The sequence below is a fragment of the Thalassophryne amazonica genome, chromosome 5, assembly GCF_902500255.1.
Source record: "Thalassophryne amazonica chromosome 5, fThaAma1.1, whole genome shotgun sequence".
Classification (NCBI taxonomy): domain Eukaryota; kingdom Metazoa; phylum Chordata; class Actinopteri; order Batrachoidiformes; family Batrachoididae; genus Thalassophryne; species Thalassophryne amazonica.
In genome coordinates, this window is record NC_047107.1 from 59,369,024 (window position 1) to 59,511,712 (window position 142,689).

The 142,689-nt window shown below is 42.5% G+C and overlaps 2 protein-coding genes across 2 annotated transcripts; one reads left to right on the forward strand and one right to left on the reverse strand.

Annotated features, from left to right (window-relative positions):
• The first annotated feature begins 1,527 nt into the window (after positions 1–1,527).
• Positions 1,528–19,449, forward strand: LOC117509959 (beta-1,3-galactosyl-O-glycosyl-glycoprotein beta-1,6-N-acetylglucosaminyltransferase-like). Its single transcript, XM_034169567.1, has 4 exons — positions 1,528–1,901; positions 18,250–18,343; positions 18,441–18,845; positions 18,973–19,449. Exons 1-4 carry the CDS (start codon positions 1,591–1,593, stop codon positions 19,447–19,449), a joined length of 1,287 nt encoding a protein of 428 aa, XP_034025458.1. The 5' UTR covers positions 1,528–1,590.
• A 12,136-nt stretch (positions 19,450–31,585) lies between these two features.
• Positions 31,586–121,252, reverse strand: LOC117509960. The gene is made up of 16 exons (XM_034169568.1): positions 121,130–121,252; positions 120,827–120,949; positions 99,853–100,002; positions 97,927–98,240; positions 92,578–96,225; positions 89,892–89,942; positions 82,443–82,937; positions 80,094–80,185; positions 75,813–76,034; positions 63,043–63,222; positions 62,562–62,661; positions 60,697–60,828; positions 60,040–60,126; positions 59,668–59,766; positions 50,898–50,930; positions 31,586–31,859 (listed from the first exon to the last, which is right to left on the reverse strand). Exons 1-16 carry the CDS (start codon positions 121,250–121,252, stop codon positions 31,829–31,831), a joined length of 5,880 nt encoding a protein of 1,959 aa, XP_034025459.1. The 3' UTR covers positions 31,586–31,828.
• Between the last annotated feature and the right edge of the window lie 21,437 nt (positions 121,253–142,689).

Consider the following 142,689-nt stretch of genomic DNA (forward strand, 5'->3'; position numbering starts at 1 on the left):
TTTCACCACTATTGACTATTATCCAGTCATAAATCACCCAGTTACTGACTGCAGTACCATTCAGGAGTGGCTTAGGGCAGCAGAAGAAGCCACAAAGGAAGTAGGCCAAGAATATGTCATACCAAATTTGTATTTTTTGTTGTTGTTGCTGTTGTTGTTGGTATGTTCAGTTAAATGTGAAAATAGGAAAATAAAGTGTTTAAAAAAAGTGCAAAAATTCAGCCCACAAACGGCACTTGCGAGTTGTTTTCAACCGTCATATGATTAAATTAGACAAAATGTACTTTTCAGAAATCTATAGATTGATATGGTATCATGTGTGTAGGTATTTAAAGAAAGTCAAAAGTGCAAAAATTCAGCCCGCAAACAGCACTTGCGAGTTGTTTTCAACCTTTAGCTGAAGATTGCACCAAAAGGTACACCGGGAATGAGTTATCATGCTGTTACCACTCAAACATCCATTCAGGACATTATAGCGGCTGAAAAAAAGTCAGGTGGCATTGTGTTGTGGGGTGGCGGGGGGCATAGTAGTCTATCTCAGCTCCCGGCCTATAGCTGCAAAACTCCATTTCCTTTGTGTGTAAATATAGTGTAAATATATCCTCTTTGTCATATATTATGCAACAGCTAGTGAGAAATAAACACTGTTTTTGTAACCTAACACCACCTCTGGAGTCATTTACAAGTCATTTTGCAGATGTTAGTGTGCATGCTAACGTCCACTAACTCATAGCAAACTTCCTATGAAGTTAAATTTGTCTCATGAATACCTACAAATGCACAGAGGGTGATCTACATGTATTCCTTGATTTGCACAACTTCCTCTTGTACTAAAACATACAGGTTTTTGACTGATTGATTGATAGAGGGGCTTTATTGAACATGTACAAATTGTATGTAAGACAATCGGATCTTAATAATTAATTAAACAGCTGCAAATTATAAAGCAGACAATGCTCATACGGTCAAGGGTATTTTAGGATTGGGTTATATTTACTTATTTAACTGGTCCTGGGGTGGCATCATGGCTTGGTTAGCACACTTGTTCAGTTTTTTGAGAATTGCATACTCCAGACAGACTTACCATACGGTACCACAATGTTTGTATTTCTTAATGATTCATGCGAATGAAGTGTACCATCCAGGGGTAGCTGTAGACTCTCATCTGCTTCACGCTGCAGCCACAGGAACCAAGTGGCCTCAGGGCCTGTAGGACTTCTAAGAATCATCTAGTACTAAGAATCCATGCTCTGTGTATGTGAGTTCATGTTATTCTTTTATTTGATTTGTAGGGGCAACAACTCATGAAGTGACCAACACACCAGGATCCATGGCCAGAGACAACGGCTTACTAAATCTTAGTTAACCAGCTTCTGTGCTGAGAGCATGAGAAAAGATGATGTCAGAGCACATTGTGTACAAGGCCAAGATGGACAAAGACGATTATCTGAGCTTTAAGAACACACGCGACACTGCTTTCACTATGTAGAATTGTCATGTGACAATTCCATGAGTTACACCCATTCAACTTCACAAACCCAATACAAAATCAGTGTTTAGGTTTATTTTACCTTGGTTCCTCCAGCTAAAATGGTGATACTGTTGAGCCGAGGTTGTATCCTATGGTGGCTGAAGCTCTGTGGTGTTCTAGGATTATTGTGGATGATTTTCTTACTCCGAAGCTCAAACATGAACTGGGTTCATAGCCGCAGGCTCAGGTATGACTGGTTGGAATATACAGATGCCGACAACAGCCCGGAGAAAGTGTGCAACTGTTCTGCAATCCTGCACGGAGAGAGGGAGGCACTGGAGCAAGCCAAGCTACTGACCATCACCAAAGAATTCCTCAAGCGTATCCAGATCCCAGATGAGTACTATGTCAATGCTTCCCAGGACTGCAGGTAGGCTGGAACACCTCCCTATGATTACCACACCAAATACAGGTCCTTAATCCTCATGTTGTTCCCAGTGTTAAACTGAGCAATGTGGATGAAACTGTGTGCATATGTGCTATCTGATTAACATTATGTTTTTTTTTTCAATTCCAATCATGTTTATATATGCACATGTACTTATATATATATATATATATATATATATATATATATATATATATATATATATATATATTCTATTTCTACCTCATTTTCTTATTTTATTGTATTGCTTCGAGTATTATTATTATTGCTTATCCTTGCACACGCTGTTTGATGAACATTTTCCTCCACTCGCACCCATCTTGTGTGTTTTTTAAGAGCTGATGTAACGTGAATTTCTCCACTGTGAGATCAATAAAGACTTACCTTATGTTTCATTGTAATGTGCTTTGAGGCAGCACGGCAGTTTAGTGGTTAGTACTGTTACCTCACAGTTAGAAGGTTGTGGGTTTGATTCCCACCTGAGGCATTTCTGTGTGGAGTTGGCATGTTCTCTCTGGGTGCTCCAGGTCCTCCCACATCTAAACTCTAAATCGACCCTAGGTGCGGGTGTGAATATGTTTGTCTGTCTATACGTGGCCCTGCAACAGACTAGCGTCCTGTCCAGGGTGTACCCCGCCTCACGCCCCATGACTGCTGCGATAGGCTTCAGCTCCCCTGTGACCCTTGATAGGAGCGAGTATAGAAAGTGGCTGGATGGATGTAATGAGCTTTGAAAGAAAAAATTGCCACAGCAACGCAAGCCCACGTTTTCCCATGTGTGCTTGTTTGTCAGCAGGAATACGCATAAACTAATGAACCAAATTTAATGACACATTTCGTGAAAGTGTCGTGGCTCGTCTTTAGTCTTCTCAGGATGTCGTCTTTTAGATAACACAAACTAATTGCAAGTGATATGCTAGAAAAGGACACAACACTTTAGAATAATTCAGCCTTAAGCAAGATAAAATGCACAGAGTTTTTAAGTTTATTTAAGCCTTCAACACAGAGCTTAGACAAACTGAGTCCTCTAGAGAGACTGAATATGACAACCGCGCTCATCTATTTATTGGAGACCCGCGGGCATCGCTCCTCCTTCGACTTTTTTATTTATTTCATTCCCAAGACATGGTTTTCTATTGGAAGCGTCCTCTAGTGAACCCTAAGCAGGTGTTAGGCCATTATTTCAATGTGACAAACGCTCCCATTAAAACGTGAAGGATTTACAACTGATTTTTTTAAAAGACCTTCAGCCACAGGTGCAGCTGGCCTGAGGCCCCCCCCCCGCACGTGGCCTCAGCCACAGGTGCAGCTGGCCTGAGGCCCCTGCACGTGGCCTGCGGGAAAGCACCTAAAAGGCCTTGGAAAGCCCCTGACAGACTGAATGACTAATAGAGCCCTTTTTTTTTGGGTTGAACACCTGCTAGTTCAACCAGAGGACATACAGTTAGGATCAGGACACTTGATAGTTCATCATAGTTCAAATAAGGACCTAAACATTCTTCTACAGTCCCTCCTCTGGGACTCGAAAGAGTCCCATTACATCAACTATACTCTTGGGTTGTTTACTGACAAGACATCCTCATTTGTGCATTGCAATAATAAAAAAGAAAAACACATCACTCGACTTACTGATAACTCTGGTGCGGATATGAATATAAGTGATACTTCACACGGTAAATATATTTAAGTGTAAGTGCAGGTGAACCTACATACTAAGGCACAAGGTGATCAATTAGCTGGATTATATCAACGCAAGGTGACATTCAAACATTGAGTTTTGGTGTAATTCAAGGCACTTAAAATGGCCACATAAAACAAGTTACATCAACCTCTTAATCATGGCAAAGTAAAGGCCTTACATTGACATTAGTGCAACCAATCATCTTCTGGCATCTATTGTCTCACTCAACCAGAGGCTCCAACCCATTATACTTGGTTCTACATATTATTTTGTTAAAGCGTCACACATTTATTTATTTATTTTTTAAAATGCATCAAATAACCCCTACGTTACCACTATTTAGTCAACCAATCAAGAAACTATTCTAAGGTTGCGCAGCTATATCTAGTTAAATGATAAACACAATAAATGGTTTCCCTTCATGTCCGTCCTTAAGTCATTTGCCTTAGTCAATCATATAATGGTTTTCATTATAGGCCATTTCTCAACGTTTTCCACTTTGTTTTTCTTCTTTTTCAGCTTGTTTTCTAATGCCCTTTTTGGCCAGACGCCAAATTTAGGCGATGCATGTCTCTTAAGGCATGCTATAATTTAAGAAAAAGGGGTCCCTATGGTGCATCTTTACTACTAAATCTCCAAACACGCCGTGTAAGGGTCCCCTTTTTATAACTTTGCAATGTGATATCTATGTGTACGCATTTAGCTTTATCTGTGTTACGCAGATGATGGTAAGGACAGACATTTACCCGACCTTCGTTACTAACATATATCCTTCTTTGTTTTTTTTTTTTTATTTACACTCAGATTTCTGAAACCAGTCCATAATTCAAACTCAAGAACCAAGGTCATCGTCCGTTTTCAGTGCCATTACGTCAGTCCGCGCTCCTCAGCATTTACTCAGCATCTGAAGTTTTGGGAGAAGTTGGGGAATATGGGGAGGTTGGCCTTTCAGGGGTAGTGGGGGAAGGATCAGGAATTCTGGCTTTCAGACAGTCGTGCAGTTCTCTGATGGATCTTTCCAGCTCCTTGTGCTGCTTGGCCAGGTTGTACAGGGCCCCCAGAGAATTCTTGCCCACATTCAGGGTGGTGGTGGCCAGCCCTAGCTGTTCCCTTTCCATATGCTCCATCATGCTGGCTAGCATGTCCATACTAGACTGAAGACCACACAGTTGAGTATGGAGGCCCTCCTGAGCACAAGAGATGTTGGCATTGTCACGGTGTATCCTTAACAGGTATGCAGCTGTCTGACTCAGTTGTGGCATGATTTCCTCAAATAGCTCATGGGGAATGTGATTTGTGAGGGGCAGGAGCTGCTCCAAGGTTTTTGGAACAGACTCTTGTGGAAGACGAAGCTCTCGAACCAAGATTGCCATGTCCTGTGGGGTGACCATGACCAGATTAAGGTTGTGCAGTCCAGGGGACAGGAAGTACAAGGGGGAAGGCATTTCGTGTGTGGGGGGAGTATTGCTGATGTCGCTCAGGCAAGTGGCTGGGACACTCTGGGCATTTAGCAGCCTGTACAAAGCTCCCCTCTGTCCTGGTGGATGAGTTCGACTAAGGTCCACCCCTGCTGATCCTCCTCCAGAGGTACTGGGCTGATCAGAATATCTCTCCTGCCTTGGGGGTGGAAAGCTGGGGACAGGTCCTAGCAGTGAATTGGGTCTAGGATGCACTCGGGCGGTTGCTGCATATGGCCGACCTTGGCTGCCTCCCCTGGAGGGTATCGTTGCCACTGGCACATGTGACTGTCTCCATGGCATCTGCGGAAGGGGTGTGTTCCTGAGTCCAAAGGGTCCTTCAGGTGATGGTGGAGTCCTTGGGCCAACTCTTGCTGCAGGCAGATTCTGTGAAGCCGTCATCGCTAGGTGCTGGAACGATGAAGATCCTTCTGTTGCCAACTGGTTTAGCTGCTGGATGGATGGCGGCTGTGGCGACCAATCATGTCTCGACCATCCCTCCTGTATATCCTCTTCTCCAAACAGTTCTGAGAGTCCAATCAGACTTGATAGAGGCAGATCAGGCATAGGTCCCTGATCAGGGGAGTCTGGTCTCTCAGCCATACTCCTGTGTCCTAGTAATATACATATACGTTCATTATTACAGCTCCATGTCATTCTTTCAGATATTATCTATCCTATCCCTCATTTTTGTGGGTGCATGTGTGTGAATGTAAATGTGCGTGCATGTCTTCTTCCTCGTCTACAATATCACCAAGCACGGTCCATCCCAGTCCTCCCTATCTGGGGTATACGCCACAATATTAGGGAGCTGGGGGCTGTCGGGGAGGATAATTGGTATTTCATCCATTTCCATGTATTCTGGTTCTCTGTCTATTTCGTTTGTGCTTTCTTCTAGGGCTCGGAGGGCTAACAGTGGGAGCTGTCCTACTGTGGATGAAATCAATTTATTGACCAGAAATTTTATCAAGGGAATACCACAACATATTACCAGCAAGACCGCCACCCCTGTTAGTGCCAAGACTACACCTATCTGGTATAACCAGTCTTTCCATGATATCCACCCTCTCCTTAGAGTCCCAAACAGTGAAAATAGGGGGCCAATATTCATTCCATTCCCTACAATGTATCCAGAATCGTCAGTTTCATTTCTCCCTCCTATGGAGTTACTTAACAGTTCCTGTTGCATCTCTTCAAGTGTGATTAAGAGCTCTGTCAAATTTCCGTCTTCCCCTGTACGCATGGGAATAGCTGTGCAACATTCGGTGGCTTTGATCATAATACAAACTCCTTGTTCATCAGCCATCATCATCTCGATAGCTAATCTATTTTGCATTGTCATTAGCGAGGTGGCGTGCAGTTGTTCGGTTAAGGCTCCTACTGCTGCCAATGTCCAGTTCAGGTATCTTTGCTGATTATACCACAAGTAATTAATCCACTGCACCTCCTGGAACCTAGAACAGATTTTTGGAGTAACCCCGAACAGAGCCAATGCCCATCCCCATTTATCCGCGTCTTCATCTGCTTTAACTCTGCTACTGTCTATGGCTTCTAATTGTCGGGGTATCCCTTCTGGTATCCCGTTTCTTACTGTGATGTTGTAGTCTGTTTTAAACGTCATTATTCCTCTTTTCTTACGAAGTTTCTGTGGCATGGGTTGTATTGAATTTGGCATTTCAATTACTGTTATAGCTCCTGTGAGCATCACAGGAGCACAAAGGCCTTTCCAATTAGGGGACAGCGATGACAGGAGTTTCCTTCTTTGTCCGCATATCCAAAAGATGTCAGCTAAGGGTACCGTTCCCTTAGCTAAATTTGGAGTAGATACCCATGAAGCATGGGTGAGATTCAGTCCAATTACAGACCCCCCTGTGGCCGGTACTATTTGTTCACACTGTATGCCTGCTGCTGGCAGGGTGTGACAGACGGTAATGTTCCATGCTGTTTTGGCCGGTTTGTATTCTTGCTGCTTTTGCATACACTGTATGTGGTGTTTTGGCTGGGTCGTCCCTACCTGCCAATCGCTTATGTATTGTGCTACTAAGCCTTTAGCTATACAGAATGGGTGTATCATCCCTTTCTCTATTTTAATCATAGGTGGAACGGTTCCTTCTGTACTTAGAGGCACTGGACAAAGTTTACTGTCGGCAGCATATTTTTCATCACCTACTGCCATTTTCATAACACATTGTGTATAGCATTCTGCTTGGTCTGAGTTATGTTGGGGGCTCCTATAACAGTTGTTGATATCAGGTAGGGGTTTAGCCTGAGGTATCACACCTTTCCGGTGACAGGCTATGCAAGGCTTTTCACTGATCTGCCTAGCCAAAAATTTCAACCATTGGTAAATAAATTGGTCTTCAACCCTTGTGTGCGGGCTAGGTCTGTACTGGGATCCCATCTCCCTAAGTGACTGCTTGTTTCTAGGCTTCTAATTGTCCTCTTTTTCCTTGGTTTGATTTTTACCCATTTTGTGGCTTCATGTACTGTAACAGTTACGTCTTGCTTGGTTTCCCTGCATCCTCTTTTATCACAAATTACCTCTATGTTGAGTGTTCCCTCCTCTTCACATTTGATGCTAATGGCTTCGCCTAATATGTAATCCCCCAGCTTTTCCTGTATTCCTATGTTCTTGTAGGCTTTTGATTTAATGTATACCAAATTATATGTTTTTCCTGTGTTTAGAATGCCTTGTTTAGCTGCTATTGCGGCCATGGCCACGGCACAGTCCGTTGTATGTTTTGGATGTCTATTTTCTCCCATACTGACCACCAGTAGTATTGTCAATCCCTTGAATAATTCCTTAATCATTGCTCTGATGACTGTTGAGATGTGCTACTAGATGTGCTACTGAGTGAGCCGTCACTAGATGAGCTGTCACTAGGGATGTGTGGTGTATCTGTGCTTTGTCTGGGTTGTACTTCCTGTGGTTCTTCTGTCGGTAAATCTACTAAGTTGCTGTCCGAGTCTGATGTCTCCTGTGGCCTGTCTATCTGTCGGTCTGTATTTCTGTCTGTCTGTTGGCCTGCGTCTCCAGTTGTTTCTGAGTCTGCATCTGAGTCTGTCACTGCTCTATCTGGCAGGGATCCACTACTCTCTGAAGCTGTGCGTCGTCTTTGTTCAATCAGTCTCTGTGAGCGCCTTGGCCGGTGTTCGCCTGGCTGCAGGGAGGCGTGGCCTTCCCTCGGTGCTTCTTCTGGCTGCAGGGAGGCGTGGCCGTCCCTCGGTGCTGATGTAGGGTCTCTGGCTTCTCTTGCTTCCCCCCTTGGCCCGGCGGCTCTGCCAAGACGAGCTTGCCGAGGCCGCAGGGGCGCTGGGCCACCAACCCTACAGCAGTGGTTTAAATGAAACCAAGTGTCCTTACCGTCTACTTTGACTGCTGTACGTGAGGCAAGAATAACTTTAAAAGGACCTTCTCGGCGGGGCCTGTCCCACTTCTTTTTGAACACCTTGACGTAAACCAGATCACCAGGCTGGATGCTCTGATTTTCGAGTGGAATCTCTGCTTCTCTGTCTTCTGTAGCACCTTTGACCTGCAAAAAGATAGTTTTGTGTATTTGGGTTAACTGTCTCAGATAATTATGCCATTCGTCTTGTAGCTGCTCCAGCGATGGTCCTTCGTAGGGTCCTCTCAGGTATGGAATAGGCATCAGCCGACCTGTAAGAGCTTCAAATGGTGTCAAATGGGTTAGTCGGTTAGTTTGTGAGCGCATTGACAATAAAGCAAGCGGCAACGCATCCAGCCAGGTTAGTTTGCCATTGCTGTCTGCTATGATTTTTGCTAGTTTGTTCTTTAAAATGCCATTAGCCCGTTCCACCGCCCCATTTGATTGAGGGTGATAAACACACCCAAACTTCTGTTTGATACCCAATTGTTTGAATGTTTCTTGTGTAACCTTGGCTACAAAAGCCCTACCGTTGTCAGATGAGATAGTATCTGGAATGCCAAATCTTGGAAAGACATCTCGGCACAAGAATTTGGCTACCGTTTTATGGTCTTGATTTGCAGAGGCTACTGCCTCAATCCATCGGCTGAATCTGCATATCACTACCAAAACATATCTCATTCGTTTAACTCGATTTTCAGCTCCCATGTCTATGAAATCCATCATAAGATGTCTGAATGGCCCATCAGGGACCGGAATGTGGGCTAAAGGGGCTGTGAATGATTTCCGGACATTGTACTGTGCACATACCTCACATTCATTCAACAAACGGTCCACTGTAGCTGCCATATATGGTGACCACCAGACAGCTTTTAGTTTGTTCATAATTTGGACTCGCAAACAATGATCGGGTCCGTGGGCCCAAATGATTGCATGTCGTAATAAATTGTTGGGTAACACAAAATGTCCATGACTACTGCGCCACAGCTTGTCCGCTGGCCCCTGACTGCGTGTCTCAATAGCGCCTCGTTTAACCCACATTCGTTTTTCTTCTCCACTGGCCCTACTTTGAGCCACTATCAGTGCGTCAAGTGAAACCAGTGGGGCACAATCTTGGATGGTTAGCAGGGGAAACATATTTTCCCCTTGTGCTCCTTTGCGAGCTGCGTCATCTGCTAGGTTGTTACCTTGAGCTATGATGTTATTATTCTTTTGATGACCTGCACATTTAATGATGGCTATCTCAGACGGTAATTGGAGAGCTTGTAACAGTTGGGAAATCGCTTCTCCATGAGTGACAGGGGTGCCATCTGCTCTCAGGAATCCCCTTTGTTTCCAAATGTTTGCATGTACATGACATACGCCATAAGCGTAGGCTGAGTCTGTGTAGATATTAACACGTTGATCTTTAGCTATCTGGCAAGCCATAGTTAAGGCTTTGATTTCTGCCAGTTGGGCTGAACAAGGCTGATCAATTCCTTGGGACTCCAGTAATTCAAAGGTCTCGCCATCTGTGTTTAGTTTAACAATCCCCATACCCGCATGCAATCCCGCGGCATCCCGAAAGCATGAGCCGTCCACGAACAGGGTTAGATCTGCATCTATGGCGTGATTATACAAATGTTCTCTGGCTCTCAAAAATTTCTCTGTCTCTGCCACACAGTTATGTGGAGTACCATCTAACGGTGTGGTCAATTTGGTGGCGGGATTCACCGTGTGACAACGTTGTATTGTTATTTCTGGAGCGGACAACACAACTTCATATCCAGTGCGTCTAGCTTGTGTTAAGACAAAACGTTGACTGGTTAGCAGGGCATGTAACTGATGCGACGTGTACAACGTTACTGCATGTCCCATGATTATGGATGATGCTTTTTGAAATGCAAAGGTAGCTGCTGCTAGACTCTGATAGCATGGTGGCAATCCTGTTTCAATGTTGTCAAGCTTTGTACTATAATAGGCCAATGGTTGTTTTCCTTCATTTGTTTCCTGCATTAGTACAGCACAAGCATATCCAGCTTTTTCAGTAACATACAAATGGAAAGGTTTCCCATAATCTGGGTTACCTAACGCGGGAGCAGATTGCATGTCTGTTTTTAGGGCCTCAAAAGCTCCCGTTGCCTCATCTGTCCAGACGAGGAGAGCTGCATTGCTTGTTTGCCCCACTGCTCTAATCATGGCACGCAAAGGTGCAGTTTTTATAGCATAATCACAAATCCACGGCTGACTGTACCCTGCCATCCCAAGGAATGAAAGCATCTGTCCCACTGTTTGGGGTTTGGGAGCCTTGATTATAGCCTCCACTTGGCTTGGGGCTATACATCGCGTGGTTCCACACAACTGTCTTCCCAAGTATTCTACTTGTTGTTTGCAGAACTGCAATTTGTCCTTACTTACTTTATGACCTCCATCTGCCAATGCATGCAATACAATTAATGAATCTTTTTCACACTGTTCTTGAGTCTCTGATGCAATAAGGAGATCATCCATATATTGCACCAATGTACTGGGTATGTCAAGGTGTTGTAAATCTTCAGCCAGGACTTTGTTAAAGATGGCTGGGGACAGGTTCAGTCCCTGAAGTAGCCGTGTATACGTTAGCTGTTGTCCCAGAAATGTGAATGCAAACAAATGTTGTGAGTCTGGGTGCACAGGCACACTAAAATAGGCTGAACACAGATCGATTACTGTGTACCATTTTGCTCCAGCAGGGATGCTTGATAGTATAGTATGTGGATCAGGTACTATAGGTGCATCCATTTCTATTATTGCATTGATAGGACGCAGATCATGTACCAGCCGATACTCTTTGGTATTGTTTTTAGGGATAGGGTAGATAGGAGTATTGCATGGGCTTGCAGTTTTTATTAAAACTCCAGCTGCCATTAGTCCCTTAATTACTGGTTTTATGCCTTCAATAGCCTGAGGTTTTAATGGATACTGCCTTTGGTGAGGCAGTTTTGCTCCCGGTTTTACTTTTATTTTTACTGGTAAGGCTGTTTTTACTAGTCCTACATCTGTTTTGCTTTTGGACCACACCACTGGTGGTATTTGCTCTAACAATTTCTCTTGTTGGGCCGATAACACCATCTGTCCCTCTGGTCTAGGATTGAGCTCCACTTTTTGAGCTATAGCCTCATCATTTACTTTTAAATTAATTCGTATAAACTGCTGGTCTTTTGACAGATGTACTTGTGGACTTTCCATGTTTTGCCATTCTTCAACTTCTGAGGCTGTCTTTACCATTGGACCTAGGTCATGGGATTCGTACTTTTCTGAGACTAAAAGGGTCACATGAGGCGTGGCATTCGGCACTTGATACCATTGTTGTTCAGCTGAAGTTAGCTTGACAGAAGCTGCGGCCCCTTGGGGGCCTAAATAAATTTCTGTGGTGGTTATGTGAAACAGCCGTTGATTCATCAATGCATCCCAGCAGCATGCATAGTCAGTCTGTTCTTGTTTGGCATCGAACATCAGGGTGACATGTAAAGGTAAACTAGGTGTATATACTGCTTCATAGTGTTGTTCTGCCCAGGGCTTCCATTTTTCCCATTCCAGTTGGAGATTTGAATTTTCTGGTTGTAACTTCAGCCAGTATACCATGGGTTGCACAGGTCGGACCTTGTTTTCCATGTCCATAAGCACCATAATGTTGGTGAGTGCTTCGTCAGGAAAGTGTATTTGCAGTCCTTGATGGGTACACACTATCTGGGTTTGTAGCTTACATAAAATGTCTCTTCCCAGCAAATTCACAGGTGTATTTTGTGAGTATAACAGGGGTGCTTCAATTGTTTTTCCTGCAATCGTTACAGGAAGTGGGCGTGTAAAAGGTATTATTTGAGTCTTCCCAGAGAAGCCGATGGTCTTAATTACAGACCCAGAGAGGGGGAGATGAGCGCCCATTTTCCCTATGCAAGAGTATGTTGCCCCTGTATCCACCATGAAAGGGAAATCTCTGTTTTGTATATTAACAGTGACGGTTGGCTCTTCCTTAGGTATCATCGAAATAGCCAATGCCACCGTTTCCCCCTCTGTCTTCTCTAGGCCCCCTTATTGCCAATAGGCAGAGGGTCCAACCCAAGGTCGGGCCGGACAATTTCTCATTCGATGTCCAGGTTGTCCACAGCTCCAACACTCATTAGAGGGTTGATCCCCTATTGGGGGTGTTGGTCCCATAGGCGGTCCCGCTTGACTGTTCCTGGGAGCTGAGTTCTGGAATCTGCTTCCAAATGAAGGTTGGCGAGTTCCTCTTCGCCACCCTCCTCTTTGACCTTGAAAGTTCCGTGACTCTCCTCTCCACCCATGACTGTAGGTGGGTCCATTTCCGGGTGTGCCAGTGCTATGGTAGTGATAGTGATGCTCCACTGGTGCTGAGACTTCTCCTGTAGGAGTGCTTCCTGCTGCTCCTTGGGGGCTCTGTGTGGCTGTTACCACAGGTGCCTGTATGGTGGCAGCAGTGTTTGCCGTAGGGCCCGTGCTTGCCGACCCAGAAGGAACAGGGGTCATCATTGGTGCCTGGGTCTTTGTTTTTTGTTTCTTGACTTTGGTTAGCTCTCCCAACTGCATCTGCACCAATTTTTTCGTCAGGGATTTTGCTGCATCTTCTTCTTTTTGTTTTTCTTTCTTGTAGATTTCAAGATGGTGACAAATATGCTCAGAGTATAAAGCCCAATTCATTTTCGATAGTCCCACGACTCCATCTAGGGCTTTCTGAACCTCATCTGGTAAAGCCTTTTTTACAGTTATTTTAAACAGGATTTCAGTTGCTGGAGAATGATTCCATGCATTTCCTGTTTCCTCCGCCCATCTCTTCTGGAATCGGTGCAGGAACTTCTTTGGGCACTCTTCAGGTGTCCACTCCTCATCATCCAATTTAGAGGGATCCAAGACCTCAGGGTACTTTCTTCTCAGTCCTTCCCACATGGAGTTTCTATAGCGATTAAAGGGGACTTCATCATGTTGATTAGTGCCCATCTTTTGTGTTAGTCCAACCTTTCCTGCTAATTCTTCAGTGTCATGTTTTCCCATTACATGCATTAGCAAGGCTTTTATGTCACCTAAAGACAAGGTTACCCCTGCAGTGCCTTCTTCTAAGGCAGTTATCCATCTCCCAGCTCCTTGGGTGATGTCAGGCAGCCTGTTGGCCAGCCCCACCATGTCTGTCCAGCTCCATGGGGTATACACATGGTGACCATTTCTAACCACCAATGGGCATATGAGGTCTTCGTCCTCCTCTTCTTCTGTGGGGGCTCCATACTGTCTTCCAGATCGAGTGCGACTGACTGGTTCCAGGCAGTCTATCCAGTTGGTTATATTCTGTTCTAAAGCCGCTATGTCTTTGGCTACACATTGTTGTCTTTGCCTGAGTCGGGCCTCTTTTGCACTCTCAATGATGATCTCACCAGAAATTTTTCGGGTGGGTGGCTCTATAATGTGATTCCCTTGATTGGGCGTTGATTGTTGTAATATTCTTCTTTCCTCGACGTCCCTATGTCTTTGTATTCTTTCCTTCGCTAGCCGAAGCTGCTCAGCTAGTTCTTCATTATCTCTTCTGGCCAGATCCAGTGTGTCACAGAAGCTCTTGTGCCACTCTTCGGAGCCTCTATAGCCTGTGAAGGTCCAGTCGGCTGACTTATGGTGGGAGGGGACGGTTTTCAGTGGACCTCGATGTGCAGGCGGAGCCTTCAGGTCTCTCTCTTTATCCTCGTCTGCCTCCGTGTCACTGTTATTTGTGGCCCCCCCTGCTGGTCGTGGTGAGCGACCACTTACTTTCAGACTTGGAGACCTTGTATGATCCATTTGACAGACTGAGGACCTGTCTCCTTGTGGCTCTCGAGCTTTTAGTGTCAGTGTGAATTTGCCCTCCACATCCATGCCTTGGTCCTCTTTACGAGTTCCTAATACAAATTGTCCAGCTGTCTTTCCCATATCATGACGTTTATATGGGGGTGGCTCTGCTTCCCAGCTCGGTGCACTGGCTTTAGTGTCTTTGGATCTTTCCTCTGTCATTTTTTCTCTTTTCTGCTGTAGCCTCTGTGCTTCCCGCTTGAACAAGGCCAAAACTTCTTTTTCTTCAGTGCGTTTTTTTGTTGTTATTTACGTTCTTCTGCTGATCTTTAATTTCTTTTTTCTGTATTTCTACCGCAACTGCTTCACACATCACCGGATCAAATGATCCCTCCAAAGGCCATTGCCTGCCCCCATGTGACCTTTTGTGCCACTTTCTCATACATTGGTTGGCCTTAGTGCGTTTTCCTGGATATTTTCTTAGTACTAAGTCTAGCGGGGTACTTTCCCGACCTTGACCTTGAGAGTTACCCATGTAACCCTGACAAACGCTATGTGAGATGTTTCTATGGTGCTCTGGTAGTCCCTCAGGGGCTGTCCTGATCCAGACCAATAACTTGCCGGCTGTAACACCTGTTTTGTATTTTAAACCCTTAAAAGGATTAAATTTCCAACTGTTATGCCCGTCTTCTTTTTCTTTAACTAAATATGAAAATTTACCTGTTTCCCACCGAACCTTCCTTGGGACCACAGTCAGAGCCAACCTAGGAAACAGTTCTTCACCTGGATCGGTTGGCAGTGTTATTAAATGATTTAATGGTATGCTAATTTCTTTATTAGGATCAGCACAAAGCAGCTCCAGCCACGGGGTTAAACCCTGATGCCACAGACGTCTTATCAGCAGCTCCCAATTAATTAGAGGGAATTGTTCTTTCTTTTGTTTCAGATTGATTACCTTAGTAATCTGCCATAATTTTTGATTGATCTCTTGTTCGTCCTGCCAATGTTCTGCTCCTACCCTGTCAAAATAGGTCCTTTCCAGCCAAAAATGTGTCCTGATTCCCAGGTTTCGATGTCTCCGTCAGTCAAGTAATGTTCTGGGAGTATTATTTCATCATCACTTAAGTCTCCCATCAAAGACTGTCCCAAGCATTGATCAGTCTGTCAGCTTTTTCACTATAATCTAAGCTTTAACTCTTTTGATTTATAACCAACTTTATTTATTTAATCCTCTTACAACCCGAACACTTCCTAATGTCTTTGCTCCCGACTTTCTATTTTCCTTCTAATTTTTTAACTTTCTGCTTCTCGTCTTTTTCTGCTATGTTTGTTTATTAGTTTTCTTTCTTTGAAATAATATCTACCTTCTCTGTATTTACATAGCAGTCTCTTATCCTGTCTTTTTCTTCACTGTCTCTGTTTCACACTTTCCTCTCTGCCTGTCATGCACCTCCCAAGTCCTTCTGTTGGGTCTAAACACCTCCTCCTCGTACTCTTTCACATTAATCTTGTATGTCAGCCAGCCTGCAAGCCCTTACAGCTTTGCCTGCAACTCCCCGCTCTCCCACACACCAATCTTCAAAAGCTTTATACACAAAAATTATTAAAAACAACTTTCTATATATCTCTATCTAGACTTCTGCCACTTTTCACTCCGTGGCTTTAAACAACCTTTTTATTCACTTAACACCAATGTGTTCTGTTTAAGCATGTATCTCTTCTTCACGTTAGACAGCTTCTCCGGCGCTGCCAGCAACTTCATATATTATTTTTTTACAAGCCCTCTTTGAGCGTACAATATTTCATTTACTTCTACGCCTTACCGCGCCTCGCGTGCGTATCCTGTGCTTAATATATTATTTTTCACCAGCTCCTCTCTGAGCATACAATATTTCATTTATTTCTACGCCTTACCGCGCCTCGCGTGCGTATCCTGTGCCTTTCTGCACTTTCTTCTACTTTTTTTTTTCACTTACTGAGCTCCTCATGAGCTTAATGTGCCTTTGCACTGAAAATATTCTCTTTTTCTTTTCTTATAAAAAACTCATATTACTGTGTACTTAATTACTTATTCTTCTCCCACGCCCCACAAGCGTGTATTTGGTGCCTTACTGCACTATTTTCTGCTTCATTAATTCTCATGTATTCTGCACTAACTCTTCATTCATTTTTTTTATTTTTTATAGTTTTTCTCTTTTCTTAAAAAATGACGTCCTTTATTGAGCTCTTTTACTTACTGTCAGCTGTGCTACTTTGCACTTTTCTCTTTAAATCTCTTTATCACGTACGGTATTTCTACTGCGCCCCCTCAGGCGCTTATCTTGTGCTTCCTCTGCACGTATTCTCTGTTAAAGTCTTTTTCTCACTTATTTCACTTCAGTCTCTGTTAAACTCTTTAAATAACCTTGTATTACCTTGTATCTATTTGTCAGTATACTCCCCTAAATTAACCCCTACAGCGCATGCTATCAGCCGGCACGTTAGTAACGAATTTCAACACCAATTATTCCCCAAGCATCCAGGTTAGTTCTCCACGCACTCTTTTCCGCACCAGAGTTCATGAACATTCCTGACCTTTCACTCACACAGACATTCTTTTTCCCGGGAACACACACACCTTCTGAGCATTTTATCTACAAGGCCTGATAATTTTCAATCTTATCTTTTTTGTCTTTTATCAATTTTCTTAGTCCAGGTTCTTTTGGGTAAGAGGCAGTTAAAAAATATCACCTGTCAACTTGGGCGGAAATCCCGACTCACTCCTCCAGATCGTGTAGAAGTTATAAAAGGTTTCTGCTTACCTTTTAGTCGTGATCACTGTTATTTACGGTCTGGAGGGATGAGCTGGACTGCCCCAGGCTGCCGGAATGCCCCTGGACCCTCCTGAAGCTGGCTCGCCAAGTTCTGTCGTGGCTCGTCTTTAGTCTTCTCAGGATGTCGTCTTTTAGATAACACAAACTAATTGCAAGTGATATGCTAGAAAAGGACACAACACTTTAGAATAATTCAGCCTTAAGCAAGATAAAATGCACAGAGTTTTTAAGTTTATTTAAGCCTTCGACACAGAGCTTAGACAAACTGAGTCCTCTAGAGAGACTGAATATGACAACCGCGCTCATCTATTTATTGGAGACCCGCGGGCATCGCTCCTCCTTCGACTTTTTTATTTATTTCATTCCCAAGACATGGTTTTCTATTGGAAGCGTCCTCTAGTGAACCCTAAGCAGGTGTTAGGCCATTATTTCAATGTGACAAACGCTCCCATTAAAACGTGAAGGATTTACAACTGATTTTTTTAAAAGACCTTCAGCCACAGGTGCAGCTGGCCTGAGGCCCCCCCCCCCGCACGTGGCCTCAGCCACAGGTGCAGCTGGCCTGAGGCCCCTGCACGTGGCCTGCGGGAAAGCACCTAAAAGGCCTTGGAAAGCCCCTGACAGACTGAATGACTAATAGAGCCCTTTTTTTTTTGGGTTGAACACCTGCTAGTTCAACCAGAGGACATACAGTTAGGATCAGGACACTTGATAGTTCATCATAGTTCAAATAAGGACCTAAAAATTCTTCTACAAAAGCTCCTGGTTCAAGTAAGATTGTGATGTTGATTGGAATTTGTCAACACTGCAAGATAAGGCTGTTAAGATCAAAGTTTAGGATGGATGAGTACTTATCAGGATCAAAGTTCAGTAAACAGGTCCAAAGTCAGTATCAGGGTCAAAGATCAGAATCAAAAGTCAGGATATGATCAAATATCTGTGATCAGGATCAAAATTAATCAAGATCAAAGCTCAGTTATCAAAATTTAAATTCAGCCTCAGGCTCAAAGCCTATCAATCAAAGTTACATTTTAGCTGAGGATTTAAAGTCAATAATTAGAATAAAAAACTGAGGGCACTGATTTCCCTTCCAATTTTTAAGAATGGAAGTATCAATATGTCAACTTTTTTGTCAACTTTTTCCCAAATATTGTGTAAATTTGCTGTATGTATAATTATATTTCATAATACATTTTTGTGTTATAGGAATTTCAAATTAAGCAGGAAGTATGTAACATTCCCTCTGAGCCAGGAAGAAAAGGAATTCCCTCTGGCTTATTCTATGGTTGTGCATCATAAGGTACAGAATGTTGTCAAGACTTTATTTATGTGCACATCAACTTCACAAACAGTATATTATGTGTTACAGTTCCAAATCTGTTTTTGTGTATGATTAGGTGCAAAACTTTGAACGTCTCCTGCGTGCGATCTATGCACCTCAGAACATATACTGTGTTCACGTGGACAAAAAATCCAAACCCTCAGTCGTAGCCGCCATCATGGCAATTACTTCCTGTTTCCCAAATGTCCTTATGGTCAGCCGTCGTGTGAGCGTGGTCTATGCCGGCTGGCCACGTGTGCAGGCTGACCTCAACTGTATGGCCAACCTCTATAATTCCACAACAAAATGGAAATATTTCATCAACCTTTGTGGCCAGGATTTCCCGCTGAAAACCAACTTGGAGATTGTGAGGACGTTAAAGGCGCTGAGGGGTGGGAACAGCTTGGAGTCGGAGAAAATGCCAAATGAGAAAAGGTGGAGGATGACATATACACACCAGATAGTTGATGGGATATTACAGGTACTTCATTCAGTGTAATTTATTATAAATTGTACAATAATATCATTCTGCAAAAGCAAATTTTTCTACTTAGAATGAGTCACTGATTTGGAATCAGCATATTAATTAACCATTTTAATTGTCTCAGCGTACAGGAAACACCAAAGGTCCACCTCCCTTCAACCTGCCCATTTTTTCAGGAAATGCTTATATTGTGGTTAGCCGAGGCTACATTCGCAACGTGTTGGAGGACAGCCGAATTCTTGCACTGATGGAATGGTTCAAAGATACGTATAGTCCTGATGAGTTTTTGTGGGCAACCATCCAGAGAATACCTGGTGTTTCTGGTTCAACACGACCCCACTACAAATACGACATGTCAGACATCAATGCTGTCGCACGGTTAGTGAAGTGGCTGTCACTTGAACATCAAAATGATGCCGCATATCCAGCATGCCAGGGAAACCATGTTAGGACCATATGTGTGTACAGCGCAGGAGACCTGGAGTGGATGATCAAGCAGCACCACCTGTTTGCTAATAAGTTTGATGCAGACAAAGATCCTATTCCAATCTACTGCTTGGAGAAATATCTGAGACACAAGGCTTTGTCTGATGGACTGTAGAGCCACAGCATGCATGCAGGGTATTGTAATCATTCATGTGTGTGCCTGTGTGTGAGAACAAAAGAAAAAAGAACAGTCAGATGGATTTTCACCAAACTTGGTGGAAATATTGCTTGTCTTTGTGTCTCCAGATTAACTTTTGAACCACAATGGTCAAAGGTCAATGCCAAGCAAATCATAGCTAAAAAAAAAAATGTTTACCATAACATCTATAAAGAGCTAATACTGACCAATAAAATATTTGTGAGTGGTTTGGTATAAATGAATGCATGATAAAGTCACAAACAAGTCCTAAAAAAATCACCATCCTTGACTATGTGTGTGGTCCCTGCATGTATGAGTGGCAATAAATATTCATAATCCATCATAAACACAGATCTCAGGTTATAGAGTCATTCTACAACCCTAAATCATGGAACACTGGGACAGTAAATGCAAACCTAAAAAACAGAACAAAAACTCAGTCATGAGGCTTACATTTTCTTTGCCTTTTATTTCACTGCAGACAAAATGAATTATGACGTTATTTCTGTTGGGGTTCTGCCCAGCAGCCTGTTTGGTTGTGTTTTTTTTTTTTTTTTTCTTGTCTTTGAGTTTTCATTTGTTTATACTTTGTTCTGATTTTGTCTCCTGTGGGTGTGTGTTTGCGTCCTTCCCTGCACCCTGTGTGTGGAGGTTTGTATGTGGGTGTGTCCCCCTCTGTCTACTGTGTGCACTTCTCCCTGTCGCTGGTGTGTATGTGTGTGGGTGTGTCCTCTCCTGGGTTGCTGCCGGTGTGTATGTGTGGATGTGTGTCCCTCTGTCTACTTTGTGCACTTCCCCCTGCACATGATCGTGTTGCGCTTGTCCTCTACCGGCTTTGTGTGTGCACAGTTTATTTCCATCATTATATACACTCAACAAAAATATAAACGCAACACTTTTGGTTTTGCTCCCATTTTGTATGAGATGAACTCAAAGATCTAAAACTTTTTCCACATACACAATATCACCATTTCCCTCAAATATTATTCACAAACCAGTCTAAATCTGTGATAGTGAGCACTTCTCCTTTGCTGAGATAATCCATCCCACCTCACAGGTGTGCCATATCAAGATGCTTATTAGACACCATGATTAGTGCACAGGTGTGTCTTAGACTGCCCACAATAAAAGGCCACTCTGAAAGGTGCAGTTTTATCACAAAGCACAATGCCACAGATGTCGCAAGATTTGAGGGAGCGTGCAATTGGCATGCTGATAGTAGGAATGTCAACCAGAGCTGTTGCTCGTGTATTGAATGTTCATTTCTCTACCATAAGCCGTCTCCAAAGGCATTTCAGAGAATTTGGCAGTACATCCAACCAGCCTCACAACCGCAGATCACATGTAACCACACCAGCCCAGGACCTCCACATCCAGCATGTTCACCTCCAAGATCGTCTGAGACCAGCCACTCAGACAGCTGCTGAAACAATCGGTTTGCATAACCAAAGAATTTCTGCACAAACTGTCAGAAACCGTCTCAGGGAAGCTCATCTGCATGCTCGTCGTCCTCATCGGGGTCTCGACCTGACTCCAGTTCGTCGTTGTAACCGACTTGAGTGGGCAAATGCTCACATTCGCTGGTGTTTGGCACGTTGGAGAGGTGTTCTCTTCAAGGATGAATCCCGGTTCACACTGTCCATGGCAGATGGCAGACAGCGTGTGTGGCGTCGTGTGGGTGAGCGGTTTTCTGATGTCAATGTTGTGGATCGAGTGGCCCATGGTGGCGGTGGGGTTATGGTATGGGCAGGCATCTGTTATGGACGAAGAACACAGGTGCATTTTATTGATGGCATTTTGAATGCACAGAGATACCGTGACGAAATCCTGAGGCCCATTGTTGTGCCATACATCCAAGAACATCACCTCATGTTGCAGCAGGATAATGCACGGCCCCATGTTGCAAGGATCTGTACACAATTCTTGGAAGCTGAAAATGTCCCAGTTCTTGCACGGCCGGCATACTCACCGGACATGTCACCCATTAAGCATGTTTGGGATGCTCTGGACCGGCGTATACGACAGCGTGTACCAGTTCCTGCCAATATCCAGCAACTTCGCACAGCCATTGAAGAGGAGTGGACCAACATTCCACAGGCCACAATTGACAACCTGATCAACTCTATGCGAAGGAGATGTGTTGCACTGCATGAGGCAAATGGTGGTCACACCAGATACTGACTGGTATCCCCCCCCCCAATAAAACAAAACTGCACCTTTCAGAGTGGCCTTTTATTGTGGGCAGTCTAAGGCACACCTGTGCACTAATAATGGTGTCTAATCAGCATCTTGATATGGCACACCTGTGAGGTGGGATGGATTATCTCAGGAAAGGAGAAGTGCTCACTATCACAGATTTAGACTGGTTTGTGAACAATAGTTGAGATCTTTGAGTTCATCTCATACAAAATGGGAGCAAAACCAAAAGTGTTGCGTTTATATTTTTGTTGAGTGTATATATTGGTTTTGATGGTCATTACGTTCATTTACCTTCATATTGTATGTCTTTGTTTTTCTTATAAGTTTGCGTGTCATGGTGGTCATTTAGTTTCATCTATTTATTTCTTATCTCCTATGAGTTTGGTTGGTTATTGTCTTTTATATGCTTCTCACATGTTGTTCTTTTGATTGTCTTTATCATTTTTTGTATTATTCTTACACCTTGTTTTATGTGTTCAGTTATGTTATGTCCCTACACGCTAGACGTTGATATTTACATTTTGAGTCACATGCCAATCCAGCAGGGGGCAGTACATCATCTATATATATTAAAAGTGTGAGCGGGTGATTTTATTTAGTAAGTTCAATATAAGTACATAATATAATTGTAAATACATAAAAAATACATGGATGACACAAGAAAGTGAAAACACTTATTTCAATTGTGGTCCATTTAAAAATCAAATGACAAAATATAAGTAAAAATAAAAAAATCATAATACTGATAATAATAATGTTGATAATAAAAATAAGTGTGTATATGATAACAAGAACCTAAACAATTTATAAATACATTAAAACAGTAAATGAACATTAATAAATTACGTAATTAACAGGAAATAAAAGGGTTGAGTTCTTCTAAAAACAGTTGAGTTCTAGTTCTAAGATTCTGAAAACATTCTGAACGCACACACTGTTCCAACGCATTATAGAAACTTTGGACAATTTATTACTCCACTTGAAAAACATCAGCTATCTATTTTATAAACACTACCCAATCTAGAGCCTGTGGATCCCCACAGGCAACATGCTAGTTTGTATTACATTATGAGGGCATCAACAACTGACCGGGACTGTAGAGATCTGCATATGCATATAGTATGGAAACACTTTCTAAAAAAGTACACCTTTTTAAGATGTAACACATGGCTTTAATAATATTAATAAATCAGTGATTAATACTTTATAAAGCAGCAAAACCTGTAATATGCTGGTTACGCACAGTCATTATTGAAATGTTAAGCTTTTGAAGAGACATTTAAGGAATACTGGACACAAATTAGTGTCCAAATTCATTTAGCGTGCAAATTTAGTTCCGTTTACTGTTCTAATTTGATTTCATCCGTTTTGTACCATTGCATGCTGCAACCACTGCACATGCACACCGCACGTGCACACACTAGTAAGGATCGTGTTTAGCTAAACATGTTTGTTTTGCTGATGGACAACGATTTGAACAAGCTAACTGACAGTCCTAATTCTTCTAATAGACACACACACAAAAACAAATCCACTACACCATAAACCGTCTGGATTCTGGAAGCATGAAGAGCTGTTAGGATGAAAATCTGGACAAATTTCGGATGCAATTTTTCGCTGGACTGAGGAAAGCAGATGGCAGTCTGTACACAAAGTCAGTGCACGGCCTCACAAACTAAGTCAGAATTGTTTTTGAACCATCTGACTGTTTTTGCAAGTTGACTGAGAATAATCAATCAATTTTATTTATATAGCGCCAAATCACAACAAACACTTGCCCCAAGGCGCTTTATATTGTAAGGCAAGGCCATACAATAATTACGTAAAAACCCCAATGGTCAAAATGACCCCCTGTGAGCAAGCACTTGGCGACAGTGGGAAGGAAAAACTCCCTTTTAACAGGAAGAAACCTCCAGCAGAACCAGGCTCAGGGAGGGGCAGTCTTCTGCTGGGACTGGTTGGGGCTGAGGGAGAGAACCAGGAAAAAGACATGCTGTGGAGGGGAGCAGAGATCGATCACTAATGATTAAATGCAGAGTGGTGCATACAGAGCAAAAAGAGAAAGAAACACTCAGTGCATCATGGGAACCCCCCAGCAGTCTTAAGTCTATAGCAGCATAACTAATGGATGGTTCAGGGTCACCTGATCCAGCCCTAACTATAAGCTTTAGCAAAAAGGAAAGTTTTAAGCCTAATCTTAAAAGTAGAGAGGGTGTCTGTCTCCCTGATCCAAATTGGGAGCTGGTTCCACAGGAGAGGAGCCTGAAAGCTGAAGGCTCTGCCTCCCATTCTACTCTTACAAACTCTAGGAACTACAAGTAAGCCTGCAGTCTGAGAGCGAAGCGCTCTATTGGGGTGATATGGTACTATGAGGTCCCTAAGATAAGATGGGACCTGATTATTCAAAACCTTATAAGTAAGAAGAAGAATTTAAAATTCTGTTCTAGAATTAATAGGAAGCCAATGAAGAGAGGCCAATATGGGTGAGATATGCTCTCTCCTAGTCCCTGTTAGCACTCTAGCTGCAGCATTTTGAATTAACTGAAGGCTTTTCAGGGAACTTTTAGGACAACCTGATAATAATGAATTACAGTAGTCCAGCCTAGAGGAAATAAATGCATGAATTAGTTTTTCAGCATCACTCTGAGACAAGACCTTTCTAATTTTAGAGATATTGCATAAATGCAAAAAAGCAGTCCTACATATTTGTTTAATATGCGCTTTGAATGACATATCCTGATCAAAAATGACTCCAAGATTTCTCACAGTATTACTAGAGGTCAGGGTAATGCCATCCAGAGTAAGGATCTGGTTAGACACCATGTTTCTAAGATTTGTGGGGCCAAGTACAATAACTTCAGTTTTATCTGAGTTTAAAAGCAGGAAATTAGAGGTCATCCATGTCTTTATGTCTGTAAGACAATCCTGCAGTTTAGCTAATTGGTGTGTGTGTTCTCTGGCTTCATGGATAGATAAAGCTGGGTATCATCTGAGTAACAATGAAAATTTAAGCAATGCCGTCTAATAATACTGCCTAAGGGAAGCATGTATAAAGTGAATAAAATTGGTCCTAGCACAGAACCTTGTGGAACTCCATAATTAACCTTAGTCTGTGAAGAAGATTCCCCATTTACATGAACAAATTGTAATCTATTAGATAAATATAATTCAAACCACCGCAGCGCAGTGCCTTTAATACCTATGGCATGCTCTAATCTCTGTAATAAAATTTTATGGTCAACAGTATCAAAAGCAGCACTGAGGTCTAACAGAACAAGCACAGAGATGAGTCCACTGTCTGAGGCCATAAGAAGATCATTTGTAACCTTCACTAATGCTGTTTCTGTACTATGATGAATTCTAAAACCTGACTGAAACTCTTCAAATAGACCATTCCTCTGCAGATGATCAGTTAGCTGTTTTACAACTACCCTTTCAAGAATTTTTGAGAGAAAAGGAAGGTTGGAGATTGGCCTATAATTATCTAAGATAGCTGGGTCAAGTGATGGCTTTTTAAGTAATGGTTTAATTACTACCACCTTAAAAGCCTGTGGTACATAGCCAACTAACAAAGATAGATTGATCATATTTAAGATCGAAGCATTAAATAATGGTAGGTCTTCCTTGAGCAGCCTGGTAGGAATGGGGTCTAATAGACATGTTGATGGTTTGAATGAAGTAACTAATGAAAATAACTCAGACAGAACAATCTGAGAGAAAGAGTCTAACCAAATACCGGCATCACTGAAAGCAGCCAAAGATAACGATATGTCTTTGGGATGGTTATGAGTAATTTTTTCTCTAATAGTTAAAATTTTATTAGCAAAGAAAGTCATGAAGTCATTACTAGTTAAAGGAATACTCGGCTCAGTAGAGCTCTGACTCTTTGTCAGCCTGGCTACAGTGCTGAAAAGAAACCTGGGGTTGTTCTTATTTTGTTCAATTAGTGATGAGTAGTAAGATGTCCTAGCTTTACGGAGGGCTTTTTTTTATAGAGCAACAGACTCTTTTTCCAGGCTAAGTGAAGATCTTCTAAATTAGTGAGACGCCATTTCCTCTCCAACTTACGGGTTATCTGCTTTAAGCTGCGAGTTTGTGAGTTATACCACGGAGTCAGGCACTTCTGATTTAAAGCTCTCTTTTTCAGAGGAGCTATAGCATCCATAGTTGTCTTCAATGAGGATGTAAAACTATTGATGAGATACTCTATCTCACTTACAGAGTTTAGGTAGCTACTCTGCACTGTGTTGGTATATGGCATTAGAGAACATAAAGAAGGAATCATATCCTTAAACCTAGTTACAGCGCTTTCTGAAAGACTTCTAGTGTAATGAAACTTATTCCCCACTGCTGGGTAGTCCATCAGAGTAAATGTAAATGTTATTAAGAAATGATCAGACAGAAGGGAGTTTTCAGGGAATACTGTTAAGTCTTCAATTTCCATACCATAAGTCAGAACAAGATCTAAGATATGATTAAAGTGGTGGGTGGACTCATTTACATTTTGAGCAAAGCCAATTGATTCTAATAATAGATTAAATGCAGTGTTGAGGCTGTCATTCTCAGCATCTGTGTGGATGTTAAAATCGCTCACTATAATTATCTGAGCTAAGCACTAAGTCAGACAAAAGGTCTGAAAATTCACAGAGAAACTCACAGTAACGACCAGGAGGACGATAGATAACAAATAAAACTGTTTTTTGGGACTTCCAATTTGGATGGACAAGACTAAGAGTCAAGCTTTCAAATGAATTAAAGCTCTGTCTGGGTTTTTGATTAATTAATAAGCTGGAATGGAAGATTGCTGCTAATCCTCCGCCTCTGCCCGTGCTACGAGCGTTCTGGCAGTTAGTGTGACTCTGGGGTGTTGACTCATTTAAACTAACATATTCATCCTGCTGTAACCAGGTTTCTGTAAGGCAGAATAAATCAATATGTTGATCAATTATTATATCATTTACTAACAGGGACTTAGAAGAGAGAGACCTAATGTTTAATAGACCACATTTAACTGTTTTAGTCTGTGGTGCAGTTGAAGGTGCTATATTATTTTTTCTTTTTGAATTTTTATGCTTAAATAGATTTTTGCTGGTTATTGGTGGTCTGGGAGCAGACACCGTCTCTACGGGGATGGGGTAATGAGGGGATGGCAGGGGGAGAGAAGCTGCAGAGAAGTGTGTAAGACTACAACTCTGCTTCCTGGTCCCAACCCTGGATAGTCACGGTTTGGAGGATTTAAGAAAATTGGCCAGATTTCTAGAAATGAGAGCTGCTCCATCCAAAGTGGGATGGATGCCGTCTCTCCTAACAAGACCAGGTTTTCCCCAGAAGCTTTGCCAATTATCTATGAAGCCCACCTCATTTTTTGGACACCACTCAGACAGCCAGCAATTCAAGGAGAACATACAGCTAAACATGTCACTCCCGGTCCGATTGGGGAGGGGCCCAGAGAAAACTACAGAGTCCGACATTGTTTTTGCAAAGTTACACACCGATTCAATGTTAATTTTAGTGACCTCCGATTGGCGTAACCGGGTGTCATTACTGCCGACGTGAATTACAATCTTACCAAATTTACGCTTAGCCTTAGCCAGCAGTTTCAAATTTCCTTCAATGTCGCCTGCTCTGGCCCCCGGAAGACAACTGACTATGGTTGCTGGTGTCGCTAACTTCACATTTCTCAAAACAGTTGCCAATAACCAGAGTTTGATCCTCAGTGGGTGTGTCACCGAGTGGGGAAAAATGGTTAGAAATGTGAACGGGTTGGCGGTGTACACGGGGCTTCTGTTTAGGGCTACGCTTCCTCCTCACAGTCACCCAGTCGGCCTGCTTTCCCGGCTGCTCGGGATCTGCCAGAGGGAAACTAACGGCGGCTAAGCTACCTTGGTCCGCACCGACTACAGGGGCCTGGCTAGCTGTAGAATTTTCCACGGTGCGGAGCCGAGTCTCCAATTCGCCCAGCCTGGCCTCCAAAGCCATGAATAAGCTACACTTATTACAAGTACCATTACTGCTAAAGGAGGCCGAGGAATAACTAAACATTTCACACCCAGAGCAGAAAAGTGCGGGAGAGACAGGAGAAGCCGCCATGCTAAACCGGCTAAGAGCTAGTAGCTGCGCTAAGCTAGCAGATTCCTAAAAACACACAAAGTGAATAATGTGTAAATAATTTAGAGGTGATTCAGCAGAGGGAGTGCTTTAGTTAAGTCACGTGAAGATTACAGTGTGAAACAAATCGTTATCTAGGTAACTAGATCAATCTAACTGCGCAGATTAAACAGCTAACAGATACAACAAAACACCGCTGTGCTCCGGAACAGGAAGTGATACAATACCGCAGTGAGAGCCAACCACCAGTAGAGGCAAGCAAATTTTGTACTCTTATTTCAAATTCATGTTGGACTGTTGACATCAAAGCACCAGTGATGAACACCAAAATGTAAGTCCCTTTTCTGTTGTTTATAAATGAATAAAATATCAAATTAGAAGGATCTGTTCTAGCCATTATATAAAATAAATAATGAATGTTTTTTCATTCATTCAATGGAACAAATATTTCATGCATGAAATATGTGTACCATTGAATGAATGAAAAAACATTATTTATATACTGTTACTCAAAATACCTTTCCCCCTGTTGTCCAGCAGCAAACAAACATCATGAATCCACTTTGTGACATTCCGACAGGCACTACACACACATTTTCAGTTATGACAAACACACACTTTTGAGGAGAAACACGTTTAATGATGTAAAATAGTTAACACATTCTACAACAAAGGAATTCTTGCAAGTCTCACTCACAAGATTGGTCTAAAACTGAAATGAGAGCATGCAACAGATTACTGGAGCTAAAAATTTGCTGCTATTTTGCTACTATGGTATAAGACATCAGGTATTTCACAGTGGTGGAGGCTACAACATTAATCTTGCAGGACTGCAAAGTTAACAGAGATGGCATAATATAAAAACTGTTGCACCATTATGAAATTATGAAATGTTCAGCCTGGCACCTCTGCTGAAAGCTGTATATTTAAGTTTTATTCATGTATTTTTTTGTCATATTACTGTAAACTCTGACTGCACACGTATACTTCAGACTGTAAACAGATTTCTGGATAACTAGGTGTTAGTGTATTTATTGATATTACCGTCTTCAGGGGTGACTGAACTGCAGGCATTAAAGGGGGTTGTCCATGTACCAAACGGTCAGTGGGTTCGAGCCCTGATTGCTCCTGAGTGCCAAAATGTCCTTGAGCAACACACTGAAAAATAAACTGCTCAACTTTGGAACACATTGCTCCACACAGACCTCACAGAGATGGAAAAATATATAGAGAAATATGAAGATTAACACGACTGTCTGCTGACAGACCCATATCAAGATACACATTTAGCAGGAAGACCACTTCCTGAGGAGTGAGGGCATCACTCATTCTTTATATCAATGCAGTCACCTATGCGACATGCAGGCTACTCATAGAAATAGAGGAGCCCAGTTTTTCCCAATCCTGGTGCTCGGAACCCAAAGCACTGCACACTTTCCATTTGTCCCTGAACAAATCAGGGAAGATCAGTTTAGTCAGGTGTGTTCAGCGAATCAACAGCTGACTGAACTGATCGGCTCTGATTAGTTCAAGGAAAAAATGGAAAATGTGCAGTGCTTTGGGTCCTGAGCGCCAGGATTGGGAAACACTGATTTAGCCTATTCCCGCACGCCGGTCCGCTAAACCACAGTTTGGCTCCTGTTTCAAATTACGGCAGATGAGAGGAGAGGTTAGCACACTATGTTGTTCACTGTTTGTCAACCTGCCTGCAATTTGTGTTCACTGGAAAACATTTTTTTGCCTCTAAGGCAGGGTGACACGCTATGTTATCTCTCTCTTCTCATCTAAAAAACACTACACTTTATTGGGAGTGCTGCAATATCTCAGATAAACAGCACAACCTCTGCCTTAAAGGTGGACAAGTGTTTAGTAAGTACAGAAGCTGACTGATGTGTTTGCGCCTACTCCAAATTTGCTGTGCAAAGGTTTTCAGTGCTGCACTTCATTTGTATACTGTATTCAAGGACTCTGGGTTATGATATCTTGAACTTCCATCAAGCCGTGCACTGCGGCCCCTCTAGATGACATTCAGAATGTCCTCAGATAGGAAACAGCTCTTCCTGTACAGGCTCCAATACAATCCCTTACAACTTTCAGTGTCTGGTCTTTGAAGAACTCCCACATTGCTGTTGTGTCCAGAACAGTCTGAGAAGACAGTCTTGTGTGAGAGTGTGAGATTGATGTTGAAAGAGTGAGTGTCACGCCAGAGTCGGCAACCCTGCAGACTTCATCTTGGGCCCCGAGCAGATGGTAGTGTGTAAGACTTCAACTTATAAATACAATTTTTTTTCTTAATAACTTACCTGTTAAATAAAATTTAAATCAAAAAACTGAATCCTCAAGGAAGCCACAATAAGTCTTCAACATTAGGTGCATGCACTCTTAATATCAATCAAGTCTTTCTCCATCTAGCCAAGTATACACAGAATAGTAACTGGCATAGTACAGTTTCATGAGCTTAAACCTGTACTGTTAAGATGAGGATCCACCACTAGTTCAAACACTAAACAAGTATCCAAACAAGGGTAACTGAATACCAGTAGCACATGCAGCTGTTAGACAGAAATTGTAGTTGATGAGGGGCGAACACAAAGGCAAATAATAAAAAGAAAATCTTTTGGTCAAGAAGAGAGGGAGAGTGTAACAATCACAGCCTTAGAAGTCATTTCAATTGCACTCTGACCAGAAGGCATGATGACAACCCCCCAACAAAAGAATGCATACTAACCTCTGTCCAGTTTGTGATCAAAGTACGAGCAAAACTACAGATCCACACAGCTATTGTCTATGTTGTATACCAGGCAACCGACAAGATATAAAGAGACAGACTGCAGGTTACTCTGAATATTTATAACCAATATGCAGTGTACATGAGACTCCACATATACATGCTTGACATATGCAGAACATCAGGAGCGGTACATATCCACTACACTAACTGCCAGTGGTTGACAGAACAGAATGAAAAAATCTGTGTTAAAACAGATTAACTGTGTTTGGCTCAGTTATCTATTTATTTATTTATTTTCCTGTTTGCTTATTTTTTGCTTTATCATAAACAAGACACGTCTCATAATGTCCTTACAGAAAACTAGCACACATTCAAGAGGGTACATCAATAAATGAAGATAGATGGTCCACTTATTCAAGTGAGGTAATACAATATTGATAAATTCTGTATAATTCTGCCATTATAACACATATGTAAATGGGGAAAAAAGGAAGGTTGGTGAAATTAGCTGTCAGGTCACAGTTCATAATTCAAAAACTGACCTTGTCGGTTTGTTTAAGCCACATTCATCCAATAGCCTACTATGCAAATATCAGTTGAACCACCTTGAGCCAGGGATGCAGGATGGAAAAATAAATAAATAAAAATCACACCACCTTGAGCGAAGGGTCTGGAATGCAAATAGGCTTTGATCCACCTTTAGCGAAGGGTCTAGGATGCAAATATTGCTTGAAGGTGACTCTAGTGATTCCCCCCATCCTAGACCCCTGGCTCAAATTGGCTCAAGTAATTTTTCCATCTCAGATCCTTGGCTCAAATGATTATTCCATTCTAGACCTCTGGTTCAAGGTGGCAGTGATACTTGCATAGTAGGACACTGCGTCAAGGTGGCTCAAGTGAACCGGCAGCTAAGTTCACTTTTTTTATTGTGAACTGTGAAATGCCAGCTAGCTCTCTGGCAAAAAAAAGATAAAGTAAAGAGGATGTCACATACAGGTATCGAATGAATACAATCAAGGACTATGTAAACTATTAACTGATGTCTTCCTTTCAGCACAGTGCTAATTTCTGCAATTTATGGCCAACACCTTCTTTAGGGGTTTCCACGGTGATCTATGTAGCACTACCAGCAGCACGTGAGCACTTGCCTGATGTTTTGTACTTCAGTATCTTCTGTTCTTCATAGCCTGTGGTGTTACAACTATGTGGGCATTTAATACACATCATGCTGCAGGCTCAGCTTTGTTCACAGATGCTGTTGTAGATTACAGCATTCTACAGAGAGAAAACAGGCAGCAGCCACACATCTTAGAGCGTTCAAACAGCCCAATTCTTCTTCTGGTCGGCTCTGAGTGAAAAAGTTGGAGAGAGAGAGAGAAATAGAAACATCAACTGATGGAGGTCTTCACTCATATTCTACAGCAATACAACTTCTTGTTGGTCCTCTGTACCTTTTCCTCTGTCACTCTAGAAAATTTTGGTTTTAAAAAACAGTTAAAATGGAAAAAGTCACAGTGTGGTGAAGACTACCAAAGATTCCATTTGCTGTAAACTCAGAAATCAAAAACGGGAATGAGAAGGGGAACTTTTTGAGAGCTTTCCACTCCAGATTTACCTTGGATGACCATACTGTATGAATTTATTAATGATTGATATGATGTTCAAGACATATTTAGTGACTTGGAAGTCTTTATGCATCAATCCTCTGATCTATCTAAAGAAAACTGGCAGTAAAAGTACTTTACTGTAAATCCAGAAGGTGCCAATAACTGTACCACACTTACTTACTGAATTCTGAACTTACAACTCCAAATCAGAAAAAGGTGGGACCATATTGAAAAAAAAGTGGGGAAAAGTGATTCTTAGTACATTGACTTTGATTTCTATTTTACTGCAGACAGTATGAGTGCAAGGAATTACATGTTTTGTGTGGCGACTTTCATTTCATTTGTTAATATATTTCCATTCCTGTATTTAAGGCCTGCAACCAAGTGGTAAGCTTTGATTGTCTCAGATGAAGTCCATCCGGAAGTAAAGTTGCAGTTCCTCGATTGGCCTCTTGAGGCTAGCTGCAAAAAGAAGCAGATTCTCATTCTAGTCCACATTAAAATGTCCAGTTTTAGAGCAGAAATAAACATCATTTCAGCCTGGCATAAAAAAAACTGTTTTGGTCTCCATGGAGTTGCATCAGGAATAGAGATGGCTATTGATAAGATTTTATCGATATCGATGCCATTATCGAGTCTACTTATCGATCCGATTCCTTAGCGATTCCCTTATTGATACCTCTTGTGAATTTTGTACTAAAAGTAGGCTTTACAGGTTTCCTATGTATTTCATTGAGTCTTGAAGTAAATAAATATGAAATTGGTCACTGTATCCTTGATCTCTGGACATAAATAAAAATAAATAAAACGGTATTTCGCTTTGAAGTTATTAATTCCGACTGGACTCTATCATTCTAACTTGACTCGGCAGAGAGCCACGCAGAATTTGGAGCTGTGTGAACAGAACGGAGGACGATTCTCGTTTCTTTCTCGTAACAAGACAGGAGTCCCAGTTAGTAACTTTAATCCGCACAAAAGTGACTCACGATTGATATATTCAGGGATGAAAGTCGTGAAAAACAAAAAAAGCTGAAACCTAAAATTACCCCCCCCACACCACCTGCACAAAAATGTTTGAATTCTAGAAGCTCTGAAATACACTCAACAAAAATATAAACGCAACACTTTTGGTTTTGCTCCCATTTTGTATGAGATGAACTCAAAGATCTAAAACTTTTTCCACATACACAATATCACCATTTCCCTCAAATACTGTTCACAAACCAGTCTAAATCTGTGATAGTGAGCACTTCTTTGCTGAGATAATCCATCCCACCTCACAGGTGTGCCATATCAAGATGCTGATTAGACACCATGATTAGTGCACAGGTGTGCCTTAGACTGCCCACAATAAAAGGCCACTGTGAAAGGTGCAGTTTTATCACACAGCACAATGCCACAGATGTCGCAAGATTTGAGGGAGCGTGCACTTGGCATGCTGACAGCAGGAATGTCAACCAGAGCTGTTGCTCGTGTATTGAATGTTCATTTCTCTACCATAAGCCGTCTCCAAAGGCGTTTCAGAGAATTTGGCAGTACATCCAACCAGCCTCACAACCGCAGACCACGTGTAACCACACCAGCCCAGGACCTCCACATCCAGCATGTTCACCTCCAAGATCGTCTGAGACCAGCCACTCGGACAGCTGCTGAAACAATCGGTTTGCATAACCAAAGAATTTCTGCACAAACTGTCAGAAACCGTCTCAGGGAAGCTCATCTGCATGCTCGTCATCCTCATCAGGTTCTCGACCTGACTCCAGTTCGTCGTCGTAACCGACTTGAGTGGGCAAATGCTCACATTCGCTGGCGTTTGGCACGTTGGAGAGGTGTTCTCTTCACGGATGAATCCCGGTTCACACTGTCCAGGGCAGATGGCAGACAGCGTATGTGGCTGAGCGGTTTTCTGATGTCAATGTTGTGGATCGAGTGGCCCATGGTGGCGGTGGGGTTATGGTATGGGCAGGCATCTGTTATGGACGAAGAACACAGGTGCATTTTATTGATGGCACTTTGAATGCACAGAGATACCGTGACGAGATCCTGAGGCCCATTGTTGTGCCATACATCCAAGAACATCACCTCATGTTGCAGCAGGATAATGCATGGCCCCATGTTGCAAGGATCTGTACACAATTCTTGGCAGCGTGTACCAGTTCCTGCCAATATCCAGCAACTTCACACAGCCATTGAAGAGGAGTGGACCAACATTCCACAGGCCACAATTGACAACCTGATCAAGTCTATGCGAAGGAGATGTGTTGCACTGCATGAGGCAAATGGTGGTCACACCAGATACTGACTGGTATCTCCCCCAATAAAACAAAACTGCACCTTTCAGAGTGGCCTTTTATTGTGGACAGTCTAAGGCACACCTGTTCACTAATCATGGTGTCTAATCAGCATCTTGATATGGCACACCTGTGAGGTGGGATGGATTATCTCAGCAAAGGAGAAGTGCTCACTATCACAGATTTAGACTGGTTTGTGAACAATATTTGAGGGAAATGGTGATATTGTGTATGTGGAAAAAGTTTTAGATCTTTGAGTTCACCTCATACAAAATGGGAGCAAAACCAAAAGTGTTGCGTTTATATTTTTGTTGAGTGTACAATCTGGGACTATTCCAGATGATCAACTGCAGTGACTGCAGCATCCATTTAGTGAAAAAAAAAAACAAACAACTTTCCTTATTCAAATGCATTCCAGTAGTATTCTGCTCTTACTAGGATGCAGTAGTTTTCTAGCTTGGCAGATAGTTCTGGAGGAAATCACTGAAGAAATTAACACATTGCAAATATGGTTTGACTGAAACAAACTGTCATTAAACTTAAATAAAACAGGGATGAAGTGGAGGTGTTATGCCGCTTTCACACCGGGCGTGATCAGACGCTACAAATTCGCGGGGGGTCTCATGGTGACGGACGCGCCACCATCGCCTGGTGTGTTGCTCTGCTTTTGCTGCGAAAATTCGCCCCGGTGCATCATGAAATTAGGAGCTTCCATTCCGCTCGCTGGCTCCGGTTGTCAGTCAAGTTAACATGACGGACCTTGATCACACAGAGCGAGTTGTTGTGGAAAGATGACAAACGTCATGAGACGTTCCCAATTCAGGGAGTATCATTATTTGCTGCAGGAGCTGCGTCTGGATGACTTTCAGCGGTCCTTCCGCCTGACCCAGTTTGAGGACCTCCTGTCCCATTCACGCGCGCACATGTAAACAATAAAAAAAAAAAAAGAAACTCTGCTGCCTGCTGCGGGCTGCAGCTCGCTCTTCCCCCAAAAACTGTCATAATTGTATTTAGAAACCAGTCACCATTTGCTTTATTATACATCTGTGTAGTTAATAAGTAAAATAATCTCCATGGACGATTCGCTCGCGCGCGCACGTACGAGGTCTGTTAGAAAAGTATCCGACCTTTTATTTTTTTCAAAAACCATATGGATTTGAATCACGTGTGATTGCATCAGCCAAGCTTGAACCTTCGTGTGCATGCGTGAGTTTTTTCACGCCTGTCGGTTGCGTCATTCGCCTGTGAGCAGGCTTTGTGTGAGCAGTGGTCCACCCCTCTCGTCGGATTTTTATTGCGAATAAAATGTCTGAACGATTTGGAGATTTGCTGCATCAAATTTTTCCAGAAACTGTGAGAGACCTCCAGGTGGACACCATTCGGAAAATTCAGATGGATTTCAGGGATGATTTTATGGGGATTACACAGATTAAGGAGTGTTCCAGCCGGTTTAAAGACCGCCCACAGCGTCTGAGAGCGCGGCGCACTCCGAGCGCCGATCGACAGGCTGAAACAACCAGATCATTTCCAATGTGAAGGCTTTGTTGATCCGGGATGTCGTCTGACTTACACAAAAATTGCAGAAGACATGGACATCAGTACTTTTTCAGCACATTCCACTGTTACAGGAGTTTTTTTCATGGAAAGAGGAGCAGAGGGATGCGCCACTGTGCCGCTCATGGCAGCACAAAACCACCTCCATGTTGGTCTCACAGGATGGCTTTCAGATGGCTTTTCAGTCATGTGACTATCCGAGAAATTGTGCATGAGCTGGACATGCCCCAACATGTCCTGTGAGGCTTCATCATGGCGTTGCTTTGCACCATGCGGCTCCACCGTGATGCACAGAATTCCTCCGCACGTCTGTCTCAATGTGCCGAAAAAGTGCTGATGTCCACGTCTTCTGCAATTCCTGTGCTAGTCAGACGACGTCCCGGATCAACAGAGCATCCAGTTTGGAAATGAACGGCACATTCCACTGTTACAGGACTTTTTGTCATGGAAAGAGGAGCGCCACTGTGCCGCTCATGGCGCGGCAAAACCACCTCTGTGTTGGTCTACATGGCGCAATGTGCCGTTCATTTCCAAACTGGACGCTCTGTTGATCCGGGATGTCGTCTGACTAGCACAGGAATTGCAGAAGACGTGGACATCAGCACTTTTTCGGCACATTGAGACAGACGTGCGGAGGAATTCTGCGCATCACGGTGGAGCCGCATGGTGCAAAGCAACGCCATGATGAAGCCTCACAGGACATGTTGGGGCATGTCCAGCTCATGCACAATTTCTCGGATAGTCACACAACTGAAAAGCCGTCTGAAAGCCGTCCTGTGAGACCAACACAGAGGTGGTTTTGTGCAGCGCCATGAGCGGCACAGTGACGCATCCCTCCGCTCCTCTTTCCATGAAAAAAACTCCTGTAACAGTGGAATGTGCCAAAAAAGTACTGATGTCCACGTCTTCTGCCATTGTTGTGTAAGTCAGACGACGTCCCGGATCAACAAAGCCTTCACAGTGGAAATGATCTGGTTGTTTCAGCAAGGTGTCAGCCTGTCGATCGGCGCTCGGAGTGCGCCGCGCTCTCAGACGCTGTGGGCGGTCTTTAAACCGGCTGGAGCACTCCTTAATCTGTGTAATCCCCATAAAATCGTCCCTGAAATCCATATGAATTTTCCGAATGGTGTCCACCTGGAGGTCTCCTACAGTTTCTGGAAAAATTTGATGCAGCAAAGCTCCAAATCGTTCAGACATTTTATTTGAAATAAAAATCTGACGAGAGGGGTGGACCACTGCTCACACAAAGCCTGCTCACAGGCGAATGACGCAACCGACAGGCGTGAAAAAACTCATGCATGCTCATGAAGGTTCAAGCTTGGCTGATGCAATCACACGTGATTCAAATCCATATGGTTTTTGAAAAAAATAAAAAGGTCGGATACTTTTCTAACAGACCTCGTAAAATAAAAATAAAAAGAAACTCCGCTCCCGCTGCTGCTCGCTCCAAAAACTCTGTCATAATTGTGAAATAAAGGACAAAAGAGACATAAGTCCTGCTCACAGGCTGCTACCAAATACAGGACATGTTCACATCTTCAGTCAAACTCCAGACATCTCCACGTCACTACATATTCAGTCCCTGATTGGTCATCGCGGTGCGACGAGATGAAAAAGTTCAGATTTTTCAACTTGGGGAGGAGGGCAACACGACGTGATGCGCCGCAATATCGCGCCACAAATGCACCAATTTGGCTTCACTCGCTTCGCTTCACTCACGTCCATCGCATCACGCTGTGTGACTTGGTGCCAAAACGCGTCGTTCCATAGGGATTACATGGCAACCTGTCGCTGCTGTCGCTCACGTTGCGCCTGGTGTGAACGCAGCATAAGAGTCACTAGGTGTTCACAGGAAACACTTATTTATTTATGTATGTATGTATGTATGTATTTATTTATGTATGTTCATTGTTAGTTGATTTTATATTTTCTGTTGTATTTCTATTCAGGCTCTTTTTGTCTCTTTCTCTAAAATTGTATATAATAACTAATCAGATTATTAATATATAAAGAAAAATAAATGTAAAAAATATTACAATTTGTAATACATTTGACTCTTTTACGCCAACAAACGCTTATTATACAGAAAAATGCACCCGAACGTGATGACAGCTGCAACTGCTTAATGCTAATTTTAACATTGAAAATGCCATAGACATGCTAACATGTTAGCATCGCTGCCGTTTTTAAGTTATAAAATACATCTATCAACTGTTTCAGAAGACCATAACAGGTCGGTTTAACACAAAAAAGGTAAATAATACTCACAAACATATGCTCTTTAGGGTTTTAGCGGGGGAAAATTAAGATACAGCGAAAGAAAAAAATACATAAGCGAAGCAATAGATCAAAGCACTGCTTCAATCTGCGAACCACTGCTTCGATTGGTTCAAGGTTCAACGCAAAGCCGCGCTGCAGAAAAGTTGATTACGGACCCGCTGCAGGGTCTGTAATCAATGTAGAGAAATTATCATTTTCCTGACAAACACCCCCAACTGGTTTGTGAACAATATTTGAGGGAAATGGTGATATTGTGTATGTGGAAAAAGTTTTAGATCTTTGAGTTCATCTCATACAAAATGGGAGCAAAACCAAAAGTGTTGCGTTTATATTTTTGTTGAGTATATGATGAAGTGATTTTACTGTATATGTTTGTGTTTGTTTTTGTCTGAAAAAGTCCTTTTCCGATCTGCAAAATGTGCTCCTTGTCAGCTGATGTAAGCCAAGTTTGTCAGAAAGTTTTGTGCATGTTCAAAACCTTGAGCAGAGCTCAGACAAACATCTTTCCCACTGCTTACATGTTTGTTTACTGTTTTGTTCTCTGCATGCTATTTATTTTTCTTGCGGTTGCCCGATGATTCATTCTAGTGTTCTGAGTAGCCCTAGGTTTAGAACAAGTGGAGAAAGGACCCACACAATAAACACATGTCCATGTCTTGAAGAAATAGACAACTCTCTATCTCTGTCTCTGTCAACAAGGAGATGCTGCGGAGTTGTTCAAGTAAGGCTACATCATGCCATATTTTCAGAGTGCCAAACTCTGCTTAAATGCAGCATATTTGTCTGCAAAATGGGATAATACATCATCTGCAAATTATTGGCTAAAAGGGTTTTAAAAAGAAATAATTTGCACCATGTGTCATGCTTACTTATCACATTATGAGGTACTTAGCTGAACTCATCAAGCTCTATATACCAGCCCAGGCTCTGCGTTCTCAGGGCACAGTGCTACAGAGCTTTCTCTTATTGTGAACCTGTTTTGTGGAATGAACTCCCTACAGCAATAAAACAGATTCTGTAGAGACATTCAAGTCCAGACTTGAGACACATTTATTCTCCCTCTCGTATGGCTAGCATACTGGCATAGCATGGTACTATGCTTCCTATCTTCAATTTAATTTATTTCATTTATATAGCACTAAATTACAACAAAGTTACCTCAAGGCGCTTCACACAAGTTAAGGTCTAACCTTACCAACCCCAAGTGCAAGCACACAGGCGACAATGGTAAGGATAAACTCCCTCTGATGATTTGAGGAAGAAACCTCAACCAGACCAGACTCAAAGGGATGACCCTCTGCTTGGGCCAATCCTTTCCTATCCTTTTAAATTCATTCTATTAGTAAATGGAGCAGGTCATGGCCTCAAATTTATCTAAATTCTGGGTCTGTTAGTGAAGCTTAGGGCTAGCAGCCAGTGATCACCTTAGTATTTTCTCTGCTTTCCTGTTGCTTAATGCTGATGAATTATACCTTAGGTGTAGTTTTTCTGGTCGACTGATTGATTTTTTTTCTCTCTCTCTCTGTCTGTGGTGCGGATGATGTCACAATGTCACATGCTGGATTTGATGATAGCATAATTTCTGAAACGGACGTGGAATGGACTCTGCCGCAGGAACAGGTCCACTGAATGGCATGAGCACTGCTGAATGACCCCTGGTTGTGGACTGAACACCTAAATGGACTTCTCATCAAATGCCTCTTCTTTTGTTGTGTTATGGTCTGTTTTGTAAAACTATGCAAAATCTTGTAACTATCAGAATGGCCTAAGCAGTGGGTCACCCCTTTGAGTCTGGTCTGCTTGAGGTTTCTTTCTCAGTATCAGAGGGAGATTTTCCTTACCACTGTCACCTGTGTGCTTGCTTTAGGGGTTGGTAAGGTTAGACTTTACTTGCGTGAAGCGCCTGGAGGCAGCTTTGTTGCAATTTGGCGCTATATAAAATTAAATTAAATTAACCTTTGTTATAGAATCCAATGTATGTTGAGCTTGCTTGACCTTTATTTTGGAGACCAAGCATTCAGCACTTTAAAAGTCAAAATTATTAGTTCAACCAATAATTTTCATCACATTTTATATATATAAAAATGGAGCAACTTTAACTTTTGACCACTGCACAAACTAAAATTAACCTTTGTCACCATTTCTGCTGTTTTACCACATAACATTCAGTCATACATAGTCCAAATCATACCTTTTTGGAATCTCTATGACAACACATAATATGGTATACTTTTCAATATGATTGGAGTGTTTTAAAATTTTGACCTCTGTGTCCTTCATTGACCACTACCTGGCTATAGCTACCACCCTGGGATGGCTATCATGTAATTTTGTGTAGGCCATGGAGTGGAGTGTTACGGTCGCTGGAGCTGAGACTAAATAGAACCCCAAATACGCAAAGCAGCTGAGACACGAGGGATGAGTGTACAAAAAAATCTGAAGTGCTTTAATAATCCATAGAGTGAAGTAACTTAAATAGGTGTCATTTTACAACTAAAATACAAAGTCCATACTAAACATGGGACTGTGGGAAACCAACAGGTGTGACACTGAGGTGATATCAAAGAAGTGACAATAAGAAGCGTGAATAATCCAACTGGGTAATTACAGTTGTCAATGACATGGGGGGAGAAGGAGGAAAAACACTATCTACTGAATGACGAACCAAAACATAGCCATTGTCAATCGACCCGCAAGAGACAAACAAAACAAGAGTGACTTCAAAGATTAACTAATGACTAGGAGGTGTGCAGGGGAAAACGGAAGGAGGAACTAACAGTTGCACATGGAATAACAGAAACACTGGGAGCGGAATAACTAAACAGACCATAATTGAAGATCATAAACATAGAACAGCAAACAGTGAGTAGAACATTAACTAACAATAAACACCGAACCACAAACTAGAACAAAATCCACAGCAAATAAAAGACAACCACAGATGAAAATACAGTGAAAATGAACCTCAAAGAAGACATACACGAATAATCAAAATCAAATACCTAATCCAAAATTAGAATACAACAAGACCAATGAGGACTATGAATAACAGATGAACACACGAAGCAGACATCAGACACACCGGACATGGAGGATGGGCAGAGGCAACTAACATACACACAGGAGACGGGGTGACAGGTGCACAGGACTGGAACACACCCACGCAGACCAGATGACAGGTGTACACAAACATAGGACTCTGAGGACAGACCCGACACAAAACCAAATAAAGCCCCATAAACAGACAAGCCCACAACACTGAGGCTGGATTGTAATTATTTAGTCCCCTTAAGTGATACTGATTAGGTCAAAATTGACTACTGGCTCATCAACTAAGTAGAGGCAGTGGAGTTTCTAACCAGCGTGTTTAATAAAATTTTGGAAAGTGAGAGGGTGCTTGAGGAGTGGAGAAGAAACATGCTGAATCTCATTTTTAAGAACAGGGGTGATGTGCAGAGCTGCAGCAAATACAGAGTCATAAGGTTGATCAGCCACAGCATGAAGTTATGGAAAAGGGTAGTGGAAGCTAGACCTAGAAAAGAATTGAAGATGTGTGATGTATGAACTACAGATAAAATGTTTGCTCTGAGAGTGCTGATAAAGTATAGAAGTTCAGAAGGAGCTGCACTGTGTGTGGATTTAGAGAAAGCTTAGGGCACCAGAGTTGTATATTGCATGAGGAAGTCTGGAGTAGCAGAGAAGTATGTGAGGGTGCTGCAGGATATGTACAAGGACAATGTGACAGCAGTGGGGTGCACAGTAGGAATGACAGATGCAATCAATGTGGAGGTGGGATTATATCAGAGATTGGCTGTGAGCCCTTTTGTGTTCACAATGGTGATGGACGAGATGAGACAGAAGTCTTCATGGACTATAATGTTTGCAGATGAAATTGTGAGCGGTAGTGAGATTAGAGAGCAGGTTGAGACACAGAGATGTTGAGATACCCTCTGGAGAGAAGGGGAATAAAAGTCAGCAGAAGTAAGACTGAGTACATGTGTGTGAATGAGAGGGAGCCCAGTGAAATAGTGTGGTTGCCATCAATCGAGGTGCTGAAGGTAGATGAGTTTAAATTGCCTTTTCTGTGGCAGCACCACGACTCTGGAACGATCTTCCGCTGACTGTCAGGTCCTCAGAGTCTGTGGGACAGTTTAAGTCCAGACTGAAAACTCATCTCTTCTCCCTGGCTTTCAACACTGGCTAAGTGGTGTATACTTTGCTCTGCTATTTTGCTCTGTATTTTTAGATTATTTATTTATTTATTATTTTATTCTTTTCCTTTAATATTTTACACTTTTATATTGCTATTATTGTGAAGCACTTTGGTCAGCTGCAGCTGTGTTTTTAAATGTGCTATATAAATAAATTTGAATTTAAATACTTGAGGTCATCTATCCAAAGTTATGGAATTGTGGGAGCAAGGTGAAGAAAAGAGAGCTGGCAGGGTGGAGTGGGTGGAGAGAGGTCACAGGATTGATTTGTGACAGAAGGATATCTGCAAGAGTGGAACATTTACAAGACAGTAGTGAGACCAGAGGTGCTAACAAAAAGACAGGAGGCAGAGCTGAAGATGCTATATGATTTTGTTTGGGAGTGGCAAGGATGGACAGGATTACACTGCAAAAAAGGGCCGCCTAAAAACAAGATTAAAACACTAAAACCTGAAGACACAAAAACAGCTTCTTTCCATCTGCAGTTAGACTAATAAATAACGGAGACAATCCAGAGAGAGACGAGATTGACATGGATTGAACATGTGCACAGGAGGTACCCAGGGTATATAGGGTAAAGGATGCAAAGGATGGAGCCACCACACAGGAGGAGAAAAGGGAGGCCAAATCGAGGTTTATGGATGTGCTGAGGGCATGCAGGTGGTTGGTGTGACAGAGGAAGATACAGAGGACAGGTGTGAGATGGAAACTGTTTATTTGCTGTGGCGACCCCTAATGGGTAGCAGCCGAAAGAAAAAGTTTTCATTTTCTGAAATTAATGAATCAAAGCATATCCTATATATACACTCATGTTAAGGTTAACCTGTTGACATCACATTATGTGATGCAAACCAAACTCCATTCAAAAATCTGGCATTTTAAGAGTTTGACAAACATGACATCTTCTACTTGTGATGACATTTTGTGAATTAATCAGGCCACACTCTTAAATTCAGCGTGCTTTCAGTCCAACATACTGTGAGGAAATGTACTTTTTTGAGAAGATTTTGATATCTGAGTTAACTGGGAAACGATGCCTCCTTGTTCTTATCTCCACTAGATGTACCAGCTGTGCTAAGATCAGCCAGAAAAACAAACAAACAAAAAAATCACTGAGATACAAAGAGGATCTTTAAATTTTACCAAATACTGGAGAATGAAAAACTTAACACTAACACTGATTTCAACCTGTTCTGGAAGCAACAAAACTGCTACAGAATAGAATAGGGTTCACTTATAGCTAGAGTGCCATCCACAGTTCACTAAACTGACAAAATATATTTTCTCCTGAAATCCAACCATTATAATGTCAGTTTATTTTTGAAACATCTTGTAAAATTGCCTTGAAAAGAGCATATTTATCTGGGTGGCAGGGGGGATTCCATAACAAATATTTTAATTTCTTTTTAATGCCATTTGCAGAAAGACGCGCGTGTGTGCATGCATGAGCTTTGAAAAGACCATAAGTTACCTTGATGCGATGCGTGACGCTAACGTTCCTGAAATGTGGTGTAAATCACTCCATATTTGTTATAAGGTTACGAAAACAGCGTTTTTCATTTTTAGAAGTGCTCTCTAGCTTTTATAATATATAAGAAACATGGAAGATTTGCACAGAAACGCCAGGGTTTGAGAGTGTTTTCCGTCATATTGGATTAGGAGCCAGAGAGAGACCAGCCAGTGACATCACTGTATGTTTCTATTCAGAGTGGCTGCAACCGTGCCCTTCCCATAATGCCAAAGTCTGGGGAAGCCCCCCATGACCTATTACGTCACCGTTAGTCTCAACCGTCGCTGCTGTAAGTACTTCAAGGCCATCTGTTCTTTTGAATTTTTTCCCTTTAGGGGAACTTTTTATAATACTTTTTTTTTAAAGCCAAAGCGAATTTTGATCGTATTGGTAATGTCATATTAAAAATTCCACACTTAAAGGACATTTCACACATTATTTAACATCCCGGTTAGCAACACATCATCAAAGTATTCATGACTGCTAGTCTATCCATTCACACGCGGTAATAATTATTGGTCCCTGATGTATTTTACTGCCAATTATTCCTCTCGCCCGGCGAGTCATAAGGTGCATTTCTCAAAAATGTCTTACTCAGCATTTCTCACCATGTGACGTACATTTCACTAAAATCAGAAACATCTGGATGGCCGAAAGGCAGAGTGAAACAAATGCTGCTACAGCTGATAACAAAGCTTCTGAGCTTTCATTCAAAAGTGATGGCTCAGATTTACAGAGGATGTACAGACAGGAGACAACACACTTCACTCCGAAACGCTTAATTTTTTCAGTCTATCGGATTTTGGATCCTACCGTGTGGCGACACTGCTGTCTGTGTTGCAGGACGCTATTTTACTGCCGAACATGGACATGCACATGGAATGTCTTCATGACACGGTTTTTACAAGCTGCCTGAAGATGCAGATGTATTTCTTACATTGGAAAAAGTCAGAATACATTATTTCAGGAGATAATGAACTTTCTATCTAATGTGCCAGAATTGTAAGAGAACTTTGTGAGGACCTGAGGCAGAGCTGCCGTGTGACATTGTTCTCTATCTGGTGATTGCATGTGAGGACTTCTTTCATGGAGTGGATGTGGACATTATTCTCTGGCTGATGATCATGCGTGATCTGTGTTTAAGGACTTCTTTGATGGTACATATTTAATCTTGGAAATCATTCTACAAGTGGCTGAGTGCCTTGTTCAGCTTTTTACCTTTTGTCTCAGCATTCTTAATGTTAGCAGCTACATTCCATTCAAGCGTGTGCTGGGACGTTTTCCTCAAAGCTACGTAAACACTGTTGGAAACACTCATAAAATCAAGTACTCATGAGTACTTTGTTTTTGGCAGACTCCGTAGCTGCTGCGAATGCCGTATAGTTTAAGACCGGTCACAGAAGTGCACAAAGTAATCCCGGTGTATCACTGGATGTCACTAACAGCCTAAATCTAAGTTGTTGTGATTTCAGTACATGTCCTTTAAAGGCTCATAAATAAAATGATAGTGGTGCCAATGAAAATTCTTTAAAAGCCTTAAATTTTTAAAAAGCATAGTGGCCCTATAACTGTAAACAGAGTGGGGCCACAGATTTATTGTCAAGTTAATGTTTGGCCAAAGTCAGCAAAATCTGGGAAAAATGGATGGTTCTCTCATACCCAAAACAACAAAGGCAACACCATGATCATTCCCAACTCTCTTCTCCCTCCTCAACGCTCAGAGATATCTCACACAAGTGAAGGTTGCAGATAAAAAGAAATGATGAGTTGTTTTTGACTACCCAAACAAAGCAAGGACAACTTCTCTCCTGCAGTCAGTATTCCAGGGAAAGCTGACATTAAGGACTGATTGGTTCCTTACCCCCTTTTAGTTTACAACTATATCTGCATATGGGGTATGGACCAACGAATGTTAATACAGCCCACCCCGCGAGAGGCAGCTTCATTGCCTGCCATTTCTGTTTTAATTAGTATAAGGATGAACTAAGTGCACTCAAAGCACACAGCTACTTTATCTAATCTGACTCTAGTTGTGTGTCAACCATAGAATGCCACAGCCAACATGTTTAAAAAAAAAAATGCTTTGAATTGCATGGCCTCAGATATTCTCTGATATGACAACTGTAATCATCAAGCCACTCTAAAAAAAAAAGGACAACCTAGATAATGAAAGACCATACTCAATCTCCAATTTTTCTGTAAAAAAAAGAAAGAGGTGATTTTCAATAGACTAATCTATTCTTGGCACTAGACAAATGTTTTGATGTATTTGAGTAAGTATTTTGGAAACAACACAGCACTAAATTGCTCAAGTTAAGATCTTCAGCAATGTCCATGAAAGCATAGATAGTGAAATAACGGATTTCAATTCTGCATTCAACACAGTTGACCACAGCATATTAGTAGACAGATTGCTAATCTGGGTGGGGTTGTCTGGCATAGTACTAAACTGGTTTGAATCCTATTTAAAGGATAGGAATTGCTTTAGGTCCATAGGTAAATACACATCTGAATGGACAATAATTATGTGGTATTCCACAAGGTTCCACTTTGGGGCCCGTTTTGTGCCCCTTGTGTTTTGGTTTAGTTTCTTTGAGCCATTATGAGTTGGTTCGTGCATGGTTGTTTCACGTTTGAGTTATTTATCGGTGATCTTGTTAGACCTTGCAGTCCTTGCACCTTTTGTTATGATTTGACATGTCATCAATCAATCAATCAATCAATTTTTTTATATAGCGCTAAATCACAACAAACAGTTGCCCCAAGGCGCTTTATATTGTAAGGCAAGGCCATACAATAATTATGTAAAACCCCAACGGTCAAAACGACCCCCTGTGAGCAAGCACTTGGCTACAGTGGGAAGGAAAAACTCCCTTTTAACAGGAAGAAACCTCCAGCAGAACCAGGCTCAGGGAGGGGCAGTCTTCTGCTGGGACTGGTTGGGGCTGAGGGAGAGAACCAGGAAAAAGACATGCTGTGGAGGGGAGCAGAGATCGATCACTAATGATTAAATGCAGAGTGGTGCATACAGAGCAAAAAGAGAAAGAAACAGTGCATCATGGGAACCCCCCAGCAGTCTACGTCTATAGCAGCATAACTAAGGGATGGTTCAGGGTCACCTGATCCAGCCCTAACTATAAGCTTTAGCAAAAAGGAAAGTTTTAAGCCTAATCTTAAAAGTAGAGAGGGTGTCTGTCTCCCTGACCTGAATTGGGAGCTGGTTCCACAGGAGAGGAGCCTGAAAGCTGAAGGCTCTGCCTCCCATTCTACTCTTACAAACCCTAGGAACTACAAGTAAGCCTGCAGTCTGAGAGCGAAGCGCTCTATTGGGGTGATATGGGACCTGATTATTCAAAACCTTATAAGTAAGAAGAAGAATTTTAAATTCTATTCTAGAATTAACAGGAAGCCAATGAAGAGAGGCCAATATGGGTGAGATATGCTCTCTCCTTCTAGTCCCCGTCAGTACTCTAGCTGCAGCATTTTGAATTAACTGAAGGCTTTTTAGGGAACTTTTAGGACAACCTGATAATGTCTTGTCTCAGCATCACTCTGAGACAAGACCTTTCTGATTTTAGAGATATTGCGTAAATGCAAAAAAGCAGTCCTACATATTTGTTTAATATGCACTTTGAATGACATATCCTGATCAAAAATGACTCCAAGATTTCTCACAGTATTACTAGAGGTCAGGGTAATGCCATCCAGAGTAAGGATCTGGTTAGACACCATGTTTCTAAGATTTGTGGGGCCAAGTACAATAACTTCAGTTTTATCTGAGTTTAAAAGCAGGAAATTAGAGGTCATCCATGTCTTTATGTCTGTAAGACAATCCTGCAGTTTAGCTAATTGGTGTGTGTCCTCTGGCTTCATGGATAGATAAAGCTGGGTATCATCTGCGTAACAATGAAAATTTAAGCAATACCGTCTAATAATACTGCCTAAGGGAAGCTTGTATAAAGTGAATAAAATTGGTCCTAGCACAGAACCTTGTGGAACTCCATAATTAACTTTAGTCTGTGAAGAAGATTCCCCATTTACATGAACAAATTGTAATCTATTAGACAAATATGATTCAAACCACCGTAGCGCAGTGCCTTTAATACCTATGGCATGCTCTAATCTCTGTAATAAAATTTTATGGTCAACAGTATCAAAAGCAGCACTGAGGTCTAACAGAACAAGCACAGAGATGAGTCCACTGTCCGAGGCCATAAGAAGATCATTTGTAACCTTCACTAATGCTGTTTCTGTACTATGATGAATTCTAAAACCTGACTGAAACTCTTCAAATAGACCATTCCTCTGCAGATGATCAGTTAGCTGTTTTACAACTACCCTTTCAAGAATTTTTGAGAGAAAAGGAAGGTTGGAGATTGGCCTATAATTATCTAAGATAGCTGGGTCAAGTGATGGCTTTTTAAGTAATGGTTTAATTACTGCCACCTTAAAAGCCTGTGGTACATAGCCAACTAACAAAGATAGATTGATCATATTTAAGATCGAAGCATTAAATAATGGTAGGGCTTCCTTGAGCAGCCTGGTAGGAATGGGGTCTAATAAACATGTTGATGGTTTGGATGAAGTAACTAATGAAAATAACTCAGACAGAACAATCGGAGAGAAAGAGTCTAACCAAATACCGGCATCACTGAAAGCAGCCAAAGATAACGATACGTCTTTGGGATGGTTATGAGTAATTTTTTCTCTAATAGTTAAAATTTTGTTAGCAAAGAAAGTCATGAAGTCATTACTAGTTAAAGTTAATGGAATACTCAGCTCAATAGAGCTCTGACTCTTTGTCAGCCTGGCTACAGTGCTGAAAAGAAACCTGGGGTTGTTCTTATTTTCTTCAATTAGTGATGAGTAGAAAGATGTCCTAGCTTTATGGAGGGCTTTTTTATAGAGCAACAGACTCTTTTTCCAGGCTAAGTGAAGATCTTCTAAATTAGTGAGACGCCATTTCCTCTCCAACTTACGGGTTATCTGCTTTAAGCTACGAGTTTGTGAGTTATACCACGGAGTCAGGCACTTCTGATTTAAAGCTCTCTTTTTTAGAGGAGCTACAGCATCCAAAGTTGTCTTCAATGAAGATGTAAAACTATTGACGAGATACTCTATCTCACTTACAGAGTTTAGGTAGCTACTCTGCACTGTGTTGGTATATGGCATTAGAGAACATAAAGAAGGAATCATATCCTTAAACCTAGTTACAGCGCTTTCTGAAAGACTTCTAGTGTAATGAAACTTATTCCCCACTGCTGGGTAGTCCATCAGAGTAAATGTAAATGTTATTAAGAATTGGATTTATTTTCCACTAACCTTGGTTAACTCCAGTCATATTAACCACAACCTTGGGTTGTCCATTTCACTCTCCCAGGTTTAGTTAATTTCCCCTCGTCTTTCCATTTGCTTTCTTGTCACACCTGATGTCAGTTACTTCCATTTGCTTTAAAGCCACACCTGTGTCATGGTTCAGTGCCGGTTGATTATTTCCCTGTGATGTCAGTCATTGTTTGTCTCCAGGTCGTCCATCCAGCCTCTCACTTGGCCCGTTTGTCCATCACCTGTTTGTCTTCTGTTAGTAAGTGTTCTTTTCACTGTTGGTTTTTTTTACAGTTGCCTTTTGTTTTCTCACCATTTGTTGGTCACTAAGAATCTTGTATTTCTGATTTTGTCACTTTGGATTTTCAAGTCACTTTTATTATAGACTCATGTAGTGTTTTGGATTTTGTCACTGTGGATTTTCAATTCACTTTTATTATAGACTCATGTAGTGTTTTGGATTTTGTCACTGTGGATTTTCTAGTCATTTTTATTATTGACTGTGGGAATGTTCTTGATTTTGTCTCTTTGGATTTTTTTTTTTTTAAATCACTGCCAGGTTTGGGAATGAAACACTTTGGTTCTTGCACCTAACCTCCTATGTCCGGCTGTCTACTTCCTGGGGTACAACCCTTGTGCAAAGTGGTTCCAACCATGACTGAAGCATATAGAAGCCAGAGAAAATGCCCAGTGTTGTACAACCAAAATGCTCCCAGGTCTAAGGAATTATCATACCCCGAAAGACTCCAACAACTAAAACTCCCTATGTTAGCATTCTGTAGACACTGTGGAGACATTATTGAAATGGGTTCTGTCTGGCAAATATGACTGAAGTGTGTGATTTCATCAAACTCTCGGATCAAACGCCAAACACAAGAGGGCATTATTTGAAAGTTGTGAAAACCAGGCCAATTCTATTCTGCACAAACAGACCTTTTCAGTTATGATCATAGACATACGCCTGTTAGCACAGACACCTTGAGATCAATGTATCTACACTACTTTCAAAGCATCCTGAGAGGGCTGAAGGTAGTGGATGAACTGACAGAAGAGGCACTTAATTGAGCATAACGTTATGAATCCTCATAGGTTACAATAGGTAGGTTGTCCTGTATGCTGCTGGACCCGGGTATGGAATTCTGTTCCCTCATGTCTTTTACTTTGGAATGACTGGCCTTAGAACTTTTTTTTTTCCAGCTCAACCCTGAAAATCCAAATTGCATTTATTATTTTTTTTTAATGAGTAACCTTGTCAAACACGTGTCCTGGGGCCTCATTTATAAATTATGTGTATGCACATAAACCATGCATATGGCTTTTCCATGCATAAATTTTAATTTATGAAGGATGACTGTGCTGTTGCTGTGGGAGTGTGCACACCTCACACAATCTTAAGACCATGGGTATATACACACACACACACACACACACACACACACACACACACACACACACACACACACACACACACACACACACACACACACACACACACACACACACACACACACACACACACACACACACACACACACACACACACACACACACACACACACACCTTCCAGTTTGGGAATGCCCAATGTGAAACAAAAGTTCTGTACTCACTTAGCTGTTGATCCTTTCAATTCTGTATCCAGCCTGAGTGAGCATTGATATGGAAGGTGAAGAACAAATGTTAGTGAGTTAAGCTCAGGGTGGGAACACACAATCACTATAAATGCAAAGGCTGGTGTTAAGTAGGCGTAAGAGGGTAAATAAAGACTGAATACAAACTGTGAGTCTTTAAGGTCAGAGAATGAATCACAGATATAACAACTCAGAGTACAAAAAGTTTCCTGTTCATGTTAGGGGATAAATCTGTTGATGCATGCTGACCATCACAAAAAAAAAATGAAGAAGAAGAAAATAAAACCTTAACAGCTGCAGCACAATCAGGAAAATTGAAGCAAACGAGGACAACAAGGAAATATATATTCTAAGGGGGGGTATGGCGTTAGCTAAGCAATCACATTTAATGTATTAAACATTGTCACAGGGCTGTCTACAGACAACTCAAGTGTGTGTGTGTTGGGGGAGGCTGTATAGCATTTTGTAGCTAACCATATTTAACATAATATACAAATAATGAATGCTTGAGTGCAAAGGTGAGAATATTTGCATGAGCTGAAAAGATGGAATGTTCTATTCAAGGAGGTGGAGCTTTCCATTGGGAGAATGAAAGCATACATTATTTCTTTTAAATGACACTTAAAGCCCCTTTCACACCGGGGCTGCTCCCAGTTGCTTCCTGTTGTGTCATGACTAAAAACCTGGATTAATGTTTTTAGTCACATAGCACTACTATTATATATATATATATTTAATCAGGGTGCATTTTGAGCTTTCTTTCATTTTTAAAAGGCATTATCTCAGCTAAAAATGAAGATATAAAGCTCAAATTTGGAATATACCGTATTTGGGCACCCCAGATACAGTAGTAAATTTCAAAGATGGGATACAGACCTAATTTTTCATTCTGTAGCATCACAAAAATGGCAGTTTGTCCATTCTCGCAAAAAATTCCAAAATTTTAAAGAGCTGTACTAAAGGGATTCAATGGATAATCTTCATATTGTAGAATACACATATCTGGGGTACTAGTTATATGTGCGTAAAACATTGTGGTCATAACGTGAAGGGTTTTTGAATTATTGACTCTTGAAAATCGAACATGATGGTAGAATGTCAAAAATAGGCCTCTAGTCTCTTTATGATTTGACCATGTGGGCAAGTGCTCAGCCACTTCATACATTTTTTGTGGAGAGCATATTGATATACCAACTTTATGTCAAAATGTTTTTTTATCTAGCCTTCATAGTGAAAACAAATTGCAAAGTAGGGTACCGTAAAATGGCATAAACCAATTTTGAACCTGCATTTGCATATTCAGAAAGCAATATATCAGCTCTGAATGGAAGCATAAAGCTCAAATTTGGTATTTACAATATTTTGCACCTCAAAATAATGGCTCAACTTTGAAAGACAGATTATTGAGCTTATTTTTTCCTTTCATGGCATCATAAAATTAGCAATTCAGTCATCAACGCAATTTTGTTACAACGTTTTGACGAGCTGTACTCCGAGAGTAAATTGAGAGATAATGTTGATATTTCAGAATAAAAGAATAAAAAACTACTTGGAATTAAGCAGAATATTTTGCATGTGTTCATCAGACATAGGTAGGTACTTGCAAAAAAATAAATAAATAAATAAATAAAAATAAATAAATAAAAATCACGAGAATCCGAGTCGGTGACCTGGGAGGCATCTGATGATTTCACATGGAATGACCCAGCTGCCACTTTCTTGCCAGTTATTTATTATGTTGACACAGTTTAAATGAATACCTCTCCCAGTTCTCTACAGATGTTGAACGCCATTTACCATGGCACATTAAGATTTATAATTACAGTAGCTGTAAACACCTCACTCACCACTGTATTCTTTGGTCAGTTGGTCATCACTATCCATACACAGACTTTTGCATTTGTACAACTTCATTAATATAAATCACTCATTGCACTGTTGCCCTCATATATCTCCTCCTACATGTCACGCAGACAGTGTAGTCATAGCCTGCACTCACAGGCCTTTATTACTTTCAGTGTTCCTTCAGTACGTACAGAGCTTGGCAAAAAGGCTTTTTCTTATTTCACCTCTTTAACCTAGAACAGTCTACAACAGGATCTGAAGCTGTCCAGCTCGATTACAGTGGGGTTTTTTCAAACTTATCTTAAGAACACTTGAAAATCCCTGAAAACCTGTTCCTGTTTTTAGTATTTTAATCTAATTCCGTTTGGCACTTTGATTTTACTGTATTGTACTGATACTATGTCTCTGTCAGCCTGTAACTAATTGTTGTTTGTTATATTGTATGCCTGACTGAAACACGTCTCTCTTGAGAATGACACTGTCTCTATGAGACTAGCTGTACAAATAAAAATGCAGATATTGCTGAATATTTATTGAAAAATGATGAGAGAGCACTCTTAAAGCCACTCTGCAATGACTACAAGGAAAGTAGGTCATCACTATTTACCATAGCATGTTATTAAACTGACTGTATAACTATAATTGACAAATTTGTAATTTTAACCCATTTCTTACACCATTTAGGGTTATTCTTCTCCGTGGGAAAGTTATGTAAAATGCACAGTGGGTTGCATGTGCATTCTAGATCTTTGTGCTCACAATTGTGAATATATTACACTGTTTTTTTGTCACCGTTCAGCTCTATAATAACTGTTTGCATAGTCAACAATACCACAATGTGCACCTGTCATGTTTACACTGCACCTGAACTTCGTCCTTAAGGTGGAAACACATTTAAAGCTACACGTCTCCTGTAACACTCATAATCACGCTACCTGGGTATGGCCGGTGTTTCATCATGCGCAGTCATGATGTACACTTGGCTTATTGGTAAATGCTGTCATTGTGTTACAGCACTGTTTCCTTCTATTAGTGAAATAATAGTCTTTACACAATATGAGCAGAAATACCAGTTGCTTAGACCCCATGTAGACTGGGATTGTCAAGGTTTTTTCTGAATCTAAATGCTTCAAATCTGATTTAAGCCGGATTGTTTCCAAGAGGTGGGTTGAGCCGGATCTGAGCTGGATTCTCTGAAGGCAAATGTGGCTAGAATCCATCTGGCTCAGGACATCAAACTTCCTCACTATGTCAGTACACCCACAGCATCCTCTCCACTGTGGCGACGCTCAGTGTGGCTGCAACGGTGAGGAAAGCAAACTTTTTTGTCTTCGCACCTAGAAAAATCACTGGATGCATTCCCTTACATGTGTCAGACACTTCCAGATCACATCCTTGTGCCAGGGTTGCCAACTATAATGCATCTGGTGTGACACTCACACTTTCAGCATCAATCTCACATTTTCACGCACAAGCAAGTAATGTCGTGCCAAAATAAAAAATTCTCCCATTTATTTTCTGTTGATGACTAGATTAGACCAGACCACAGCGCATTGTTTCTTAATGAAAGGAGAGGAGTTTAAGGCGCACACCTAAAACAACTGTTAACATCTGCTTACAATGTTCTGACTGCAGTATTCTCTGATTGTTGATTCACCAAAAACCTTGCAGCTGATACATCACCTGCGTGTGAAGAGTTCAGAGAGAATTTGAGCATAGCTTCGAAGCTTGTTTCTGAGTCGGTCACTTTTTTGGCTACAGACTTCAACTAGTTGCAAACTAGGTAAATTAAAGGACATGTCGTACGTTAATGTCCTGGTTAGCAAGCATTCATGATTTTATGTCTATCTGTGCACATGCGCCAAAATCATCAAATCAATCAAAATCATGTATTTTATAGCTAAATTATTACCGAAGCGTTTTGAACCAATTAATCAAAATGAAGCAATTGTGTTGAAATGGTTCAGTGTTTAGAAGCATTTGATAAAATTACGTATGGCGACATCTGCTGGCCAATCTTTAACATAGCACTTGCATGGAACAATGAAACAGGTGCTGTTGCATGATAAATAATAAAGGTGCTATGTGCATCTTGAAATTTTTGACTATATTTTCATTTAAAGACATTAGCAATATACTTGTGTTATAATTTGATTGTGCCATCATAAAATACTGTATGTAATACAGATTTGGGGGCTTCAAAAGGTTTTAATTTAAAAATAAGATCCTTTCAGTGGTGTTAGACTTGAGTCTGTTCCTATTCTCTCCAATTTTGGAGAAGACTCACATATGAAGATAGATTTTGTCCAGCTTGTAAAGAGTTGGATAAACAGCTGCCTCCCTATCTCTCCTTGCAAATTCACTGCAGAAAATGGTTCTGGGAAGCATAAGCATGGCTAAAATCCCTCAGCTTCTGGGGCACTCCCCCCCAGACCCCCCAACCAAGGCCCTCTTGACCCCTAGCCAATCTTATCATTTTTATTTATTTGCCACTTACACTCAACTAGATTGAGTTTGGACATGTGTGTAGCATAAACACTGTCCAACTAGAAAGCTATCTACATAGATTGACTCCAGCTCGACCAGGATTACCAACCCCAGTCTGAAAAGGGTCTTACAATGTATAAAACAAAAGATAAAGGGTCGATGAATACGTAAATAAATAAATAAGTGACCATATTATATTTAGTGCAGCAGATAACTGAAACAATCATGCAAATGGTGATAAAAGCATCAAATTTGGCAGAAATACTCCTTAGACACTCCTCTTTTGAAAAAAAAAAATGATTGGCCACTTGACTTTTCAATCGGTGGTCAGGTAGGGGTCAATTGAAGAATTACACAGAGGTCAAAATTAAAAGATGCTCCAATCATATTGAAAAAATATTCTAGATTATTTGCCTGATCATAAAGATTCCAAAAAGGTATAGTTTGGACCATCTGTGACTGAATTCGATGGAGTTACGGGATAAAAACAGCAAGAATGGTGACAAAGGTCAGTGTCATTTTGTACAGGGGTCAAAAGTTAAAGTTGCTCCAATTTTGGTAAAAAGTGAAGCAATTTATTGGTTGAGCTAATAGGATTAATAAATGGAATAGTGCTAACAGTGTTGAATGCTTGGTCTCCAAAGTAAAGGTCAAACAAGGTCTACGTCTATTGGATTCTATGACATGTGACATATGTTACCCCATAACGTGATAAGTAAGGATGATACATGGTCCAAACTATTCCTTTTTAAAACCGTGTGCACATCACTCTGATGACTTTTTTTTTCCACACTATCAATGACTGGTTCCCTGTGCCACCCGTACATGTTGGCGGTGGCACAATAGCTGAAGAGACATGCGTACGTCAGCCAGGATTTTTGTGTGATGCACCGCACATTTCCACGCTCACGTCACTTGTGATACATCTGCACATGGACATGCAGACGAGTGTACGCCAGGTTTTTGTGCGTACGCACACTTTGTACATGAGGCCCCAGATCATAGCCTATGGTCTCACCCACACACAAAAATGTTAGGTATTTGGTGCTAGCTTGGCACTAATGTCACTGTCTTGGCATTGCACCTAATCGAAGAGAATAACAATGTTTGTGTCTCTTTCCATTCCAAACAAATCCTCAGCCAGCAAACGGGAAGAATTGTTGTTAAAGCCTGTATTTTAAGTTTTAATTTAACAAAAATGAGGACTGCTCATGTGAAACAGGTGTACTAACAACACACAGAGTAAACAACCAAAAGGATCTGTATTATTAAGATAATCTAAACAAACAAACAAACAAAAAAACAAAAACAACAACAACATAAAAAGCCCTAAAACTGCTGATTTACATGGTTCCTCAGTATTTATATATTTTACCACATCCACCTCATCATGAACATTGAGGGACGTACTGCCAACTGAGTGCCAGTAAGATCAGATGCATACATGGTTAAAAAAACCAACAACAAAAACAAAAGACCTATCTGATTAATTCCCTGCAAAATCACTTCCAAAAATACTTACTCCACATAAGACAGTGTCGAGAACAGCCAATATCAAAGACAAATGATGCGGAAAGACTGAGCTAACACTGGCAAAAATACTGCTGGATTAAATACACTGAGCAAAAATATAAATGCAACACTTTTGTATTTTTGCTCCCATTTTTCCTGAGCTGAACTCAAAGATGTAAAACATTTTGTATATACACAAATCTTGTTCACAAATAAATCTGTCTAAATCTGTATTAGTGAGCACTTCTCCTTTGCTGAGACAATCCATCCCACCTCACAGGTGTGGCATATCAAGATGCTGATTAGAAAGCATAATTATCGCACAGGTGTGCCTTAGGCTGGCTACAATAAAAGGCCACTCTGAAATGTGGCTCAGTTCCTGCCACTGAAACATTCCCACAGCATGATGCTGCTACCACCATTCTTCACTGTACGGATGGTGCCTGGTTTCTGCCAAACATGACACCTGGCATTCACGCCAAAGATGTCAGTCGTCTCATCAGACCGCAGGATTTTGTTTCTCATGGTCTGAGAGTCAGGTGCCTTTTGGCAAATTCCAGGCGGGCTGCCAGGTGCCTTTTACTAAGGAGTGGCTTCTGTCTGGCCACTCTACCATACAGGTCTGATTGGTGGGTTGCTGCAGAGATGGTTGTCCTTCTGGAAGGTTCTTCTCTCTCCCCATAGGAATGCTGGAGCTCTGACAAAGTGACCATTGGGTTCTTTGTCACCTCCCTGACTAAGGCCCTTCTTCCCTGATCGCTCAGTTTAGATGGGCTCAGTTTAGATGGGCGGTCAGTCCTGGTGGATCTGAACGTCTTCCCTTTACAGATGATGGAGGCCACTGAGCTCATCAGGACCTTCAAAGCAGCAGAAATGTTTCTGTATCCTTCCCCAGATTTGTGCCTTGAGACAATCCTGTCTCGGAGGTTTACAGACAATTTCTTTGACTTCATGCTTGGTTTGTGCTCTGACAAGCACTGTCAGCTGTGGGACCTTATATGTAGACAGGTGTGTGCCTTTCCAAATCATGTCCAATCAAATGAATTTACTCCAGGTGGACTCCAATTAAGCTGTAGAAACATCTCAAGGATGATCAGTGGAAACACGATGCATCTGAGCTCAATTTTGAGCTTCATGCAAAGGCTGTGAATCCTTGCATAAATCAGTCAATCAATCAATTTTTTTATATAGCGCCAAATCACAACAAACAGTTGCCCCAAGGCGCTTTATATTGTAAGGCAAGGCCATACAATAATTATGTAAAACCCCAACGGTCAAAACGACCCCCTGTGAGCAAGCACTTGGCTCAGTGGGAAGGAAAAACTCCCTTTTAACAGGAAGAAACCTCCAGCAGAACCAGGCTCAGGGAGGGGCAGTCTTCTGCTGGGACTGGTTGGGGCTGAGGGAGAGAACCAGGAAAAGACATGCTGTGGAGGGGAGCAGATATCGATCACTAATGATTAAATGCAGAGTGGTGCATACAGAGCAAAAAGAGAAAGAAACAGTGCATCATGGGAACCCCCCAGCAGTCTACGTCTATAGCAGCATAACTAAGGGATGGTTCAGGGTCACCTGATCCAGCCCTAACTATAAACTTTAGCAAAAAGGAAAGTTTTAAGCCTAATCTTAAAAGTAGAGAGGGTGTCTGTCTCCCTGATCTGAATTTGGAGCTGGTTCCACAGGAGAGGAGCCTGAAAGCTGAAGGCTCTGCCTCCCATTCTACTCTTACAAACCCTAGGAACTACAAGTAAGCCTGCAGTCTGAGAGCAAAGCGCATTATTGGGGTGATATGGTACTACGAGGTCCCTAAGATAAGATGGGACCTGATTATTCAAAACCTTATAAGTAAGAAGAAGAATTTTAAATTCTATTCTAGAATTAACAGGAAGCCAATGAAGAGAGGCCAATATGGGTGAGATATGCTCTCTCCTTCTAGTCCCCGTCAGTACTCTAGCTGCAGCATTTTGAATTAACTGAAGGCTTTTTAGGGAACTTTTAGGACAACCTGATAATAATGAATTACAATAGTCCAGCCTAGAGGAAATAAATGCATGAATTAGTTTTTCAGCATCACTCTGAGACAAGACCTTTCTGATTTTAGAGATATTGCGTAAATGCAAAAAAAGCAGTCCTACATATTTGTTTAATATGCGCTTTGAATGACATATCCTGATCAAAAATGACTCCAAGATTTCTCACAGTATTACTAGAGGTCAGGGTAATGCCATCCAGAGTAAGGATCTGGTTAGACACCATGTTTCTAAGATTTGTGGGGCCAAGTACAATAACTTCAGTTTTATCTGAGTTTAAAAGCAGGAAATTAGAGGTCATCCATGTCTTTATGTCTGTAAGACAATCCTGCAGTTTAGCTAATTGGTGTGTGTCCTCTGGCTTCATGGATAGATAAAGCTGGGTATCATCTGCATAACAATGAAAATTTAAGCAATACCGTCTAATAATACTGCCTAAGGGAAGCATGTATAAAGTGAATAAAATTGGTCCTAGCACAGAACCTTGTGGAACTCCATAATTAACTTTAGTCTGTGAAGAAGATTCCCCATTTACATGAACAAATTGTAATCTATTAGACAAATATGATTAAATGTGAATTCTTTTTTTTTCTTTTTTATCTTTAACAAATTTACAAAAATAAAAAGTAAAAACTTTTTCACATTGTCACTATAGGGTGTTGTGTGTAGAAATTTGAGGAAAAAAATGAATTTCATCCATTTTGGATTAAGGCTGTAACATTAAAAAAATGTGGAAAATTGAAGTGCTGTGAATACCTTCCAGATGTGTTGAGAGGTAGAGAGAGAAAGACTAGCAAAAAGCACGTAAATGTAAATCAATTTCACCTTCCTCTCAAAAGAAAAGCCCTTGTCTGCATGAAAGAAGTTTGACTTACTTGAGAATACAGGGTGGAATGTGAACAAACTCCATGGGGATAATTTGCTGCAGCTCGTGCAGACTACCCACATATCTGATCTTACTGCTGAATTTGGAGCTATAGAAATCAAGAAGAAAATAAATTATGAAATGATTTGTTTTGCAAAGTTAGATCCACCAATAATGTAATAAGCTATGAGGTTCTCAAATTCCAATACATAAGTATGCACATTTAGGACATTGGAATGGTTTAGCAAAATCATTATGCTTCTGGGGTAAAGCTGTTGTAAATTACATTGTGTAGAATTTTCTTGATAAAGCACTTGACGTATATTGTGATATCAGTTCTATAGTTGAACATTTTGTGTAAACTCTTACATTTCTACAATACCTTATAAATGGTCTCGTGATTCCCAACAATGTCCGTATGAACCAGGAAGGATGCACAATAATGAACATCTTCAGGTTTTTCTTCAGCCTGCGAGCCCCCCCCCCCCCCCCCCCAAAAAAAATGAGTGCATTAGTATGTACAGTACATAAGAGTGTTAATCAAAATCATGCTCACTATCCCCATCAGAAAAAGTAACATATTGCCTAATTAATGTTAATGTTAAGCCTAACTGGAAAATATCAGATCCATCCTTCTTTACCATAAAAATATTGATTGAGCAACATTTGGACTTGCTTGCATTAATTTAAACACACTGTATTCTACAGTTGTCCATAATGAGAGAGTTAGTTAACACCTTTTGTCAAAATTAAATTATATATGTCAAAATTAAATGGTATATACTGTAGGAATGGAGAGATGTTTATTTTCTCCATCTAAGATTGTCTTATTCACTCAACTTTCTCAGAAGCAGGCAATTCAGCTACCCTCATATAATTACACATATTTTTTTACAACATGTAATTTCAAGTGTCAAAGATTAAAAGTGAGTTTTCAAATAAGTTGTGGAAAAAGTAAAATTAATTGGTAAAGAGACCAAGAGTTGGATGTTTGGTTTGTTATAGGATTACAGTTGGTGTACATGTGTGACTTTTTTACCTTCTGTCTATCATTTGATAGCATTTTTTCATCCAAGAAAAACCAGGCATCCTTCTGCGTGGTGTTGCACCATTCAGGTAAACAATCATGTAATCTTCTGCCACCATTAGCTCCAAGGTACTGATTACATACCTAAACACAAAGACAATTTAAACTCAGTTTCCTCCAAATTTACCATTCACTGCCATTGTCTTTGTTTGTCTTAATAATACAGTAAATGAAATCAAAGAATTAACCAGTAGAACAGGTGAACAAACCAGTGTGTGAGTGTGTGGCCAAAATGTTTGCTCAGCTGCATGTACGTGTGTTCATAATGGCTGAACGAACTACTCCGCATGCACACGTGGGGCACACGTGCATGCACGAGCCCAGGAGCTGTCCATCTAGAGTGCGCACATAAAAAGGCTGAGAACTGTCAGTGATCGCCTGCTGTTGGACAGGTGTTTGATTACTATAATGCTCCATTCACTGGAACATTGCTAGATTTTATTCATTCGGCTGGACTCTATAACTGCTGCTGAACTGTGCTCACAGTGCGCCAACTTTTCACATATGTGCAACATTCTTCAATTCTTCAGACGCAGCCAGTGAACTTTTTTTTCATTTTTTGTAACCTTTTTTTTTTTTTTGTGCCAATCTACCATTTCCTTTATCCTTTACTTTTGGCCATCTCAGTGTACTTGATGCACATCTTAACACAACACTAGTTGGATTATCGGTGCTTCACATGGGATTTATTTATGCCAAGGTGGATGATGCATTTGTGAGCCGATCGATGTTGCCACCACACTGCACAGCTGGGTGAAAGGGACTTCACCACATGCTGCGGTCCCTGGCTGCTATCTGCGCTGCATGGAACGATTCTGGAGTACCAGACGTGAGTTGCATGTTTATTTATGCTGTCATGGGCTGGGGAAACAGTTCCACGTCATACCTGCTACAGAGTTAGGAGGTGATCATGTAATAATATGTGTATTACAGTGGTGACATCCCGTTCAGCTGCACTGTGGGGCGCTGCACCAAGCCTAGCGCAATGACACACTGACGCGGCGCAGCACATCTGCCATTGTGTAACAGCTATGACATGCACAATATTTCACATAAATTATCTCGGCCATGGGAGGGAATGGAAATGTATCTGTATTGTAAGGACATAATGGATATAACAACCCGTTCAGATCTGCTGCAGCATGCACTGGGCGACACTGACCTTTCGGTTTGATTGTGTGGTTTTCACATCCACTGCACATGATGAAAGCATGCCACATACATGTTATTACATATCAACATTTCCTTTGCCTTCCCTGGTGTGGCATCCAGTGGAGGTGGACATAGGTGGCACAAGTAGGACATGCTGGCAGGCTCTGCCATGACTGATCAATCTCAGAGCTCAATCAACCACGTTCAGATCATTGCAAATCCTGTTATGACACTATCAGAATATGTAGATTCCAATCAGATGCCGCAGAAACTGCACATAGACTGCTGTCAGAGGTGCATTCCATCTCAATGGTGCCAAGAGTGTTTTGAACAGGTGCAACACACTCAGGACAGTCCAGCGAATGGGACCAACTATGTAGACTGCTCAGAGACTGTCGCCCGTCTGTCTTCAGACCGCGCCTCAATACCTCCCAACTGTGGGCAGATGTATCATTCTGACGCAATTCGGCATGTGACGGGGTTTTAGTCCTTGTAATAAGAAAATAAGCAGCAAATTAATGCTGCAACATAAAAAAGTATATATTCTCTATGGTGTGAGCTAGCCATGATTTATTCTAGAGTATTATATACAGACATGGGGTTTAAAAACAAACCAAAAAAAAAACAAACCAAAAAAAAGAAAAAAGAAAAGAGCCTTTACTTACATAAAAAGGTTTTCCATCACATAATGATAATTGTCACAGTTGCTGTCTGGGAGAAAACATGCAGCAAACACAATGATGGCATTCTTTTCAGCATAGTAACCTGAAAACAACACAAAACAAATACTCAGACCACACATTACTTTTGTAAAGTTCATAAGCTCAAATCTGTGATGGCACCAAAAAGTCAGTTTCTTGAAATTTTATTTAATTTGTGTTTATAGTGTAAAAAAATAATAGAAATGTTTCATACTTTTGTTTTCAGTTATCCTGATTATTTGTCCAAGAAATATTCATGACTATCCACCAGGGGACATGGAATTATACTCCATCCATCAGTCACACTTTCTTATGAACATTGTGAAAATATTTTCCTTCATGTACATCTTCATATAGTGTGCTACTACTGTGTGATGTTTTATCAAAATTCAGCAAGCACTTTCGGAGGAGTTGTGCTTACAAAGTCAAAAGCATGTATACGTACCTCCGTGAGAGATAACTCTCTTATATGGCTCAATGCACTTCATATCAATGCGATGTTCCTGTTCTCCAATCACAACAGTCCTCCACAGCCTACTGTCTCTGCCCCCCTCAGCACCACCTCGTCCTGCAACGGCACCAGTTGATGGTGGTTCTGCATGCACATTCACATCTCCTGAGTCCCCTGTTGGTGACATCAAAAACAGATGATATATTCAATAATTAATATTCAGTTCACTTCAAGGTTCGGTCAGCCTATCAGGAGTTTTCTTCATGTTTGATGGATAGGAGCTTACGAGATCTGTAAGCTCCTTAGCTGCTTAGCCGCCGTTAGTTTCCTTCCAGCAGATCCCGAGCAGCCGGGAAAGCAGGCCGACTGGGTGACTGTGAAGAGGAAGCGTAGCCCTAAATAGAAGCCCCGTGTACACCGCCAACTCGTTCACATTTCTAACCATTTTTCCCCACTCGGCGACACACCCGCCGAGGATCAAACTCTGGTTATTGGCGACTCTGTTTTGAGAAATGTGAAGTTAGCGACACCAGCAACCATAGTCAATTGTCTTCCGGGGGCCAGAGCAGGCGACATTGAAGGAAATTTGAAACTGCTGGCTAAGCCGCCTGTTCTCCTTGAATTGCTGGCTGTCTGAGTGGTGTCCAAAAAATGAGGTGGGCTTCATAGATAATTGGCAAAGCTTCTGGGGAAAACCTGGTCTTGTTAGGAGAGACGGCATCCATCCCACTTTGGATGGAGCAGCTCTCATTTCTAGAAATCTGGCCAATTTTCTTAAATCCTCCAAACCGTGACTATCCAGGGTTGGGACCAGGAAGCAGAGTTGTAGTCTTACACACCTCTCTGCAGCTTCTCTCCCCCTGCCATCCCCTCATTACCCCATCCCCGTAGAGACGGTGCCTGCTCCCAGACCACCAACAACCAGCAAAAATCTATTTAAGCATAAAAATTCAAAAAGAAAAAATAATATATCACCTTCAACTGCACCACAGACTAAAACAGTTAAATGTGGTCTATTAAACATTAGGTCTCTCTCTTCTAAGTCCCTGTTGGTAAATGATATAATAATTGATCAACATATTGATTTATTCTGCCTAACAGAAACCTGGTTACAGCAGGATGAATATGTTAGTTTAAATGAGTCAACACCCCCGAGTCACACTAACTGTCAGAATGCTCGTAGCACGGGCCGAGGAGGAGGATTAGCAGCAATCTTCCATTCCAGCTTATTAATTAATCAAAAACCCAGACAGAGCTTTAATTCATTTAAAAGCTTGACTCTTAGTCTTGTCCATCCAAATTGGAAGTCCCAAAAACCAGTTTTATTTGTTATTATCTATTGTCCACCTGGTCGTTACTGTGAGTTTCTCTGTGAATTTTCAGACCTTTTGTCTGACTTAGTGCTTAGCTCAGATAAGATAATTATAGTGGGCGATTTTAACATCCACACAGATGCTGAGAATGACAGCCTCAACACTGCATTTAATCTATTATTAGACTCTATTGGCTTTGCTCAAAAAGTAAATGAGTCCACCCACCACTTTAATCATATCTTAGATCTTGTTCTGACTTATGGTATGGAAATAGAAGACTTAACAGTATTCCCTGAAAACTCCCTTCTGTCTGATCATTTCTTAATAACATTTACATTTACTCTGTTGGACTACCCAGCAGTGGGAAATAAGTTTCATTACACTAGAAGTCTTTCAGAAAGCGCTGTAACTAGGTTTAAGGATATGATTCCTTCTTTATGTTCTCTAATGCCATATACCAACACAGTGCAGAGTAGCTACCTAAACTCTGTAAGGGAGATAGAGTATCTCGTCAATAGTTTTACATCCTCATTGAAGACAACTTTGTATGCTGTAGCTCCTCTGAAAAAGAGAGCTTTAAATCAGACGTGCCTGACTCTGTGGTATAACTCACAAACTCGCAGCTTAAAGCAGATAACCCGTAAGTTGGAGAGGAAATGGCGTCTCACTAATTTAGAAGATCTTCACTTAGCCTGGAAAAAGAGTCTGTTGCTCTATAAAAAAGCCCTCCGTAAAGCTAGGACATCTTTCTACTCATCACTAATTGAAGAAAATAAGAACAACCCCAGGTTTCTTTTCAGCACTGTAGCCAGGCTGACAAAGAGTCAGAGCTCTATTAAGCTGAGTATTCCATTAATTTAACTAGTAATGACTTCATGACTTTCTTTGCTAACAAAATTTTAACTATTAGAGAAAAAATTACTCATAACCATCCCAAAGACGTATCGTTATCTTTGGCTGCTTTCAGTGATGCCGGTATTTGGTTAGACTCTTTCTCTCCGATTGTTCTGTCTGAGTTATTTTCATTAGTTACTTCATCCAAACCATCAACATGTTTATTAGACCCCATTCCTACCAGGCTGCTCAAGGAAGCCCTACCATTATTTAATGCTTCGATCTTAAATATGATCAATCTATCTTTGTTAGTTGGCTATGTACCACAGGCTTTTAAGGTGGCAGTAATTAAACCATTACTTAAAAAGCCATCACTTGACCCAGCTATCTTAGCTAATTATAGGCCAATCTCCAACCTTCCTTTTCTCTCAAAAATTCTTCAAAGGGTAGTTGTAAAACAGCTAACTGATCATCTGCAGAGGAATGGTCTATTTGAAGAGTTTCAGTCAGGTTTTAGAATTCATCATAGTACAGAAACAGCATTAGTGAAGGTTACAAATGATCTTCTTATGGCCTCGGACAGTGGACTCGTCTCTGTGCTTGTTCTGTTGGACCTCAGTGCTGCTTTTGATACTGTTGACCATAAAATTTTATTACAGAGATTAGAGCATGCCATAGGTATTAAAGGCACTGCGCTGCAGTGGTTTGAATCATATTTGTCTAATAGATTACAATTTGTTCATGTAAATGGGGAATCTTCTTCACAGACTAAAGTTAATTATGGAGTTCCACAAGGTTCTGTGCTAGGACCAATTTTATTCACTTTATACATGCTTCCCTTAGGCAGTATTATTAGACGGTATTGCTTAAATTTTCATTGTTACGCAGATGATACCCAGCTTTATCTATCCATGAAGCCAGAGGACACACACCAATTAGCTAAACTGCAGGATTGTCTTACAGACATAAAGACATGGATGACCTCTAATTTCCTGCTTTTAAACTCAGATAAAACTGAAGTTATTGTACTTGGCCCCACAAATCTTAGAAACATGGTGTCTAACCAGATCCTTACTCTGGATGGCATTACCCTGACCTCTAGTAATACTGTGAGAAATCTTGGAGTCATTTTTGATCAGGATATGTCATTCAAAGCGCATATTAAACAAATATGTAGGACTGCTTTTTTGCATTTACGCAATATCTCTAAAATCAGAAAGGTCTTGTCTCAGAGTGATGCTGAAAAACTAATTCATGCATTTATTTCCTCTAGGCTGGACTATTGTAATTCATTATTATCAGGTTGTCCTAAAAGTTCCCTAAAAAGCCTTCAGTTAATTCAAAATGTTGCAGCTAGAGTACTGATGGGGACTAGAAGGAGAGAGCATATCTCACCCATATTGGCCTCTCTTCATTGGCTTCCTGTTAATTCTAGAATAGAATTTAAAATTCTTCTTCTTACTTATAAGGTTTTGAATAATCAGGTCCCATCTTATCTTAGGGACCTCGTAGTACCATATCACCCCAATAGAGCGCTTCGCTCTCAGACTGCAGGCTTACTTGTGTAAGAATGGGAGGCAGAGCCTTCAGCTTTCAGGCTCCTCTCCTGTGGAACCAGCTCCCAATTCAGATCAGGGAGACAGATACCCTCTCTACTTTTAAGATTAGGCTTAAAACTTTCCTTTTCGCTAAGGCTTATAGTTAGGGCTGGATTAGGTGACCCTGGACCATCCCTTGGTTATGCTGCTTTAGACGTAGACTGTGGGGGGGTTCCCATGATGCACTGTTTCTTTCTCTTTTTGCTCCGTATGCATCACTCTGCATTTAATCATTAGTGATCGATCTCTGCCCCCCTTCACAGCATGTCTTTTTCCTGGTTCTTTCCCTCAGCCCCAACCAATCTCAGCAGAAGACTGCCCCTCCCTGAGCCTGGTTCTGCTGGAGGTTTCTTCCTGTTAAAAGGGAGTTTTTCCTTCCCACTGTAGCCAAGTGCTTGCTCATAGGGGGTCGTTTTGACCGTTGGGGTTTTTCATAATTATTGTATGGCCTTGCCTTACAATATAGAGCGCCTTGGGGCAACTGTTTGTTGTGATTTGGCGCTATATAAGAAAAAAGTTGATTGATTGATTGACTTGTAGTTCCTAGGGTTTGTAAGAGTAGAATGGGAGGCAGAGCCTTCAGCTTTCAGGCTCCTCTCCTGTGGAACCAGCTCCCAATTCAGATCAGGGAGACAGACACCCTCTCTACTTTTAAGATTAGGCTTAAAACTTTCCTTTTTGCTAAAGCTTATAGTTAGGGACTGGATCAGGTGACCCTGAACCATCCCTTAGTTATGCTGCTATAGACGTAGACTGCTGGGGGGTTCCCATGATGCACTGTTTCTTTCTCTTTTTGCTCTGTATGCACCACTCTGCATTTAATCATTAGTGATCGATCTCTGCTCCCCTCCACAGCATGTCTTTTTCCTGGTTCTCTCCCTCAGCCCCAACCAGTCCCAGCAGAAGACTGCCCCTCCCTGAGCCTGGTTCTGCTGGAGGTTTCTTCCTGTTAAAAGGGAGTTTTTCCTTCCCACTGTAGCCAAGTGCTTGCTCACAGGGGGTCGTTTTGACCGTTGGGGTTTTACATAATTATTGTATGGCCTTGCCTTACAATATAAAGCGCCTTGGGGCAACTGTTTGTTGTGATTTGGCGCTATATAAAAAAATTGATTGATTGATTGATTGATTAAGGCTAAGCGTAAATTTGGTAAGATTGTAATTCACGTCGGCAGTAATGACACCCGGTTACGCCAATCGGGGGTCACTAAAATTAACATTGAATCGGTGTGTAACTTTGCAAAAACAATGTCAGACTCTGTAGTTTTCTCTGGGCCCCTCCCAATCGGACCGGGAGTGACATGTTTAGCCGCATGTTCTCCTTGAATTGCTGGCTGTCTGAGTGGTGTCCAAAAAATGAGGTGGGCTTCACAGATAATTGGCAAAGCTTCTGGGGAAAACCTGGTCTTGTTAGGAGAGACGGCATCCATCCCACTTTGGATGGAGCAGCTCTCATTTCTAGAAATCTGGCCAATTTTCTTAAATCCTCCAAACCGTGACTATCCAGGGTTGGGACCAGGAAGCAGAGTTGTAGTCTTACACACCTCTCTGCAGCTTCTCTCCCCCTGCCATCCCCTCATTACCCCATCCCCGTAGAGACGGTGCCTGCTCCCAGACCACCAATAACCAGTAAAAATCTATTTAAGCATAAAAATTCAAAAAGAAAAAATAATATAGCACCTTCAACTGCACCACAGACTAAAACAGTTAAATGTGGTCTATTAAACATTAGGTCTCTCTCTTCTAAGTCCCTGTTAGTAAAAGATATAATAATTGATCAACATATTGATTTATTCTGCCTTACAGAAACCTGGTTACAGCAGGATGAATATGTTAGTTTAAATGAGTCAACACCCCCGAGTCACACTAACTGCCAGAACGCTCGTAGCACGGGCCGAGGCAGAGGATTAGCAGCAATCTTCCATTCCAGCTTATTAATTAATCAAAAACCCAGACAGAGCTTTAATTCATTTGAAAGCTTGAATCTTAGTCTTGTCCATCCAAATTGGAAGTCCCAAAAACCAGTTTTATTTGTTATTATCTATCGTCCACCTGGTCGTTACTGTGAGTTTCTCTGTGAATTTTCAGACCTTTTGTCTGACTTAGTGCTTAGCTCAGATAAGATAATTATAGTGGGCGATTTTAACATCCACACAGATGCTGAGAATGACAGCCTCAACACTGCATTTAATCTATTACTAGACTCAATTGGCTTTGCTCAAAATGTAAATGAGTCCACCCACCACTTTAATCATATCTTAGATCTTGTTCTGATTTATGGTATGGAAATTGAAGACTTAACAGTATTCCCTGAAAACTCCCTTCTGTCTGATCATTTCTTAATAACATTTACATTTACTCTGATGGACTACCCAGCAGTGGGGAATAAGTTTCATTACACTAGAAGTCTTTCAGAAAGCGCTGTAACTAGGTTTAAGGATATGATTCCTTCTTTATGTTCTCTAATGCCATATACCAACACAGTGCAGAGTAGCTACCTAAACTCTGTAAGTGAGATAGAATATCTCGTCAATAGTTTTACATCCTCACTGAAAACAACTTTGGATGCTGTAGCTCCTCTGAAAAAGAGAGCTTTAAATTAGAAGTGCCTGACTCCGTGGTATAACTCACAAACTCGCAGCTTAAAGCAGATAACCCGTAAGTTGGAGAGGAAATGGCGTCTCACTAATTTAGAAGATCTTCACTTAGCCTGGAAAAAGAGTCTGTTGCTCTATAAAAAAAGCCCTCCGTAAAGCTAGGACATCTTACTACTCATCACTTATTGAAGAAAATAAGAACCCCAGGTTTCTTTTCAGCACTTTAGCCAGGCTGACAAAGAGTCAGAGCTCTATTAAGCCGAGTATTCCTTTAACTTTAACTAGTAATGACTTCATGACTTTCTTTGCTAATAAAATTTTAACTATTAGAGAAAAAATTACTCATAACCATCCCAAAGACGTATCGTTATCTTTGGCTGCTTTCAGTGATGCCGGTATTTGGTTAGACTCTTTCTCTCCGATTGTTCTGTCTGAGTTATTTTCATTAGTCACTTCCTCCAAACCATCAACATGTCTATTAGACTCCATTCCTACCAGGCTGCTCAAGGAAGCCCTACCATTAATTAATGCTTCGATCTTAAATATGATCAATCTATCTTTATTAGTTGGCTATGTACCACAGGCTTTTAAGGTGGCAGTAATTAAACCATTACTTAAAAAGCCATCACTTGACCCAGCTATCTTAGCTAATTATAGGCCAATCTCCAACCTTCCTTTTCTCTCAAAAATTCTTGAAAGGGTAGTTGTAAAACAGCTAACTGATCATCTGCAGAGGAATGGTCTATTTGAAGAGTTTCAGTCAGGTTTTAGAATTCATCATAGTACAGAAACAGCATTAGTGAAGGTTACAAATGATCTTATGGCCTCAGACAGTGGACTCATCTCTGTGCTTGTTCTGTTAGACCTCAGTGCTGGTTTTGATACTGTTGACCATAAAATTTTATTACAGAGATTAGAGCATGCCATAGGTATTAAAGGCACTGCTCTGCGGTGGTTTGAATCATATTTATCTAATAGATTACAATTTGTTCATGTAAATGGGGAATCTTCTTCACAGACTAAGGTTAATTATGGAGTTCCACAAGGTTCTGTGCTAGGACCAATTTTATTCACTTTATACATGTTTCCCTTAGGCAGTATTATTAGACGGCATTGCTTAAATTTTCATTGTTACGCAGATGATACCCAGCTTTATCTATCCATGAAGCCAGAGGACACACACCAATTAGCTAAACTGCAGGATTGTCTTACAGACATACGAGGTCTGTCCAAAAAGTATCAGACCTTTTTATTTTTTTCAAAATCCATATGGATTTGAATCATGTGTGCTTGCATGAGCCAACCTTGAACCTTCATGCGCATGCGTGATTTTTTCACGCCTGTCGGTTGCATCATTCGCCTGTGAGCAGGCTTTGTGTGAGCACTGGTCCACCTCCCCTCGTTGGATTTTCATTGCGAGGTGGAACCATTTGGAGCTTTGTTGCATCAAATTTTCAGGAAACTGTGAGAGACAGCCAGGTGGAAACCATTCGGAAGATTCAGACGGCTTTCGGTGACGATAGTATGGGCATCACACAGATTAAGGAGTGTTACAACTGGTTTAAAGATGGCGCACAATGTCGGAGGGTGCGCCGCGCTCCGAGCGGCCATCGACAGGCTGAAACGACCAGAGCATTTCCAAAGTGAACGCTGTGTTGATCCAGGACGTCGTCTGACTACCAGAGAAATTGCAGAAGAGGTGGACATCAGCACTTTTTCGGCACATTCCACTGTTACAGGAGATTTTGTAATGAAAGACGTGCAGAAGTTGGAAGTCTCACAGGACATGTTGTGACATGTCCAGCTCTTACACAATTCCTCGGATACTCACTCGACTGAAAAGCCACCGAAAGCCGTCTGAATCTTCCGAATGGTTTCCACCTGGCTGTCTCTCACAGTTTCTGGAAAAATTTGATTCAGCGCTTCTCCAATTGTTCAGACATTTTCCTCGCAATGAAAATCCAACGAGGGGGGAGGACCAGTGCTCACTCAAAGCCTATTCACAGGTGAATGACACAACCGACAGGCGTGAAAAAACTCACGCCTGCGCACGAAGGTTCAAGGTTGGCTCATGCAAGCACACGTGATTCAAATCCATATAGTTTTTGAAAAAAATAAAAAGGTCTGATACTTTTTGGACAGACCTCGTAAAGACATGGATGACCTCTAATTTCCTGCTTTTAAACTCAGATAAAACTGAAGTTATTGTACTTGGCCCCACAAATCTTAGAAACATGGTGTCTAACCAGATCCTTACTCTGGATGGCATTACCCTGACCTCTAGTAATACTGTGAGAAATCTTGGAGTCATTTTTGATCAGGATATGTCATTCAATGCGCATATTAAACAAATATGTAGGACTGCTTTTTTGCATTTGCGCAATATCTCTAAAATTAGAACGGTCTTGTCTCAGAGTGATGCTGAAAAACTAATTCATGCATTTATTTCCTCTAGGCTGGACTATTGTAATTCATTATTATCAGGTTGTCCTAAAAGTTCCCTGAAAAGCCTTCAGTTAATTCAAAATGCTGCAGCTAGAGTGCTAACAGGGACTAGAAGGAGAGAGCATATCTCACCCATATTGGCCTCTCTTCATTGGCTTCCTATTAATTCTAGAACAGAATTTTAAATTCTTCTTCTTACTTATAAGGTTTTGAATAATCAGGTCCCATCTTATCTTAGGGACCTCATAGTACCATATCACCCCAATAGAGCGCTTCACTCTCAGACTGCAGGCTTACTTGTAGTTCCTAGAGTTTGTATGAGTAGAATGGGAGGCAGAGCCTTCAGCTTTCAGGCTCCTCTCCTGTGGAACCAGCTCCCAATTCAGATCAGGGAGACAGACACCCTCTCTACTTTTAAGATTAGGCTTAAAACTTTCCTTTTTGCTAAAGCTTATAGTTAGGGCTGGATCAGGTGACCCTGAACCATCCCTTAGTTATGCTGCTATAGACTTAGACTGCTGGGGGGTTCCCATGATGCACTGAGTGTTTCTTTCTCTTTTTGCTCTGTATGCACCACTCTGCATTTAATCATTAGTGATTGATCTCTGCTCCCCTCCACAGCATGTCTTTTTCCTGGTTCTCTCCCTCAGCCCCAACCAGTCCCAGCAGAAGACTGCCCCTCCCTGAGCTTGGTTCTGCTGGAGGTTTCTTCCTGTTAAAAGGGAGTTTTTCCTTCCCACTGTTGTCAAGTGCTTGCTCACAGGGGGTCGTTTTGACCGTTGGGGTTTTTCCATAATTATTGTATGGCCTTGCCTTACAATATAAAGCGCCTTGGGGCAGCTGTTTGTTGTGATTTGGCACTATATAAATAAAATTGATTTGATTTAAATATTTTAAAAGTAAAACTGCGAGGTTCTGTAAGGGTCAATTCTTGTGAAACAGTTGGGAGGAAAGACCAAAGATAGTTCCAATAATGCACGCTAGTGACGTCACCCATGCAATGGGGCAAATAATGAATGTTACATAGAATCCATCAATCAAATGACAAGTGTCACATCATATAGTATATCTCGAGTCATATGCTGAAGATATATTGTATATCTCACACTCTCCTCATAATATAGGTCAGAATAGCAAAGTGTTGATATCAGTTGCTGGATGTTTCATTAATTTTCATTTTAATCAGGACATTGATTTCAACTTATGTAGGTTACGTTAGTGAAGAGGGGGTGGACTATCAGCCCAGCAGAGCATAGGCCACAAAAGGGCCTATTGCTCACCCCAGAATTACCCTACTTAGTTAAACCTTTTGGTGCCCTTGATAATGGATATCAGGTTTCTAAACTTTAGTTTCCTGATCTGGTTGGATTCCAAATTAATGGAACCCAAAAACCTCTGCCTCAGTTTACCCCATGTTGGACACTGGCCTAAAAAGTGGAGTAACATCTCAGATTCCTCCCCACAGTCTATACGAGGGCTGTCAATAAAGTTACGGTCCTTTTTATTTTTTTCAAAAACTATATGGATTTCATTCATATGTTTTTACGTCAGACATGCTTGAACCCTCGTGCGCATGCGTGAGTTTTTCCACGCCTGTCGGTGACGTCATTCGCCTGTGAGCACTCCTTGTGGGAGGAGTCGTCCAGCCCCTCGTCGGAATTCCTTTGTCTGAGAAGTTGCTGAGAGACTGGCGCTTTGTTTGATCAAAATTTTTTCTAAACCTGTGAGACACATCGAAGTGGACACGGTTCGAAAAATTAAGCTGGTTTTCAGTGAAAATTTTAACGGCTGATGAGAGATTTTGAGGTGATACTGTCGCTTTAAGGACTTCCCACGGTACGAGACGTCGCGCAGCGCTCTCAGGCGCCGTCGTCAGCCTGTTTCAAGCTGAAAACCTCCACATTTCAGGCTCTATTGATCCAGGACATCGTGAGAGAACAGAAGTTTCAGAAGAAGTCGGTTTCAGCATTTTATCCGGATATTCCACTGTTAAAGGAGATTTTTTTAATGAAAGACGTGCGGACGGGTCCGTGTCTCGGGACGCAGCCGGCGCGGTGCGGCGGCACAGGAAAAACACCTCCGTGTTGATAACCATTTGTAAAATCCAGGTGGCTTTTGATGGCTTTCAGTGGAGTGAGTATATGAGAAATTGTTTAACAGCTGGACATGTTCCAACTTGTCCTTAAGGCTTCCAACAGAGGTGTTTTTCCTGTGGTGGAGCGTCGCAGCGGCTGCGAGCCGACGCTGCAATCCGCCCACACATCTTTCATTAAAAAAAATCTCCTTTAACAGTGGAATATCCGGATAAAATGCTGAAACCGACTTCTTCTGAAACTTCTCTGTTCTCTCACGACGTCCTGGATCAATAGAGCCTGAAATGTGGAGGTTTTCAGCTTGAAACAGGCTGACGACGGCGCCTGGGAGTGCTGCACGATGTCTCGCACCGTGGGAAGTCCTTAAAGCGACAGTATCACCTCAAAATCTCTCATCAGCCGTTAAAATTTTCACTGAAAACCAGCTTAATTTTTCGAACCGTTTCCACTTCGATGTGTCTCACAGGTTTAGAAAAAATTTTGATCAAACAAAGCGCCAGTCTCTCAGCAACTTCTCAGACAAAGGAATTCCCACAAGGGGCTGGACGACTCCTCCCACAAGGAGTGCTCACAGGTGAATGACGTCACCGGCAGGCGTGGAAAAACTCACGCATGCGCACGACGGTTCAAGCATGTCTGACGTAAAAACATATGAATGAAATCCATATAGTTTTTGAAAAAAATAAAAAGGCCCTATACTTTATTGACAGACCTCGTATATGTACTGACTTCTTGGAGTCTCATTACAATTCTATGTCTGTTCAAGAGGTTGTGACCTGTGAGAGTTCCAACTACTGTACTTATTATACTTATAGGCAGGCCAGCTAGCTCCCTGGAAAAACCTTGGTTTGTTCCTTCCATGAGCTGTCTTGCCTGCCTGCAGTCACTCAAGTGCTGCCATCGTTTGTGGTGCTGCTTCCTGATCTAGTTCTGGAGGGTGGTCTTCTGCACAGCAGTTGACACCCCTACATCGGGCTCTGGACTCACACGTTGTTAAGCTCCCCAACTTTGCAAGCCAGTCCGCTCTCTCATTACCTGGAATGTCTGTATGACCAGGTACCCACACTACAACTACATCATTAATGTCTCGCAGTGTGTTAAGTGCCTGAGCACACTCCCACATCAAAGCTGATGAGTTAAACATGGATATTCCAGGCCTCACCTTTTCACTTAAAACAAAATTTCTGTTTCAAAAACAAACTAAAACACAAGGCTGTCAATTATTACAAACGAACGGGTGTGATTACACAGGACAGAGGTGCTGAGCTAAAAACAAAGAAAAAAAATCCTACGGTCATGGCACACATTGTCTGTGGTTGATTTTAAAGCCCCAGGTCTTCCAACTATGCCAGTGTTCTAGATCAGCTGAATGAGTTTTAGACCCCATTCAGACTGAGCTTGGCAATCCAACGACTGTGCCTCATGTCATCACCTGCAGTTTGCTGCTGCAGACGAGAGAAAATGTGTTGTAACGACCTCTGTGACAGGTTTCCTAAGTCCACCTGGCTGAGCTAGAAAACAAGCTGGATTGCCAATGCCAGTCTGAACATTGTCTTAGCTATTTTGGTTCTGGTTTGGACTACCTGACACGTGTCCTGACAAGGGAAATAAAACAAAAACAGGTGCATTTTTAAATGTCAGGATTACGATTATCATTGTGTGTGCATGTTACGTAAGAGATATTTTTGTCTACCTAATTTTCTGGGTTATGTATTGTGTCCAGTTGCTTGCTTGCCTTTTCTGTCTCGGTGGGTCTACTGTTTTTACATTTTCTGTGAGTTGATGTGTTTTCTTTTTTTTTTACCTTAGTGAGATAAATGTGAGCATGTCTGTGAGTCCTGCCTGTGAATTTTGATAAACATGTCTATGATCAGGCGTGTGTCCAACCTTTTCTAGGTAACTCCAGTGACTCAGCTTCATCAGGTGTATCCATTTCATCTAAGTTGACATCCAGGTCATCTCCAGTATCTGAATCTTCATCCTCTGTGTCCAAGGTGTCGTCTGAGAGCAGAGAACCTTCGCTATGGTCCAATGACATATTAAGTGCTGGAGCAGGCAATTTCCTCCTTTGACTGGACCCTCCTGATAGATCCGTTGAGGATGGTGGGTCTGGTCATGGAAATATGGATTGAGTGTTCTTAGTTTGTTAATCAGTTGTTGCCAAAAGAGGGTGTATATTGATCAGTGAAGCCCTTGTACTATGAAAATGGTGTAATTGTAGAGATATTGTTACACTATATACATTAATTTAGAGCAAGTAGATCAGTGGATAAAGAGTTGGGATATCTATCTGTGGTGAAAATTTCATCAAACTCCATACAGTAGTGTTGACATAATCCTGCTAACAGACAGACAAATAAATAAACGCTGATTATTTTATTACGTCCTTGGCAGATGTAATAAAGCTAACAAAAATGCAATAGCTCATCATAAAACTAGATGCATGGAAAGCAAACAGAAAATAAATGTACTTTAATATAAAGCTTAAAAAATATGTACACAGCTGAAAAAAATAAATGAATGTAAATCTGAACATAAAACTAACAAAGCATCAACCAATAAGACAAAAACTATCTGAATATGAAGCTAAAGTGAATATAAAAGACAACTGAACATAAAATAAATGTAAAATCAGTGGAGTATAAAACTAGCTGCATGTAAAGCACCAGGAAAAAAAATGGAACATAAAACTAAAAATATACATAGCTAATTTAAAAAATGGCTGTAAAACAGCAATGGAATAGCCAAAGCAGTGGGTCACCCCTCTGAGTCTGGTCTGCTTGAGGTTTCTTCCTCAATATCATCAGAAGGAGTTTTTCATTATCACTGTTGCCTGTGTGCTTGCTCTTGGGGATGGTAAGGTTAGAACTTACTTGTGTGAAGCACCGTGAGGCAGCTTTGTTGTGATTTGGCCAGTGTTGTATAAAGTACCGGAAAATCACACTTAAGTAAAAGTACAGATACCCATTAAAAAAATGACTTTGGTAGAAGTTCAAGTAACAGATTGAAATGCTACTCAAGTAAAAGTCTTAAAGTGTCTAGTATTTATTGTACTTAAGTATGACAAGTAATGTACAACTAAATGTACTCAAGTATTGAAAGTAAAAGTACAAGTAAATGTTAGTCAAAAACGGACTGATTTTTTTTTTTCTAAACGTTTATCTAGGCTTGTAAATGACTGGTAGTATTAGTCAAAATACTGAAAATTGTGCACATCACACAAAAACACTTCAGAAACAAGGTTTCAAAACCTAAATGAGAGTAGGCTACTCACTAGGTGTCCACAGGAAACAATTATTTATTTCTATATGTATTTATTTATTTTCATTGTTACATGGTTTTATCTTTTCTGTTGTGTTTTGTTTCATTAGGTTCTTTGTCTCTTTCTCTAAAACTGTATTGTAACATTATTAGTCTATTATTATTATTGACTATTATTGTTGTTGCTATAATATATGAATAAAAATAAATTAAAAAAATTACAGTTTGACTCGTTTACGACAATGAGCACAAATCAACACAAACGTGCTGATGCAAACAGCTTAATGCTACCTTTAACATTGAAAACGCCATAGCAGGGTTCTAGCTAGGATAAAATTTTAGCGTAGTGGTAATGTCGAGGGAACGAAGCGACCTGGGGTTGGGGGGCTGGTGCAGAAGTGGGGAAGCTTTTGAAAATTCAAGGTAAAAATTGGCCATTTTAGGGGTACCCAAAGGGGAAAAGCCAGGTACGACAGCCCATGTCCCTTCATCATGTCCAGAAGGCTGGGGAAGTTTGTTGAGTGGGCAATCTCATTCTGGGTTAGCCAGTACACGGACCTCAGTGAGACAGTCGGAGTCCATGCACATTTTTAAGTCAAGACTTAAAACCTATTTTTATTCTCTTTCTTGTGAGTAGTTTTTATTTTATGTTTTATTCTTTTACTTCTGTTTTTAATTAGGTATTTTAATTTTTTTATTTATTTATTTTAATTTTTTTATGTTGAACTGTTCTGTGTGAGGCACCTTGAGACAGCTTTTGTTGTAATTTGGCACTTTATAAGCTGATTAAGTTGAAACTGAACAACATTTTATTGAGTCTTAACGTAAATAAATATGAAATTGGTTACTGGATCCTTAAACTCTGGACATAATAAACTCTACATGGTGGATCCTTGATCTCCGGACATAAACAGAAATAAAATCTGTTAGTTTTTGTCAAAAGCATTTCCTTTCAGACATTATTATTGGCATGAATGTATTTCCATATCTATGAGTTGAGCTCTAGCTGCAGCTGTGCTGCAGGTCAGGTTTATAAAGAATGCAAGACGTCTCATTTTGGGAGGAAAAACGTTTTAGTCGACTGTATTGTCTGTTTTGCAATGTTTGTAAGAGGTGTCATTTTATTTAAAGCAGCGATTCATTTTGAAGTTTTTAATTCCAAGTGGACTCTGTCTCAGCAGAGAGCCGCACAGTGTTTGAATCTGCGACAACGGAACGGAGGATGATTCTCGTTTCTCGACTGCAAGACAAGAGTCCCAGTTAGTGACTTTAATCCACACAAAAGTGACTCATGATATTTTAATGGCTTTTAGAGGGGTTAAGAAGCGGACTTAACGCTTCTGAAGAGCAGCGAATCAAAGAGCCACGAGCATTCACGCTTCAAACTGGAGTCGCGCTGCAGAAATGGTTGATTACAGATGCTGTACTGAAAATCGTAACGGTCCAAAATAAGTGTAATGGTCCAAAATTATAGCGTAACGGGCCGTAACGCAAGTTTGCACTAGCTAGAACCGTACATAGACATGCTAACGCGTTAGCATCGGTCCCATTTTTAAGTTATAAAATACATCTATCAACTGTTTCAGAAGACCATAACAGGTCAGTTTAACATAAAAATATTAAATATTACTCACAGACATATGCTCTTCAGGGTTTTAGCGGGAAAAATATTAGGATAAAACAAAATAAAATCCACGAATCGTAGATCGAAGCACTGCTTCGACCTGCGAATCACTGCTTCGATTGGTTCAAGATTCAAAGCAAAGCCGCGCTGCAGAAAAGTTGATTACAGACCCGCTGCAGGTATGTAATCAATGTAGAGAAATGATCATTTTCCTGACAAACACCCCCCATGTGCGCAACTGCAAAAAAGCCTACCGGACATGCCTCATGACAAATCGGCCTGACTTCGTTGCAGTCACTAGTAATCAGTGGTGTCTCTGGGTGAAAACATGACCTTGTGTGTGTGTGTGTGTGTGTGTGTGTGTGTGTGTGTGTGTGTGTGTGTGTGTGTGTGTGTGTGTGTGTGTGTGTGTGTGTGTGTGTGTGTGTGTGTGTGTGTGTGTGTGTGTGTGTGTGTGTGTGTGTGTGTGTGTGTGTGTGTGTTTTGTAATGAGTAACAGCATGGCGCATAGAAAATGTATCGGAGTAGAAGTATGCAATTAAGGTCGGAAATGTAGTGAAGTAAAAGTGAAAGTAAGCTGAATTAAAAAAACTCAAGTACGTACTTAAGTACAGTAGTGAAGTATTTTTACTTCGTTACTATACAACACTGGATTTGGCGCTATATAATATGAAATAAATTGAAAAACTAAAACTAACTCAATATAAAGCTCACCAACCATTAAAAACTATTATATGAAGTGACAACAATAATAATAACAATACTTTTTATAGCACTTTTAAGGTAATAGATTTTAAAGTGCTTTAAATGAATAATAGTTATATATAAAAATAGAAACAGAAGTAAGTCCCACACAGAGCTTGAGGCCCATTGTTGCTGGTGATTACACCAGAAAACCATAGCATGAAACTGATGAGAGACTATGACTCCACCTGGATGGACACCAGTGGGTTACCTCCCCAGCCAAAGGTAGATACAGCTGGGTGGAATAGGACCATGTAGATGAAGTGTCAGTAGATTGGTTAAACTCCTGTCCCACTGAGGCATCTGCTCTCCATATAATGCAAATTGAATTTAAAATGAACATAAAGCCAACATATAAAAGTAACAACATAAAGCCGTCTGTTATCCATACAGGTCATAGAAGCACATGTATGAAACAAAGGCAGTGAATTCACAATTAAGGAAATTTTTGTTAAATAATTTAGATTATAGATTTAGTTTGTTACAAGTACAGCTTTAAAATAGCCCTTGGCCTAAGATGATATCTTGCATTTATTTACCTTCTTGGTTGTCCGTTTCCTCGGCAGCTTCTTCACTGGAGGCCATCTTCTTCATCATTGGTCCTGTGCTTTCTTTCTGTTGAGAAGGCCTGCTTGGGGGTACAGAAATGCAATAATGATCCATGATATAAATTACCATTGCTATCAACATCACCACCATAATCACAAGCACACACAGTAGTGGACCAAACAAGCCAAAGATGATCATCTACAAATAAACATGTGGCAGCTCTTCTCTATGACACTGAATGACTAGCATTTTCAAATCTGGACATTTGACATAAAAGAGAGAGGCGGAATGAGACACGCCACTTTATTCCCAGGCGTGCACGTGTGGGCTGTGACACAATACTGTGCAGTGTTACTACGGCCCACCCCATAACCCTAGCAGACTGATTAGCATAATGCCTGCTAACAACAGAGATGCACTACAGAGAAACATCAATGTACAACTGTGGATGCACCGAAACACATTCGCCAAGAAAACACACAAAGTTGCACTGCTGTTTCAGATCATCTACGTTTTGAGAAACTCATCTTGTTTCCCCTCACAGTTGAGTGATGTGATTATTTGTATAGTAGAGGACGGCTGCGTATGCAGACACACATACACAACAAAAGAGAAGGGAGGGGCTATTCCTTATGGCACCACAAAGATGGGGCAGGTCAGAAGAAGGGCACAAGAATTCTGATATAAGAGACTGAATGTGCTTAAAGTGACATATTACGATTTTCAAAATAGCCATAAAAATGGACATGTATGTCACCATAATGTCCTGCAAAATTTAGGATGAAAGGATGAAAGTTATAAATCTTGAAGATTGTAAGGCAAATATGTTACAGAAGGGAAAGAAATGCTGTAAACAATGATCAAAGGGAAAAGTCCTGAACCAGATCCAAAAGATCACAAAAATTTGAGCAGTTTTCTAGACTCCAAGACCAGTAATTAAAAAATAAAATAAAATAAAATAAAAAATCTCTGAGAAATGCCTGTTGCTTAGCTAGCTTGTACAGTGGCTGAAAGAGGCCATAACACTAACCCAGTGGTCAGTCGGCGAGAGGCGCGGTACACCGTGGGCACTCCGCCAGCCCATCTAGGGGTCGACTCGACACACAGGGGCACCACTAGGAATTTTGGGCACCATGAAAAGAAATCTTACTGCCCCCCCCCCCATATTATTTTGTAAGTATTATAATTGTATTAGGGGCCCCTGTCAATCATGCGCCCCCTGGAATCCTTCTCCTTATTCTCCCCTTTTCAGCACCCCAATTGACACATACAGCCAAACACAAATTTAATAAATTTGCAAAAAAAAACAAAAAAAAAAAAACCTTTTTTCATGTTCTCATTCGCATCCCCAAACACGTCCTTTTTGGACTTGCTATCAGGCAATAGTGCTCACCGCTATCCACTCTTCTGCTCAAATCTTGCTTGAGTAATGGCCAGTTGTACACTATGTGCTCTAGAAATGTTCACCGGATAGCCTGTTCATATTTGTGAAAGCATAACTTAGTTCTGTTTTTGATTTTAAACTTCATTACATGTATGATCAAAAGTTTAACATCACAAAGCAATGGGTAACAAAAGCACTAGTATGTAAAAACATTCTTCCTTCAAGAATACCCCTGGACCATTTCTCCTGTTGCCTCTGGACAGGTCTTCCACCTCTCTTCTGTTCTTTTACCCATTACCGGTAGTAGCACCGTTTTGATCAACACCCTGGTGGATAAACGTGTCGATGGTGGTCACTGTTAACCAATCGAGTACGGAAATCCCATTTTTGTTCTTCATATTTGATTCAACACAGTTTATGGTAGATGTCCCACCAGGCTGACAATCTCTCCTCCTGTATCTGTGGTTGGGACTCTCACGCAGAATGCACATGTTTGAGAACCCTGAGTGGCTGAGTTTTTTCTTATTCTTAGAAATAACAAACCTTGAAAGAGATCAGACCAGCTGTGTAGGAAGGGTTATCTTGGAGAGTGAGATGACTGTTGTTCCCTTTCAGTCATTACATCATAGGTGTCAAACTGATTCCAGGAAGGGCCAAGAGGGTACAGGATTTCTTTGTAACCACCAACTTCAGCAGGTGATTTCACTGATGAACATCACTTTGAGCAGATGGGAAGAGTTCATCAGTGAAATCACCTGCTGGAGTTGGTGGTTACAAAGAAAACCTGCACCCTCTTGGCCCTTTCTGGAATCAGTTTGACACCTATGCATTACATCATATACTGATCTACAGTCGCATATAATCTTAGGTCCCAAAGAACATCAAGTCCGACGTGGCCCTGATTCTGTTTATCTAACTGAGAAGCAAATGTGAATGTTCATAAGTGACAACTCACCTTGACAGTAGAAACTGGATGTATCCATCTGGCACGTACTGTGCGTGATCTCTTTCAGCGCGGACATCTGATTGAAACATCTGTCCATCAAACTGGTAAAGAGTACAGTCTGTCTCATTAGGTCTTTGGCTGTCAGTTTGATATTCAGAACACTGGAATTCAGAAGTGCACATAGAATTGGAATCGCTTTCGTAGTGGCTTTTTGAAACTGGAACATCTAAGTTGTATTGGTCATGATTCCCAGCCCAGTCGGATCTGTACTGTTCAGGAGCAGCATCGGATGTAAACTCAGCATAGACGTCTGTGTTCTGATGGATGGTGGATTTTCTGGTGGCTGGATGGGTGTTCTGGTATTCAGTTCTTTGGTCAATGTGATGGTAGTTGTAGCCACTTTGGGTGTGACTGGGAGTTGCAGGGGGACTTTGCACCCAGTGAAATGTCACATTATCATTGGTTGACTGCATTGACAGTTGTGATGTCACATCTTGGAGTCTTCTTGCAAGTGTGCAGGGTTTGAGCCAATATAGACAAAACAAGACATTTATTCAAGTTGTAACAAACAACACAAACAACCAAAATTAACTTGTGCATTGCTTAAGAATATGATGTTAGTCATCAAACACACAGCATTGTGCAAATGTTTTAGGCACCCCAAAATTTTGATAGAACTGTTTTATCTTTAGTGGGTCAACTTTAAATCATTTTTTTTTTTTTATTCTACTTTTGCCCTGTTTCATTGAAGAAACAAATGATCAAGTTACACACTTCATTGTGAAAAATAAAACTTGGTTCCTTTGTAGGCGTAATGCCCAAAACATTGCAGAAGAAATACAGTTACAGGTGATCACATAATAATACTAGAGCACTGCGCTCGTAAATCAAAATCACAAACCTCCACAAACACTAGTTTCCACTAGAGTGCATCCTGAAAGTATTCACAGTGCTGCATTTTTTCCCCACATTCTATTATGTTACAGCCTTATTCCAACATGAAGTAAATTCACTTTTTCCCCTCAAAATTCTACATTTTTTTTTTTTTTTTTAGATTTTCTGCAAATTTATAAAAACTAAAAAACAAACAAACTAAGAAATCACATGTACATAAGTATTAACAACCTATGCCATGAAGCTAAAAATTGTGTTCAGGTGCATCCTGTTTCCACTGATCATCCTGGAGATGTTTCTACAGCTTCATTGGAGTCCACCTGGGGTAAATTCAATTAACTGGCCATAATTTGTAAAGGCACACACTTGTCTACATATAAGGTCCCACAGCTGACAGTGCATGTCAGAGCACAAACCAAGCATGAAGTCAAAGGAATTGTCTGTAGACCTCTGAGACAGGACTGTCTCAAGGCACAAATCTGGAGAAGGGTACAGAAACATTTCTGCTGCTTTGAAGGTCCCAATGAGCACAGTAGCTTCCATCATCTGTAAATGAAACAGAGCCACCAGGACTCTTCCTAGAGCTGGCCGCCCATCTAAAGTGAGTGAACAGGGAACAAGGGCCTTAGTCAGGGAGGTGACCAAGAACTTTACGGTCATTCTGTCAGAGCTCCAGCATTCCTCTGTGGAGAGCTGCAGCTACACAGGCTGCTAGCTGTTGCTTTCACTGACCGTCCATCATTTCAAAGTGTCATAGATTATCGCCTCGTTTCTGCTTAAAATTGGCATCAGAATGATTTAAGAGGTTTTACCTTGACATCTGATAGTTAATAATCACATTAATCCATTTGATCGCTTTGGGTGAGAGATTCCGTCTCACAGGTGCTTCTGTGGTCATAAATGATGCATGCACAGTGAAGGCAGGGTGGACCAATGGTAGAGCTGCTTTCACTCTATAATAGAATGTATTTTACTCTATTTAGACTTGGACCAAATGTTATCTCGGCAGAGTATATTTTACTCAGCAAAATTTACAGTGTACATTGAAGCATGGTGGTGGCAGCATCATGCTGTGGGGATGTATTTGGGATTTTGCTCTTGCTTGCCTCTACTGGTGGTTGGCTCTCACTGCGGTATTGTATCACTTCCTGTTCCGGAGCACAGCGGTGTTTTTCTGTATCTGTTAGCTGTTTAATCTGCGCAGTTAGATTGATCTAGTTATCTAGATTACGATTTGTTTCCCAGTGTAATCTTTACGTGCCTTAACTAAAGCACTCCTTCTGCTGAATCACCTCTAAATTATTTACACATTATTCACTTTGCGTGTTTTTAGGAATCCGCTAGCTTAGCGCAGCTACTAGCTCTTAGCCGATTTAGCATGGCGGCTTCTCCCGTCTCTCCCGCACTTTTCTGCTCTGGGTGTGAAATGTTTAGTTATTCCTCGGCCTCCTTTAGCAGTAATGGTACTTGTAATAAGTGTAGCTTATTCGTAGCTTTGGAGGCCAGGCTGGGCGAATTGGAGACTCGGCTCCGCACCGTGGAAAATTCTACAGCTAGCCAGGCCCCTGTAGTCGGTGCGGACCAAGGTAGCTTAGCCGCCGTTAGTTCCCTCCTGGCAGATCCCGAGCAGCCGGGAAAGCAGGCTGACTGGGTGACTGTGAGGAGGAAGCGTAGTCCTAAACAGAAGCCCTGTGTACACCGCCAACCAGTTCACATTTCTAACCATTTTTCCCCACTCGGCGACACATCCGCCGAGGATCAAACTCTGGTTATTGGCGACTCTGTTTTGAGAAATGTGAAGTTAGCGACACCAGCAACCATAGTCAATTGTCTTCCGGGGGCCAGAGCAGGCGACATTGAAGGAAATTTGAAACTGCTGGCTAAGGCTAAGCGTAAATTTGGTAAGATTGTAATTCACGTCGGCAGTATTGACACCCGGTTACGCCAATCGGAGGTCACTAAAATTAACATTAAATCGGTGTGTAACTTTGCAAAAACAATGTCGGACTCTGTAGTTTTCTCTGGGCCCCTCCCCAACCGGACCGGGAGTGACATGTTTAGCCGCATGTTCTCCCTGAATTGCTGGCTGTCTGAGACGGTGTCTGCTCCCAGACCACCAATAACCAGCAAAAATCTATTTAAGCATAAAAATTCAAAAAGAAAAAATAATATAGCACCTTCAACTGCACCACAGACTAAAACAGTTAAATGTGGTCTATTAAACATTAGGTCTCTCTCTTCTAAGTCCCTGTTGGTAAATGATATAATAATTGATCAACATATTGATTTATTCTGCCTTACAGAAACCTGGTTACAGCAGGATGAATATGTTAGTTTAAATGAGTCAACACCCCCGAGTCACACTAACTGTCAGAACGCTCGTAGCACGGGCAGGGGCGGAGGATTAGCAGCAATCTTCCATTCCAGCTTATTAATTAATCAAAAACCCAGACAGAGCTTTAATTCATTTGAAAGCTTGACTCTTAGTCTTGTCCATCCAAATTGGAAGTCCCAAAAACCAGTTTTATTTGTTATTATCTATCGTCCACCTGGTCGTTACTGTGAGTTTCTCTGTGAATTTTCAGACCTTTTGTCTGACTTAGTGCTTAGCTCAGATAAGATAATTATAGTGGGCGATTTTAACATCCACACAGATGCTGAGAATGACAGCCTCAATACTGCATTTAATCTATTATTAGACTCTATTGGCTTTGCTCAAAAAGTAAATGAGTCCACCCACCACTTTAATCATATCTTAGATCTTGTTCTGACTTATGGTATGGAAATAGAAGACTTAACAGTATTCCCTGAAAACTCCCTGCTGTCTGATCATTTCTTAATAACATTTACATTTACTCTGATGGACTACCCAGCAGTGGGGAATAAGTTTCATTACACTAGAAGTCTTTCAGAAAGCGCTGTAACTAGGTTTAAGGATATGATTCCTTCTTTATGTTCTCTAATGCCATATACCAACACAGTGCAGAGTAGCTACCTAAACTCTGTAAGTGAGATAGAGTATCTCGTCAATAGTTTTACATCCTCATTGAAGACAACTTTGGACGCTGTAGCTCCTCTGAAAAAGAGAGCTTTAAATCAGAAGTGCCTGACTCCGTGGTATAACTCACAAACTCGTAGCTTAAAGCAGATAACCCGTAAGTTGGAGAGGAAATGGCGTCTCACTAATTTAGAAGATCTTCACTTAGCCTGGAAAAAGAGTCTGTTGCTCTATAAAAAAGCCCTCCGTAAAGCTAGGACATCTTTCTACTCATCACTAATTGAAGAAAATAAGAACAACCCCAGGTTTCTTTTCAACACTGTAGCCAGGCTGACAAAGAGTCAGAGCTCTATTGAGCTGAGTATTCCATTAACTTTAACTAGTAATGACTTCATGACTTTCTTTGCTAACAAAATTTTAACTATTAGAGAAAAAATTACTCATAACCATCCCAAAGACGTATCGTTATATTTGGCTGCTTTCAGTGATGCCGGTATTTGGTTAGACTCTTTCTCTCCGATTGTTCTGTCTGAGTTATTTTCATTAGTTACTTCATCCAAACCATCAACATGTTTATTAGACCCCATTCCTACCAGGCTGCTCAAGGAAGCCCTACCATTATTTAATGCTTCGATCTTAAATATGATCAATCTATCTTTGTTAGTTGGCTATGTACCACAGGCTTTTAAGGTGGCAGTAATTAAACCATTACTTAAACAGCCATCACTTGACCCAGCTATCTTAGCTAATTATAGGCCAATCTCCAACCTTCCTTTTCTCTCAAAAATTCTTGAAAGGGTAGTTGTAAAACAGCTAACTGATCATCTGCAGAGGAATGGTCTATTTGAAGAGTTTCAGTCAGGTTTTAGAATTCATCATAGTACAGAAACAGCATTAGTGAAGGTTACAAATGATCTTATGGCCTCGGACAGTGGACTCATCTCTGTGCTTGTTCTGTTAGACCTCAGTGCTGCTTTTGATACTGTTGACCATAAAATTTTATTACAGAGATTAGAGCATGCCGTAGGTATTAAAGGCACTGCGCTGTGGTGGTTTGAATCATATTTGTCTAATAGATTACAATTTGTTCATGTAAATGGGGAATCTTCTTCACAGACTAAAGTTAATTATGGAGTTACACAAGGTTCTGTGCTAGGACCAATTTTATTCACTTTATACATGCTTCCCTTAGGCAGTATTATTAGACGGTATTGCTTAAATTTTCATTGTTACGCAGATGATACCCAGCTTTATCTATCCATGAAGCCAGAGGACACACACCAATTAGCTAAACTGCAGGATTGTCTTACAGACATAAAGACATGGATGACCTCTAATTTCCTGCTTTTAAACTCAGATAAAACTGAAGTTATTGTACTTGGCCCCACAAATCTTAGAAACATGGTGTCTAACCAGATCCTTACTCTGGATGGCATTACCCTGACCTCTAGTAATACTGTGAGAAATCTTGGAGTCATTTTTGATCAGGATATGTCATTCAAAGTGCATATTAAACAAATATGTAGGACTGCTTTTTTGCATTTATGCAATATCTCTAAAATTAGAAAGGTCTTGTCTCAGAGTGATGCTGAAAAACTAATTCATGCATTTATTTCCTCTAGGCTGGACTATTGTAATTCATTATTATCAGGTTGTCCTAAAAGTTCCCTAAAAAGCCTTCAGTTAATTCAAAATGCTGCAGCTAGAGTACTAACGGGGACTAGAAGGAGAGAGCATATCTCACCCATATTGGCCTCTCTTCATTGGCTTCCTGTTAATTCTAGAATAGAATTTAAAATTCTTCTTCTTACTTATAAGGTTTTGAATAATCAGGTCCCATCTTATCTTAGGGACCTCGTAGTACCATATCACCCCAATAGAGTGCTTCGCTCTCAGACTGCAGGCTTACTTGTAGTTCCTAGGGTTTGTAAGAGTAGAATGGGAGGCAGAGCCTTCAGCTTTCAGGCTCCTCTCCTGTGGAACCAGCTCCCAATTCAGATCAGGGAGACAGACACCCTCTCTACTTTTAAGATTAGGCTTAAAACTTTCCTTTTTGCTAAAGCTTATAGTTAGGGCTGGATCAGGTGACCCTGAACCATCCCTTAGTTATGCTGCTATAGACGTAGACTGCTGGGGGGTTCCCATGATGCACTGTTTCTTTCTCTTTTTGCTCTGTATGCACCACTCTGCATTTAATCATTAGTGATCGATCTCTGCTCCCCTCCACAGCATGTCTTTTTCCTGGTTCTCTCCCTCAGCCCCAACCAGTCCCAGCAGAAGACTGCCCCTCCCTGAGCCTGGTTCTGCTGGAGGTTTCTTCCTGTTAAAAGGGAGTTTTTCCTTCCCACTGTAGCCAAGTGCTTGCTCACAGGGGGTCGTTTTGACCGTTGGGGTTTTACATAATTATTGTATGGCCTTGCCTTACAATATAAGGCGCCTTGGGGCACCTGTTTGTTGTGATTTGGCGCTATATAAAAAAAAAATGATTGATTGAATTGATTGATGTTTTTCAGCAGCAGGAACTGGGAGAGTAGTTAGGATGGAGGGAAAGATGAATGCAGCAATGTACAGAGACATCCTGGGTGAAAACCTGCTCCAGAGTGCTCTTGAGCTCAGACTGGGGCGACGGTTCATCTTTCAGCAGGGCAATGACCCTAAGCGCATAGCCAAGATATCAAAGGAGCGGCTTCAGGACAACTCTGTGAGTGGGCCAGTCAGAGCCCAGACATGAATCCATCCAAACATCTCTGGAGAGATCTGAAAATGGCTGTGTACCGACACTCCCCATCCAACCCGATGGAGCTTGAGAGGTGCTGCAAATAGGAATGAGCAAAACTGCCCAAAGATAGGTGCACCAAGCTTATGGCATCATATTCAAGAAGACGTCAGGCTGTAATTGCTGCCAAAGTTGCATCAACAAAGTATTAAGCAAAGGGTGTGAATACTTATGTACACGTGATTTCTGAGTTGTTTATTTTTAATAAATTTGCAAAAAAAAAAAAACTTTTTTCATGTCATTATGGGGTGTTGTGAGCAGAATTTTGAGAGGGATAAAAAGCTTATCCATTCATCTAGTTTGGAATAAAGATGAAACGTAACAAAATATGGAAAAAGTGAAGCACTGGAAATACTTTTTGGATGCACTGTACATACTCCGCCTTTTGCATTTTTGTATGGCTGGAAGACTGAAGAAAAAAAGCAGATGACTCAGTAGTTGCTCCCCTATATGTTGTCTGCTTGTTGCTAGTGCAGGTTAACAAGTTTATGAAACCTCATTTTTGTGAAGTGGAAGCTCATACATATTGCTTATCACAAGATAAGGCAAGGAATCATGGAATCACCATCACCAAAGAGCACAAAGGGAAATAAAATTGTGACCAGAGACAGCAACTTCACCACTAGATGACACTAAAGCCTACATACTATAACTTTAAGAACATTGCGTTCAAATACCTGATTTTCACCGGGGGCAGGGGATTGGGGTACATTTTACAGCTATTTGCAATTTATTCAAACTTCTATCCTCTCAGACACATGGGTAAACATCCTCCGCCAAACACACACACCTTGTAAGAGAGCTAGGGGAGCTGTTTCCATTAGCTGTGGTGGGGCTCCAGCTGTAATGAGGCAGGTAATGCATATTTAATGAGGCGTAAACAGATTTATAAACGTGCACAGAGCTGCAGATCAAACCTCGGTGCCAAACGCATGAAAACCATATACATGCACATGTATGTTTTTCAATCACATGTGCACACACAAATATGGACATGTAATCAGTTTGCTATCACAAAAGTTCTATTAATTTCCATCTTGTTTGTTCCATCACTTATCTGACACAGCTCCATGAGGTTGTGCTGGTGGGCCACATGGGTATAACATTCATAATGCTCACTCTTAATTTTTCCCATGGATGCACATACAGTCATTTTTTCACAACATATGAAACATCTCATCTCCCCTCACGATGAACTTTTAGCCTTTCTAACATGTAGGGTCTATTGGGAATGCTGTAGAAGTGACACAAACACAATCAGGAGTAAGTGCAGATTAGGTTGACATACATGCATGCATGATCATGCATGTGTGTAAGTCATACAATGTATGTTCACGTTCTTTTTTTTTCAACCTGTCCTTTTCTTGCCCTGGAATTTGTGTATACACACACTTTGGTAGGTCAACATGCAGAATTTATGCCATTATAAAAATACCCAAAAGTCTACACTAGAAGCATATATTCCATCTATCCATTTTCTAAACCTGCATATTTCTAAACCTCACTCATACTTACATCTCTTTGAAGAAGTTACCCAAAGTAAGTTTCTTAAAGCTGCCCTTGGTCTCAAGACCTACTGTAGGTCATCTCCTCTTCTCCAAGCATTAGGTGTCAAAAAAATATGTCAACATCCAGAAACTATCATTGTTCAGGTATATGTTCTTGTCGAGCTCACGTACAAAAAAAAAAAAAAAAATCAGTCACTTGACTCATGGTGCCATCTTGGGTTCAAAATAGCATTAGCTGTTAATGTGTCTGTATGTAAATCCAGCTATTTATTTATTCGCTGAAAACGGTGGGTTGTTGTGCATTTGGATGCACAAGTTCACACAGCAAGGGGTTCAAGATGTACAGATTACCTTCACATCCGAACAGAAGAAAAATTTGGGAAAATAAAGTCAGCCATGTGGAATGGAAGCCGACATCATCGTCAAATCTTTGAGAGGTAAAATTATTGTTCAGTCCCATGTACAGTAAAGCTCATCTCGTCATCGTATAAACCGGATATCCCCAGTCACCGGAAAAAGAAGTCCCAATGGTTTTGTATTGTTTTCCATGTAATAAACACTGTATATAAAGGAATTTGTACAACAGATTTTTGCTCACATCGGATAAAATGTCTCGTCTGATCGCAATGTATTTCCATTAAACCCTTTACATGTGGGACCAGAGTTATTTCTGTGATGAAAAGCCCTGACTGTAACTAATCCGTTCCATACGTATTGCTCGCATCAGATAAAATGTCCTGTCCAATCGCAATGTATTTCCATTAAAAACCCCAAGCAGTCTGGACGTGCAGAGGTACAAATTAAAGTTCAGCTCTGACGTTTACCGATCTGAGTAAAGTGGGACCAGAGTCATTTCTGTGATTAAAAGCCTGACTATTTTTTCAAACTGTTTTTAGACTGGAACATGCAGCCTGACGTGCACCTTTTAAATCAGACACAAATGGTTGTGATTTGACACTTTTCTGCTTTTACTCCTTTGTCTGCCATCATGTTATAACAGTTTTTACAACGCGCGCGCTGATTAAAAATGGATCAGAAAAGTCCGCACATTTACAGCACAAAGTCGTAAAAGAGGAAAATGTACACGTTACCTTTGATTTGGAGGTGATGATTGTCGAAAGAAAAGTTTGTTCAGGGTCAGATTAGTCCAGAATAAAGCATAATCCAGCGAGAGAGAAATTTAAAACTGTCACACACGTTATTGCATGACACGGAGTTACAGAGCTGCAGCTGCATAAATCAGGCTTTAAATTAATTAAATAAATCATCATAAATTGTAAATTTATGTAAATTTGATAGCTTAACTATTTTTATATTTATTTTGATAGCACCTGTACCTGGATGTGTTGCTGTATGTGGTTAAATGATTTAAAAAAAAATGTTGAAAACATAAAAGGTTTATTCAGTAGTTCAGCGCAATTAGAACCAAAATGGCACCATGTTCTGAGTTGACGCCACTCCTACATATAGACAAACAAACTCATTCACACTCTCACTTTCACCTACGGTTAATTTAGAGTCACCAATTCACTCAACCTGCATGTCTTTGAAAGTAAGAGGAAGCCCATGAACCTGAAGGGAACCCATGCAAACACAAGGCCCACATGCAAACTCCACACAGAAAGGACCAGGTTGGAAGTGATCCTGAGATATTCTTGTTATGAGGCAATAGTCCTAACCACAAGGTTAGCGCTGCCCCAAGCATATATTGATTGCTTCATTTCAAATTCCTTGTGGTTGTGCAGATACGTATGCAAAATTACAAAAATTTGTCACTGTTCAAATACTTTGGTACCTCAAAATATGGGATCACTGAATCACAAATTAATTTACATGATACTGTGTCAAGCATATAAGCTGCAAGTACTCGGTCTCTTTGAGTTATCTGTACCATTTACTGATACTTGAACAATTGTAAATATGAAGAAACCTAAAGTAAAGTAAGACAAAAATGAGTGCACTGCTTACCTTGAGAAAGATGGGGTTTCACAGTCTCCAGTCTGTTGCTCAGGCAACCTTTCATCACAGTCAAGGGTCCTTACAGATTGTCTATTCACTATGTACTTTGGAAACCTGTCAGTCTTAAGTGTATTTGAATCGGTTTCCTGAAATGAACAGCCAGCACGCTGCTCTTCAGTGAGTCTCAGCAAATCAGAAGGGCCTAGATATGGTCTTTGAAAGTTCAGCATTTCAGTCCTATCACTGTGTATGTCTGAACTCCATTTTAGCAGGGTAGTACATTCTGCAGCAGTCTCTTCTTGTTCTTCATCGTCTTTCTCCTCTTCCATTAAATCTCCAGAAAATGGTAATCCAATTATCCTGTCTGACTCGCTTAAAGGGGTACCAATCAAAGAGCTGACCTGGGAGGAAGAGCTGTTAGTAAGTATGGGGGATTGCACTTTCGACTTATCTTGTCTCAATAACTGATCTTCCCAAACTTGAATGTTTCCCAAAGATGGAGGACACGGGAGAGCAGTAGACGGGGATTGCCCACCTTCATCTGAATCTTCCATAGAGATCTGAGAATGGACATAAACTTCTTCTCTGATTTTAAGGAAATTATCTGATGGATATCTCAGTGATGAAGAGAGACTTCTTGAAATGCTTGATTCATCATCACACTGTGTGTCTTCTACCTGTGTTTGGCTGCAAACTGTCATATTTGAACCTGACCATTGAAAAGTTTCAGTGTTTGTTTTCGATTGGCTCGGACTGATTGTCTCTGGCACCATGTGATACTGAGTGGTGTTAACACCTTCCTGAAAATGAATATCACCTGAGGAAGACTGAGAAGAAGCATGCACACCTAAATTTGATTGACCAGATTGGGTGGGATACGTTTCAGAGTATATATGACTTGAATATTTGTTATTAGTACTTTGATTTGAATCTTTTGTACTACTATCATATTGGTTACTGTTGTCTAATGTAGTTTGGAAAACTACAGTTTGATATTCCTGTTTATCTGCACTGAGAGTGCTGTCAGTAACCATTTGGTTTTGCTTACCACTCTGCTGATGTTCTTGATGCGCTGCTTGGCTTTGCAGTATTGTGGCAGCATAAGAAAGCATGCTATACGTCTCCATGGACTTCCTTGTTACCTTTGCTTGCACACCTCTAAAATCCTCTTTAGGCCTATCATACCATGCTCTTTCATCCTCTTTTACTGTACCAGACACAATAATATATTCCATTTCTAGTCCTGATGAAGAATCACCATCTGAATTGGATCTGAGTTCATCTTGGCTCCCTGGCTGAAGACTGTCAGGGCTGCATTTCATTGTGTCTTTCTCCCCTCCGGAGCTGGAATTTAGAGACAGAGTTTCTGTTTTATTACCCTCTTCATTGTGAAAACCCCTTTGGCTTTCCATTGCAGGTGCATCTTCAGTGTAAACCACTGGGACATCGTGTAATTCTGAGTAGTCATGTCCTTTGGAAACATCTGAGTGATTGGTACAAGTCACAAGACATGGGGATAATAAAAGGCCCACAGTAGTTTCATCTGGACTTGATTTAATAGGCATTGTGTTGGGGGTGCATCCTTCCAGAACAAAAGGAGAATTATCATTACATTGCTCTATCCAGTCAGATAAAACTCCCTCTGATTTTTCTTCACTTTTGTTGTATTTATTTTCAGTTGGATCTATTGTGTTCCTGGTCATTTGACTCAGTCCTCTATCTCCCTCAAACAGGAAGACTTCACTGGTTGGGTATTCACTAACTGAAGGTCTGGTCTGATATTTATCATGTCCCTCATCTAACAGAGTAGGATCACCCAACATTATAAAAGGACTTGACTGCTCATCTATTAAGTTGTCCATTAAAGGGGTAGCATTGCCTTCAGGAGAAGATCTCAGGCTCCAGGCACCAGCACCTACATTGTCATATTCTGAGGTGGAAGTCACCATTCCAGGAACAGGTATGTCCCAGATATCACAACCTTGGTAGTGGGAAGTCTCATGCTGTGGATTTGGGATTTCAATGTCCTCCAGTTCTTCAGGGTGTATTTCATTTTCTGCTTCTTCTATAACTATTTTTACTTTATGCTGACCATCTCCACCTTCCCACTCTTCTTCCTCACACATCTGACTCAGTCCCTCATTTGTACACCTCTCTTGCTCCTTGTCTTCTGTCTGTGAAGTGTCATTGTTATCCCATAATCCCATGAGACCAAGGCCTTGTCCAGTTTCTTGTCCTTCTGGGCTGGTTATTGTGGAAGAGCTATCCTCTTGTATAGTGGTGTTCCACATCTCCATTCCACCATCAGATAATTCTAGGGGACTTTCAACTAATGCTCCACCCCCAACTCTTGTGTTCATTGCACAGAAAGAATCTGACTGTTCGGACAGGTTGTCAGGGGTAGTAGGTGATAAACTGTCATCCCGTATTGTCATATTCCACATGTCCAGAGACTCTGGGTATGATGTGATAGGGCCATGATCTGAACTGAGAAGTCCTTTCTGAGCCAAGTAGGTCCAGAAGTTGAGTGGCTCCTGTTGTTGGTCTCCTTTTTTGCAATGGAATGCTTCATCCTCTTTTTTTGAGGCATCTGGTGTTAGAGTACTCAAGACTACTTTCATTCTCACGATGGAGGATATGTTTTTTATTCCTGTTAAACCTCTTTTTGATTTTTCAGTTCCTTCTTCTTCTGGAGGTGTCAGTTGCAGATCAACCAAAGTAACAGGGTTCCATTGTTCCTTCAGTAATAAATCTGGGTTCCAGTCATCATGTAATTCATTTTGCTCAGTGTTCAGACTAAGCTGAGGTTCAAGACGCATGCACCTTTGTGGGGCAATCATTGACTCTGAGATCTCTTTTCTGCCTGAATCATCCACTGCCACTTTCTCAGTCATATCCTCCACGGTGTTCTGTAAAGTTTCTGAATGTTTGCCAGTGTTCAAGGTCTTATCACATTTAGATGCTTCTTCCATATCAAAGCCAAGCTCATCCCAGGTGTCAGACAAAGAAGATGAAATGCTCTCCTTGTGCAGCAGGCCACTGATCTTTTCAGCTACATCTTCAGGGAAAAACCTACCTCCTCTGCTGGGTGAATTGCTACCAACCAAGCTGTTGACTGGAGTTGGAGGAACCACAGTTTCAATCACTTTGTTTCCATGTATTTCCTCAATCATTTGATTGTCATCAGAAGACTTTCTACTTTCATGTCCACCAGTTGAACTGGGACCAGAGAAATCAACCAGGCTCAGTTCTTCAAATTCTGACAAGCTGAAACTCCCAGCTGTTTTTGCTCCATCTTCTCTTCCTACTGATACGGTGTGGCTGAAGAGGTGGTGAAGAGGGTCAAAACTAAGCACATCAAAGTTGTTACTCTTATTTCTTGTAGAGCTGTGTTTTTTCCTTTCAGGTGGGACAGGAGGAGAAAGACATGACAATCCCAGAGGAGAGGGGTTTCTGCGAAAGGGAGCTCCTGGACCTCCTACTAATCCCCCTCCTGCAACAACATCACTGACTGGGCTGTCATCACTAAGGAACATTGAACTCTCTTTGGAGGAACGGTTGCTACGAATCATGGTCATACTGCTGTGTGGGCTCACAAGCTCCCCAATGGCACCAGCTTCTACACTTCTCAAATCCTGGTCACCATCTTCCATTGCACTATAAACAGAGATAGGGCAACATATTTGTCAGTTAAGCACTGATAAACACAAAACTGCAAAAATATCCATTTGTAAAGAATTCTTGTTCCTGTTTCATGCTTTCATGCCTTGGGGATTTTTTAAATAGTATTTTTTTAACTTTTGATGTAACTGCACTGCAAGAGGAGAATGTAACAATGTATTTATTGAGTGTAAAGTATCAAGTATGTTTAATCTAATCCATGTTAAATGCTGCTACACAAAGATATGAAGGTATGATACAAACAAGGAGTCAGAATAAATGAATGCAGCACTCTAGCCTCAGTGTTTTCTGAAAATTGCAGCCAGTTACACCAACATTTCCTACAGTTGATGAACATCAAGGGGAGACAGGTAACCACCGCAAAGGCAGAAAACCTAACATTGAAACTGACACTTTCATCATTCTATTCTAACAGGCTTGTGATTAGACGATGGTCCATTTGATTTCTCATCATACAGGAAAGGAGCAAATACAGGCATTAGATGGAAAAACATGAATGAAAATCCATTTTTATTGCTTAGTAGATAGTATACAAATAATGAATGTTTATGGTACGAATATTTCATGAGGTGAAAGATGGAACATACCATTCAACAAGGTGAATAATGAATTATTCGTCCATGCAATTAATGAAAAAAAACAAACAAACATTCATTTATTTGTTTTACATAACGCCGAAAACAGACCCTTGTCATTTGACAATTGATACATTTATAAACAACAGAAAAGGGACTTACATTTTGGTGTTCATCACTGGTGCTTTGATGTCAACAGTCCAACACGAACTTTAAATAGGAGTCTAAAAAGTATTCTCAGTCACCTAGCAAAAAACAATTCTGATGATAGTCCATGATGCTGTGCACTGACTTGTGTACAGATAATCATAGTACCGTCTGCTTTCCTCCCTCCAGCAAAAGATCGCATCAGAAATTAGTCCAGCATTTCACCCTCTTCATCCTAACAGCTCTTCATGCCTCCAGACAACTTACGGCGTAGTGGATTTGTTTTTTTGTGTTAGATGAATTAGCACCGCCAATTAGTTCAAATCATCGTACATCAGCAAAACAAACTCTGCCATGTTTAGCTAAACGCAGCAACCACTAGTGTGGGCAGTTATCACAGCGTGAAATGGCACAAAACGTATGGAACCAAATTTGCACACTAAATGCAACACAACAAAAATAGGACAATCCATGTCACGTGACATATAAAGCACCAATCAAATGACAAGGATCAACTCAGCCACTATATAATAAGTACTGATTAAAATGTGCAGTGTTTAAAAACTAATTCCACATTTTATTCTTAAAAATGAATGTGTTGCATGCAGTTTGTGAAGTGATATTATTGATTTATTTTTAAAGTCATGATCACTGTTTGTGGAAGACCTGCTGGTGCTGAGACAAGGCTCTAAACTAGTCTGAGCTGCCGAGTAACTTTGTAAATAATTTTATCTTAAATGGCTTCTGGACCACAGCTTTGTGCACTTCCAGGAGTCTTACACAGTAGCACAATTCTGATGCATACACATGCAAACTCTGAGGATGTACAATGTCAAAAATACTCTGAACACAAAGACCTGTGAGCTCTGGGTATCAAATCAAATTGTAGCAATACTGCTCCACCTCCAATACAGATAATACTTCAGCATAAAAATACACAGTTACATTTATTTACCTTGCCATTGGCGCTACATCTTCACTGCCTCCTTTGGCTCGTTCCATGTCAGAACCATCCATGTTGTTGAAGCCAGATGATCCCTGGGAGAACTCGACGCTGCCCGCTACTCCCTCTGTGGAAGACGTTCTGCTGCTGGGGTGATGGGTCAACACAGACCTACACCTGTTGACTAACTCCTTAAGTAGTTGCTGCAGCTCTTTGTTCACTAGAATAATATCAGATGACAATGGGATGTTGTAGACCTGCAGAAAGCCCAAGGAACACTCCGGGGACAAAGACCAGCTTGAAGACCCTTCCAATTCACAGCAGATCTGGAATGACAACCACTTTATCTTAATTCTGTGTATAAAACATGCAATTTTCTTCTTATTATCATTATTATAGGTTGTATTCTTTTTCCTTTTTTTTTTTTTTTTTTTTTTTAAAAGGATGATTAACTAAACTTCTGCCAGAACACCAAGGACTACCTGAACAGTCGTTTTATCAGAGTTGTATTCAAAGGTTAGGCAGACAATATGAGTGGGAAAAGCCTGGAGTCAGAGAAGTTCACAAACTAGCATAAAAGTGAATGAGCCGGATGAGTTCACATACACTGAAAGTTAATCAAACGACGAGTGTCAGATATGAGTAATTATGAGACTGAAAACAGCTGGCAAAACAAAGTTGTAAAGCAACAGTTAATGAGACAAGAATGGAAACAGGAAACATGGAGTGTTTCAAAATAAAAGAGCAAAGCAAACCACTCACTCACTCACTCTAATTAAGGGTCAAGGGGTGCTGCAGCCTGTCCCAGCAGTCATAGGGTGTGAGGCAGGGTACACCCTGGACAGGACACCAGTCTGTCACAGGGCCACATATACACAAACAAACACATTCACACCCGCACACACACACCTACAGACTAATTAAAGTTTCCAATCCACCTATCCTGAATGACTTTGGATATGGGAGGAAGCCGGAGCACCCAGAGAGAACCCGGGCAAATACGGGGAGAACATGCAAACTTCACACAGAAAGGCCACAGGTGGGAATCGATCCCATGCTAACCACTAAGCCACCGTGCTGCCCTAAAGCAAACCATTAGTTACATATTTCACCTTCTCTGTCCCTTCTTCATGGAACACTTTGCAAAAGGACTGGAAACTTACAGAACTGATCACATTAAATGACTTTAAAGCCAGACTGAGAGCACTTGAGACAGCCTCCTTCACATGTACTTGTTTTAATTAATTAATTTATTTATTTATTTTATACTGTAACTGTATTTTTATTGCTGCATCTTGGCCAGGGCTCCCTTGAAAAAGAGGTTTTGAATCTCAATGGGACTTCCCTGGTAAAATAAAGGTTAAATAAAAAATAAAATAACAACATAACATAGTACTCCTGCTAAGATTATACTGATTTTGGTATAGACCTGGAGCCAGGGAGAGATTCAGAATTTTATTTTATTTTATTTTATTATTTATACTTTTGTCAACACTGTATTTTTCTGCTTTTTTGTCTGTTTGTTTGTTTTACCCCATCTGTTTCTCCTAAACCAATACATGGTCTTCCATAAATGAGAATAAAAACAGTATACATATACAGAATTTTAATGTCTCTAAACAGTTTTTGCCTTACTAAAGTGGGGAATACAGTTAAAATGACTTAAGGTCTTGTAACTATGGGGGTTTTATATGGGTTGGATTACAGTTGTTGAAGTGTCTGATGTATTTAGAAGGACCCATACACTCTGCTGAGTACCTTGTACTTTCTACGTTTTCATGAAATTGAGACAAATTTGGGGACAGAAAACAGTGAGACATTATAAGGCCTTTAATGCACTGCTAGAGTTCATTTTCTGCCAAAGCAGTAGCTCAGATTCAACTCAGAAAGTCTGGGCATTGAGTGTGAATCCTCCTGATGGTTTCATAGCTGATTTACCTGGGTCACAAGATCTGTGTTACTTGAATAGACAGCCACCTGCTGGCGTACACGATGAACTGTGTCACCGATGGAGAAGATCACCACCAAACCACTGTATCCATGGTTACGGCTGAATAATTTCAGTTCATCCACATAACCACGATGATCCTACAGGAAAAGAGTGAAGGAGAGATGCTCATTACATCCTCTTTTATTATGTCACTGCTGAACAAATAACAGAAAAAACCCACACAGTTGTGCGTGACTTAGTGTAAAGGATTCCAACAATAAAATCTTCACATTACAGCTACAGTAATATGACAACTGCCTTTTCCTGTGCATATATATTTTTTCCATTATGTAGGAATGAAGTGGCTTAAAAGTTAGATTTCTTCTGCACCAGTGAGAGACGAAGCTGTCAAAGCGCACAGAGGGGTAGAAAGACACGTTGTGATTTATTGTTTGGAAATTAACTGTTTGCTCTTAAAACTGCCACCATGCACAGATTATGGTAATTCAGTGACACCCACAATGATTGATAGATAGAAAGTTGCATTAATTAATTGTTTTGTTTGTCAAGGGAACTTGCTTTTTTCTTGCTTTCTCAAATGATTAACAACAATGTTATGGCAACCCATAATTTGCGAGGCAGGGTTATGCAAAAATGTGCAAAATGCTACTTTCAAAAACACATTTGCTTGATTAATCTAGTTTTGTTGTATTGTACTGTTTGTTTTTTGTTTACTTCTCAAAATTATTTAAGTAGAACTTCTAAACCAAAGAGTTCATTATAATAAAACTAACAGGAGTTCAGTTTAAAAAAAAAAGTCCTGAGAGTTTGTGGTGAAGTTTGAAAAGTGTTTGTGATGTTTGTCCATGCTGCCGTGTGATGCGTTTAACAGTGCGTGTTTGTGTGGGTCCACTGAAAATGATGGATGAGCACTGCGGGTGCTGTATCTGCCCAGGCTGTGTCAATATTAACCTGTGAGGATGAGGGGCTACGCTACACCTCCTAGTGCTCCTTTCTCCATCCCTCCATCCTCCTCTCCCTGCACAATATGGCTGCTGTCAGACTCTGCCCCATCAATCCTCTCGCACACATACAACTGTCACTTCACTGACACTGCCATTTCTCAACGCTGATATCCTGATGAGTGCAGTGAAGCCTCCCAAGAACCGTTAAAACACACATATTCACTCACATGAGTAGAAACACACAACTAAAGGCACTTCTAAGGCCAACACACACACACCCACATGAAAGCACCCACTGCAATTCAAACACATGCACACGTGTGAATCTTCCTAAAATAAAGTGTGGAATGGACAGAAATGCTGCAGTGATCGCTATACCCAAATCATGAAAAACTACACAACATGCACACACACTGACGCACACACAGGGAAATACAGAAAACGAGCAGAGTGCAAATCTCTGAGATAACACGCAGGGCGACAGTCTGTCTGCCATTTGGCTCTTAACTGAGTAAATTACTACTCATATTGCCTGCTCCCTCTTTTCTCTCTCTTTCTGCCACCCCCAGATACACAGATTGCTTTTTCTTATAAATTACCAACATGTTAGCTATAAAAATCCACTTGCTATCTGTCTGCATGAACCTTATGATGAGGCCACAAAAGTCTTGGTCTCATTTGTTGAGCTTTTTAAAGTTGAGCCTTCACAACCAGATTTTCTCATTAAAACGGTAAAGTTAACTTTATAATTAACTTAAAGAAGTTGGACATTTCACAACCTAGGCTTTATTCTTACATGTTTCTCAGATCATCTTTTCACTCAGGTCACCAATGATTTTAATCAGTGCATTATTGATTTGAAATGCAAACACCTCAGTGGGCTAACTGGCTAATTAATGTTATTAGATGGGGCAATCAGAAACACTCAGAGTGAACCAATTCTTGCTACCACTGAACAGGTGAAAATGTGTCCAGTTGTGGGGACAGTTACACTGCAGAGGTAAATGTGTGCATGTCCACTTCATGAAATGTAAATAAACTTAAGACAATTGATTATAGATTTAGCTGTTTACCTTAGCCAGTGCATCATCCCCAGTGTTACTTTCCACGGAGTGATTACAAGTTGACTGTCAAGGAGGGGCTTGTAAGGCAATCAATTTATAATCACTGAATAGACAACAGTGTGGGCTAGCTGAAGCGGCAGCTAAGAGGGTAAGATAAGTGGCTAACTGTCATTGTAATGCTAAAAATATTAATATCTGTAATAATTTAAAAAAGTTTGTATTTCTGGAATTAAAAGATTGAATAAAATGTTGATAAGGGCTGTTACATTATACACAGTACAGTTTGTAGAGCAAAATAAACTCTGCTGGAACTATGTACATTTGATCCCACTCCAAACAGAGTTAAATAAACTCTATCACAGTGTTAAATTAACTCTATCATGCTGTGAATGGCTCTTATTGCAGCTGGAAAAACTTGATTTGACAAGACAACAGAGCTTATTTCCAATGCCCCGCCTCCCTGGAGGAGTTTCATTCATCCAGGAACACCTTAGGGGAAAACCCACACTTTGTGTCCGATCACAGTGCAGTGTCAGCGGTTACAAACTGGCTGATCACACTTGTCTTTACTGAGGGACTGGAAGTACAGAAACCCATTGTACGGAAGCTATAAAAAAAGACACTTGATCTCATAATTACAAGATCTGTTCTCGTAATTATGAGATCCTGACCTCAGGATTTTGTACCATTTGCTGGTCAGAAACTCTGATTTCAAGATACGAAGTGCCTTCAATAAGTTTTGAGACTTTTTTCGTAGGGACACTTTTTTCCTCGGACAAGCACAAAACTCTAGTCCCCTTTAAAGTACTCCCCTCTAGATGCAATGCACTTGTTGTATCGTTCCAACAAATTCTGGAAGGCCCCCTGGAAGTCCTCTGGTGTGAACGTGTCCACAACCCTTGTCACAGCCTCTTTCATCTCCTCAATGGTTTCAAAACGACTGCCTCTAAGGTTTTCCTTGAGCTTGGGGAACAACCAAAAGCCACAGGGAGCAAGGTCTGGACTGTAGGGAGGGTGACGAACTGTCTTGATGCCTGTCTCGGGCAAATAGTTGAAAACACGGATGGAACTGTGGACTGGTGCATTGTCCTGAACTTCACGTAAATCTTCCGCATGTTCAGTTCATCATGACTAATCGTGTGCACAGTTCCCACACTGACTTCATACTGTTGTGTGGGCCGCTGAAGAGGAGGTACTGCTGGCCCACTACCACCAGAGGGCGCCCTGCTTGGAGTGCGGGCTCCAAGCACGAGAGGGCGCCAGACCCAGAGGAAGTGACAGCTGTCACTCATCACACCAGCTGTCACTCATCTACACCAGTACTTAAGCCGGACTGCAACTCCACCTCCCCGCCGAGAAATCGACTACCGAGAGGTATTTTCTCTGCTATCTGACACTTTGTGTGTACTAAACCAGATCTCACTTGCAGGCTTATTCTTGTGGACGTTGCCTTATCCGGGACTTCAGCGTGTGGCGTGACGACGACGACTGCGCCACACTCTCTGAACAGATAAGTGGTTAGACAAGAGCTGCACGAGTGTGTGATTCGGAGGTGGAGGTTCTCCTCCTGACTGTGTACAGACTGTGGACCACTGAGTGTAAGGACTTACACTCATTCATCTTGTCTCTGCTTTTTGCCAGCAGTACCAGGGTCGACAGCCGAAGACAGAGGTCACCTGGGGACTCGGGACTTGGCGGCTCCGGTGTTCTTCAGACCGTTGGTGGTGGAGGCCGTGTGGGACGCGGCCTCTCTCTCGTCGGGGTCTTCTATCTTCGAGCCTACCCACACGTCACCTGGTGTTAATTGACTTTACAAATTCTGTGTGTTACGTTGTGTGTTGTCACAACATTAAATTGTTACCTTTTGGCTTACTCATTGTCCGTTCATTTGCGCCCCCTGTTGTGGGTCCGTGCTACGACACCTTCCCAACAGGATTTCTCGGCCACTCGTCATGGATTCCGAGGGGCGTCAGCTCGAGCGTGAACGGCCAATGGAAGAGCCGGGAGTGCAGGCGTCAGCGGGAGGTGTGTTGAGTGAGCTGCAGCAGATCTTAACCGCCTTCACGGCTCGGTTGGATTTAGTGACCGAGCAGAATGTCCTCCTTAATCGGAGAGTGGAGGCTCTCGCCGCCAGGGTGGAAGCGCACGATCAGGGCGCTGCTGCAGCTCCTCCTCTGGCTGGTCCTGGGCCTGTTTCAGACATACCACTGGTCGTTCAACGAACCCCCCCACCGTCCCCTGAAGCATACATAAGCCCTCCGGAACCGTACGGGGGCTGTGTCGAGACGTGCGCGGACTTCCTCATGCAGTGTTCGCTCGTCTTTTCACAGCGCCCTGTCATGTACGCATCAGACGCTAGCCGGGTAGCTTATGTTATTAATCTGCTTTGAGGAGAGGCACGCGCATGGGCTACGGCGCTTTGGGAGCAGAACTCACGGCTCCTAACGTCTTATACTGGGTTTGTACGGGAGTTCAAACAAGTGTTTGATCATCCCAACAGAGGCGAGACCGCTTCAAACGTGCTGCTGTCGATGAGACAGGGGCGCCGTAGCGCAGCCGAGTATGCAGTCGACTTCCGCATCGCGGCAGCGAGGTCCGGCTGGAATAACGTTGCGCTCCGCGCCGCCTTTGTAAGTGGGCTGTCCCCGGTCCTTAAGGAGCACCTACTGGCTAAGGAGGAACCGCGGGATTTTGACGGGCTTGTCGATTTGGTTATACGCTTAGACAACCGTTTGAATGAGCATCGTCGGGAGCAGGCCGGGGGGCGTGACCGGGCACGAGCCGTCTCTCCCCCTTCCGGTTCCGACAAGGTGACGTCGTCCCCACGCTTCACTGCCAGAGAGCCCCGTGTGGCTACAGCTCCCCCTGCTGAGGAGGCTATGGACACGAGCAGGGCCAAAGTAAGATCAAATGTCAGACAAAGGAGACTGGCCCGCGGGGAGTGTTTTGTCTGCGGCTCTTGTGAGCACATGCAGAGGGACTGCCCTGAACGGTCAAACTACAACGCCCGTCCTTAGAAACTGGGCTAAGGGTCGGCCATAACACACACGCGGAAAGACCCCGCAGATCGGCACGAATCCCAGTAACAATCCTTTGTGGGGAGTTAACCCTTCACGCCCCAGCACTGATAGACACGGGGTCAGAAGGGAATCTGCTGGACAGCAGATGGGCAAAGGAAGTAGGGCTCCCTCTGGTGGCTCTGCCGGCACCAGTGCAGGTGCGAGCACTAGATGGCACCCTGCTTCCATTAATCACACATCAGACACAACCAGTGACCTTGGTTGTGTCTGGGAATCACAGGGAGGAGATAGTGTTCCATGTAACACCGTCTACCTCCCGAGTGATTCTGGGTTTTCCATGGATGGTGAAGCACAATCCCCGGGTCGATTGGCCGTCCGGGGTTGTGACGCAGTGGAGCGAAACCTGCCACCGGGAGTGTTTAGGATCCTCGGTTCCCCCCGGCACTACAGCTAATGAGGAGGTCAAAGTCCCCCTCAATCTATCGGCGGTGCCTAAGGAGTACCATGGTCTTGCTGACGTTTTCAGCAAAGATCTGGCGCTCACTCTTCCTCCGCACCGACCGTATGATTGTGCCATCGATTTAGTCCCGGGCGTTGAGTACCCGTCCAGTAGGTTGTACAACCTCTCACGTCCGGAACGGGAATCAATGGAGACCTACATCCGGGACTCCTTAGCTGCCGGGCTGATCCGGAACTCCACCTCCCCGATGGGTGCTGGTTTCTTTTTTGTGGGCAAAAAGGACGGCGGACTCCGTCCATGCATTGATTACAGAGGGCTGAACGAGATCACGGTTCGCAACCGATACCCGTTACCTCTGTTGGATTCAGTGTTCACGCCCCTGCATGGAGCCCAAATCTTTACGAAATTGGATCTTAGAAACGCGTACCACCTGGTTCGGATCCGGAAGGGAGACGAATGGAAGACGGCATTCAACACCCCGTTAGGTCATTTTGAGTACCTGGTCATGCCGTTCGGCCTCACTAACGCTCCCGCGACGTTCCAAGCTTTGGTAAATGACGTCTTGCGGGACTTCCTGCATCGGTTCGTCTTCGTATATCTGGACGATATACTCATCTTTTCCCCGGACCCTGAGACCCATGTCCAGCATGTACGTCAGGTCCTACAGCGGTTGTTGGAGAACCGGCTGTTTGTGAAGGGCGAGAAGTGCGAGTTCCACCGCACTTCTTTGTCCTTCCTGGGGTTCATCATCTCCTCCAACTCCGTCGCCCCTGATCCGGCTAAGGTTGCGGCGGTGAGAGATTGGCCCCAACCAACAAGCCGCAGGAAACTACAGCAATTCCTCGGCTTTGCAAATTTTTACAGGAGGTTCATTAAAGGTTACAGTCAGGTAGTTAGCCCCCTGACTGCCCTGACCTCCACCAAGGTCCCCTTCACCTGGTCGGATCGGTGCGAAGCCGCGTTCCAGGAGTTGAAACGCCGGTTCTCGACTGCACCAGTTCTGGTGCAGCCTGATCCTGATCGCCAGTACGTAGTAGAAGTGGACGCCTCTGACTCAGGGATAGGTGCCGTGCTGTCCCAGAGCGTGGAGGCTGATAAAGTTCTCCATCCTTGTGCCTTTTATTCCCGCAGGTTGACCCCAGCTGAACGGAACTATGACGTTGGCAATCGGGAACTTCTTGCGGTGAAGGAGGCTCTTGAAGAGTGGAGACACCTGCTGGAGGGGGCGTCGTTGCCCTTCACGGTTTTCACTGACCATCGGAACCTGGAGTACATCCGGACCGCCAAGCGGCTGAACCCCAGGCAAGCCCGCTGGTCTCTGTTCTTCGGGCGCTTTGACTTCCGGATCACATATCGCCCCGGGACCAAGAACCAAAAATCAGATGCATTGTCCCGGGTGCACGAAGAAGAAGCCAAAGCGGGGCTGTCGAACCCCACCGAGACCATCATCCCCGAGTCCACTGTCGTGGCCACCCTTACCTGGGACGTGGAGAAGACCGTCCGGGAGGCCCTGACCAGGAGCCCGGACCCGGGGACTGGCCCCAAGGACAGACTGTACGTCCCACCAGAGGCAAGAGCTGCCGTATTGGACTTCTGTCAATGGTCCAAGCTCTCCTGTCATCCCGGAGTGCGTAGGACCGTGGCAGTAGTCCAGCAGCGCTTCTGGTGGGCGTCCCTGGAAACCGATGTCCGGGACTACATCCAGGCCTGTACCATCTGCGCCAGGGGCAAGGCAGACCATCGGAGGTCGACGGGCCTCCTCCAACCCCTGCCAGTGCCTCATCGCCCCTGGTCTCACATCGGCCTGGATTTCATCACGGGCCTCCCGCCGTCCCAGGGCAACACCGTAATCCTCACGATAGTGGACAGGTTCTCCAAGGCGGCCCACTTCGTGGCCCTCCCGAAGCTCCCGACGGCCCAGGAGACAGCAGACCTCCTGGTCCATCACGTCTTGCGGCTGCATGGGATACCATCGGACATCGTCTCAGATCGTGGTCCCCAGTTCTCTTCACAGGTGTGGAAGAGTTTCTGCAAGGAGCTGGGGGCCACCGTGAGTCTCTTGTCCGGGTACCACCCCCAGACCAACGGCCAGGCAGAGCGGGCCAACCAGGAGTTGGAGCAGGCCCTTCGGTGTGTCACCTCCGCACATCCGGTGGCCTGGAGTCACCATCTGGCCTGGATCGAGTATGCCCACAACAGCCAAGTTTCGTCTGCTACCGGCCTCTCCCCTTTTGAGGTGTGTTTGGGGTACCAGCCCCCATTGTTCCCGCTGGTGGAGGGAGAGGTCGGTGTGCCCTCGGTCCAGGCCCACCTCAGGAGATGTCGCCGGGTGTGGCGGACCGCCCGCTCTGCCCTGTTACAGGCCCGGACGAGGGCCAAGTCCCATGCGGACCGCCGACGGTCCCCGGCCCCCACGTACCAGCCCGGGCAGGAGGTGTGGCTGTCAACAAAGGACATCCCCCTCTGTGTGGACTCACCCAAGTTAAAGGACAGATACATCGGACCATTCCCTATCCTCAAGATCATCAACCCGGCCGCAGTGAAGCTCCGTCTCCCGGCTTCGCTGCGGATCCACCCTGTCTTCCACGTGTCCCGTATCAAACCGCACCACACCTCGCCCCTCTGTACACCTGGACCCACGCCGCCTCCTGCCCGGCTCATCGACGGGGAGCCTGCTTGGATGGTCCGCAGGCTCCTGGACGTCCGTCGTAAGGGCCGGGGGTTCCAATATCTGGTGGACTGGGAGGGGTATGGACCTGAAGAACGCTCCTGGGTGAAGAGGAGCTTCATCCTGGACCCGGCCCTCCTGGCCGATTTCTACAGACAACACCCGGACAAGCCAGGTCGGGCGCCAGGAGGCGCCCGTTGAGGGGGGGGGTCCTGTTGTGTGGGCCGCTGAAGAGGAGGTACTGCTGGCCCACTACCACCAGAGGGCGCCCTGCTTGGAGTGCGGGCTCCAAGCACGAGAGGGCGCCAGACCCAGAGGAAGTGACAGCTGTCACTCATCACACCAGCTGTCACTCATCTACACCAGTACTTAAGCCGGACTGCAACTCCACCTCCCCGCCGAGAAATCGACTACCGAGAGGTATTTTCTCTGCTATCTGACACTTTGTGTGTACTAAACCAGATCTCACTTGCAGGCTTATTCTTGTGGACGTTGCCTTATCCGGGACTTCAGCGTGTGGCGTGACGATGACGACTGCGCCACACTCTCTGAACAGATAAGTGGTTAGACAAGAGCTGCACGAGTGTGTGATTCGGAGGTGGAGGTTCTCCTCCTGACTGTGTACAGACTGTGGACCACTGAGTGTAAGGACTTACACTCATTCATCTTGTCTCTGCTTTTTGCCAGCAGTACCAGGGTCGACAGCCGAAGACAGAGGTCACCTGGGGACTCGGGACTTGGCGGCTCCGGTGTTCTTCAGACCGTTGGTGGTGGAGGCCGTGTGGGACGCGGCCTCTCTCTCGTCGGGGTCTTCTATCTTCGAGCCTACCCACACGTCACCTGGTGTTAATTGACTTTACAAATTCTGTGTGTTACGTTGTGTGTTGTCACAACATTAAATTGTTACCTTTTGGCTTACTCATTGTCCGTTCATTTGCGCCCCCTGTTGTGGGTCCGTGCTACCACGCCTTCCCAACACATACTCTACACTTATTGTCGCTATTGACACTCGACGGTCCTCATCCATAAAAGTACGAATTTCCCCACCAGCTCCGGTGTTCTGACTTCCCTCCCCCTCCCACACCTCTTATCGTCTCTCACAGACTCTCTGCCAACCTTAAACTTTTTGTGCCAACGAAACACCGATGCTCTGCCCATGCAATTTAATCCATAAGCAGTCTGAAGCAGTTCATAAGTCTGCGTAGCGTTCTTTCCGAGCTTAACACAAAATTTTATGGCATATCGCTCTTCCAAAGTGTCCTCCCGTCCCGAATGCATTTTTCAAAAAAGTCAGCTGTGACCGGCGTGATTTAGTAGGGTCCACTTAACATCCATATACAGCCGCCTCTTTCAACCTAAAATAACAAAAATTGGTTGATTATCTCCTTAGACATATGGTAATGACATATCAAAATTACAAGAGTGTGGGATGATTAGAACTGCCCCTGCGCAAAAAGTCTCAAAACTTATTGAAGGCACCTCGTAAATGTTGTCCAGATGTAGGTTTAGTGTGAAACATAAATCTGGTTCACTGGTTGAATTATATGCTCTACAGAGATATTTTAAAATTAAACATCGATTGATCATCAACCTAAATTTATGTCATACTTGTTTTTTTGTCTGTCGACCTATTTCACACCTCTATGCTTTGCCCAGTTGTTCTGTTTGTCATTTTTCCTTTCTCACCTGCACTCAAGCCCTCCATCACAAACACTTTCCAGCTTCGTGTCTCCTGCACACTAAGCCGTATTCCACAGGCCAGACACACACAAACGCACACATCTAAACCCTCCCTCTCTCACTGGTTGTCTTTGCTCCACAGGTAGCAAGTCTTTAGCGGCTGCTTGCAGCTCTCCCAACCTGCCATCATTATGCACAATAGCCTTAGGTACAAAACTCAGGCCTCATAACTCACACCCCGCGCGCGTAAATTCCCGTGCAAACACAGTCAAAGCAAAAACACATTTCCTGCTGTCGCCAACATCTCCGGCAAAGAATTAATCAAGCGTTCATCCATTTAGGCTCTTTGCATACCCTTTCCGTCAGAACACAGAATGCTAAGAGAGTAGCGAGTTCTTCTCAGGCGATCGTTTCGCCACCCTGATGAATCCATCAAGCGAGGTTTGATTTATACATCTGTCTGTGATCACAGCGGTACAGCTACAGCAAATGGGGTGGCAAGGAGCGAGCTGACACCACCCTGCTCAAACACACACACACTTGCACGCTTATGTGCAACATATACCACTTAGTGCATACACACACACACACACACACGCATAGCAAAGTAACACATGCGTTTGCTCACAAACACTTTTGTGTGTTGCTACTTGAAGTTTGGAGCAACAGAGGGAAAAGAGGAGGGGGTATAAAAGTTATCACAGACAGAAGCCCAAATGATTGTCTTTCTGTCTGTCTGTCTCATATGGGCCTTCCCTGCATGCTTCATTCACTCAGCTCTTAAGTGCAGGGATTTAGGGGCCAAGATGCAAGCACTGAGTCTATAAATGTTTTGTTTTGTTTATTTGTTTGCCCTCAAAACCCAAAAAAGCCACAGGGGGAGAATGAAAATGAGGGAAAGGAAAGAACCAATGTTTCAGACAAGATGATGAGGCAGAATGAGAAACATCAGTGCAAGTTACTGATGATGCAGGAAGATGATTTTCTTGGCAGCAGTTCTTTCAAAACATTCCAAAGAATGGTACATGACGTACAGTACCAGACAAAAGTTTGGACACACTTTCCCATTCATAACTTGAAAAAGTGGGTCACAAAAGTTACAAAAAAAATAAATAAAATGCTTTCACACATTTGTGCGAGAGTGACAGAGGAACGTGATATGCCTCCAGCACCTCACACAAGTTCCCTCCATCAAAGAAGATATCACGTACCTAAGGTCACACCTACAAACAGAATCTTAGAAGCATCATTTATGGTCTTTTGTCACTAGTCCAAATGGTTTTCTGCAATGGTTAAACCTGAAAACAAAGGAAAAACAAAGAAGGCCAAGCAAAATCCAAAAAACCAAACATGAACAAGGTTCAGGCTTGTAAATTTCAAGCAGCAACGCGGCTCCATAATTTGCCACCAGCTTGACTGAAATACATACTAGTTAGGATCGTAGGCACACATATTAGGATGGGTACAATACCACTTTACATGCTCGATGTAGTATACATACTGAAACCTTCAGTATCTGCCAGTACTGAAACCAATCCAGTGCTGTTAAAAAATACATTTGCCTGGATGTGCAGCAAACTGCAAAACAAAGCTATTTAAGCTGAGAGTCATCAACTGCATCACTTTTAAAATAAAATTAAAGCTCTGACTCCAACTTGAAATGCTTAAATGTGATGCACACGGATTGACATGTTCATGATGTATTATCAGAAGTCAGTGTTTTCATTTCATTTCATCTGAATGCATTTTCCATGAGTGTTTACTTTTATTTCATTCATTCATTCATGTTCAGCCGTGCATCTGGGTGCAGCAGAGTAAGCAGCTCTTACCTATCCTCAGCGACATCCTGTAAGTCTCCCTGGGGAATCCCAAGGCATTCCCAAGCCAGCTGGAAAATACACAGTAAAATGTGTTAAATTAACACTGACAGTGTACATACGGTCCTAGTCTGGCCAGAGTGGGACCGTATGCTCACTGTCAGTGCTAATTTAATACTGGTGATTCTACTGTGTATAATCTCTTCAGCATGTCGGGGGTCTTCCCTGGGGCCTCCTCCCATTTGGATGTGCCTGCAAGACTTTCTTAGGGAGACGACCAGGGGGCGTCCTCACCAGGTGCCAGAACCACCTCAGCTGGCTCCTTTCATTGTGAAGTAACAGCGACTCATCAGTCAATCACAATACTGACCAATATGAGCTTTTGTTCAAGTCTGTATCTCAGGGGTCACCAACCTTGTTCCTGGTGAGCCCCTGCCCTGTATGTTTTCCACGTCAACCTACTCAAGTCCCACCTGTTTTTTTTTAAATGGTGTCTTCCAGTTGATAGAGTTAATTGCCTGGGAGTGGATTAGGGAGAGTTAGAACACATGCATGGCAGGTGCCCTCCAGGAACAGGGTTGGTGACCCCTGGTTTAGAGTTACAAGTTGGGGTGAACTAATGGAAATCTCTTACCTCAATAACTGATCTGGTATCAATTGAATTACTGCTCATTGTTGTCAACTATCCCACCGGTGTGAATGCTGGATTATTTGTACTTGCCTCGCTGCATTGAATGCTGTGTTAATTTTATGTTGTGCTTTTTGTTTTGTCTTGTTAGAATGACCACAGCAGATGGTCACCCCCTATAAGTCTGATCTGCTTGGGGTTTCTCCCTGTAATTAAAAAACTGATGTTTTCTTCTCACCACTGTCACCAGTGTGGTTAGTGATGGGCTTGATAAGGTGTCGACCTTACCAAGCCCATCACTAACCAATTGTGTACACAGGAAAATCACCAGTGATAAAGTAACACTGCCAGTGTACATATGGTCCCCCTCTGGGCCAGAGTAGGACCATATGTACAACCCCAGTTCCAATGAAGTTGGGACATTGTGTAAAATGTGAATAAAAACAGAATACAATGATTTGCAAATCCTCTTCAAATGTGCAAATATTTGCTCATTTTGAAATGGATGCCTGCAACATGTTTCAAAAAAGCTGGGACAGTGGTATGTTTACCACTGTGTTACATCACCTTTCCTTCTAACAACACTCACTAAGCGTTTGGGAACTGAGGACACTAATTGTTGAAGCTTTGTAGGTCCCAACGTCATTGGAATTGGGGTTGTACACTGGCAGTGTTAATTTAAACCCCTCTGGGCCAGAGTAGGACCATATGTACACTGGCATTGTTAATTTAACAACGGGGACTTTTACTTGTGTATAGCTCTTTGAGGTAACTCATGTTGAGATTTGACACTGTATAAATAAATTAAACTGAACTGAACTTGGAGGTGAAAAAGCCACAGAGAAATGGTAAGGGGGGAAAAAGGGGATGGTGGCGTAGAGCACTGTGGGTTCCTACTCTTCAATCTTAGTCCCTGGGAGGCCCACCCTGCACCTGCTGTCTTCTAGCGCCTCCCATCAGAAAGGCATTTACAGAGTGCCGTGGCTGCGGGCCCCTTCATTAGCCAACATAATTATTTGTGCAAGTGGTGCAGGGCAAAACTGGCCCCGCATAAACAAACAGGAGGGCCGGAGGACTGTGAGCAAACAACGCATTAGAGACAATCAACGTCGGCTAAATGAAACCTAAAGCATACCTCACACACACAGAAGCACACACGCATAGAGAACAGAAAATACATACTCCACCAACACCACAACACATGATATGCACCTACTAATCTATGAAGCAAATACAGCACAGAGTACTGACTAAGAAATCTGAGTGACGTGATGTTTTTTTTTTATACACGAAGGCTGTCACAATTATCATGTTTTCTTATATACAACTGGAAATAATGTTCATCAGAGTAAAGAAGTGTTTTTCTGAGAAAATGAAGAACTCTCAAACACATTGTAACAGTGACACCATACAGACTAACAACACATTATTCACTTATCCATGCCTGTGTGTGAGCGAGTATGTGTGCGTGACTGCCGGCTCCTGTCCTTCCCACAGTTCATCAACCCCACAGCATGATAACTCGTCATCCGACCATTGCTTCATCTGCCAGCGCTAATTACTGAGCCATGAAGCCTTTGATCCAAACACGAGTGTGAATGTGTGAATAATATGTTTTGGTGTGTTTATTCACGACAGCTTTGTCTATGTGTTATAAGACCTGGAGCAAAATAATAAAAGTGTACTGACACAACTATGAGCCACACAAGTGCTCGACTGTACTACCTTGTCCCTACAAATGATGAAAAGTGATAACCGGGTCCCCTTGAGCAAAGTATTTAACCCCTAGTGGATGATGTGGTGCATTGCGTGCTTACTGACATAATGCTGTGACCAATCCATCAGAACACGTGTTGTGAAAGTGTTGGAACACGGACCCACAACAGGGGGCGCAATGAACGGACAATGGAGAAAGTAAATAAGTTTTTTACTGTCGTGAAAGTGCACAACCAATACAACAATTGACAATTTGGGTTTACACCGAATTCCACTGGTGTCGTGTGGGCAGGCTCGAAGGTAGGAGACGTCCGTCCAAGTCGAGCCGGAACCACCCAGATTTCCCCTGCCACCGAACCCTGGAAATACTGGAACCGCCAAGTCCCGAATTCCCAGGTGGCCACTGCCTCCGCTCGTCGGATCCGGTACTGCTGGCAAGAGAACAAACACACAGGTGTGGATGCGGCTGCACCCAGTACACAGAGAGGGAAGAAGCTGACTCCACCTCACGTCAATACTGCAGAAAGGTGAGTACTTATCTTTTAGTAGTCAGCTGTTCTGCAAAACTCAGAGAGACAATATAATGTAGCAGAGAATCGTTACCTCTAACGTAAGGCGATATCTCGGCACTGAGGTGGAGACGCCGTCCTCCTGATATACCTCTGTGCTGAGTGGAACAGCTGTGTCTGGTGATGGGTGACAGCTGTCACCCAGGCTACTCCCATAAGGCGGCAGCGCCCTCTGGTGCCTGGAGCCCGCACTCCAGGCAGGGCGCCCTCTGGTGGTGGTGGGCCAGCAGTACCTCCTCTTCAGCGGCCCACACAACAACATGAACAACAAATACTGAAGTGAGTGGACTGAATACTGGATCTTTCAAGATACTGAGGGTGGGCAGTATGGGAAACACGACAGTGAACACGATAAAAAATAATTTCGTGACATGAAGGAGAAATTCTGTTGTAAAATTGAATAATACACAGCGACAGATTTATTCATCCATTGTCCTGTTTTACACTGTTACACTGTACGGCTGCGGCATGATGCAGCGGACCAATAAATTAATACATAAATAAATACAAAAGGTTTCTGATAATTTCATAAAAATCAATACATAAGCAAGTGTTGTAATTTGGGGGAATGTGATCAATGTCAATAATTAATTATGATTATAATTAATTATAATTAATTAATTTATTAATAATTATTCCTGATCATAAAACAGGGAGTTAAAGTGGTGGACTTGTGACCAGAGGATCTTCGAAAATCAAAAAGGTCCCTCGGGCAAGTTCCTTAATCCCCACGTTACTCCCGTGTGCAGCTGAGCGCTCTGTACAGCAGCACCCTGATGACAGTACATGAGTGAGTGGGTAAAACGGTGAATGTGAAGCATCACAGTAAAGTGCTTTGACCATGAAACCGCTATGTAAATGCAGTTCATTTGGCATTTAGTATTAGCTCAGATTATAATAATAACCCACACCAATATCAAGGCATGTATCTTATGAATAAATCTTTATGACATCATAAAGGATGTTCTACAAAAAAGTGACTAAAACAATAGGTTTAAAAAAACATTTTCAAGCAGATTTGGATTACTGCCTGAATTTCAGGAGTGACCTCTCTCCAAAGTTTTGCTTTGTCGTTTTCAGACACAGACAGGTCACATAACTTCCACACTGCCGATGACATTTTAAGTGCTGTTAATTATTCACACAAATTCTTTTGTGTTCTACTTTTCTTGATTTTGTTGCTGAAATGAGTTATGGTAAATGGCTGAATGTGTAAATGGCTTCGAGTTTTCTGCAGACAGAAAAGTGTTATATTCCATTTAAGATCAGCATTAACATCTTAAACCCCCGTAGTCGATACACACAGCACACTGGGAAATTTTTCATAAGGACACAGAGTTTAACTACTGCTACACATAACTTTAATGACATTCAGCTTCACATGCATTTCTAGAAACTTGCATTGCAAAAATCGATGTACTTCATGCAGACACATAAAACACCACATGTCCACTGGACAAGTTCATCGCTGTGTGGACTCTGTGATGATACAGGACCGCACATATACAATAATAAATACAAACGATACACCAACACAACGTCTCCAAATGGAAGCCATGATTTTGAACGGCTGGCTCTTCATCCATATCTGTTCCATTATAGAGCACACTGACTGACTAATGCGTGTTTGTACAGTATAGAAAATGACATTAGTCAGTATATAACATTTCTATATATACATCAAAGTTTTTCTTTGCTAACTAGACAACCAGCTCCACAGATTAAATTTTTCATCCCAGAAATCTTTAATGCCTTCCTATTTAACAGCACACTCAGAAAAAGACACTTTGACAAACACATAAACCATTATAGGCTAATTGAATCTAATTTATTTCGTTTTCAGGAAAGAATCATTGAAGGCAGAACTTCCCTAAGCCCCCCTAATAAATGACACCCGCATACCGTTTTACTCTCTTTTCAAACACAATTAAAAAATAATATATAAATATATACACACTGCAAATGACATTCATATAAGGAGTACATTTTGGAGCCCGATCTCAGGTCATTAGTAACCCACCATGACGCTGTGGAGTTGGAGGGTCCGCTGGCGACACAAAGGCCCCTGGCCATTTATTCTATATTAAGTCTCTAATGGGCCTCTCTCTCTCTCTCTTTCTCTCTCTCTCTCTCTTTGTCTCTGTGTGTTTCTCTCTGTCTCTCCTGACACACAGCATGCAGGCACAGTGCTGGTAAAATATGCACAGAAAGTCCAGTGCACACACACAAAGCCATTCAAATGAATGGTTATTTATTCGCTAAACGAGGATCTGGGTGTTTAATGTTCCTTGGACGTTAGGTAGTTTTCCGGGGGAGGCAGAGCCATACCCCTACGGCTACAGACATCATTTATTTTACACATAGCCTAATACCGCACGCTAGGCAGCCGCAGAAGGAAAAAAAGGGGCTTTGGAAGAGAAAAAGAGATATAAAAGAAATAATGAATAATTTTTGTGTGTGTTGGGGGAGCACATTAGAAGTTATACTAGAGAGAAAAGCTAGGGGTAGATTTTAAAGCTTTAAGCACCCCCCCGCCCTGTGTCTGTCTGTGTGTGTGTGTGTGTGTGTGTGTGTGTGTGTGTGTGTGTGTGTGTGTGTGTGTGTGTGTGTGTGTGTGTGTGTGTGTGTGTGTGTGTGTGTGTGTGTGTGTGTTTGAAGGTGTGTTTTTGAATATGTGTGTTTACGTGCTGATTTTCAGGATACCAGCAGTGGGGAGTGAAGCAGTACCTGTGTTTTCTTCTGAGGCCTCCATCTGCATCTCATCCAAATGCAGAACATTACAGGGGCTCCACTCCTTGCATAACAACATCCCCCAACCCACCCCACAAAATGATGCAACGCAGGTGTGAGGTATCTGAAAACAACAGTGTTGTCAAAAGTTACTTTTTTCTTTGCAAACTGTTTAAGTTGTACTTTTTCTCTTTGATGCACCAAAGTAATCTGAGCTCCTCTAGAATAGAATAGAGCCTTTATTGTCATTGCACATATGTATACACATGCAACAAAATGTGTTCTCTGCATTTAATCCATCCTAATTACAGTTAGACATAATCCAACCACTAGGAGCAGTGAGCAGCCACAGCCCGGGCCCGGTGTAGCAGTATATTTTACCCCCCTGGATATCTTACCCCTCACCCTGGAAATCTTCCCCCCTACCCCTGACAGGCAACATTCCTACAGGGCAGCACTGATTAACCCAAACCTTGATAAGGCTCAATCAGGACAACCTTTAAACTCTATATTTCCTGGAAGTTTTATGGTCACAGATGAAGCAGTTTGATTGAAGGTGAACAATATTGGTATTCTTTCTGTATGTATCTATAGCTATCTACAATGGTAATATTTCCTATTCTGAAGTATCTTTAAATCCCCCTTCCAGATATACTCTATAAATATATGGACCTGATTTGGAAATGTGATGGAAAATACTCCAGTTTAGTTTTGCATAAAATATCCACAGTATATTTATAGAACACACAGTACCATATCATACCATCTTTATTTATAAAGCACTTTACTACAGCCAAAGCTGACCCAATGTGCTGTACACTAAAACATACAGTTAAAACATTAAGACATATATTTAAACAAGTTAATAAATGAATATAGCGCACACACACATATACACACAGACACAATAGTATGCAAAGAAACATATGTTTAAGAAACATAATGAAAATGAGGGGCCTATAATGTCTGCCACCTTTCTCAAATCTCTTTTGTACGAATTAGGTCATAAATATAAAGAGTGGCAGATAGGAATCAACAGAATAATATAAATGTAGCATGAAATTGACAAATATTATTTGAAACAGTGTGATTCTCACTGGACAAGCAGCTCGGCAGGGGAAAGAATGAATAAAAATGTGTTCAAATCATTTTTATTCACTAAATATGACAGCAAAGTGGTTTCAAGTTTTAGTAGCATGAAGAATGAGTCAAACGTTAGAGTCCCAACTGGTGCTGAACTACATGGCAAGTGACCCAACAATAAGTGAAGATCAAATGTATTCAAAAAGAATCAAGTCCCTGGAACAGAACCTTCTCTACCCTGCAAAAATCACTTTACTTCTTATTATACTGACAGTATGATAATAAGCAAAGAATACATTTATGTTAGTTTTTCAACACCCAGTATGATAACAATAGTTTGCTGTAATGAACATTTTACTTATAATTAAAGTTTTATCTATTTGTAATCATATAACTATATTCTGCTAGTGCTAATGTAATCATAAAATGTTATTAATTTGGTGTATTACACAACATGTTTTACTGTAATCTAAAGTTTGACCTAATTTAGGTGACATCTGACCTCAAGCGAAACCCTGAAGGTCAAGGTCTTGTATAATGGCACTACCTCTGACCTTGCTGACATGAGATTTGGGGTTCCACAGGGATCTGTTTTAGGCCCCTTGCTTTTCTCCCTGTATGTGGCACCCCTTGGGCGTATACTGCGGAGTTTTGGGATTGCCTTTCATCGTTATGCTGATGATACTCAGTTGTACATGCCGATAACTGCAGGAAATCTCACTCCCATAAAATCCGTGGAGGACTGTCTTCTATCAGTGAGAAGTTGGATGTCTAGTAACTTCCTACTTTTAAACTTTGATAAGACTGAAATGATGGTTCTTGGTCCAGCGAGACATCGGCATCAGTTTGACCAGCTGCCGCTCAGCCTGGGTTTGTGTGTCATACATTATACGGACAAAATGAGGAGGTTGCAGGATGCGGGACTTCTCTGTGTTCCCAGGGTAAAGAAGAAGTCAGCAGGTCAAAGAGCCTTTTTGTATCGTGCTCCCACCCTGTGGAACAGTCTTCCTGCGAACGTGAGGCAGTATGAGTCCGTGGGCATTTTTAAGTCAAGACTCAAAACCTATTTTTAGTCTCTTCCTTATGAATAGTTTTTATTTTTATTTGTTTTATTCTTGGGCAGCACGGTGGATTAGTGGTTAGCACTGTTGCCTCACAGCGAGAAGGTCATGGGTTCAATTCCCATGGCCTTTCTGTGTGGAGTTTGCATGTTCTCCCCGTGTTTGCGTGGGTTTCCTCCGGGTGCCCCGGTTTCCTCCCACATCCAAAGACATGCGGGTTAGGTGGATTGGAATCTTTAAAATTGTCCGTAGGTGTGTGTGTGGGTGTGTCTGTGTTTGTTTGTCTATTTGTGGCCCTGCGACAGCCTGGCGTCCTGTCCTGGGTGTACCCTGCCTCGCGCTCTATAACTGCTGGGATAGGCTCCAGCCCCCCGTGTCCCTTAATTGGACTAAGCGGTACAAGATGAATGAATGAATGAATGTTTTATTCTTGTACTTCTGTTTTTATTTATTTGAATTTTTTTAATTCATTTTTAATTATTTATTAAATTTTACGTTGACTTGTTTTATGTATGGCACCTTGAGATGGCTTTTGCTGTGATTTGGTGTATTATAAGCTAATTAAATTGAATTAAATTAAATTAAGGTCAATCTCTTATACCAGGTAATGGACAAGGCCTATGACTATGTTCATGGCAAATTTGTAGGCAAAATTTCAAAAATTGGGACCAGGAAAGTTGTTTAGTTGAATTTAGTGTTTGACCTTCCTGTGACCTTGACCCTTGACCTTGATCCTTATGTGTACTGAAAGGTGCCTTACTCGGGCTGCTGTATGTGAAGTTGCAAGTTGGGATGGAAACTGTGTGCTGCACAGCGAGTTAAAGGTGAAAAATGCAATGATTACAAACAAACAAACATACATACATACTGACAAACACATAAAGATATTGGGGGGGGGGATATCCAGGGTGGGGGGTAAGATATCCTAGGACACCCCCCCCCAACTTGCAAGCCCCTACGTGTAAATAAATATTCTTCTTTTGAGGTACAGAAGTTCATAATAGAATTTGCCTCTCCAGTTTTATGTGCTGTGGTCTACTGTCCACCTAAACACAATAAACATTTTATTCAGGAGTTTTCTGAATTTATTGCAGATGTGTCCCCCAAATTTGATCAATTCTTAATCTGTGGAGATTTCAACATTCATATTTGTTGTTCATCTGATAAGATGGCCGCTGAATTTAAACATCTTTTGTTAGCTTTTGATCTATTTCAGCTAGTGAATAAACCTACACACAGTGAGCACATATTAGATTGAGTGATTTCCCACAGGCTCTCTGTGTCTCTCCTGGAGGTATCAGACACTTCCATCTCCGATCATCTGCCTGTCATTTTTGAAGTTCTTGCTCCACCACCTGTCAGTAAGCCTCCTACCCCAGCCGTCAGACATCGGATTATTACCTCTTCAACTGCTGGGGAGTTTGCTACTGCATTCACGTCTTTGGAGTTGTCAGCATATGATGAAGATAATGTTCCTAATTCTGAATGCCCAGATAGCTTTTTGTCATCATTTTACTCCACCTGCACTGAGATTCTTGACACAGTTGCCCCTTTCAGATGCAGGTCTTCTAATCCCAGGGCTGACCTTTGGTTAAATGACTCTACCAGAGCCCTCAGATAGCACTGCAGACAGGCAGAACGATGCTGGAAGAAGGACAAAGACAAACTACATGTCTCACTGGAGATACTGAGGAACAGTCTCGCTCAGTATCAGAGAGCTGTGAAAGAGGCTAAATCCCAGTATCTGTCAAATATTATTTCCACTAATGGACATTGCCCTTGTGTGCCCTTTAATACAATTAACTTGGTTGTAAATCCTCGTACCTCTTTGTTGGCTGACGCCACTGTTTCAACCTGTGAGGAGTTTTTAAACTTCTGTGTTGGAAAGGTGATGTCTGTGAGAGCAATGAGCAGCTGCAGTATCAGCCCAGACCAGCCTGGTACCATCTTACACTCTGCAGTCTTTGACCATTTCTCACCTGTCTCTTTCCTCACTCACACACATTGTTAAATGTCAAACAGAGGAGATGCCACCAAACATCTAATGGACTGCACTGGTGATGTAAAACTGTGGTTAGTACAGAATTTTCTCCATCTAAATGAGGATAAACCGATTTTATTTTGTTTGGTGACTCAGTAACTTCTGATTTTGGCTTGTTGTCATCTCACTTTAAATCTGCTGTGAGAAACCTTGGAGAAATATTTGATAGCACTTTAAAATTTGATAAAAAAGATTGACAGTGTGGTTAGAGCAAGTTTTTATCAACTGCGTCTTTTAACCAAAGTGAAGTCTTTTTTAAATTACATAGACTTTGAGAAAACTATTCATGCTTTTATAAGCTCGAGAATAGACTGTTGTAATGCACTTTATTTTGGAGTTTCCCAGCGTTGTCTCAGTTGTCTTCAACTGGTGCAAAACGCGGCGGTCTGTTTTTTTAACAAATGCACCGCGACGTCAGCACATCACACCAGTCCTTTATTCTTTGCACTGGCTTCCTGTTTCTTTTAGAGTTGATTTTAAAATTTTACTGTTTGTTTTTAAAGCCCCTTCTTATCTGTCCAAACCTCTGAATGTTTGCAACTCAGACCGAGCCTTGAGGTCCACCAATCAGCTGCTACAGGAAGTCCCCAGAACCAAGTCCAAGCTCTGGAGGGATTAGGCCTTCTCTGTTGCTGGGCCCAGACTCTGGAATAAACTGCCCTCTGATATGCGTTCTATAACTGATGTTGGTCTTTTTAAGTGGAGGCACAAAACTTATTTATTCAGACTGGCTTTTAACACTGAGTAGCATGCTGATACTTTACCTTCTTGTTATGTGGGCCACTGAAAAGGAGGTACTGCTGGCCCACCAACAGATGGCACCCTGCCATGCTGGCACCTTTTGGCCCTTAGAGGGCGCACGGGCCTATTGGCCTCCTTGGGCACCACCAGGTGCGCTCCGTTGGCTGTCAGCTGTTTGTCATCTTCTTCATCATCACCCATAAAAGCCTGGGAAGGACACCATAACTCTGCCGAGTTATCAGCTTACCACACAGGTAAACATACTCAGCCGTTTTGTGCCGTACGCACATTCACTGCTACTGAAGTCTTTGCAGTTGTGATTTATATACTTGCACCTTGTAGCCGGATTTGTGGGAAGTTTGGAGGAGCTGGCGTCTCCACTCCTCACTTCTTACTTGCTAAGTGTAACAATTGACACTGCACGTTTTCCAGTTTTCCTCTGCACTCTGGGAGTATTTGGATTTATTCCTTCAGGAGGATTACTGAGTTTTGCTGACTGTTTTCTGGGTGTACACACACCCACCTAATCTGTTTTTGCTCCTGCCAGCAGTACAGGTCCGACAGCCTCGAGCGGTGGCCACCTGGGGTACCAGGACTTGGCAGCTCTGGTGTATTGTAGGCCTCCGGCTGGCGATGGGACTTCATGGGTTCCGGCTCTTCTCTGGATAGGCGTCTCCTACCCTCGGGCCTGCCCACGTGTCACCATTTTGTTATTAATTGGACTCAGCATATTCGTAACCTGTTTGCACTTTTGCATAATAAATTGTTATTTATTTGAACTCCTATTGACCGCTCATTTATGCCCCCTAACGTGGGTCCGTGCATTCACTTTCCCAACAGGATAACTCGGCCACGTCATGGATTCCGAGGGGCGTTTACCACCTAAGGACCGATCAATGGAAGTGCAAGGTGCGCAGGATCCACCAGGAGGATCGCTGGGAGAGCTGCGGCACATTCTGTCTAACCTCACTGCTCGGTTGGATTTATTAACTGAGCAGGATGCTCACCTCAGCCGTTGGATGGAGGCTCTCACCGCGCAGGTAGACACGTACACATCAGGCGCGGCCGCAGCCGCTCCCCCTCCAGTGGATCTGCCGCCAAACAGAGTTAATCCAGTGGTTGTTCAGAGGTCCCCCCCCCCTCATCGCCCGAAGCTTACATAAGTCCCCCGGAACCATACGGTGATTGTGTTGAAACATGCGCGGACTTTCTGATGCAGTGCGCGCTCATTTTTTCACAATGGCCCATTATGTACGTGTCAGAGCACAGCCGGGTGGCTTACGTAATTAATTTACTTCGGGGCAGAGCACGCGCCTGGGCTACGGCGCTCTGGGAACGAGATTCACGGGTCCTGTCTACTTATACTGAGTTTATAAGCGAGTTTCGAGTGGTGTTCGATCATCCCAATAGAGGCGAGGCCACTTCTAATATGCTGCTGTCAATGAGACAGGGACGACGGAGTGCAGCTGATTACACAATCGACTTCCGCATCGCGGCAGCGAGGTCTGGTTATAATTCAGCCTCACTCCACGCCGCCTTTGTAAACGGGCTGTCTCTGGCCCTAAAGGAGCATCTGGTGGCTAAGGATCAGCCGCGGGATTTAGATGGGCTTATCAATCTAGTTATTCGTCTTGACAATCGGTTAGAGGAATACAAGCGGGAGCGAGACGAAGGGCGTGGCCGGGTGCACGCCGTCCCTCTCCCTTCCAGGTCTGAAGCAGCGCCATCCTCTTCCCGCTCCAAAGCCAGAGCTTTCCACGTAGCACCAGCTCCCCCTGCTGACAAAGCTATGGACACGAGCAGGGCAAAAATGAAAGTAAAACAAAGGAGGCTGGCATGTGGAGAGTGTGTTTACTGCGGCTCGAATGAGCATGCACAGAATAAGGGGCCCCAGGTGGTTAAACACCAAAGCTCAACCTTAGAGACTGGGCTAAGAGTGAGCCATACAAACCACACGGGTGTCCCACGCAAATGCGCACGACTCCCAGTCATAATCCTCTGTGGGGATTTAACCCTTACCGCTCCAGCACTGATTGATACAGGATCGGAAGGGAACCTACTGGATAGTAGGTGGGCTAAGGCTGTAGGGCTCCCTCTGGTGGCCGTTCCTTCACCATTAAAGGTGCGGGCGCTAGATGGCACCCTACTACCAGAAATCACACACCAGACACAGCCTTTAACCTTGGTTGTCTCTGGGAATCACAGGGAGGAGATTGTGTTCTTTGTAACACCTTCTACCTCCAGGATAATTTTGGGCTTTCCATGGATGGTAAAGCACAATTCCCGGATTGATTGGCTGTCTGGGGTTGTGGCTCAATGGAGTGAAACCTGCCACCGGGAGTGTTTAAGATCCTCTGTGCCACGTGGTGATGAAGTTAAAGAGGTCAGAGTCCCCCCCAATCTCACGGAGTTGCCGGCTGAGTATCATGACCTTGCTGACATCTTCAGCAAGGATCTGGCACTCACCCTGCCCCCGCATCGACCGTATGATTATGCCATTGATTTGGTTCCAGGTGCTGAGTATCTGTCCAGCAGACTGTACAACCTCTCACATCCTGAACGCGAATCTATGGAGACCTACATCCAGGACTCATTAGCTGCCGGGCTAATCCGAAATTCTGCATCCCTGTTAGGTGCAGGTTTATTTTTTGTGGGCAACAAGGACGGCGGTCTCCGTCCATGCATTGATTATAGAGGGCTGAACGAGATCACGGTTCGCAACCGATACCCGTTACCTCTATTGGATTCAGTGTTCACGCCCCTGCATGGAGCCAAAATTTTCACAAAACTGGATCTTAGGAATGCTTACCATCTGGTTCGGATACGGAAGGGAGATGAATGGAAGATGGTATTTAACACCCCCTTAGGGCACTTTGAGTACCTGGTCATGCTGTTCGGCCTCACCAACACCCCCGCAATGTTTCAGGCTTTGGTTGACGACGTTTTGCGGGATTTCCTGCACCGATTCATCTTCGTATATCTAGATGATATCCTCATTTTCTCCCAGGACTCTGAGACTCATGTTAAGCATGTCCGTCAGGTCCTTCAGCGGTTATTGGAGAACCGGCTTTTTGTGAAGGCCGAGAAGTGCGAGTTCCACCGCACCTCTTTGTCCTTCTTGGGGTTCATTATCTCCTCCAACTCCGTTGCACCCGATACGGCTAAGGTAGCTGCGGTGAGAGATTGGCCCCAACCGGTAAATCGTAGGAAGCTGCAACAGTTCCTAGGGTTCGCCAATTTTTACAGGAGGTTCATTAAGGCATAGTCAGGTAGTTCGCCCCCTTACAGCCCTGACCTCCACCAAAGTCTCCTTCACCTGGTCGGATCGGTGCGAAGCCGAGTTTAGGGAGTTGAAACACCGGTTTTCAACTGCACCAGTTCTGGTGCAGCCCGATCCTAGCCGCCAGTTTATTGTTGAACTGGATGCCTCTGACTCAGGGATAGGAGCCGTGCTGTCCCAGAGCAGGGAGTCCGATAGTGTTCTCCACCCTTGTGCTTACTTCTCCCGCAGGTTAACCCCCGCCGAACGGAACTATGACGTTGGCAATTGGGAACGCCTGGCTGTGAAAGAGGCCCTTGAGGAGTGGAGACATCTGTTGGAGGGAGCTGTGGTCCCATTTGTGGTTCTCACTGACCACCGGAACATGGAATATATCCAGGCCGCTAGGCGGCTGAACCCCAGGCAAGCCTGGTGGTCATTGTTTTTCGGACGCTTTAACTTCAAGATCACCTACCGCCCCGGGACCAAGAACGTCCGGTCTGATGCCTTATCCCGGGTGCATGAAGAGGAAGTTAAATCAAGGCTGTTGGACCCACCGGACACCATCATACCGGAATCCACTATCGTCGCAACCCTCACATGGGACGTGGAGGGAGTTGTTAGGGAGGCCCTGACGCGACACCCAGATCCCGGAGGTGGACCACCCAACAGACTGTACATGCCACCAGATGCTCGGACTGCTGTGTTGGACTTCTATCATGGTTCCAAGCTCTCCGACCATCTGGAGGTGCGATGGACTGTGGCAATGGTCCGGCAGCGGTTCTGGTGGCTGTCAGTCGAAGCCGACACCCGGGACTACATCAGGGCATTCACCACCTGCGCCAGGGGCAAGGCTTCCCACCAGCCGGAGAGGGGGCTCCTCCAGCCGTAGCCTGTGCCTCGTCGCCCCTGGTCCCACATTGGACCAGGGGATTGGACCATCCCTTGGTTATGCTGCTTTAGACGTAGATTGTGGGGGGTTCCCATGATGCACTGTTTCTTTCTCTTTTTGCTCCGTATGCATCACTCTGCATTTAATCATTAGTGATCGATCTCTGCCCCCCTTCACGGCATGTCTTTTTCCTGGTTTTTTCCCTCAGCCCCAACCAGTCTCAGCAGAAGACTGCCCCTCCCTGAGCCTGGTTCTGCTGGAGGTTTCTTCCTGTTAAAAGGGAGTTTTTCCTTCCCACTGTTGCCAAGTGCTTGCTCATAGGGGGTCGTTTTGACCGTTGGGGTTTTTCATAATTATTGTATGGCCTTGCCTTACAATATGGAGCGCCTTGGGGCAACTGTTTGTTGTGATTTGGCGCTATATAAGAAAAAAAGTTGATTGATTGACTGATTGGAGTGGACTTCGTCATGGGTCTCCCTGCCTCCCAGGGGAAGACAGTCATCCTGACGATAGTGGACCGGTTCTCGAAGGCGGCCCACTTCGTGGCCCTCCCGAAGCTCCCAACTGCCCAGGAGACTGCAGACCTCCTGGTCTACTATGTCGTGCGTCTGCATGGTATCCCCATGGACATCGTATCAGACTGTGGTCCTCAGTTCTCCTCGCAGGTCTGGAAGAGTTTCTGTAAGGAACTGGGGGCCACGGCGAGCCTGTTGTCCGGGTACCACCCACAAACTAACGGTCAAGCAGAGCGGGCTAACCAGGACTTGGAGCAGGCCTTGAGATGCGTCACTTCTGCACACCTGACGGCCTGGAGTCAACACCTGGCCTGGATCAAGTACACACATAACAGCCAAGTGTCGTCCTCCACCGGCCTCTCCCTGTTCGAGATCTGCTTGGGGTATCAACCCCCGTTATTTCCAGCTGTTGAGGGAGAGGTCGAGGTGCCCTCGGTGCAGGCCCACCTTAGGAGATACCGTCGGGTGTGGAAGAAAGCCCGCTCTGCTCTCCTGAAGGCCCGGACGCGGGCTAAGGACGATGAGGACCGCCGACGAGCCCCGGCCCCCGCTTATCAGCCCGGGCAGGAGGTTTGGCTGTCTACTAAGAACATATCTCTGCAGATGGACTCACCAACGCTAACTGACTGTTACATTGGACCATTTAAAACAATCAAGGTGATCAGCCCTGCTGCAGTAAAACTGCTACTCCCGGCATTGCTAAAGATTCACCCTGTTTTTCATGTGTCCCGAATCAAACCACACCACACGTCAGACCTCTGTACCCCTGGACCAGCGCCACCTCCTGCCCGGATCATCGATGGAGAACCAGCTTGGACTGTCAAAACAGTCCTTGATGTTCATCGGAGGGGCCGGGGTTACCAATATCTGTTAGACTGGGAGGGGTATGAACCCGAGGAACGCTCCTGGGTGAAGAGGAGCTTCATTTTGGATCCTGCCCTCCTGGCGGATTTCTACAGAGAGCACCCAGACAAGCCGGGTCAGGCGCCAGGAGGCACCCGTTGGGGGGGGGGGGGTCCTGTTATGTGGGCCGCTGAAGAGGAGGTACTGCTGGCCCACCAACAGATGGCGCCTTGCCATGCTGGCACCTTTTGACCCTTAGAGGGCGCACGGGCCTGTTGGCCTCCTTGGGCACCACCAGGTGCGCTCCGTTGGCTGTCAGCTGTTTGTCATCTTCTTCATCATCACCAATAAAAGCCTGGGAAAGACACCATAACTCTGCCGAGTTATCAGCTTACCACACAGGTAAACATACTCAGCCGTTTTGTGCCGTACGCACATTCACTGCTACTGAAGTCTTTGCAGTTGTGATTTATATACTTGCACCTTGTAGCCGGATTTGTGGGAAGTTTGGAGGAGCTGGCGTCTCCACTCCTCACTTCTTACTTGCTAAGTGTAACAATTGACACTGCACGTTTTCCAGTTTTCCTCTGCACTCTGGGAGTATTTGGATTTATTCCTTCAGGAGGATTACTGAGTTTTGCTGACTGTTTTCTGGGTGTACACACACCCACCTAATCTGTTTTTGCTCCTGCCAGCAGTACAGGTCCAACAGCCTCGAGTGGTGGCCACCTGGGGTACCAGGACTTGGCGGCTCTGGTGTATTGCAGGCCTCCGGCTGGCGGTGGGACTTCATGGGTTCCGGCTCTTCTCTGGATAGGCGTCTCCTACCCTCGGGCCTGCCCACATGTCACCATTTTGTTATTAATTGGACTCAGCATATTCGTAACCTGTTTGCACTTTTGCATAATAAATTGTTATTTATTTGAACTCCTATTGACCGCTTATTTATGCCCCCTAACGTGGGTCCGTGCATTCACTTTCCCAACACCTTCTATTGTGTTTTCTTGTCTTGTAATTGTTTTAATGTGTTTTAATTTTTTATTCTATATTGGTTTTATTTTACTGTAAAGCACTTTGGTCACCTTGAGTATTGTAAAGGGCCCCATAAATAAACACTGATTGACTGATTGATTGAAAGGAGCAGAAACTAAATTAGCATGTTTTTGATTGTGGGAGGAAACCGGAGTGCCCAGAGGAAACCCACGCAGACATGGGGAGAACATGCAAACTCCACACAGAAAGGACAGGAATCGATCCCATGACCTTCTTGCTGTGAGGCACCAGTGCTAACCACTAAGTCACTGTGCCGCCCATGAACAGCTAATGAAGGTACACGGTGTCCAAACAAAAGCATAATTTTACTGTAAATTAAAATCAATCACTTGTTCACAGACTAGTCAACTGAGTAATGATAGTGTAGCGTAAATATGGTCCCACAGAGCTGCATCTCTGCTTTTTGTGGATGATGTGGTTCTGTTGGCTTCATCAGACAGTACCTCAAAGTGATACTTGAATGAAAGTAAAAGTGTTTTACCATAAGATTACTTTAGCAAAAGTTAAAGTCTCCTTTAAAAATATTACTTGAGTAAAAGTCTTAAAGTATCTGACATTTACTGTACTTAAGTATCAAAAGTAAGTAAGTAAGTCCCTTCGGCTGCTCCCTTGTTTGCACTCGGGGTCGCCACAGCAAATCCAAGGTGGATCTGCTGTTATGTGTCGGACGCAGCCCAGAGAACCGACCAGCGTTTGAAGGACCCAGTATAAAATAAGCAGAGCACGGTACAAAGGATAACAGAGTTTAATGAACATAACAGTGCTGTGAAAAATATAGAAGTGCGCGGTCTGGCGTGGTGGATTGCGGTGCGCTCCCAGCAGCGCTAACGGTCCGGAGCCAGAACTGGTTCGGACCCAAGGACCCCGCCGACACCCCCCAGGTGGCCACGACAAACCGAGTCTGTGAAAGAAGGAATCATTATGTGAGTCCACACTCAACACACAGAGAGAACGCTCAAAGGTGTACAAACAGCAAACACTTCCTGGCTTAATTACTAATCAGCTTCCCACCCTGCAGGCATGGAACATCCAGTTCACAAACTCACTGCAGCGGAAGCTGATTTAAACGACCAACATACAGCTCAATATAATAAGGTGTGAGGGACACCACATTTACTGACTGTATAAATGTTAGTCACAAAATCTAACGTACCTCAGGAAGTGTGCTGACGAGCGTGAGACCTCACCCTCTCCTCTTTCACAGACCATGCATCAAACCTGGACGTTCTCTGCATCCACTGATGATGAGATGGCTCCCGAGACGACGATCTCACCCGTCTGGTCACAAGGTCGAGTCTCTGGCAAATACACACTGTGTACTCCAGTCTTAAATGCCACCATGTTCCAATCCATGTAGATGCACCACAGCTGTGAGTCCTGACGAGCCGCAGGTGATCAGGGTGAGGTCCTGATAAACTCAGCTACACAGCCACTCAGTCCCAAATGCAAGCCACCTGGAAGGAAAAACAAAAGACAGAAACAAAAAGGCAGCCAGGCCCCCCAGCCATACAACATCTGCATGTTGAATTGGCACAGGTTTTACGCCGGATGCCCTTCCTGACGCAACTCCACATTACATGGAGAAATGTGGCAGGGGTGGGATTTGAACCTGGAACCTTCTGCACTGAAACTAAGCGCATTAACCACTTGGCCACCACCCCTGCTACTTAAGTATCAAAAGTAAATTTCTCATATAAAATGTACTTTAAGTAAAAGTATTGAGTAAAAGTAAAATCTGGATAATCCAGGAGGGGGCCTCAGCCCCTATAAAAGGCTGGATCCACCTCTGGTGTTGGTGACAGGATGGACCACACACACTCTTCTGTTAAACACAACAGCCAGGCTCTTGTGAAACAGAACAGTTATTTATAGCTGCACAGTTATGCCAAATTTAAGGAAAATAAAACAAACAAACAAACAAAAACAATGCAAGCATCACCACCACCAACCACTGCAAAGCAACCAAACATGGCGCTCTTTCGGTTCTCAAATCTAAAATGGGGTGCCGCTTGGGATTTCTGCTAAAATAAATGAAACAAAACAGCCACACCAGCTCGTTTTGTCAGTGCTGATGTTTTCCCTTAACACCGATCGTGCGCTGCACTCCAGTGGGAGCCGATCCATTTTTATGTGTGTGCACATTTAGAGTCCAAAGCACAGATGGTTTTCACCCTCCATGGTCTCCTCTTCCTCAGTGGGGGTGCAGATTCAACCTGTCATCTTTTATATTTTTTGTCTTTTATACTTGTTTCATTTCAAACACGGCAATGACCGAATCCTCTATCTGAGGTATCTGGCTTTACACTCCTGGACAGGTTGAGAAGCTTGACTATCCGGGAAAGATTCAAAAGGAGCCAACTGAGGTGGTTGTCGTCTCCCTAGAGAGGTCTTCCAGGCATGTTTAACTTGGAGGAGGAGGCCCCAGGGAAGATCTAGGACATTTCCCAGCTGTCTCAGAAATGCCTCAGGATCCCCCGGGAAGAGTTACAGGACTTGGTTGATGGCAAAGAAGTGTGGACTGAGCTGCTTGGTCTGCTGCCATAGGTGTGCATGTGTGTCTGAATGTATTTGTTTGTCTACATGTGGCTCTGCGACAGACTGGTGTCCTGTCCAGGCTGTACCACACCTCACGCCCTATGACTGCTGGGATAGGCTCTGGCTCCCCCATGGACCTTAATTGAATGGATGGAAGTTTTATGCTGGGTGCCCTTCCTGACACAACTCCATATTATATGGAGAATGGGCAGGGGTGGGGTTTGAACTGGGAATTTTGCACTGGGAACAAGCTCACTTAACTGCTTATTATTACACCTATTATTTAACAAAAACCACCCCACTTTACACACACACACACACACACACACACACACACACACACACACACACACACACACACACACACACACACACACACACACACACACACACATAATGATCCAAGATTACCACTGTTACAAAATCATAGAAAAAACCCTGATATGCAAAATGAAAATTGCTAAATCACACAAAAACACTTTAATTAACTTGATTAAAAATTACAGTGAAGAAAATAAGTATTTGAACATCCTGCAGTTTTGCAAGTTCTCCCACTTAGAAATCATGGAGGGGTCTGAAATTTTCATCTTAGGTGCATGTCCACTGTGAGAGGCATAATCTAAAAAAAAAAAAAAAAAAATCCGGAAATCACAATGTATGATTTTTTAATAATTTATTTGTACGTTACTGCTGCAAATAAGTATTTGATCCCCTACCAACCAGCAAGAATTCTGGCTCTCACAGACCTGTTAATTTTTCTTTAAGAAGCCCTCTTATTCTGCACTCTTTACCTGTATTAACTGCACCTGTTTGAACTTGTTACCTGTATAAAAGACACCTGTTCACACACTCAATCAGTCACACTCCAACTTGTCCACCATAGCCAAGACCAAAGAGCTGCCTAAGACGCCTGCCCATACCATAACCCCACTGCCACCATGGGCCACTCGATCCACAACATTGACATCAGAAAACCGCTCACCTGTTGTGAAAGTGTAGTGACACGGACCCACAACAGGGGGCGCAAATGAACGGCCAATAGATGAGCCAAAAGGTAACAATTTAATGTTGTGAAATGTGCACAACGAACATACAGACAATCTCAGAATATAATTACAGTCAAATTACAAAGGTGACATGTGGGCAGGCTCGAGGATAGAAGACGTCTGTCCTGAGAAGAGCCGGAACCACACGATTTCCGCCCCCACAGAACCTGGTGAATACTGGAGCCGCCAAGTCCCGAATTCCCAGGTGATCACCGTCCCCGACTGTCGGATCTGGTACTGCTGGCGAAGAACAAAGACAGTCAAGTGTGGGTGTGTGTACACCCAGTAACAACAGCGGTGGGAATGCCACCTCCACCTCTCACTCAATATGTTGCAGAGTACCGCAGGGATTCCTCAGGGAAAAAGAGTGCCGTCCTGCACTCACTCAGCCTCCACAGAAAAAGGAACCGGTACTCCTGCAAACACACACAATATACAGATATATTGCAAAAGACACAAACGGCTGAGGATATTACCTCCAATGAAGTATGATATCTCGGCGATGAGGTGGAGATGACGTCTGGTCTTTATGGAGTGCGATGATGAAGAATGTGTGACAGCTGTCAGGAATTAATGAGTGACAGCTGTCACTCCCGGCTGTGTCCGTGGCGGCAGCGCCCTCTCGTGCCTGAAGCCCGCACTTCAGGCAGGGCGCCCTTTCGTGGTGGGCCAGCAGTACATCCTCTTCTGGCGGCCCACACAACATCACCCACACGACGCCACACACGCTGTCTGCCATCTGCCCTGAACAGTGTGAACCGGGATTCATCCATGAAGAGAACACCTCTCCAACGTGCCAAACGCCAGCGAATGTGAGCATTTGCCCACTCAAGTCGGTTACGACGACGAACTGGAGTCAGGTCGAGACCCTGATGAGGACGACGAGCATGCAGATGAGCTTCCCTGAGACGATTTCTGACAGTTTGTGCAGAAATTCTTTGGTTATGCAAACCGATTGTTTCAGCAGCTGTCTGAGTGGCTGGTCTCAGACGATCTTGGAGGTGAACATGCTGGATGTGGAGGTCCTGGGCTGGTGTGGTTACACGTGGTCTGCGGTTGTGAGGCTGGTTGGATGTACTGCCAAATTCTCTGAAAGGCCTTTGGAGACGGCTTATGGTAGAGAAATGAACATTCAATACACGAGCAACAGCTCTGGTTGACATTCCTGCTGTCAGCATGCCAATTGCACGCTCCCTCAAATCTTGCGACATCTGTGGCATTGTGCTGTGATAAAACTGCACCTTTCAGAGTGGCCTTTTATTGTGGGCAGTCTAAGGCACACCTGTGAGGTGGGATGGATTATCTCAGCAAAGGAGAAGTGCTCACTATCACAGATTTAGACTGGTTTGTGAACAATATTTGAGGGAAATGGTGATATTGTGTATGTGGAAAAAGTTTTAGATCTTTGAGTTCATCTCATACAAAATGGGAGCAAAACCAATAGTGTTGCGTTTATATTTTTGTTGAGTGTATATATATATATATGTGTGTATATATATATATATATATATATATATATATATATATATATATATATATATATATATATATATATATATATATATATATATATATATATATATATATATATACAGTGAGGAAAATAAGTATTTGAACACCCTGCGATTTTGCAAGTTCTCCCACTTAGAAATCATGAAGAGTCTGAAATTTCCATGTTAGGTGCATGTCCACTGTGAGAGACATAATCTAAAAAAATATACAGAAATCACAATGTATGATTTTTTAATAATTTATTTGTATGTTACTGCTGCAAATAAGTATTTGAATAACTGCCAATCAGCAAGAATTCTGGCTCACACCGACCTGTTAATTTTTCTTTAAGAAGCCCTCTTATTCTGCACTCTTTACCTGTATCAACTGCACCTGTTTGAACTTGTTACCTGTATAAAAGACACCTGTTCATACACTCAATCAATCACACTCCAACCTGTCCACCATAGCCAAGACCAAAGAGCTGTCTAAGGACACCAGGGACAAAACTGTAGACCTGCACAAGGCTGGGATGGACTACAGGACAACAGGCAAGCAGCTTGGTAGAAGACAACAACTGTTATTATTTATTAGAAAGTGGAAGAAACACAAGATGACTGTCAATCTCCCTCGGTCTGGGATTCCATGCAAGATCTCACTTTGTGGGGTAAGGATGATTCTGAGAAAGCTCAGAACTACACAGGAGGACCTGGTCAATGACCTGATGCGAGCTGGGACCAAAGTCACAAAGATTACATTAGTAACACATGATGCTGTCATCGTTTAAAATCCTGCAGGGCAGCAAGGTCCCCCTACTCAAGCCAGCACATGTCCAGGTCCGTTTGAAGTTCACCAGTGACCATCTGGATGATCCAAAGGAGGCATGGGAGAAGGTCATATGGTCAGATGAGACCAGAATAGAGCTTTTTGGAATCAACTCCACTTACCATGTTTAGAGGATGAGAACAACCCCAAGAAAACCATCCCAACCGTGAAGCATGGGGGTGGAAACATCATACTCTGGGGGTGCCTTTCTGCAAAGGGGACAGGACGACTGCACCGTATTGAAGGGAGGATGGATGGGGTCATGTATTGCGAGATTTTGGCAAACAACCTCCTTCCCTCAGTAAGAGCATTGAAGATTGGTCATGGCTGGGTCTTCCAGCATGACGGTGACCCCAAACACACAGCCAGGGCAACTAAGGGGGGGCTTTATAAGAAGCATTTCAAGGTCCTGGAGTGGCCTGGCCAGTCTCCAGACATGAACTCAATAGACAATCTTTGGATGGAGCTGAAACTCCAAACCTGAAAGATTTGGAGAAGATCTGTATGGAGGAGTGGACCAAAATCCCTGCTGCAGTGTGTGCAAACCTGGTGAAAAACTACAGGAAACATTTGACCTCTGTAATTGCAAACAAAGAGTACTGTACGAAATATTAACATTGATTTTCACAGGTGTTGAAATACTTATTTGTAGCAGTAACATACAAATAAATTATTAAAAAAAATCATACATTGTGATTTCTGGATTTTTTTTTTTTAGATTATGTCTCTCACAGTGGACATGCACCTAAGATGAAAATTTCAGACCCCTCCATGATTTCTAAGTGGGAGAACTTGCAAAAACGAGGGTGTTCAAATACTTATTTCCCTCACTGTATATACAGTATATCTGGAAAGCCTTATTCCAAAATGGATGAAATTATTTTTTTTCCTAAAAATTCTACACACAATATCCTATAACGACAATGTGAAAAAAGTTTTAAATTTTTTATTTTTGTGAATTTATTAAAGATAAAAAAAGAAAAAAGTAAGAAATCACATTCACAGCCTTTGCCATGAAGCTCAAAATTGAGCTCAGGTGCCTCTTGTTTCCACTGATCATCCTTGAGATATTTCTACAGCTTAATTGGAGTCCACCTGGGGAATTTCAGTTGATTGGACATGATTTGGAAAGGCACACACTGGTCTCCATATAAGGTCCAACAGTTGACAGTGCACAAACCAAGCATGAAGTCAAAGGAATTGTTTGTAGACCTCCAAGACAGGATTATCTTGAGGCACAAATCTGGGGAAGGGTACAGAAACATTTCTGTTGCTTTGAAGGTCCCAATGAGCACAGTGGCCTCCATCATCCATACATGGAAGAAACTGGGATCCACCACGACTCTTCCGAGAGCTGGCTGTCCGTCTAAACTGAGCGAACAAAGGAGAAGGGCCTTAGTCAGGGAGGTGACCAAGAAGTCGATGGTCACTCTTTCAAACCTCCAGAATTCCTCTGTGTAGAGAGGAGACCCTTCCAGAAGGACAACCATCTCTGCCGCAATCTACCAATCAGGCCTGTTTGGTAGCGTGGCCAGACAGAAGCCACTCCTTAGTATAATCCACAAGGCAGCCTGCAGGGAAGTTTGAAAAAAAGCACCTGAAGGACTCTCAGACCATGAGAAACAAAATTCTTTGGTCTGATGAGAAAAAAAAATGAAACTCTTTAGCATGAATGCCTGGTGTCATGTTTGGAGGAAACCAGGCAACATCCCTACAGTGAAGCATGGTGGTGGCAGCATCGTGCTGTGAGGATGTTTTTCAGTGGCAGGAACTGGGAGACTAGTCATGAATGAGGGAAAGATGAATGCAGCAATGTACAGAGACATCCTGGATGAAAACCTGCTCCAGAGAGCTCTTGTCCTCAGACTGGGGCGATGGTTCGTCTTTCAATAGGACAATGACCCTAAGCGCACAGCCAAGATATCAAAGGAGTGGCTTCAGGACGACTCTGTGAATGGCAGCCCAGTCTCACTTTTTTTTTTTTTGTCCTCCTTTCACGAAATGAGTCAAATTTTCATGACGGGTTTTTTTTAACTCAGTATTACTAACCCTACCCCCAACCCTAACCTTAACCATAACCTAACCCTACTCCTTCCCCCCGCCCTAAGCATAACCACCCCAAACCCCCCGCTTCACTTTTAATTTCATGCAGCCATCATGAAATGAATTAGAATGAATTTGTGCTGCCGTGACAAAAATGAGGTGCTTTTTGTCACAATAACACACACCAACAGATTAATCTATATTTCATGCTGCTGAATCACGACTTGCCGTGAGACCAGGCTGTGAATGTCCTTGAGTGACCAGCCAGTGATTCAGAGGAAACAACTCTGGAGAGATCTGAAAATGTCTGTGCACTACGCTCCCCATCCAACCCGATGGAGCTTGAGAGGTGTTACAAAGATGAATGGGCAAAACTGCCCAAAGGTAGGTACACCAAGCTTGTGGCATCTTATTCAAGAAGACTTGATGCTGTGAGGTGCATCACAAAGGTGCCAAAGGTGCATCACATGGTAAATGGACTGCATTTATATAGCGCTTTTCCATCTGCATCAGACCCTCAAAGCGCTTTACAATAATGCCTCACATTCACCCCAATGTCGGGGTGCTGCTATGCAAGGCACTCACTACACACCGGGTGCAACTCGGGGATTAAGGACCTTGCACAAGGACCCTTAGTGATTTTCCGGTCAAGCTGGGATTTAAACTGAGTACAGTCTCAAGCCCAACGCTTAACCACTAGACCATGACCTCCCCCAACAAAATAGATAGATAGATAGATAGATAGATAGATAGATAGATAGATAGATAGATAGATAGATAGATAGATAGATAGATAGATAGATAGATAGATAGATAGATAGATAGATAGATAGATAGATTTATTATTATTTATTTACAATTTCTTATTATACATTGAAATCTTTCTGTAATTGTTTTCAATGCGAGTGAAGTTTTTGCTTACTGGTTTTACATTTGAGCATCTTGCATTTTTATCTGAGGCTATCAAATATGGCCATCGGATATTGCAAAGACTTTCCGTCCGTCCATCCGTCTGTCTGTGCTCAGCATAAGTCCAGTCCTATTACTGCCAGAGTCTTCAAATTCATAAGGAACATTCTTGGGACACACAGAGCTTGGACAAGTTCAAAGATGGCTGACCTTGACCTATTTTAAGAGGTCATAAGTAACATTCTGTTTCATTCTGTTCTGTTCCTTTTTTCAGAGTATCAGAGTAGAGCGGTACTGTGACGTCAGTGGCTGGTCTAGCTAGCTGCAAACGCCATTTTATTTTTGTGTAAATATAACCTCTTTGCAGGGCTGATGCCAGACATTTGGGTGCCCTAAGCACATATGCTTTGTGGAGTACTTAGCCTTGTAAAGAAATTTGCACTTAATCTCAACCTGTCAATTTCAACCTTGTACACTTGTCCAGAACATGGTGGAGATAGTCCTGCAGGTGTGGTGTTGGTGGGGGAGCAAAGGGGATAAGTCAGTGCTTTTTAGTGCTGTGCGTCCACGACAGGGAGAGGAACGGGTGAAAGCGCACCCACGCTTAAGAGATGAGCAACTCCAGGCCACCTTGTTGCCACGTGGACAGATGTGTTATCTTGTAAGTAATCCAAGTCTCCAAAATTCATTCTTAGGAGGAAAAAAACAGGGTTGTGGGTCTGTTCTCGCACAAACAGGAGCAGGAGTCCGATTTAGTCCCCACAGAGCATAGTCAGGCGCTTTTGGAGGTGAGCTTGTTGTACCGGCTGATGGAGGAAACTGCGAGCTGGAGACTGGGGCTATGCGGGTGCAGCACAATGCAAGGCAGCGTGTGGTAAGAACAGTGACGTGCAGTGAGGTTGATGGCTGGTGAGGCACTGACTTCATCACAATCAGATTTACAAACATATGAACCCCACAGAGCAGCTTATTCACCCTTTGATTGGCAGCAGTTAAGAGGTTATGTTTAAAATCTCATATCAGCATTCTTTACACATACAAACTGAAGCACACAAAAAAGCACATTTAATTAAAAAAATGAAAGCCCACGTGTTGCTCCTTCTGAACAAAAGCATTGATAACTTGTTTGAAGAAGTTTACCTTATCTTCCTTCACTTTAAAAAGTCTCTCTGTCTCAGTGGAGATCACTGCCAGGGAAGAATGTCGTCCTTCATCAGTTCTGTTCCGACTAGGGATGGGTATTGATAAGATTTTATCAATATCGATGCAATTATCGATTCCACTTATCGATCCGATTCCTTATTGATTCCCTTATTGATACCTCTGGTGAATGTTCTGTGTACTAAAAGTAGGCTTTACAGGTTTTCTACAACCCCTGGCAAAAATTATGGAATCACCAGCCTCGGAGGATGTTCATTCAGTTGTTTAATTTTGTAGAAAAAAAGCAGATCACAGACATGACACAAAACTAAAGTCATTTCAAATGACAACTTTCTGGCTTTAAGAAACACTATAAGAAATCAAGAAAAAAAGATTGTGGCAGTCAGTAACGGTTACTTTTTTAGACCAAGCAGAGGAAAAAAATATGGAATCACTCAATTCTGAGGAAAAAATTATGGAATCACCCTTTAAATTTTCATCCCCCAAACTAACACCTGCATCAAATCAGATCTACTCGTTGACATTGACCCTATGCCATGACATTGACCCTATGTGTCTTTTTACAAGGAATGTTTTCACAGTTTTTGCTCTATGGCAAGATGCATTATCTTCTTGAAACATCCCCAAACATCCTTTCAATTGTCCAAAATATCAACGTAAACTTGTGCATTTATTGATGATGTAATGACAGCCATCTCCCCAGTGCCTTTACCTTACATGCAGCCCCATATCATCAATGACTGTGGAAATTTACATGTTCTCTTCAGGCAGTCATCATTATAAATCTCATTGGAACGGCACCAAACAAAAGTTCCAGCATCATCACCTTACCCAATGCAGATTTGAGATTCATCACTGAATATGACTTTCATCCAGTCATCCACAGTCCACGAATGCTTTTCCTTAGCCCATTGTAACCTTGTTTTTTTTCTGTTTAGGTGTTAATGATGGCTTTCGTTTAGCTTTTCTGTATGTAAATCCCATTTCCTTTAGGCGGTTTCTTACAGTTCGGTCACAGACGTTGACTCCAGTTTCCTCCCATTCATTCCTCATTTGTTTTGTTGTGCATTTTTCGATTTTTGAGACATATTGCTTTAAGTTTTCTGTCTTGACGCTTTGATGTCTTCCTTGGTCTACCAGTATGTTTGCCTTTAACAACCTTCCCATGTTGTTTGTATTTGGTCCAGAGTTTAGACACAGCTGACTGTGAACAACCAACATCTTTTGCAACATTGCATGATGATTTACTCTCTTTTAAGAGTTTGATAATCCTCTCCTTTGTTTCAATTGACATCTCTCGTGTTGGAGCCATGATTCATGTCAGTCCACTCGGTGCAACAGCTCTCCAAGGTGTGTTCACTCCTTTTTAGATGCAGACTAACGAGCAGATCTGATATGATGCAGGTGTTAGTTTTGGGGATGAAAGTTTACAGGGTGATTCCATAATTTTTTCCTCAGAATTGAGTGATTCCATATTTTTTTCCTCTGCTTGGACTAAAAAAGTAACCGTTACTGACTGCCACAATCTTTTTTTCTTGATTTCTTATAGTGTTTCTTAAAGCCAGAAAGTTGCCATTTGAAATGACTTTAGTTTTGTGTCATGTCTGTGATCTGCTTTTTTTCTACAAAATTAAACAACTGAATGAACATCCTCCGAGGCCGGTGATTCCATAATTTTTGCCAGGGGTTGTATGTCAATAACATTTTAAATTGGTCACTGGATCCTTGATCTCTGGACATAAATAAAAATAAATAAAATCTGTATTTGTTGTCAAAAGCATTTCCTTTCAGACATTTTGGCATGAATGTCTCTGCGTACCTCTAAGCTGAACTTAGCCGGCTGCTGCACATCAGTGCAGGACGTCTAATTTTGGGACCCGCGCCCGCACAAAAATGTTTGAATTCTAGAAGCTCTGAAATCCAATCTGGGACTATTCCAGACAATAAATTACAGTGAGTGCAGCATCCATTTTGGTAAGAAGAAAACCCAACTTTCCTTATTCAAATTCATTCCAGTAGTATTCTGCTCTTACTGAGATGCAGCAGTTTTCTCGCTTGGCAGATAGTTCTGGAGGAAATCACTGAAGAAATGAACAAATTGAAAATATGGTTTGACCGAAACAAATTGTCATTAGACATAAATAAAACAGGGATGAAGTGGAGGTGTAAGAGTCACTAGGTATTCACAGGAAATAGTTATTTATTTCTATATTCATTTATTTATGTTCATTGTTAGTTGGTTTTATCTTTTTTTGTTGTGTTTTGTTTTTGTTATATGGCTGGGGGGGCCTGGCTGCCGGTTTGTTTGTCTTTTGGTTTCCTCCCAGGTGGCGTGCGTTTGGGACTGAGTGGCTGTGTTGCTGAGGCTGTCAGGACCTCACCCTGATCACCTGCGACTCGTCAGGACTCACAGCTGTAGTGCATCTGGATGGATTGGAACATGTTGGCATTTAAGACTGGAGTGCACAGTGTGTATTTGCCAGAGACTCGACCTTGTGACCAGACGGGTGAGATCGTCGTCTCGGGAGCCATCTCATCAGCAGCGGATGCTGAGAACGTCCAGGTTTGATGCACAGTCTGTGAAAGAGGAGGGGGTGAGGTCTCACGCTCGTCAGCACACTTCCTGAGGTACGTTAGATTTTGTGACTAACAGTTATACAGTCAGTAAATGTGGTGTCCCTCACACCTTATTGTATTGAGCTGTTTGTTAGTCATGTATCAGCTTCCACTGCAGTGGAGTTTTGTGAACGGGAGGTTCCATGCCTGCAGGTTGGGAAGCTGATCAGTAATCAAGCCAGGAAGTGTTTGCTGTTTGTACACCCTTAAGTGTTCTGTGTGTAGAGTGTGGACTCACATAATGGTTCCTTCTTTCACAGACTCGGTTGTTGCGGCCACCTGGGGGGTGTCGGCGGGGTCCTTGGGTCCGAAACAGCTTCTGGCTCCGGACCGTTAGCGCTACTGGGAGCGCACCACGCCAGGCCGCACCTTTTTATTATATTTCACTGTTATGTATTAAATTCAGTTAGCCTTTGTACCGTGCTCTGCTTATTTCATACTGGGTCCTTCAAACGCTGGTCGGTTCTCCGAGCTGCGTCCGACACATAACAGTTTTATCAGGTTCTTTTTATCTCTTTCTCTAAAATTCTATTGTAGAATTATTATTTATTCTTACTATTATTGTTATTGTTGCTGCTATTATTATTGTTAATAATAATATATAAATAAAAATTAATTTCAAAATATTAAAATTTGTAATGCATTTGACTCTTTTATGACAACAAACGCTGACCCATCAATTATTATACAGAAAACAAAATGCACACAAATGTGCTGAAATGCGAACAGATTAATGCTACCTTTAACATTGAAAATGCCATGGACATGCTAACGCATTAGCATCTGTCCCATTTTTAAGTTATAAAATACATCTATCAACTGTTTCAAAAGACCATAACAGGTTGGTTTAACATTAAAAAGGTAAATATTACTCACAGACATATGCTCTTTAGGGTTTTAGTGGGGAAAAAATAAGATAAAGCGAAATAAAACAAAGAACCAATGAAGCAGCAGATTGAAGCACTGTTTCATTGATTCAAGGTTCAAAGCAAAGCCGCGCTGCAGAAACGGTTGATTGCAGACCCGCTGTAGGATCTGTAATCAATGTAGAGAAATGATTATTGATCATTGATGTCGGTGGATCGAATCATTTCTTAACGATACCCGAAAAGAACTGGTTCCCGATACCCATCCCTAGTTCCGACTGTATGTTTTCTGCCTTTTCTGGCTTTGAATGTGAGTGGTTGTCTGCTCGTGTTTGATGAGATTTCTTTGCAAATTCTTCAGGTCACAATATCCCATCTGAGTCCAGACATTGTCACAAGTTGAGAAAATAAGCCAGGAAAAGCAGAAAAAGGCAGTTCCTTGCTGGACATCTACACAGTCAGACTTTTCATGTGTCCCACTGTGTTTGAAAAGAGCGGGTCTTCTGCTGTCTGAAGCAAACCTTTTACTTCCGGTGTTGGTGTTTCTT

Excerpts from the sequence above, each read along its gene's own strand:
- LOC117509960 (XM_034169568.1), bottom strand. The coding sequence starts at position 121,252 with ATGGTACCAGGCTGGTCTGGGCTGATACTGCAGCTGCTCATTGCTCTC. Across the intron at positions 80,186-82,442 it reads ATCCAGTTTCTACTGTCAAG|CAGGCCTTCTCAACAGAAAG; the intron begins GTGAGTTGTCAC and ends TGTACCCCCAAG. Across the intron at positions 76,035-80,093 it reads GGAAACGGACAACCAAGAAG|ACCCACCATCCTCAACGGAT; the intron begins GTAAATAAATGC and ends TTCCATGACCAG.
- LOC117509959 (XM_034169567.1), top strand. The coding sequence starts at position 1,591 with ATGGTGATACTGTTGAGCCGAGGTTGTATCCTATGGTGGCTGAAGCTC. Across the intron at positions 1,902-18,249 it reads AATGCTTCCCAGGACTGCAG|GAATTTCAAATTAAGCAGGA; the intron begins GTAGGCTGGAAC and ends TTTGTGTTATAG. Across the intron at positions 18,846-18,972 it reads TAGTTGATGGGATATTACAG|CGTACAGGAAACACCAAAGG; the intron begins GTACTTCATTCA and ends TAATTGTCTCAG.